Here is a 142,281-nt window from a genome sequence, read left to right as displayed (position 1 = left end):
CTTTTGTTTATTTTCTTGCTCCGTCCGTAAGCACTTGATAGGAAAGTGCAGGAAAGAGTTTTTCATCAGGATTGCCAGATTTGACGGGTGACAGAATTTTCATGCAAAGCCCCCAAAACATAAGCAAAAACAAAACAAAAGCAAGGTCTTGCATTTCCTCCTAAGAACCGTTCCAAAGGCTGGTTCCAGGAAGGTTTTGTGGAATGAGTGTCAAAGCCTCTGCGTCTGGGATGGAGGCCAGGGAGCTGCCGGGAGGTCTGGGGAAAGGGGGAGAAGCTGTATCTGAGTTAGAGAGTCTTCTGCAGACTCGCCTGAGCTCTAGACCATCCAAATGTCACCTTCTCAGAGGTTGCTTCTTGAATTTCTGTCTGCAGGTCTTCTGGTTGCCCTGACATTGTAATCCAGTGACATTCGTTAAACATCTTACAGCACATACTTCAGCCACATGTTTTAAATGTGACGATTTGCTTTAAAAAACATTTTGTCGGACCTTGTCTCTGCAATCCATTCTTTATCCCAGATCTCTTCCCTACTATCCTCACACTAAGGAGGAAGAAGAGAACGAGGCTTCCAGCCTTTATACACTTAAAATCAAGCAAAGCACATATATTTACATAGAACATAAAACAGCCAATTCCAAGGTGACATGTAATAATGCATGCGATAGGTATGCGGTGGGAGCTAAAGGCATGAGGCTGGTCACATAAGAGCCACTGGAAATGAGAGTCTTGATTAGGCCACTGGGGGAGGGGAGAATTGGGACTCCAAGAGAAGAGGGAAGAAGATAGGGAACAGCATGAACGAGCCAAGGGAACAGCATGAACAGAAGCGTGGTGACGGTGATGTGTCACAGGGCAGCCCAAAGTGCGGAGAGGTGGACATGAGGTTGGGACTGGGGAAGGAAGGAGTTTATAGCCTCCCTGGAAGTGAAATGGCTCTGTTGGCAACAGATGGGAAAGCTCTGACCAGTTGGCGGACTGTGTCAGGACAAACAGTGTCCATTACTGCAGGGAGGAGCAGGGAACCACCGAGTCCCTGGAGAAGACGGATGATATACCATAAGCAGGCAGTGCTGAAAAACCCTCCCCACTGCTGGTTTGGTTTGGTTTGGTTTGTGTGTTTGTTTTTAACCTATAATACTGGCTCGATCCCGGGTGTAGAGAAGGTAGCCCTCAGGGCCACAGAAAACTGAATGTCACTACTGTCGAGTCCTAACGCAAGGTTCTGCAGAAAATCTAGAGCACAGCCGAGAGCACCACAGAAATATTTTTGGCTTCAGTACTATTTGCTTCTTTATTTTGAGTAAAATTGTACCCCTGTGTGTTTTTGTGCAAATGTTATTTTTCTCTGCATGGTTTATATTAGCTTATTAACCTGTAATCAAAATTAAAATGTTTTTTCCCCTCACAGTTTTGCTCATTCGGGAGTCGCCTCATGGGACGAGGGTACTATGTGTTTGATAGAAGATGGGATCGTTTTCGATTCGCACTAAACTCCATGGTAGAAAAACACTTGAATTCACAGATGTGGAAGTAAGTGAGCCGTTTTTGTGCAATATACGCTCAGAGCTACCCCGAGACTGTCTGAACCCTAGCTTTCTGGATGAATGTGGTAGTTGGCTTTTCATGGAACAAAATGATTCTGAAATCGGGATCCCTGCTTAATTCATAAGTACCAGGTCTTCTTAATGGCTTTCCGACAGTTTCTCAGAGACGCGTACGACATGTGGTATGCCTTGTCCTCTTTAGAGATCATTTTTGCGTTGGTAATCTTCTAAACTAAGTGAAAAAGGCATTAGATAAGATCTCGTCTACTTAAGACTGTTAAAGGGCCTTTTTGCTATGACTAAGAACACTAAGGATACTAAGTATATGCCTCTGTCTGTAATGTTAATGCTACAATGTCGATACTAAAATTTTCACAATGGTTATGGACCAATTTCTAATTGTTTAATGTCCTGTGAGAAAAATACATATGGCGGCCAACAGGGCGGGTCCTGAGTGATGTTGGAAGTTGGTTAAGCTTGTCTTTGGCCCTTCCCGCCTGGCTAGAGCTCTCTCCTCACCTCTCCCTGTACTTCTCTGGCCCCTGCCCCAGCTTATGTTCCATTTCTCTGAGCCCCCTTTCTTCTCCAGCACCTCCCGATGTATTTACATCTTAACAGGAGACTCATAAAAGAGGGGAGGAAACTTCCTGCCTTAGCCAAATGCCCTTGTGAAAGAATGACAAGCTAAACCGGCTGAGAATGCACGGCCAGCCCGCACCCCAACTCCCACAGAAGTGAGCCCGTAGGACATCATAATCCACTAGAGTCATGGACCCCTCAGGGCTGGGCCCAGGTGGGTCAGGAAAGCCATGGGTGAATCCCAAACCCCACCCAGGGAAGCCGGGGAAAAGCGAGAAGGCGTTCCTGAGAATGGTGCAGCGAGGGGACACGGGAACAGAATTCAGAGCTGACCCGTGTCCCAGGCAGCTGTGGCACCTCAGCCCCTTTCCACTGTGATGCCCAGAGAGCCTCCAGACCCAACCTTCTAGCCGAAGCCAGCCCCACGGGGTGTGCGGGCCGCTGTCCCAGTGGACTCCTTGGTGACACTTACTACCAAATAGGCAAGGGCCACAAGAGAAGCTTATCGCTTCTTCTCACGGAAGTGACAGCTCAGTGTGTCTGAAGGGCACCCTCGGTGTCTGCCTGTGACTGCCCTAAACAGCCACCACTGGACACTGCGTGTGGGGTTCCTGGGTTCCCAGTGTTTGGGGGGTTGACCCTGGTGCGCTTGCTCCCCCAAGATGGCAGCCCGCCCCAGGGGTTCCCACAGCTCTTTGCGCTCCTGTGTGGTGGAAGTGTAAATCCCGGACACGTGGAAGGAATGTGTTGATCTGTATTTCGCTACCTGGTGTCCTGTCAGCTCAAGCTCCATATTCCTTTCCTCCTCAGGCACAGAAACCCGAGCCCCAGGGCGTCAGGTCCCTCCCCCCTTTTCAGGACTTGCCTAACCAATCTGCTGTCACTGAGCAACATTGGGGCTGCCTGGGTGTCAACTCTGGAGAGCGTAGCACCCCGCTGCCCTCTCAGCCTCGCTGCCCCAACCCCAGGCCCCGACGGGCCCGAACCTGGAGGCATGGCAGCCGATGGGGGCGTGGAAGACATTAGGAAGAAAAGGAACGGCCAAGACTCTTTTTTCTTTAACAAGCATTTAACTCTGCATCAGGAGACGCCAACACAGTATTCTCTTTCAGCCAGGTCAGCATCTGGAGCTCCATGCCAGCTGGCAGGGGAGGAGGGGCGCTGTCCGTAATTTATTCGCATCTGTGGGCTTTTGGATGGGACTTCCTAGGCCAGCGTGCAAAGTTGAAACCAGGGCACAGCCCGCAGAGCTGAAGTCCACTGCCATCCACCTAGAAAAACACATAAATTGTCGAGCCGGGGAGGCAGGGGCTTCCCGGGACAGTGAGCCTAACCACATGCCCCTCGCCCTGCTTCACCTCTGCCCTCTCTCTCCTCTGCCTCTGCCCTCCACTTAGGGCTACTGGGGAAAAGAAGACAAGGGACAGAAAGTAGATGAGGAAAATAGCATCCACCACCCCCATCCCCGTCCGGAGTGTCCCGAGTAAGACAGATGACTCCAGCCCTTGCTTGTCCTCGCAAGTCAAAACACACTCATGTGACTCAGTGGGAAAGTTACAAATCAGGGCATTCGGAGTCGATCCCGGTTAAGGCCATTGCTCGGGGTCCTCTCTAAAGGAGCCATCTGGTATCTGTAAATAACATTTGTTAACAAGTCACTGCCAAACCTCTGCCCGCATGTATTTCTGTCCCTACTTTAGCTGGTGAGAAACTGGAGTCAGGGAAAGACGGTGCGGGCTGGCGACAGACGGCAGGGAGAGGGAGAGCGTGCTAAGCCCGCACAGCCCGAGAAGTCTTCCCGAAAGTGTCAGGGTGGCATGTGCCTGCCAGACAGTTTGAAGGGCGTGTCCAGGCCTCCGGGGTCTGCTCTCCTGGGAGTCCCTTCCCCGCATGCATAGTAATGTTGCTGCTGAGAACTCACCCGCTCACCTGTCCGCCCTCCCATCCATCCATCCATTCATTCACTCATCGGTTCATTGCAACAAGTACTGAGGAGCCCTGGCTGGGTGCCGACAGGACCTTTTATGTCCTTTGGGCTTAAGAAAAGGTAGATTTTTGAACGCCATCACGGCCACAGTGGATTTGGCAACATTTTTTCTCTTATATTTGATCCGTTTGGTCTGATGTTTTCAAGGACCCTGTGCTGCTTCTGTATTCAAGGATTCCTTTGGATTCCACCCTAAAGATGGAAGCCGTAAGCTCCACCAGATTGCAGGCAGAAGACCGAGTCCTCAGGGCAGCGCTAGGAGAGGAATGTCCTCCTTGGTGGGGCCTCTTTGGGGAGTCCAGGGGCACCCCGTCCTGCTGCTCCAGCTGAGAGGGTGGCCAAGGAGCCAAGGAATTTCAAGAGGCCGAGAGGCCCCATCTCACACCTGCTAGAAGCCTGGGGGTGCAGGTCCCAAGTCTCCCCACCTGCCAGTGCTGCTTTCAAAGAAAGAGTGCTAGTTCCTGACTGCTGGGAGGTGGGAGGACTCGGCTCCCCTGAAAATGATTTCCAGGGAAGCGGGGAGAGGAGAGCGAGGGGAAAGATAGGAAAGCGCCCGTTTGAAAATATTCACCTGGTTCCTGAGGTCAGTATCCTTTCTTGCCCCCAAAAAAATCAGGAACAAAGGGTGACCCCAAGGCCCCTGTGCCCCTCCCAGTTCCCAGAGTAGCGGCGACACCGAGCCAACCATGGTTTGGAGGTGAGAGTCAACAGACGGAGTTGACAGGATGGCCTCAAGAGTGACCTGCCACCTGGTGCTGGCCTGGGCTCCCCAACCTCCTGGAAGAACCCCGCCCCGCCCCACCCCCTGTGTTTTCCTGTGCCCATATCCTGCATCTGTCTTCAGAACAAACTGGAAATTCCTGACCCCCTGGTCGGGATCCATGGGGGTCGCTGTCCTCTCACCCCATCCTAACCCAGGGGCAGGAAGACCTGTGTGAGGGCCGCCGCACCCCCATCATAGCTCCTCAGAGTGAGAGCTGAGGTTGGGTGCGGTGAATAAGAATAAATGGGAGCTGGCAGCCCCAGCCCTGAGCTCACGTGTTCATGCCTCTCTGCAGAATAAAGCGGAGGCAGCAGACAGCAAAGGCAAGAGGATACTGGCCTGCCAGCGGAGGGGGGAGGCAGGGGAGGGTTGGGCAGAGGACAGGAGGGGCTGGGAAGCCCCGAGAGGCAGTGTGCAGGGCTGTCCCCCCAGGTACAGGTGGCAAAGCCCTGTCCTCACACTTCTTACATCAAGCCAGGACCTACCTGTGAAATGAGTGCTTCTCAATAAAAATCACCGTCATCGCTGCCAAAAAAAAAAGAAAGAAAGAAAGAAAGGAAAAGAAAAAGAGGGAGAGAGAGAGAACACTGTCGGGGAAATTTTTATTCTAAATAACATTCGCCTTTATTCATGAACCCAAATCGGCCATTATCCGGTAGCCAAGCATGGAGAAAAGGATCTGAGAACCTGAAAGTGACTCAGACTAGGTTGCTGGCTGTTGCAATGGGGGGAACTGCAGGGAAGGGCCATAATTCAGAGTCCGCCATCCTCCAAGGCTTCATCTTCCATAGTGTGGTTCGACCCCGGGTTTCCGTGGAGCCCTGCCGCTCACACGTGCTCGAGCCTCTGGAGCGCTGCCAAGCCTGTTTCTCACGGTTTCTCTTTCACTCTTCTCTCATGTTTAGGAAGATCCCTCCTGCGGCAGATAGCCCCATGCCCTCGCCAGCAGCCCACATCACCACCCCAGTTCCAGCATCCGTTTCCCAGCCTTTCAACAACCCCAGTGCCGTGTATCTTCCTTCAGCTCCCATCAGCTCGAGACTCACCTCTTCCTACATAATGACATCAGCCATGCTCTCAAACGCACCTTTTGTGGCGTCGCCGGACCCGAGTGCCCTCATGTCACACACCACAGCTTTCCCCCATGTGGCTGCAACCCTCAGCATCATGGACTCAACCTTCAAGGCCCCACCCGCCGTGTCCCCGATACCAGCCGTCATCCCTTCCCCATCCCACAAGCCATCCAAAACCAAAACCAGCAAATCCTCAAAAGTCAAAGACCTGTCCGCCCGTAGCGACGAGTCTCCAAGTAACAAAAAGAGGAAGCCGCAGCCTTCGACTTCCTCCTCCTCCTCCTCCTCCTCCTCATTAACCCTGCCGACATCCCTCTCGTCTCCATTGTCAGGGCCCCACAGAAAGAACTGTGTCTTGAATGCCAGTTCAGCCTTGAACTCCTATCAGGCGGCCCCTCCCTATAACAGTCTGTCTGTGCACAACTCAAACAATGGGGTGAGCCCACTCAGTGCCAAACTGGAGCCCTCAGGACGGACCTCGCTGCCCGGCGGCCCCGCGGACATAGTGAGACACGTGGGCTCGGTGGGCGGCAGCAGTGACTCCTGTCCCCTCTCTGTGCCCTCCCTTGCAGGGGACCTCTCTCTGGCCTCACACAATGCCGTGTCTTCGCTGCCCCTCTCTTTTGACAAATCAGAAGGAAAAAAGCGTAAGAACTCGAGTTCTAGTAGCAAAGCCTGTAAAATCACTAAAATGCCTGGTATGAATAGCGTTCACAAAAAGAACCCTCCCAGCCTTCTCGCACCGGTGCCCGATCCCGTTAACAGCGCCTCCTCTCGGCAGGTAAGGGACCCGTGCTTCTGGGGGCCTCCTGGCTCGGCCTTCGTGGGCTCTAGGGGACGGAGCGGGCCGGGCCAGTCAGCGCCCCTGCTGAGCGGGGTGGCTCAGGTCAAGACCAGAGCGGCCTCTGTTCTGAGGATGGTTTAGTGAACACATACTGTAGGTGGCTGTCGCTGTGTGCTGGGCTGTTCGAAGCACTGTGCAAATATCACTTCATTTAAACCCCGCCACCCAGAGCGGTTGGTGCGTTTGTTATCACTGCGTTACAGATGAGGAAAGTGAGGCACGGGGGGATGCTGAGTTCCCCCGCCACTCCTGTCTCTTCTGTATCTTGAGCTCTGAGGACGACTGCATTAAATCTGATCTCCGGGAAGGGCCGGAAGCCCAGGCAGGCTCAGTGATAGGCAGTGGGGGGCGAGGGTTGGGGGGAGCCCCTACCTGGGATGTGGTGGCTGGTGCTGCTGCCCCCTGGGTGCCTGAGCATTCCCGCTTCTCACCCCAGCCGGCCCAGACGTGTCCAATGATGCCGCAGTGCAAGTAGGAGGGCGTACCGTGAGGAAGCCTGGGAAGATGGGGCGAGAAGAGTCCAGGCTCAGGCATCCTCAAGCCTGGTCTTTTCCGGTGGGGGGGCTATTTGGAGAGACTCCACCCCCTCCTGGTGCTGCTTCTTGGGCGTCCAGAAGGGGTTGGAGGTGGCAGAGGGCCACACTCACAGGCCTGCCTCAGAGCCTGAGCCCCACAGCCCGGACGGTGGGCTGCGGCTGCCCAGGTTTAGAATTAAGTGGGCCGGACCCTCGGCCCATCCCTGTGTGGGGATGAGGACTTTGGAGAGATGAGAGTTCGTTGTTAAACAGATGTTTTAATGTTTTATGTCATGTTTAAACTTGTTAAAACTCCACAAAGAGAGCATCTTGAGGGGGATTCATAAATCACAAGTAGACACATGAGAGACAGCCCGTTTGGGTCCCAAGGGCCAGACAAGCTGCACAATGAGGCCAAGGTGAGGCTGGGGGAGATGTAGGTCCTCTCGCTGGAGCCCGGGACGCTCACACCCATCTGCAGCTGCGGCAGGAGTCCCACTGTTCTGACCTCCGCACCGTCAGTCATGTAGGGGAGGCGGGCTAGCACCCACAGGTCCCTCTCCAGAGACTACTGCTGATCCCGGCCACCTTCAGGCCTCAGGATGATGAAGAGCAGAACCAGCACTTCTGAACTTGAATGTGTAACAGGAATCCCCTAGAGTTGTATATTCGAGCGGAGTGGAGGGTCTTATTAAGATGCAGACCGAGTCAGCTGGTCAGGGGTGTCACTGCATTGGGTTCCAGGTCTGATAACAGGGGGCTTGTACTCACAACGCCATCCCTCCTGCAAGATCCAGATTGCAACAGTCAGGTATTTACCGACTGAGCCGTCCAGGCGCCCCCTAGTGGCACCCGTTTTAGATAAAGTTCTAGGCGCCAACACTTAGGGGATGAGCTCTGTTCCAAGCACTTCAGATATATTCATTCACTTAATTATTACCTTACCCCCCATTTTACAAATGAGTAAACCGAGGCACAGGAAGGTTAAACAACGTGCCCAAAGTCACACAGCAAGGAAATAGTGGGGCAGAGATCCAAACCCAGGCACTCTGGCTCTGGAGTCTGGGCCCTTAACCTCCATGCCTCTGTGTTCAGGGAATGTCTCTGTACTGAGTCAGCGATGTCCTCTTTGCCCTTGGGTCAGCAGGACCGTAAGAAGTGTTTAGCTAACACAATGAATTAGTCAAAGCGAGGGGTGAAAGGAACAGACAGGTCTCTACCTGAGCATCTATCAAGAGGGAAATTAAAAAAAACCTGATGCCTTGAACAGCTGCCTCGGGTCTAGCTCGCACTGGCTCTCGGATGCGAGTGATACCTGGGTGCTTGTCACCGGGTCATTTAGAAAAGCCTTTGTCTAGGGTCACCCCCCAGGGATGTCCAAGTGCTGGGGAAAGGCCTTTGCAATCTGTGTGGATCCTTTTAGGAGACAGGGAGAAGCATGACCTAGGTTGAGAAAGGCAGAGTAAACGTGCTTTGGGAACCAAATGGGGATCTATCTAATTGTATCTGGTAGGTCTAAGACCAGAATTTCTCACAGAGGTAGTAAATTGAGCAAAAAAACAAGGCTGCGAGTATAAGGCAGACGTCTTTCTGCAAAGGCAAGTTAACAGAGAGGATGAGCTCTTTATAGGCCCAAGGAGCTGCCTGTAGGCAGGGTACTCACCTGAGGAACCCGCCCACCATGTGCGCACCCAGGACGCAGAGGAAGGGGAGGAGCCCGGCGGCCACACCCACAGCCGCCCCGCCCCCTCACTTGGCTAGTTTCCTGAAGAATAGCAGGTGTTCGCTGCATCCGGTGGCCAGGAAAACGCAGCCAGAATAAGAGGCAAGCTTCTATCCTGAGCTAGTCCCAGGGAGTCTGGGCTGGGAGCAAGACAGGTCTAGGACCGGTCTGGGAGGTCAGAGGTGGAGAAGCAGGGGCCTCTGCGGGGGTAAATGTTACCCCCACCCCCAGGAGGGGCGACGCCTCTCGCCAGACGCCTTCATCCTCACCCCCTGAAACTCACCGGCTACATCTGGGAAGCAGAATTAAGAGTTACCCACTATTCCGCTTTCCCTCTGGGATGGGAAGGGCGTCCTCAGGGTGTCCCCAGAGCCATTGGCGTCTTTTCCGCCATCTAAGAGGGAAACCCGAGCGGCTCATCACCGGAGGGCGCTTGTTGTACCCTGGGCGGCGCCGGATACCGGGGGTCTCTCGCAGCAGGCTGGCTGGTGGATCTGAGGGGGACTTCGCTGGTGTCTTTCAGGTCGGGAAAAATAGCAGCCTAGCTTTGTCACAATCCAGTCCTTCAAGCATATCCAGCCCAGGACACAGCCGACCGGTAAGTTACTGGGAAGGGGCTGGGGGTGGGGATACACGGGGTCACCAGCAGAGGGAGCGAGCTGTTGGGGCAGACCCTGACTCACCTCAGCTCCAGTTAAGAGCGTAGCTTCTTGGCTTCTAGAGCTTAGCCTTCTTGTTAGTAGCTGTGCGTCGTTGCCTAAGTTACTTAACTTCTCTGTGCTTCAGTTTCCTCCCCCACGACGGGGATCATAATGGCTCCTACCCCATATGGCTTTTGTGAGGACTAAATTAATTTATCTGCATAAGCCCTCTAGAAAATGCCTGACACAGACCAAACACTATAAGTCTTAGCCCGATTATTAATCACAGCCGTGTGGTATTAAGCAGGTTCCTTCTCTGAGTCTCAGTGTTTTCATCTGTTCAGTGGCAAAGGTGACGCCTACCTCCTAAGGTTATCGTGAAGATGAATGGTGTTGACCAGAAGGCCTTGCTTGGGGCACTGATCCATCAGTCCTTTCTCAAGGCCTCTGGTGAGCTGTGGCTGCTATTCAAGATGTGGTTTCATGGTAGGAATATTCAAGTTGGATCTAGAAGTTTCTACAAACTCAAAGTGCGAGAGTAGTCAGCGAACAGATGATTTTCTCCAGGGGAGTGTGTGTGCACCTCTGAGGGAGGCCAGGGAGAGTAGGCAGTGGGGTGAGGTGTGTTCTACATGACTGGAAAAAATACATGCACGGCTGTGTTGCATTATTTTCAATGTTGCAGAGGTTTTGTAGATACCAGATTGCAATATGCCTGCATTTTGACCTTTTGGGGCTTCTTCACCAGTGTTGGGTACCGTTCGAGTGAAGATTATGAGAAAATAGTTTTTGTATCCTTAGATCAAGGAGCGTCTCCACTAATCTGAGTCACTTTTTGTGCCTGAGGACCTGCAGTCTATCCTCTGTGCTGGGGGGGGGGGGGGGGGCGGAGTCATCTATGCCCTGGTAACCTGACCCCATTTGTGACTGGCCTCCTCCACAGGTTGCGCAGTGCACCTGTTGGCTACACGGTCACCCTTAACAGATGTAATAGTAATAAAATAGCATTTGTTGAGGCTTTTCTCTGTGGGTGCTGTGCTGAGCCCTTCAATTGTATGAGGGACAAATGATGATCCTCATGTTATAGGCTGAAGATGCCCAGAGGGAGAGGCTAAGAAACTTGAACCCAGAGCCTCTGTGCTTAACCTGTTATTAGACGTCTTCTTAGAGAATTCTCCCTGTGGTCTACAGGTTAGGTAGGAAAAGGTGAATTAAGAGAGGAAAAAAACAGATGGGCCCATTATTCCAGATCTCTCTGTAGTAGGGAATCCACCATTCATGTCTAGGAGATGTGTCCCTGTGTCTTACCCCCCAGAGAGGATCTGTGTGGCTGCAGGTGCAGGCAGCCCTCCACACCCGGCGCCTCACGTGCCTTTCACCGTGACCTTGGGCCCAAGGTGGCTCTGTATCACAGCCGTGGAAACTGAGCCTCTCTGCTCTTGAATTCTTGCGGGTCATCCCAAGTGTACGGTTTTTGAAACAAGCTTTTCTTTTCTTTCCTAGAAGACCACAAACCGAACGGGCAGGATAAGGACTCTTCCATAACAAGACTGTGAAGCCACTTGGAAACCAATGCCTGGCCACCTGGCCAAGGTGGGAGGAGGAGGGAGGGGAGCGCGCAGCCGGGGAGAGTCTGTTTCCTGCGCCGTGACTGTGGCTCGGGCCGTTCTTCTTCCTTTTTTAATTGACCAGTTTTTAGTTTTGAAGAAAGAGCAAAAGGCAAAAGAACGTGAATTTAAGATTTACAGAAAACAATACCAGTGTTCTGTTTGGGTTCTTTCATTTGCCTTGTGTATACGTTCTTCCAAGTTCGGGGTCGCCCCTCTAGCTTCCCATGCTGCTACTGCACCATCATTTCGCTCCAGCCATGAGCGCAGACATGGCCCAATGTCCGCTCCCGGTTGGCGTTGTCTGAAACTCTTGAACTTGAGCACGTGGTGCTCCTTTCCTCGACCTCTCCCACCCATCCCTTGCGTCCCCTCCCACCTGCCGCTCACCGGGTCCTCACTGGCCATGCAGAAGGAGCCGGCTCCCCCTTGGACAGTGTGCCGGGAGTGGGGCTTTCCTGGGGAAGAGCCTGTGTTTGGGGCGCTGAGAGCAGGGAGCCCCGTGAGGGCTGAGCGCGCTCATCAGGGTTCTGTGCCACACCAGCACTGTGGGAGCCAGATGCTATGAGCAAAACCGAGAAGGTGGCCGTTGAACTATGTCGTTTAGCCGATACCACTGTCCAGCTGTGCAGCTCAGAGAGGAGCTACAGGGTCAGGGACAGGGGCTGTAATGGGCCTGGAAGGTGACAAGAAGCAGAGCTTCTGCGTAGGGGAAGATACCTGTCAAAAGACAGAGGAAAGCCAGTGACTGATAATACGAGGTTGTTAGGCATCTGTGCAGCGGAATCCCTTCCAGGGTGTGGGTCTACAAGGATGCCAAAGCCAGGCGAACCAGAGGCGGAGAAATCCCAGGAAGGAGGGCAGGAGACCCAAGGAGGTCCCTCAGGGCTTGAGACACAACTTCCATGGTGCAAGTTCTTAAGCTGCCTTCCAGGGCTAGGCAAGAGGAGTAGAAGCAGGGCTGGGCGTGCAGGAAGGGTCTGAGGACAAACTTCCATGAAGGGTTAAGCAATAGACACCTGGGAGAATAAGTAACTTCTAGCCCTGCCCTCCCGCCTCGGAGCCCCCAGCCCCAGGGTCCCAGGCAGTCCGCACACCCATCAGTCAGCTTGTGCTAGGCTATCCCAAGCCCCAGCCCGGACACAGCCACCCCAGGGAGGTATGGTCAGCCCAGCTACCTACCCCTTAATGCAGAACTGTCTGGAAGTGTGGGAAGAGAAAAGCTAGAGCCCCACAGCTCTGCAACTGTTCACACTGGAGTTTTAAAAGAAATAGCAATAACCACAAGCTGTACTATGGAATGGTAATCAGGAAAGGAATTCACAATATGATATAGGCATCCTGTGCTATTAATCATGAAATTTTGTATACGATATATTAGCAAGAGAGACCAGGAAGTTTTGCTTCATCCCTAAATCAGAAATGAATGCCAGTTTCGCAGCTGGACCCAAACCTTCATCCCAACCCCGATGTTTCCCTTTTCCTTCCCATCCCCACAACCCAAAGATCAGACTACTGTTACGTTTCACCACATTGGATTTTGCGAAGACGGGAGGCAAATGGAGTGATTTGTATCAATGGAATTGCACTGACCATGTTTCTTATAGGATTCCTAAAATTTTTAATATAAAATGAAGATTTTTTTAAAAATCAGGAGTTGATATTAGGTACCAGGACATTAGTTCAGATGATTTCATTTTTATTTCTACAGTGTTAAAAGTGCACTTATATGCCGGTTTATTTACATCTTGAGAAAAAGAGACTACAAATTGAAGGGAAGATGGTTACTTTTTCTTTTTAAAAAAAAAATTAAGGCAGATTTTAAGACTTATAAAATGTTTAAGAAATTATAAACAGGTTAGACCCTTTGGAAAAAAAGTTTAGAAGATATTCTTAAAGTAAATTTTTATAGTGTTAATTTTGTAATAATTTATGTTTTACTATATTACAGAGCTAACTGACCAGAATAGTTTCAGAAACAATATGAAACGTAGGAAAGTTTAAGCAATGTTTATATTTTTAAAATGTTCTTTGAATTATGTTTTTATTGTACATTTCTTCAGACGGAAAAGTATGTACATATCTTTGTTATTTTTGCACAAATTTTGTCTCGTTCGGTTTTAGAAGTCTGTTTTTTTTATAATTTATTTTAAGTTGTAAAACTTGCAGGAGTAAAAAACAAAAAAAATAACAAAAAAATCTCAGCAACAAAATAACCCTCTGATTTATAAACTCTTAAACTCAAAAGAGGGAAAACAATGGTTGAGAGATTAAGTGGCTGCTTCTGAGAAATAATGTCTCGACAGGGACGAAAGGAGCAATTCAGTAGGCTTAAACATTTTAGCTGTCTGCGTCTTGAATTGCAAGCTGGAATAAAGAGGCTCCCCACCGAATGCTGCTTACTTGGTGAAAGACTGGCTCTGACCAAGGTGAGGACATTTCTGGAAAACTGAGCAAAAAGGGAAAACCCACGGTGTTTCTTCCTTCACAGTCAACCACAGGTTTACTTTATAATGATGTATTAAAAACTTACAGCTTGAAAAATGGAATGCAAATAAAAGGTTTTCTTTGGGTTTGTTTTAACGGAGTTCGACTGGACCAGCCTATAAAGCATTACTAGGGTGAGACCCTTTGGGTACTTCTGTTCTGCGCATCCCGCCCCAGCCCCTTGACCACACACACACACACACACACACACGCACACACACCATGCCCCCCTTCATTTGCCTGAAGATCTCATGACTTGTCGTCAGCCATAGAGGCTCGAAAGCTCTGGTTGTTAAGCATAACACAATGCATAGACCTGTCAGCCATAAAAAAAAAGAAAAAAAAAAGCGACTTGGATAACTTGTATGCCTTCTTTTGTATCAATGTACCAATTGTAAATAACGCTGATCAACCTTTGTAGAGAATAGTTTCTACAGCATATTCTATTATTGCTGATTCTCAGTGAACTCTTGTTTTAAAAAAGGAAAAAAAAATTTTTCTATTTACACCTTCTATTTTGTTATGCTGTCGGCCCATGGCACTTTAACAAAACTCTGTGGGTTTTACGTAGCTGGTCAGTCATGGGGTATATTCAATAACTGTTGTTGCACAGACGAGAATTTGCACCTGCTCATTTGTCCTTTCCTACTACCGATTTTAGAACCTTTTCCAGAAGAATTTTGGAGAAAGCATGTCCCAACATTCTAAACAAACGCCACACTTGTGGAGTGGGTTTCTTTTCTACGATCCATATTTTGTAACACTAAGTATTTTCCTTCTTTGTCCCCGCACCTTTACGTATTAGCACTATCGGATAGAAGTCATTCCATGCCTGTGATGTTGTAAGCAGAATAAATGTCTAAAGTAGGTGTAAATAGTAAATTCTACGGCTTACAATTTTAAAAGGAAAGAACAAACATGTATCCATTGATACTGCCATGGTTCAGCACCAGGCCTGGAGACATTCTCCAGTGAGCGATTGTACTTTTTTTTTTTTTTTTTTGCCTTTTTTTTTTTTTTTGTAACATGGCTTTGTAAATAAAATAATTTATATGTTTGTAAAACAAAGTCTTCGGGTTTTCATAAAATTTAGATTTTTTTGCTATTTCTTTTGTCTTCCGGGTCAAAGTATTCCTGCTAGAATGCACATTTGCCTAAAGAGTGTGAATTCATTCACCAAATATTTATGGAGCATCGTGGGGTGGCTGCCCCTCAACGAGGCTCTCTGTGCTCAGTGAGGAGAAACAGACATGGTCCCAGCTGCTTTCTGGAAGCTACCCAGTGGGGAAGACAGTAAATAAACACATGATCAAATGTGTAATTACGGTTTGTGGCAAAGGCTGTCGTGGAAAGAATTGGATTCTGTGAGAGAAAAGAACAGGAGAAGCTGACATACAGTGGGCGATAGGGCGCCATCAGGGAGTCCCCTTCGAGGAAGTGAGCTGAAGGCACAGTGCGGGGGAGAGAATCCCTGGCAGAGATGGTCCAAGGTAGGAAACACTTGGAAGTACTTAGAGCCTGAGGAAGATCCACTGTGGACAGAGCAGAGGGAGAGAGATGGACAGAAGGCTAGGCAAAGTCACAGAAGGCCTCACAGAATTTGGATTTCATGCTCAGTTCAGTGGGAATCCTTTGAAGGGCTTAAAGTAGGGACATGGCGTGATCCCCTACATACGAGCTGTTGCGTGGAGAATCACTCAGAAGCTAGTTCAAGAGACCAGGTGAGACGCCATGTTCAAGTGGTCCCAGGATGATGACAGTGGAGACAAGGGGAAGTGAATGGAGTCAAGATACAGCTTACATATTAAATTGACAAGACTTGCTTGGGAATTGGATCTGAGAGTAGGGAGAAATGACTCCCAGGCTGGGTTACATGGAGATGCCTGCCGTTTCTTGAGATGTGGAAACCAGAGGAGGAATGAGTTTTTCAGGGGACAGGCAGGAGGAGAGATTGGTGAAGCTCAGAAGTCCTGTTCTGGGCATGTGTGTTGGCTCATCAGTGGGATCACTGGATCACTGAAGCTGCTGTGCCAAGTAGGTGTGACAGACACGTGACGGAAAGGATCAGCAGCTCTAAGTTGGAAACACCAGTTTGGGAACCTTTAGTATATGGATGATATTTAGAGCCCCAAGCATGAGTGGGATTGCTTCAGAGAACATAGAGCGGGAAGAACACACTTAGAGGTGAGGCAGAAGCAGAAAACTAGCAAAGAACCCAAAGCTGAAGGATTCCCAAAGAGAAGAGAGAACCCAACAGAAAGTGGTTCCCTCAAAGAGAGGACTGTGAGCTGTTTCAAGGAAGGAAGAGTCAACTGAGTCAGATACCATGCATGATGTTAGATCCAGATGGTATCATGTTTGGACTTACGTAGCATGAAGGTCATGGGTGACTATTAGTTTCTTAGGGTGGCCATAACAAATTAGCACGATGTGGTGGCTTAAAGCAGCAAAAAGTTACTCTTTCAGAGTTTTGGAGACCGGAAATCCCAAAATCAAGCAGGCATGCCTTCCCTTTGACAGCCGTAGAGGAGAATCCTTCCAGTTTCTGTGGACTGCTAGCAGTGCGTGGCATTCCTTGGCTTGTAGACACATCCCTCCCATCGCTGCCTCTGTCTTCACATGGCTCCTACATGGCCCCCATGTCTCTCCCACGTCAAAGATTTCCCCCTGCCTTTCTCTTGTGAGGACATCGGCAGGGGACTTACCTCCCACCCTAAATCCTGGATGATCCCATCTCCAGATCCTTAGCTTAATGACATCTTTTTCCAAATAAGTTCATACTCACAGGTTCGAGGGCCCTGTCATTTGGGGGGTTACTATTCAACCCACTACAGTGACCCTTGCAAAGCAGGTATGATGGCGTGGTAGGGCCCACAGCCAGACTGGAGTGATTTGAAGGAAATTCATGTATGTCGGCAGATCTTAAGGAGATAAGAAGGCTCAAGAGAGTGTTTGGATTTTGTTTCTTTTTGTTTATTGTTTTTCAGGAGAGAAGAGACAAGATTATGATTCATATGCTGGTAAGAATGGGATGGTAGGAGAGGGGAAAAGCAGAAGAAACGGGGTGATTTAGAAAAAAGGGAGAGGCCCCTGGGTGGTTCAGTGGGTCAAGTGATTAAGAGTCTGACTCTTGGTTTTGACTCAGGTCATGATCTCAGGGTTATGAGATGGAGCCCCACGTCGGGTGCGGCGCTGGCCCGCTTAAGATTCATTCTCTCTCTCTCTGCCCCCTCCCCATTCATGCTCACTCTCTCTTGCTCACATTCTCTTTTGGGGAGAACCCCCACTCTCCCAAAAAAAAAAGAAGAAGGGAAGGCTTTGAGAAGGCAAGAGGGAGGTGAACCAAAACGCATGTGTTTGTAGGGTTCAAAGATAAACTGAGGTATATTTTTTAAATAGTTTTTTAAATAATAATTTTTTAAAGAGTTTATTTAAGCCAAAAAGAATTTGAATAGGCAGCACCAAACAGGAAGTGGTTGTGGGCGCGCCACCAACAGGGAAGAGACTTTTACAGAGAAAAGGTGGAAGCAAAGAAGTTCTTGGATGGACTGTAGCTTAAAGCCTGGTTGACTTTGGTGATTGATTGAACTTGTTAGTGTTCTGTGCTCGTGACCTTGAGGCATTGATGAGCAGAGATTTGGGGTCGTTTACAAAAGCCACTGGGCATTAGTGTCTCCTCAGTCTCAGGGCCTCCTTGTTTAATGGAAGGACCAGTAGGAAGAGGGGCCCTTCCTCCAGGGCAGTGGGGAAGAAGTTAGCTTTCAGACTGGCTGTTGGGAAGACAGGGAAAATTCACACCTGGTGGCCGCCATTTTCTCCATGACCGCGAGTAACCTGAGTGTGTATGGGAGCGTGGGAGAAGTGTTAAGAAAGAATTAAGTAATCACTAGTGAAACTAGATTGCCACAGCGTTGAGAGCACATTTGAGATCCGTGTTCAAAGCAAGGTCCCGACTCAGGGAAGACGATCTTGGAGAGTGGTTCGAGCACACTAAGGGCAGAGCAGGGCCATTGGAGTTCCAAGTCACACTAAGACACATTTCTTACCATTCTGCCTCTGCCTTTCACTGTTGTGCAGAAAAGAAAACCAGGGGAAGCAGATTTGAGACTTGGCACATAGTGAGCACCTTGAAAATAAATGTTTGTACAAATGGATTATCCATAGTCACAAAACCTCAGTGTCGTGCTTCTAGCACCAAGGACAGCATATAGCCATTTGTTCTAAGCTTTGTCTCCGACTGGCCACCCAACACCGCATTGGCCGCGGTCACCTTTCACTCCATTTTGAAAGGAGCCTATGCATTCTGTGTTTTCCAAATCTAGACTGAGAAGCCTCCTTCGGTTCCAGTCACAGGTTCGGAGAACCCCTAGAAAACCGGAAGTGATCTTAAAGACCCTCTTCTACAAGTGAGGGAACTGAGACACAGAGAGGTCAACTGAGGTACAAAAACCACACCGCTGGCTGATGGGCAAGCCTTTCGGGCTAGTGCTCTTTCCGTGTTATCTCACTGCTTTCTGTAGAAATAAACTGCACCTACAGATTCTTCCACAATGAGGTTTTAAAAGTCTATGTGACAGGACACCTAGAAGGCTCAGTTGCTTAAGTGCTGCCTTCGGCTCAGGTCATGATCCTGGGGTCCTGGGATCAAGTCCCACATTGAGCTCCTTGCTCAGCAGAGACCCTGTTTTTCCCTCTGCCTGTTGCTTCCCCTGCTTGTGCTCTCTCTCTCTCTGACAAATAAGTAAATAAAATATTTTTTTAATTAAAATAAAATTCTGTGCATCTCTTAATTGGCTTATTCAGGTCTCTGGAATTTCTTTTACTAAAATATTTTTCTCCTTTTTTATTTTTCCCATTAGGCAATAACCACTTGCCCAATGGATTATTTCTTGCTTTCTGATGTGGTTGGGATTAGTCCAGTTCCCAGGCATGTATTTTAATAAGTGTATTTTTATTCAGTACAGCCTCGTAAGCCTTCACCTAGGCAGGTAAATGAGGAAAGTGCAGAAAAGCTGAATATCTCAAAAACTAAATCAGTCCCATAAAAGTCCACGTCAGGACAGAACGGCTGTAGGAAGCTTGCCAGCGTCTTGGAGGTGTATCATTCATTGTGACCTTTTGAAATACAAATCTGATCTAAAGTCACAAATATTGGGAAAGTTCTCTCGATTTCAGAAATTTTGGGAAGTTTTCTGGGCTTCCCTTTCACCTTCAAATATTTCAGTAAATTTCTAATTAAAGCAAACCTCATCATCACAAAAGCATTTGCTTCCTCTGAGACCTGAGCAAGCACTGTGGAAGCTGCTGGAAAAATTGGAGCTTGTGCACCCTGTATTGGGATTTTTGGTTTCTCTGGGCTCCCTTCACTTCCCTATCTGATTTCCTAGCCCATTATTACTAAGCCCCCGACCAAACACACACACACACACACACACACACACAGGCATCTCCCAATTTTCCTGAGTAATCCGGACACCGTGTTGGGGCTGACAGGAAAAAGACAGAATTCCGACAGGTTATTAGAATGGGGTAAAGGCAGAGAGCCCCAGAGAAGTGAAGCAAACAGGGAGGAAACCATGATTCGGGAGCTTTTCTTTTGGAAAAAAATCAGATGCATGTTTTTGGTTTTGTTTGCAATTTTTGCAAGTCTTTTGGTTCTGTCTAACTCAATAAACTGAGACAAATTTGCTATGGACTAGATGCACCTCCCTGAGTATGGGACTGACTGAATCAGCGGAGAGAGTGCCCCCAGGGGCACTCACCTTCAAGCACTTGGCAGGATGTTCCCTCCAGGTCTAGGCTGAACCCAGCGCTGTTCAACATTTTAATTAATGAATTGGCATTCAAAGTAACCTTGTGAATTAAAGCCTTGAATACCAACAGACGGCTTTGTAGAACAGCTCTTACCTTTGGGGGGGGGCACAAGGGAGGTTTCTGGTGCTGGAAGTGTTCTGTATCTTGACCTGGGAACTTGTTACATGAATATAATTGTTGGTGAAATATTTATCAGGTTGTAGGCTCAAGACTGGTTCATTTCACTGTGCACTTTGAGGTTGAAAAGTTTACACACAGACACGAAAAGTAAATGGCAGACTTGGAGCGTTAATTGTGTCAGCAGAAAGAAGAAAGTTGCCAAGTGGTTTAAGAATGCTAATGAGAGGCCCGCTTTCTCCCCAGCTCCCCTCAGGGGCGGCAGGTGCCACAGAGGGGAAGGGGCAGAAATAGGCTGAAAATGGAGAAGGCGTGAAAAGTCTCATGGGAGGTTGTGGGACCCCGGGGAGCCCGGTCACCTCCCCCATGCAGCCAAGCAACTACTCTTTCCCTACCCGCCCAGCTGGAGCCAGAAGGGGTTTTTTCTAGAAAAATTGAATGGGATAATGAGATTCAGGATTCCGGGTTACCAGGCTCAGCAGAGAAAGTTCGCATCGGATGGGATGGGGGCTGGGATGAGGCATGAGCTCCTCTCCTCTCACCATTTTAATTTGTTACCATTTGGGTGCTTTGATATTTTTAAAATTTAGGTGAGCAAATACCTAAAATACCAGAGGCCTAAGTAATGAGGAAATATAATGAAGCCATGAGGTAATCTCACATTTGTGCTTGACAGAGTACAGTGTTTGGCTCCGGGCGTGAAAACTTGAAAAGTCTGGAAATAGGACCAGAATAAAACGGCAAGTGAGGGGCACCTGGGTGGCTCAGTTGGTTAAGCATCTGCCTTTGGCTCAGGTCATGATCCCAAGGTCCTGGGATGGAGCCCCACATTGGGCTCCCTGCTCAGCGGGGAGTCTGCTTCTCCCTCTGCCTCTGTGTGCTTACTCTAGTTCTCTCTCTCTCTCTCTGTCTCTCTCAAATAAATACATAAATAAATCTTTTAAAAAAATAACTGAAAGTGAGCAAGTATAATTGATTACAATGAATGCACTTTCTGGAGGTGGTTAAAAATGGACCGCAGGGGGTGGGTGCTTTAAACGCAGTCCTTCCCACCAGCCATGTTGAGTTGGAAATTCACGTGGGTTACCCTGACATTCAGGTGCTTTTTCTTTCAAACCATGTATATTTCATGCTTCCTTGGACTTCAAATTTACCTTTAGGTGTCCCCTTAGAGTTCCAAGGAGCTGTCTTGTTCAATGCCACGTGGTTCTTAAAATAGTGGCAGGCATACAATGAATGTTGAATTAAAAAATGAAGCGTTGGGGTACTTGACTGGCTCTGTCGGTGCAGCCTGGGGCTCGATCTCAGGGTTGTGGGTTCTAGCCCCATGTTAGGTGTAGAGATTACCTAAAAACAGAATCTTTAAAAAAAAAAAAAAATGGAGGCATCGATGGTGTGTGGATAAATGTCAAATATTGGGCTTCGGGGAATGCCAGGGGAAGCACTTGATGATTTCTGGGATGTTAATACTCCCACCGTGGCCTACTCATTTCGAGCCATCAGCCCAACTTTGCTGCACACAGAGAGGGAGGAGAGGTGTACAGCTGAGTCCAAATGAATCCATTTTGGCCAATGCAACAGGTGTGCTTATGACCAGTAATTCTATATTAATTAATGTCAAACTACATGAAATAATTTAATCCTTTAGTAAAACCAGAAAAGAGAACTTTGATATCCCTTAGAAATGACCAACAAGGGCGCCTGGGTGGCTCAGTTGGTTAAGCAACGGACTTTGGCTCAGGTCACGATCCTGGAGTCCCAGGATCAAGTCCCGCATCAGGCTCCCAGCTCCACGGGGAGTCTGCTTCTCCCTCTGATCTTCTCCCCTCTCACGCTCTCTCTCACTGTCTTTCTCTCAAATAAATAAATAAAATCTTAAAAAAAAAAAATGACCAACAATGAAGCCATCCAATTTTTTTTTTTACCCCTTTTTGTCTTCTAAACTTATTTCTGCTGAAAAAGACATTGGGACAAAGTGGGTCTCTTAGTTTCAAAAAATAATATACAAAGCAATGATCTATCTTTCCTGTAAAAGCCATCCCCACTCTGTGGGCTGTGCTCCAAATGCTTCATTTGGAACTGAATATATTCTTCCATTTAAGTGTCATATCAAGGGTGATTGGGTTGCAGGACAAGCCACAAGAGCCCACAGATCCACGATGCACTTGAAGTCTCACATCAGTGCAGTAGTGTTGTTTGGGGACATGCATTCTCAGTTTCAGCTAGGGAAGACAGGACCATGTGTCCCCTCGTCACCATCCATAGCCATGAGAGACCACACCCTCCATTCCACCCCACAGGCTGCCAGCTGCGGGCAAGACTTTGCCATAATTCCATGAGGTGGGTGAGATTCTTGCCCCCATTTTACAGTTGAGAAAAAACAAAGCTTGCGGAGGTCAAATAATTTGGTGAGGACCACACAGCTCATGCACGGGAAGCCTTTTGGGAAAGGGTCCTCGATCCCCCAGGTAAATTGTATAAATAGCAAATCATCTGAGGTCATCCATCATAGAAATAATTTAGAAGCACAAAGAAGGTTTTTCATAAATTTTGTTCTGGGCTTCAATTTGGTGGACCTAATTCAAGCTTCAGCAGACCCAGTCAGTGGGATGGAAGTTAAATTTAGTCTCAGTTTATAAAATGAAGCTCCGTTTATATGATATTCTGAAATACAGAAGTATCCTCAAAAATGAAACAGAACTGGGGTGCCCGCCTGGCTCGGTCAGGAGAGCATGCAACTTTTGATCTTGGGGTCATGAGTTCAAGGCCCATGTTAGGTGTAGAGATTACTTTTTAAACAAAAAGTGAAACAGGACAGAAAAAGAAAAAAGAATTCAGGTAAAAACTAGTGAAATGCAAATGAGGTCTATGCCCCAGTGAATAGTATGTACCAGTGTTGATTTCCTAGTTCTATGGTGATGTTCTTTTTTTTTTTTTTTTAAGATTTTATATATTTCACAGAGAGAGACAGCAAGGGGGGAAACACAAGCAGGGGGAGTAAGAGAGGGAGAAGCAGACTTCCCGCTGAGCAAGGAGCCCAATTCGGGGCTCGATCCCAGGACCCTGAGATCATGACCTGAGCCGAAGGCAGACACTCAACGACCGAGTCACCCAGGCGCCCTGATGGTGATGTTCTATGGTTATGTGATGTATTGTCATTGGGAAGAGCCAAAGGAAGGCCACATGGAAATTTCTACACTGTTTTTTTTTAAGATTTTATTTATTTATTTATTTATTTGAGAGGGAGAGAGAGAAGGCAATTGAGCAAGAGAGCATAAGAATGGAGAGGGGCAGAAGGAGAGGGAGGTGGTTAAGTTACAGACTCCCTGCTGAGCAAGGAGCCTGGACCCTGGGATCATGACCTGAGCCGAAGACAGACACCTAACCGACTGAGCCACCCAGGTGCCCCTTTCCCCTCCTTTTTAACAGCAAGCAAAACTCCTAGCTGAGGCATCTCTGACTTACTCCTGGTTGAAACAGAAAACAGAGAGGAGTCACCCACAGTCTGTTGTGGAGGCTCAGCTTCCCCCTTATACAATGCCCCCTGACACACACACCGGTCCTGTGAGCTACACATCCCCGGTGCACGGAGAGATTGGCAAATCTGACACCAAAGCCCACGCCCTTGTGCTAGTGGTCCACAAACAGGGTGACCAGGTGCTCAGCGGACCTGGGACTTTCCTAGTCTTGTGATGATAAGTTTCCCAGAACCGCCCCCCTAGGGGTCCTGGGCAAACAAGGAGGGTTAGTCACTCTGTGCTCTAGAACTACCCAGGAAGCTGTTAGGAAAAGCTCTGATGCCTGAGATAGCCCCCCCACGTGCCTGGTGTCTGCAGAGCAATCACATCAGGGTCACTGCAGGGGAAGGGACAGACGCTGTGTTTGTAGAAAGCTCCCGGGAGATTCCCACGTGTGTCCTGCATGGAGACGGGCGGGACTCTACTCTCAGGGATCCTGAGCAATGTTACTCAGACCTTCAGCCCAGGCCTCCCAGGCGGCCATCAGGCAGGGTCTCAGTCCCGCCCGAGCACCAGGCTCACCCTGAGGGGCCTTTCATAACCATCAGTTTGGGGAGGTAAAATGGCACAGCCACTGGGGAAAATGGTTTGGCATTTTCTCAAAATACTGCACTTCCCATATGATTCAGCAGTCCACTCCTAGCTCTTTCCCTAAGGGAGATGAACTCACGTGCCCACCCCAGATCCATATGCCGATGTTTATGTCAGATCTGTTTGTCATAGCTCCGCTGTCCCTGAAGTCCTACTCAGCACCAGCACAGGGTGAGGTACGGCGCCGTGCAACGACACGGGTGAGTCTCAAAACATAATTATATTGAGGGACGCCTGGGTGGCTCCGTCGTCTAAGTGTCTGCCTTCAGCTCAGGTCATGATCCCAGGGTCCTGGGATCGAGTCCTACATCGGGCTCCTTGCTCAGCGGGGAGTCTGCTTCTCTCTCTGCCTCTGCTGCTCCCCCTGCTTGTGCTCTCTCTCTCTCTCTCTGACAAATAAATAAAATGTTAAAAAAAATTATATCGAGTGAAAGACACTCACTGAGCCAAAAAAAGAACAGCAAACCCATGCTGTGTGGCTCCATTTATGTAAAATCAGAAAATGTAAACTAATCTAGAGGAATAGCTAGCAGGTCAGTGGTTACCTGGCGATGGGGGAGCAGGGTGGAGGAGGGGTGAGGGGGAGGAACTAGAAAGGGGAACAGGGCAACCTTTGGGGGTTATAGATATGTTTCTCGTCTTGACTGCAGTCATGGTTTCATGGATGTATATTTATCAATGAGTACACCTTAAAGATGTGCAGTTTATTTATTTATTTTTAAATTTATTTAAATTTACTTGACAGAGATCACAAGTAGGCAGAGAGGCAGGCAAGGCGGCGGGGCAGGGAAAGCAGGCTCTGTGCTGAGCAGAGAGCCCAATAGGGGCTCGATCCCAGGACCCTGAGATCATGACCCGAGCCCAAGGCAGAGGCTTTAACCCACTAAGCCACCCAGGCGCCCCAGATGTGCAGTTTTTTAAATGTTAATTATACCTCAATCCTTGCTTTTAAAGCAACAACAACAGAACTACCAATGTTCCTGCCCCAATTCAAGAGATTCCATTTCCTGCGTCTAGAATGGGGCTCCGCCTCCAGTACTCTCTAAAGGACCCGGTTGGTTCTAAGGCGCAGTTGTGATTGGGAACCACCGCCTTCACGTCTTCCAACTGGAGTTACTCTCCCAAACCACTAAAGGGTTAGCAATAACAAGTAGAGGGGCGAGGGGGAAGTCAAAGGGATGGTGACGCATTAGGATGGCGATGTTGATGACGGTGATTAATTAAGCCCAAATTGCCTTAAGAGATGGCACCAGCATGGGGCACCTGGCTGGCTCAGTCTGCTAAGCATCCGCCTTTGGGTCAGGTCACGATCCCAGGGTTTTGGGATCGAGCCCCACCTCGAGCCTGGCATAGAGCTCCCCGCTCAGCGGGGTGTCTGCTTCTCCCTCTGCCCTCCCCCCTGCTCACGCTCAGGCACACACACTCTCAAATAAGTAAACTCTTGAGAGAGAGGAAAGGCATCAACAGAAATAGCTGGTCCACTAGGTGGCATCTGGATACTTCTCTTTAGCATCACTTCCGCGGGAATTGTAAGAGGGAGCACTGGGCACAGGAACGCAGCCAGGACTTTTGGAACAGAAGACAGTCAGGAAGACGTCCGCAGGGTCCAGCGTGCAGCCTGCCTCCACAGTCACAGAAGATCGGACCGCTGCATTTCCAGGTCAAGGTTCTAGGTCGTCTGAGGTTCCAAGAGCAGAGCTATTTATTCAGGGCCCGAGTAACCCAGGGAGAGTAAGTGAAGCTCTCACAGGGAGGACCAAATGTCTTGAGCTTAGAGCACCACGCAGAAATCACCGTCTCCAATGGACCACCACGCAGTCTTCTCTTCCTCCATTAAAGAACAGTCCTGATATTTTTAAGATTTTATTCATTTATTTGAGAGACAGAGAGAGAGAGAGAGAGAGCGCGCGCAAGCCAGGAAAGAGCAGAGGGAGAGGGACAAGCAAACTCCACCGGGAGCACGAAGCCGCATATGGGGCTCTATCCCACAACACATGGGATCATGACCTGAGCCAAAGGCAGATGCCCAACCAACTGAGCCACCCAGGTTCCCCAATCCATTGTGTTCTTGATGAACTTTGGGGACGTCAGTGTTTGTTATTATGAAGTGTGCTGCTGTGAACATTCTTGTGCACATATCCGGGTACACCTGTCCAAGAGCTGCTCTCTGAGTGCAGAAACATGCTTGCCTTATCAAGATAATTCCAAATCGATTGTCCAAAGTGGGTGTTCCAATTTAGGCTCCCGTCATCACTGTTTTGTCGCAGTGTATCCTTGCCAGCTCGATATTGTCCAACTTCCTAACTATGACCAGTCTGCTACATGTAAACTGGCGTTTTCTTGTAGTTTTGTTTACAGGATTGTCGAAGAGGCTGGGAATATTTTCGTATGTTTATTGGCCATTTGTCTTTTCTCTCCTTGAAGTGCCTGTCCTGGGATAACTCCCTGTTGACGGTAAGGCCACAGGCTTCCGAGCCTGGCCCGGCCCTCAAGGACATAAGTCCCAGCCTAGAGTCCAGTTTCCGAGGCAAACCGACGACTGAAGCGCGGGCCCTGCTATGCACCTGCATCCCGTCGTACTCAGTGACTCTCCCTCAACACTACTGTCAGGTGGTCTTTGACACGACCCCTCGGTGCAGCCTAGTTAAGCTGCAGAGACGTTGGCGCTCAGGATCCCAGCACGCTTCCCGACCCGCAGCCCAGGGCAGAAAGCCGGCGGACTCCTACCCCGATTAGGACTCTCCCTGTATGCTCTCTAATTCCCCAGGTTCATCCTCTGTTATTAGAACCTGAGGTCTCAGTCCCTGGATCAACAAGCACTGGGTTAGGTGCTCGAGACAAAAACAGGAAAAGCCGATCCGGCCCAGCCCTCCGCCCAGCGGGGGAACCCGACCCTCCGCCCGCCAGGGGCTCAGCACCGGCCACCCTCAGCCTCCGCGCAGGCGCCACCCCACGCCGCCCCCAGGCTTCCTCTCCGCGAGGAAGTGGAGAACTCCGGTCTCAGGTCGCCCCCTGAGGCCGACCGCGCTGGACGGAGGGGGTGGAGCCCAACGGCCCCGACGCCGCCTGGTCGCCTAGCAACGCCCCCACGCTGAGCCATGCCGGCGGGCGGCAGCAGGGAGCTGGAGGCCAGGAATTACTTGGGAAAACACCGGATTATGGAGTTGCTGAACTATCTCACCAGCACCCTACTCTTTTTCCGGCCGGGTAAGAGTCTTGCCTACCGCTCGGCTTTCGTTCCACACCCGCCTCCCTGCCGGGCGGTTCCCAGAAACTCCCGGTACTGCCCTCCCTGCGCGCCCGCACCGCCCGCCCGCCTCCCTGGGACCCCGCAGCAGGCACTCCCAGCCGGGCCTCTCGGCGGCTGTGGCCCTCAGTCAAGCGAGTACTGGTTGAACGGCCTCTTTTGTGCGGGCCACTGGCCAGGTGCGCGGGGCTCTCGTAGGGGGAGGCTCGCGGCGGGTGGGGAGAGGCTCGGGGGAGGGTCGTCCTTAACACTAGCGGAGTGTGGGCGAGGGCCTGGACGTCAGGGTCCTCTTCTGGAGAATGGGGGAACAGTACCTAGCTGTGGACACGTGGGGAAGATTGAATGGGTAATATATAAGTTAACCCTACGGCTGGCAACCAACACGTGTTTCATTTCGATTTTTATAAAAGTATATGCGTATGGGGTTTAAAAGTCAAAAAGCACCCCAAGGCTTATAGAGAAAAACAGCGTTTCCCTCCCTGCCCCAGATTCCTGTTGTAAAGAATGATTGACAACTCCTTGATATTTCTAGATCACAGACTTTACTGCTACTTACCAATGTCCCCTCAGCCCCCGGGGTTTAGATTTAGCTTTACACTGTGTAGGAGGAAACGTCAGCTCGCTTACAGACATGCATGTACACTCACACCTGTTCCCACTCATCCCCACCTTCCCAATAAAATTATAATTCAGTTTTGGTGTGGCCAGCATTTAGAATATGCATTATTATTATTAGGCAAATATCCACAGCGAATCCGTGTAGCATGCTATGACTGTATTTCCTTTGTTGATTTCCTGGAAATTAGTAATACCACATTTTAAATGTTGACTTAAATTTTGTGTCATTACTACTCAGTCATCGATAATCTCTTTTTGTAGCAAGCAGAGCTCCCCTCTAGGTAGAACAGGAGAGTCTAGGAGAGGAGAGTCATGGTGTAAACACTCCCCTACCCCAGGGCATCCCCCAGCTCTGTCTTCTTGCTCCGGACTAGACTGATGGCCCAGCTGCGCTGCTGTGTGGCTGTAATTCAGGGGTTTCCCTCTCTCTTCTCAGACCTTAACCTTTTCACCTCTCTCCTCTGCTTACAGTCTGTTTTATGGTGCTTGGGTCTCTTTCCCCCCCCCCCCCCCGCACTTTTTTTTTTTTTTTTTTTTTTTTTTTTTTTTTTGCCTTTTCTCCCTCTAGAGGACAGACCAAGGAGCGTGCTTCCTTGGAGCGGTAAATATTTTGAGAACTCACGTGTATGGTAGTGTCTCATCCTACACTCAAACATGATAACTAGGGTAGATACAATTCTCAGAAAGTACTGCCTTCAGAATTTGGAGGGCTGTGCCCCTTCCTCTTTTAATTGCCACAGTTGTTCTCAAGAGTCTGATGGCGTGACGTCATCAGATTCTTGACCTGTTTAATGAAGACTTTTTTCTCTTCTGGAAGTTTTATTTTATCCCTGTTGTTCTCTCTCTCTCTTTTTTTAAATACGTGTCCTCCTTTTTTTTTTTTTTTTTTTGCTGGGGCTGCATGCGGGGCTCTGGGGCTCAATGCCAGGACCCTGAGACCACGACCTGAGCTGAAAGCAGAGGCTTAACCCACTGAGCCACCCAGGCGCCCCTTATCCCTATTGTTCTAAATGTTTACATGCCTTGAAATGGGTTTGTTTTTGTCTGTTTTCTCATTCACTGTGTTAGTAGGTACTTTGTGGTCTTTTTTTAGTTTGTATATATATATATATTTTTTTTTTCTGTTTCCTGCTTCTTTCCTGGCCTTTTTCTCTCAAGCTCTTTCTAATGTCAACCAATGTAGTATCTCAAGGATTCGTTTTTTTCCTTTAACATAAAAGGCTTTGAACTCGTCTGGCAAAAGCAGCATTCTCCTATAGAAGGCATGGTGGGGGAAAGAGAATCTAAGATAAAGACAAATTTCTCAGCAGAGGATAGGAAGGGGAGGTCTGGTAGTAGTTACACAATTAATATTGTAATTCTATCCCATTCATAATTTAAATAATTATCAATGTAAGAAACTGAGATGCTGTTACCCCCTGTAACAATGTGAACTTTTTCTTTTTTCTTTTTCTTTTTATTTATGTATTTATTCTTAAAGATTTTATTTATTTATTTGAGAGAGATCACAAGTAGGCAGAGAGGAAGGCAGAGAGAGAGGCGGCAGGGGGTGGGGGGAAGCAGGCTCCCCGCTGAGCAGAGAGCCCTATATGGGGCTTGATCCCTGGACCATGGGATCATGACCTGAGCCAAAGGCAGAGGCTTAACCCACTGAGCCACCCAGGCGCCCCGAACTTTTTCTTTTTTAAAGATGTTATTTATTTATTTGAGAGAGAGAGAGCAAGCATAAGCAGGGGGGAGGGTCAGAGGGGGAAGCAGGATCCCTGCTGAGCCGGGAGCCAGATGTGGGACTTTATCCCAAGACCCTGAGATCATGACCCAAGCTGAAGGCAGACATTTAACCAACTGAGCCATCTAGGCACCCCACAATGTAAACTTCTTGAAACATCTTTACAAACTCCAAAGGGAGTGGGGAGGGGCCGGAAAAAGATGAAGAAATACTGAGGAGAAGCTAAGGAAGGGTTTGGCTGGTGTCCAGAGTATAGAGCAATGCCTCTCCAAGGTTCCAGCCCAGATTCTCCTAATGGCAGAGAAGAGGGGACTTGTACCTTTGGTGTCTGAGACCTTAGCCTGCTGCTGCCTGACAAGTTTCTTTGGAGTCACTTGTATTACCATAAAAATTTACAAGTTTTGTTCTTCTGCAGAAATACCCATTTCTTACTATAAATGTTTCACATTACTCACTAGAGTATGATTGATTCTCAGGAAGAAACATTATCTTTACCTCAGGTCTATCCGAAGCCTCTGGCATTATGACATGGATCCCAGTTTGAAAAGCTTGGATCTTAAAGGGATTTATGGAGGCGCCTGGGGGGCTCAGTGGGTTAAAGCCTCTGCCTTCCGCTTGGGTCATGATCTCAGGGTCCTGGGATCGAGCCCCACATCGGGCTCTCTGCTCAGCAAGGAGCCTGCTTCCTCCTCTCTCTCTCTCTGCCTGCCTCTCTGCCTACTTGTGATCTCTGTCTGTCGAACAAATAAATAAAATCTTTAAAAAAATTTTTTTAAAAAATTTTAAAAAGGGATTTATGGAAAATAAGTCTAGACAGTTTGATTGTGTTACTACTGTTGAGGGAACAGGTCTACAATTCCACATCCTCAACTCCAGAATTCTATCAGCTCTGGAAACTAACAGATTTTCATAACTCATTTAACAGCAAAACCTAACATGACCTGAAGTCATTCGGTAGGAAAATGTGTCACTTCCTAGCGACAATTCTGTGCTAGGGAGGGAGGGAGTATAAATGCTTAGGAGAGGCCTTTAATAGAATTAAAATTTCATTTTAAAAAAAGAGACAGTTGTAGTAACCCAGGTGAGAGATATTGCTATGGGAATGGTTAAATGAGGATAAGATACCTTTGAGAGTTACGGAGGAGGAAAAATTCAACAGAGACCATCATGCTGTCAAGGTTTGGGGTTTCCAGATGCTTCCCATATTTGAGTTAGTAGAGTGCTCCCTACTAACTCCCTACTAACTCCTAGTAACTAGGCTTTACTGCACATTTTAGGGAGCACATTATGGATTCATACTAGCTGTGGTCTTGGGGAAGTGATGGTTATGGGGAATACCAGTGAGGGCTCAATAATTATTAGCATTTATTATTAAGATGTGAACTTGAGGTTTTGTTTTACAAAAACTGAGTGTCATTATCAGCTGACACTTATATAATTTAGGTGGTTAGTAACATTTGGATCTTCCCTTCATGTTTTATTTTTTAAAATTTTTTAAAGATTTATTTGTTTGAGACAGTACGCGGACAAGCCAGGAGAAGGAGGGGGGGAGAGAATCTCAAGCCAACTCCATGACCAGTGCAGAGCCTGACGTGGGGCCCAATCCCAGGACCCTGAGATGACCTGACCTGAAATCAAGAGTGGCACGCTCAACCAGCTGAGTCAGCCAGGCAACCCCTCTTCGTGTTTTTAAAAGTCCTATCTTTAGGGGCAGCTGGCTTCCTCAGTCAGTGGAGCAAATGACTCTTGTTCTTAGGGTTGTGAGTTCAATCCCCATGTCAGGTAGAGAGATTACTTAAAAATAAAATATTTCTTGGGGCACCTGGGTGGCTCAGCGGGTTAAGCCTCTGCCTTCGGCTCAGGTCATGATCTCAGAGTCCTGGGATCAAGCCCCACATTGGGCTCTCTGCTCCGCGGGGAGCCTGCTTCTCCCTCTCTCTCTCTCTGCCTGCCTCTCTGCCTCCTTGTGATCTCTGTCTCTCTGTCAGATAGATAAATAAAATCTTAAAAAAAAAATTTCTTTAAAGGTAATATTTTTATTACTTCTGTTGTAAGCATTTTCAAAACATTTTAGGAGTATAAATTATAGACTCTAGACTTAAACATTATAGCATCTCATGTAGTCTAAAGGATATACAGTAAAAATCCTTCATCAGAGAAACACACCAAGTTCCATTAGCATTATTTACTTAGTCTGTCCTTAAAAAGAAAAGTAGTAAATTGAAATTCAAACTTGGCCTTTTTTCTTTTTCTGAATTTGGTAAGTAGTTCAGAGAGAAACGACAGAAGACCACATACATGATGGGATTGCCTTCAGTAACCCAATTGTTTCTATAGTCTGTTAAAGTTTGTACAGAAAGGCACAAGAGAGATCTAAAAACATAATCACAATGTGTGGGTGCTATTTGAATAAGTGTTTAAATTCATTTTTAAAAGACTTTATTTGGGCGCCTGGGTGGCTCAGTGGGTTGAGCCGCTGCCTTCGGCTCAGGTCATGATCTCAGGGTCCTGTGATCGAGTCCCGAATCAGGCTCTCTGCTCAGCAGGGAGCCTGCTTCCCTTCCTCTCTCTCTGCCTGCCTCTCTGTCTACTTGTGATCTCTGTCTGTCAAATAAATAAATAAAAATCTTTAATAAAAAAATAAATAAATAAAAGACTTTATTTATCTATTTGACAGAGAAAGACATTGAGAGAGGGAACAGCAGAGGGAGTGAGAGAGGGAGCAGACTCCCTGCTGAGCACAGAGCCCAACATGGGGCTCCATGTTGGACAGGACGCTGAGATCATGATCTGAGCCGAAGTCAGATGCTTAACTGACTGAGCCATCCAGGCGCCCCAACTTTTTTATATTTAAAAAGGGTTCTCAATTCATAAAATGTGTGGGACAACCTGATACCATAAGACTCCTAGAAGAAAACACAGGGAAGAAGCTCCCTGACACAGGTCTTGCCAATAATTTTTTAGATACACCACCAGAAGCACAAAGAACAAAATGAAAAAACCAACAGCTGGGATTATGTCATATTTAAAGCTTCTGCACCACAAAAGAATCAACAAATGGAAAGTCAACCTATAGGAGAAAATATTTGCAAACTATGCATCATTTAAGATCTAAAATGTATAAAGAACTCCTACAACTCAATAAAAAAAAAATGGATTTAAAAATGGGACACCTGGGTGGCTCAGTCGGTTAAGCATCTGCCTTCAGCTCGGGTCATGATCCCGGGGTCCTGGGATCGAGTCCCGAATCAGGCTCCCTGCTTGGCGGGGAGCCTGCTTCTCCCTCTGCCTGCCACTTCCTTGCTTGTGTTCGTTCACCCTCACTCTCTATCTGACAAGTAAATAAAATATATTTTTTTAAATGGGCAAGGCAGGGCTCCTGGCTGGCTTAGTCAGGAGAACATGGGACTCTTGATCTTGGGGTCATGAGTTTGAGCCCCATGTTGGATGTAGCAATTACTAAAAAAAAAAAAAAAAAAAAAAAAAATGGGCAGAGGAGCTAAATAGACATTTTTCCAAAGAAGGTATACAATGGCCCACAGGTACATAAAAAGATGCCCAACATCACTAATTATCAGGGAAATGCCACTATGGAAAACAGTATAGAGGTTCCTCAAAAAAATTAAATCAGGGGCTCCTGGGTGGCTCAGTGGGTTAAGCCTCTGCTTTCGGCTCAGGTCATGATCTCAGGGTCCTGGGATCGAGGCCTGCATTGGGCTCTCTGCTCAGTGGGGAGCTTGCTTCCCCCTCTCTCTCTGCCTGCCTCTCTGCCTACTTGTGATCTCTGTCAAATAAATAAATAAAATCTTAAAAAAAAATTAAATCGGAACTACCATATGCCTCAGCAATTCCACTTCTGGGTGTATATCCAAAGGAAATGAAAACAGGATCTGAAGGAGGTATCTGCGCACTCATGTTTACTGTTGCATAATTCACAAAAGCCAAGATATGGAAACAGCCCAAGTGTCTGTCTACAGATAAATGAATAATGAAGATGTGGTATATTTGTACAATGGAATATTATTCAGCCATGAGAAAGAAGGAGATCCTGCCATTTGCAGTGAGGATGCCCCTTGAGGATAGGCTAAATGAGCTAAGTGAGAGAAAGACAAATACTGCAAGACACCACTTTTATATAGGGAATCAAACAAAGCCAGTTGTAGAAATGGAGTAGAATGGTGAGTGGTGGGGGAGTAGGAGAGCTGTTGTTTGAGGGCAAGTAAGGTAATTTTTGGAAATTAATGCACAGCATAGGGCTTACAGACAGTATCACTGTATGATAAACACCAAGCTTGCTAAGAGACTAGATCTTAAAGAAATATGTGGTAAAGGTGTTAGCGAATACTACAGTGACAATCATATTGCAAATTAAAAATGTACCAAATCAACATGTTATGTAAACTTACACAATGCTACATGTCAGTTGTATCTCAAAAGGAGTCCTTATCTGTTAGGGATACATGCTCAAATATTTATTAATGAAATATTATCACTGTAATTGACTTCAAAACAATACAGGAAGAGGAGGCCTGGATGAGATGATGGTGAAATGAGACTGGCCACAAATTTTAAGTTAAAGTGGGTTGACGGGTTCGTTATACTTTCCTGCTTTTATATATTTATGAAATTCTCAAGAAAACATCTTTTTTTAAAACATTTTATTTATTTATGTGACAGAAAGAGAGAGCACAAGCAGGGCGAGTGGCAGGCAGGAGAGGGAGAAGCAGGCTCCTGGGAGCCTGATGTGGGGCTCGATCCCAGGACTCCGGGATCATGACCTGAGCCGAAGGCAGACGCTTAACCGACTTGAGTCATCCAGGCGCCCCATCAGGAAAAAAGTTTTTGAAAGAAATATATAATCACTCTGTGTGTGTGTGTGTGTGTGTGTGTGTGTGTGTGTATAATGAGTGGCGTTTATCATCTCAGCTGCTCCATCTTAACTTCTGGCTGCTTTTCATCATAACTGGCCGGCATTATTTCTGGAAAGTAGATTGATCTTCTTTTTCCAGCCTCCATGTTGCTCAAATGAAAGCTGGCCTACTTATCCAAAATACTGCTTTTATACGTGAACATTCATCCTTCCTAATTGGAAGACTATATTAACCTAAGAGTCTCTGTTCTTATTTGCATTTGATCCCTTCTTTTAGCTACTTTGTTCCATGCATCATGTTATACTTTTTTTAAGATTTTATTTATTTGACAGAGATCACAAGTCACAAGTAGGCAGAGAGACAGGCAGAGAGAGGGGGAAGCAGGCTCCCCGCTGAGCAGAGAGCCCAATGCGGGGCTCGATCCCAGGACCCTGGGATCATGACCTGAGCTGAAGGCAGAGGCTTTAATCCACTGAGCCACCCAGGCACCCCTCATGTTATACTTTTTTTTCCTCCCCTTCGACGCTTATCTACAAATTAGAATCACCTGAGGAGCTCTTTTTAAAAAAATTCCCAGGTCCCATATCTGGGTAGAGCACTTTGTATATGTAATTGATTGTCTAATGTCTTGTTTTGCTTGTGAGCAAGGTATATGACCCCAGTGCCTAGTACAGTACCTTGAACATAGTTACTTAATAATTGTTAAATGACTGTTTCCATGTGTGATATATCTTCATTTTATATCAGAAAGAATTGGAACCATTCTTTTACAGAAAAACCAAGAGAGTATTTAATATCTATATTGGAACGACTGAGAATTGCCAAAGTAACAGGCGTGGCTTTTCCTGTCTTTATGGATCACTCTAACATCGTGTCTATGTTTGAGATGATGGACACTTCACATAAAGGCACCATAACATTTGTGCAGTACCGAGAAGGTCAGTATCCTCTACCCACTGAGGTAACAGTTCGTGCTCGTTCTTGAACTTTCCCTAGTTGAAAATAATGCTTGCTTCATGAATTTTCCTTTCTTCTCATTCTGACTTTACAGGCCTGAAAACCCTGGGTCTGTTGGATGAAGATGAAGTTTTACAAGATGATGGACATGTGATAACTTTGGAAAAATTCCGATCTGAAGTGTAAGTTTATTTTGACATGGCTGGTATTTAATGGACATGACTTTGAGGTACAAAGACTATAATTTAAAACAGAAGTTCCTTCCTTTTGACAGAAACATTTCATTCCCTTGAAACTTTCAGCTATCTAGAAAGCAAGGAGTGACAGTCAAGTCTGGAATTAGGAAATTCTGGGGCAGACTCATTCTTTTCTCAATTGGAAAGCCCAGCAGTTCTCAAAGAATGAGGGAGAGAAGCCCTAGTCTGCTACAACTCACAGAAAAGCTTTGAGCCCAATTCACCAATTGGAAAATCTCTCTATAAAATATGGAGCAGTAGAAGTTCTCTCAGAACATTTCCTCAAAGTTATTTATCAGCAAGTAAATGTTTATGGATAGTAGAAGTTGTAGGGCCTGACTGGCTCAATCAGTAGAGAATGAGACTCTTGATCTCAGGGTCATGAGTTCAAGCCCCATGTTGGGTGCAGGGCTTACTCAAAACAAACAAACAAACAAACAAACAAACAAACAAAAAAAACAAAAAAAATCATTATAAGTTGCATGCCAGCCCAACAATTTTAGATTTCGGGTATTACACTTGAAAAGTACTAAACTAAATGCTAAATCAGGAAAAAAAAAAAAAAAGAAATAATATTTGATAGCTGTAGAAGGCTTCTGACCAATGTAACTCAATGCCTTTAAATATTTTGTTCTCTGAGGATTTATTAATCAAGAAATCATTACGTAACAAAGTCCAGAGTCAGGGAAAAGTTGGAAGAAAAAAAAAGTTAGATTCCCAGCTCATTGTTACTTACATAAATATTAAACAAAAACTGCTTAGTTCCCATCCCTACCCTTGCGGGGGAAAGACTGAAACACAGTGCTCTGGCCTGAAATGTTTCATCCAAAAGAAAAGGCTGTCTACTGTCATATGGAATGGAACTAGGAAGGATTTTATTTATTTATTTATTTATTTTTAAAGGTTTATTTTTGAGAGAGAGTGCGCACAGGGGTAGGGGGGCAGAGGGAGGGGGAGAACGAGAATCTGCAGCAGACCCCCCACTGAGCTGGGGGCCCAAAGCACGGGGCTCGATCCCAGGACCCTGAGATCAGGACCCTGAGATCATGACCTAAGCCGAAACCGGGAGTCTGACGCTCACCTACTGAGCCACCTGGGCGTCCCTAGGAGGGATTTTAAATGTAAGGCCATTTGTGGAAAATGAGAGCAATTCTGTTTTAGTCACCATCCCGTATGTTTTCTTACAGGAAAAACAGTGAATTTCCAAACCAGATATAGGAACTTCAATTATAAACATGCATTCTACATTGATTTTTAAAATATTTATTTGCTGTGTTTGATTATCTACAGTAGTCTCCCTTAATTAGCATAAGAAATTGAAAATTCATTGTAATTTATTATCTCTGCTCTTGTGTCTTACTCAACAGACAGACTTAGCATTTATATTTGTAAATGGAATTACTCTGAGTTTTTCTGGCTTCTGAGTTTTCTGTTTTTATTTTCTTAGGAACAAGAGGACTGAGAAAATATGGTCAGCATTTTAATAACACCATAAGTCCAAGATAATAAATGATTCTATCAAGTTTTCAGTTGTCCAGTTTCATTAATTCAGAACATCATCATTTAACTCGAAATCCAACTGGCTTCCTCTTTGTTAAAAACGAAAAACTCCAAAACAAAAAAAGATACATCATTTTCCAGTGTTAGGCCAGTTTGTCCTCAAATTAAGTAGAATCTCAACATCTTGTTGAGCCAGTTTGTAAATTCCAACTTCATTTAAGGCTGCTGTGGCCTGAGGCTGCCCGGAATCGGACTGGAGGACGTCTTTCAGAAGTAGGGCAGAACCGACGTTCAGGTTCAAAACAATACATGCTTCTTTGACACTGTTAAGAAAAAGAAAAAAAAAGGGCAGGAGGTCCATTATCTGTATCATCCACATTACTCCATAATATATTCATTTTCAGAAACTCAACAACTTCCCTGTACTGCTAGTCCATATGCCTTTTGTAAAAAGTATTGATGGATTTATTTGGCTCTTTTAAGACATTAGGACTATGTATTTGTATAGTGTTTATATTTCATTAGATTACTATAATAGGACCATTGTTTTCAATATGTATCTATTACTGCCCAAAATATAATAATGATACTAACATAAACATAATTTAATTGCTATTAAATGTAGCTTAGCGTTTAGCTAGATTAGAATATGGGAAGAGAAACAAAATTGCAGATGACTTACTAAAATGAGCAAAAATAAATCTTTCATTTTATAATAACTTTAAAAGGAATACTTTATAATCTCAAATTCCCCCCAATAATTTAAATTTAGATCAGCAATTTTTTTTTTAAGATTTTATTTATTTGACAGAGATCACATGTAGGCAGAGAGGCAGGCAGAGAGAGAGAGAGAGAGGAGGAAGCAGGCTCCCTACAGAGCAGAGAGCCCGATGCAAGGCTCGATCCCAGGACCATGGGATCATGACCTGAGCCAAAGGCAGAGCCTTTAACCCACTGAGCCACCCAGGCGCCCCTACATCAGCAATTTCTAAAAATGTTCTTATATACATTTACAGTTATGCTTAGAATCAAAATTAATACTAAATATTTAAGAAAACAGATTTTCTTCAGGCCTGGCCTACTATTAGGTACTAAGCATAATTTTAATTTCTTCTACTTCTTGAATATGGCAGAATTGCACTTGTTTGCATTTTCTCTCTCTAGTAACAGGCAAATAGGAGCATTCAACCAAATGCAAGAAACAAAAGGCCCAACACGTAGTTTAGATCCAGTCCTGATAAATCTGGGGGGTCATGAATCACATCTTTGATTATCTGTGTACATAGTGGATATTTTAAAATTTCAATTGATGCTTTACTTATCCCACCAAACATCACTGGAACCCTGAGAGTTGTTATTTAAAAAAAAAAAAAAAAAAAGGATTCAACCTCCTCTAAGCACTTGATTCATTAGCAGTCACTGTTAAATATCGAGCTTACTGTTTAAAATAATTTTCCGGCCTCTTGCAATAGTGGGAGAATAGGGGGAACAGGTTCCGGGTCATATCAAACTGCAGCTGAGCCGCTCCTCCTTCGTTGAAGTGATTAGCCAGAATGATCTGAAACAAAGAGCAGCTCATGTTACGGTTGCCTTGATCCTCGTGGCCCTGACATGCGGTGTGCTCTTACTTACTTCTTGGTAGATGTACACATCCAGCTTCTCCACAAGCATTTGCCAGAAAATTTTAAATAAGGAGAAGCAGAGCTGCTGCTCCAGCTGAAGGGAGCGGTCTCTGAGCGTGAGCAGGAGCGGGCAGGCCGAGCTGGACAGGGACATCACTGCCTGCTCGGCCTGCGACGGCAAGGACAGCCATCTGCAAGACACAAGAGCAGCGCGGCCTGTGGCACTGTAAGTATGACTACAAGATTTTCCAAACGTGGTGTTTTGAAAGATTTAACAGATCCTTTCAAATTCGGGGAAGTGCACGTTGGATAAGAAACTATACACGGCCCAGCATGGAAAGCTCTCTCAGGAAATAAATGTATTTGGGGTGCCTGGGTGGCTCAGTCGGTTGAGTGTCATGATCCCAGGGTCCCAGGATCGAGCCCGGCTCAGCGGGGAGTTAGTCTGCTTCTCCCTCTCCCCCCTGCTCATGCTCTCTTGCTCTCTCTAATAGATAAATAAAATCTTAAATAAATTTATACTTTAGTGCTTTTTTAAAAAGATTTTATTTATTTGACAGAAATCACAAGTAGGCAGAGAGGCAGGCAGAGAGAGAGAGAGGGAAGCAGGCTCCCTGCTGAGCAGAGAGCCCAATGTGGGGCTCGATCCCAGGACCCTGAGCTCATGACCTGAGCCAAAGGCAGGGGCTTAACCCACTGAGCCACCCAGGTGCCCAATTTATACTTTAGTTCTAAATTAAATACCCCCTATGTAATGAGGATGATAGTTTTTTTAAATCCCCCAATTTTAATACGACTTACTGAAATATTTATAAAACAGGCAACATGTAACCCATATTAGCATTAAGACATCTAACTTCGTGATCTGATTTTCAGCAAGATCACAGGGACTGAAAACACTTCCACACTGATTAGAAATACTCCATGTGACCGGCACTGTTCTCCTAGAGGACACCGTGCGGCGCACACAGAACCACAGCGGGATCAAGTGTACAGGCAGGCGCACGAAGGACACCCCTGGACCATGCTTGGTAGAGCGGTGACAGGCCCTTCAGCTCCACATCACACATCAGCTCCCTGTATTTACAGACAGTCCTGGAGCTCAACTATGATCAGTTTATTCTGATTAAGAATGTCTGAATATATTTTAGAAAGATTTCCATCAAAAGGTAAAGTTTGTAGCACAAAGAGCCAAACTCTGCTGTCTAGATGCCTTGGAAATTGACTATATGTATCATCTTTCAATTTGTTTTTAAGGTCTTAAAAATTTCAAGATTTCATTTATTTGTCAGAGAGAGAGAGAGAACGTGCATAAGCACGCAGAGTGGCAGGCAGAGGCAGAGAGAGTAGCAGGCTCTCTGCTGAGCAAGGAGCCTGATGGACTCGATTCCCCGCCCCTGGGATCATGACCTGAGCCAAGGCTGCAGCTTAACCCACTGAGGCACCCAGGTGTCCCTTTAAGTTTTTATTTAAATCACCGGTGCTCAACACAAGCGTACTCCCTTAATCCCTGTCACCTATTTCACTCATTCCCCCAGCCACCTCCCCCCTGGTAACCAGCAGTGTGTTCTCCATCGTTAAGAGTCTCTTTCTTGATTCATCTGTTTCCCCCTATGCTCATTTGTTTTGTGTCTTAAATTCTACTTATGAGTGAAATCTTATGCTATTTATCTTTCTCTGATTTATTTAACTTAGCATAATACTCTCTAGCTCCATTCATGTCTTGCAAATGGCAAGATTTCATTCTTGTTTATGCCTGAATAATACTCCATTATATTACATATACTATGATACGTGCACACACACATGCACACACACACACACACGTGTGTGTGTGTGCCTGTGTGTGTCTTTATCCATTCATCAGTTGACGGACACTTGGGCTGTTGCCCTAACTTGGCTATTGTAGATAGTACTGCTATAAACATTGCGGTGCATTCATTCCTTTGAATTAGTGTTTCTGTATTCTTTGGGTAAATACCCAGTACTGGGATTGCTGGATGGTAGGGTTACTCTATTTTTAACTTCTTGAGGAACCTCCACACTGTCTTCCAGAGTGGCTGCACCAGCTTGCATTCCCACCAATGTGTAGGAGGGTTCCCCTTTCTCCACATCCTTGCCAATACCTGTTTTTTCTTGTTTTTGATTTTAGCCATTCCAACAGGTGTGAGGCGATATCTCATTGTGGTTTTGATTTGCATTTCCCTGATGGTCAGTGATGATGAGTATCTTTTCATGTGTTTGCTGGCCGTCTGGATGTCTTCTTTGGAAAAAATGTCTGTTCAGGTCTTCTGCCCTGTTTTTTTTTTGGTTTTGTTTTAAAGGGAGCTCCAGGCCCAGCATGGAGCCTAATGCAGGGCTTAAACTCCTGATCCTGATATCAAGACCTGTGTTGAAATCAAGAGTCCCACACTCAGCTGACTAAGCCACCCAGGTGCTCCTGCCCATTTTTTAATTGGCCTATTTATTTTTTGAGTTTTAGAAGTTCTCTATATATTTTGGATATATAACCCTTTATCGGATATGGATTTACAAATATCTTCTCCCATTCTGTAGATTGCCTTTTAGTTATTGACTTTTCTTCCCTGTACTGAAGCTTTTTATTCTGATGTAGCCCCAATAGTTTATTTTTGCTTTTGTTTCCCTTGCCTCAGGGGACCTTTCTAGAAGAAAGTTTCTATGGCCGATATCTAAGTTCCGGCTAGTGTTCTCTTCCTGAATTTTTATGGTTCCAGGTCTCACATTTAGGTCTTTAATCCATTTTGAGTTTATTTTTGTAATATGGTATAAGAAAGTGGCCCACTTTTCATCCTTTTCATGTAGCTGTCCAGTTTTCCCAACACCCTTTGTTTTTTGTTTTAAGATTTTATTTATTTATTTGACAGACGGAGATCTCAAGTAGGGGGAGAGGTAGGCAGAGAGAGAGAAGAGGAAGCAGGCTCCCTGCTGAGCAGAGAGCCCAATTCGGGGCTCGACCCAGGACCTTGGGATCATGACCTGAGCAGAAGGCAGAGGCTTTGACACACTGAGCCACCCAGGCGCCCGAGCCCAACACCATTTGTTGAGGAGACTGTTTCCCATTTTTCTTTCCTGCTTTGTCGAAGATTAATTGACCATATAATCATGGATTTATTTCTGGGTTTATTTATTATTTCTGGGTTTTCTAGAAATTTCTATTTCTAAATTTTTTTATTTCTGTTCTATGATCTGTGTGTCTATTTTTGGGGCCAGTACTCCTCTGATGTCTATAGCTTTGTCATATAACTTGAGGTCTGGAATCCTGCTGCTTCCAGCTATGCTTTTTTTTCTTCCCTCCGAGATTACTTTGGCTACTTGAGGTCTTTTGCGGCTCCATACAAATTTTAGGATTGTTTGTTCTAGTTCTGTGAAAGATGCTGTTGGTATTTTGATAGGGATTGCATTAAATGTGTAGACTGCTTTGGGTAGCACAGACATTTAACAATGTTTGTTCTTTCAATCCATGAGCACGGAATGTCTTTCCATCTCTTTGTGTCATCTTCAATTTCTTCCATCCGTGCTATAGCTTTCAGAGGACAGGTCTTTCACCTCTTTGGTTGGGTTTATTCCTAGGTTACCTTATTATTTTGGGTGCAATTTTAAATGGGATGGTTTTCTTAATTTCTTTTTCTGCTTCATTACTGGTGGACAGAAATGCAACAGACTTTTGTATGTTGTATATTCTCTGACTTTACTGAATTCATGATCAGTTCTAGCAATTTGTTGGTGGAGTCTTTTAGGTTTTCTGTATACAGTATCATGTCTTCAGCAAAGTTTTACTTCCTCCTTACCAATGTGGATGCCTTTTGTTTCTTTTTGTTGTCTGATTGCTGTGGTTAGGGCTTCCAGTATTAGGCTGAATAAAATGGTGAGAGTGGACATCCCTGTCTTGTTCCTGACCTTAGGGGGAAAGGCTCTCAGTTGTCCCCCACTGAGGATGACGTTTGCTGTGCAATTTTCATAGATGGCCTCTATCATGTTGAGGTGTGCTCTCTCTAAACCTACTTTGTTGAGGGTTTTTATCATGGATGTTGTACTGTGTCAAATGTTTTTTCTGCATCTACTGAAATGATCATATGGTTATCCTTTCTCTATTTGATGTAATGTGTTCATGCTGACCGATTTGCAAATACCGAACTACACTTGCAAGCCAGGAATAAATCCCACTTGATCGTGACAAATGATTTTTTTTTAATGCACTGTTGGGTTTGGTTTGGTAGTATTTTGTTGAGGATTTTTGCATCTATGTTCATCAGGGATATTGGCCTATAATTCTTTTTTTGTGGTGCCTTTATCTGGTCTTGGTATCAAGGTAATGTTGGTCTCATGGAGTGAATTAGGAAGCTTTCCTTCCTCTTCTGTTTTTTGGAATAATTTGAGAAAAATAGGTATTTATCGTCTTTCAATTTTTAGCAAACTGAATTTGAGAGTTGAGTTATCAGAAAATACAAAAGGACTTACCTTTCTTTTTTATACAATTTTGCAGCTTCTTTAACTTCTCTAAAAACGTGGTCTACTTGGCGGGTCAACATGTCATGCTTTAAACGTTCCAGCAAGTTAATCATGTCATCAAAGACAGAACTCTCCATGGAGGCTAGCTGTCCCAGCTGCAACTTACTGAGGGTGTTATTCTCTGCAAAGACCTCCAGTGCTGCCTGTTGAAGTTGTAGGAAAAACTGAAAGCAAAAATAGGTTCACATGGTTATTAAAATACTTCTTTTAAAAAAATGATATATTTTTTAACAGCTTGAAATATAATTCACGTACTACATCTTATTCATTTCAAGTGGACAACTCATTGGGTTTTAGAGTACATTCAGAGTTGTGCATTTATCACCAGAGTCAATTTTAGAATCTTTTTTTTTTTTTTTAAGATTTTATTTATTTAACAGAGAGGGACAGGAAGAGAGGAAACACAAGCAGGGCGAGTGGGAGAGAGATAAGCAGACTCCCTGCTGAGCAGGGAGCCCAATGTGGGGCTCGATCCCAGGACCCTGGGATCATGACCTGAGCTGAAGGCAGACGCTTAACGACTGAGACACCCAGGCGCCTCTAGAATGTTTTCTTTACCCCCAAAAGATACCCACACTTAACCATCATCTCCCAATTCCCTCCCTGCCTGCCAAACTGTAGGCAACCACTAATCTTCCTGTCTTTGTCAACTTGCCTGTTCTGGACATTTCGTATAAATGGAATTATACAATTTATGGCTCTTTGTGACTGGCTTATTTCACTTAGTATGTTTTCAGGGTTCATCTATGTTGTAACATATATCAATCAGTACTTAATTTCCTTTCACTGCTGAATAATATTCCAATATATTTACATTTTATTTATATTTATTTATTCAGTCATCATTTGACAGATAATTAGGTTCTTTCCACTTTTTGTCTTTATGAATAACACTGCTATGAACATTGTGTAAGTTTTTTGTAGACATAGGCCTTTATTTCTCTTGGATACACCTAGAAGTACAATTGCTAGATCATATGGTAATTCTAGGTTTAACTATCTGAGGATATGACAGACTGTTTTCCACAGTGACTGTACAAACCATGTGTGACCATACAAATTTCTCCACAACTGCACTGATAACACTTACTGTTTTATTATAGCCATCTTAGTTTATATTTAGTGGTATCTCACTGTGTTTGTTTGAGACTGAGAGAGAGAGGGTGTGTGCAAGGAGCCGGAGCGGGGGGAGGGGCTGGTGGGCGAAGGAGAGACAGAATCTCAAGCAGACTCTTACCCAGCACGGAGCCCAAGGTGGGGCTGGATCTCACAACCCTGAGATCATGACCTGAGTTGAAATCAAGAGAAACCGACTGAGCTACCCAGGCAGCCCATCTCACTGCGATTTTATTTTTTATTTTTATTTAAATTCAATTAACATATAATGTATTATTGGTTTCAGAGGTAGAGGTTTCACTGTGATTTTAATTTGCATTTGCCTGATGGCTAACTTCTTTGGGTATTCATTTTTTCTGGGTACAGACTAAGAGTTGTAGTAAAACCAAGAGATTTATGACAGTTAAGAAAATTAAAATGCGAGAGGCGCCTGGGTTGCTCAGTGGGTTAAGCCTCTGCCTTTGGCTCAGGTCATGATCTCGGGAGTCCTGGGATCGAGCCTCGCATCAGGCTCTCTGCTCAGCGGGGAGCCTGCTTCCCCTGCCTCTCTACCTACTTGTGATCCCTATCTGTCAAATAAATAAATAAATAAATCTTTAAAAAAGAGAAGATTAAAATCTGGGTGGCTCAGTCAATTAAGCAGCTGCCTTCAGCTCAGGTCATGATCCCAGGGTCTGGGACTGAGCACCGCATCCTGCTCCCTGCTCAGTGGGGAGTCTGCTTCTCCCCCTCCGACTCCCCCTGCTTTTGTTCCCTCTCTCGCTGTGTCTCTCTTTCTGTCAAATAAATAAATAATTAAAAAAAAAAAAAGTAAAATTAAAATGTCATTTTCATAGTGGCATTTTCAGTAGAATTCATATTATTTTTCTGTAGGGTAGCAAAAAACATTTTTCTAATATGAATAATGCTGTGGATAATTAGCAAAAAATTAAAAATAGCCTAAATGTCCATTAACTGGGGACTGGATATGGCCACACTAGGGATTGTTCACGGATGGACATGTGAGAGGCCAAGATGGAATTTTCTGCTCAAATGGAGAAGAGGCACTGGACCTTTGGGGACTGGTGAATGACAATGTGAGCTTGAAGCCACCTGTGGCCATGCTTCCCAGAGCCTGCCTGAGAACGAAGCCAGAAGCGAACGACTTTAGGGCAGCGGCAGCCATGCCTAATGCTTTCAGTTACACCAAATCCTCACCTCCTCACCCCAGCCCCCCACTCGCACTCAGGCCAACATGAATCTGGTTTCTGTCACCTACAACTCAAAAATTCCTGATGCTGAAGGGCTGTGTATGTCAGGCTTGGCACAATCTGGCAATAGTCAGACAGCTATTAGCATAGAATCTAAACAAATGGAAAGTGAACTCTGTCCACTCTTCTTTTTTCTATCTAGCTAATACAAGAGCTTTAATTTTATTTTAAGCATTCACAGGCTGAAGGACCATGAAGAAAGTCAATTTTTGATGTTAAACAGATTTGTAATATAATAACATGCAAAGAACTCATTCATGATTTGAAGAGTAACTCTAAATTTAGTTATTCTTCTGTTGACAGAAGGATCCAGTTAATTCAGCATCAGATTATAAATTTCCTAAGGATAGGGATGATGGCCAATTCACTGTCGTTAACAGACTATGGCACCAAGTAAAGTATTTAATGATGTTTCACAAATAATTCGTTGAAGCTAAAAATCTGGCCCTGAATGAGTCTCTTATTAGATCATCTGGCACAAGAAAGAGGATTGACAATTTGTTTTATGACAAAGCTCAGCAGAAAATGGAGCGGTGTGGGGGCTGAGTGAAGAAAGTACAGGATGAGGAAAACAACACAAAAGTACACAATGAATAAATGTATTCTAATTGGGTGCCATTATAAACAAATGCTGTGATCATTACACTTTACATTATATTCATTTTTTTTAAAAGATTTTTATTTATTTATTTGACACAGAGAGAGAGATCACAAGTAGGCAGAGAGGCAGGCAGAGGGGGGAGGGGGAAGCAGGCTCCCCGTTGAGCAGAAAGCCCGATGCGGGGCTCGATGCCAGGATCCTGAGATCATGACCCGAGCCGAAGGCAGCGGCCTAACCCACTGAGCCACCCAGGTGCCCCTACATTATATTCATTTTATGAAGTAATTATTTTGTCTTATTTTCCTTGCTTAGCAGAATGTTATTACATACATGGATTTCAGTTAATATTTTTGTAGAAAAAAGGCTTTATATATTTAAGTCCCAGCCAAAGAGTCCAGAATAGAATAAACTATGATTGTGTTTCTCAGGTTTTCATCTTGTTTTATATTTGTTATTATTTTATTTTTGTTCCCTATTTTTTAAAATTTATTACCCTGTATTTAATTAAGATTAAAGAATTTTTTGTTTCATTCGTTCTTTCACAGTAGAGGAATAGAACTTCTATATAATACACTAGCATTATACAATTTTTTTGTCATAAATTCATAATCTAAAATTTACTTTTTTAAAGATTTTATTCATTTATTTGACAGACAGAGATCACAAGTAGGCAGAAAGACAGGCAGAGAGAGATGGGGAAGCAGGCTCACTGCTGAGCAGAAAGCCCGATGCAGAGCTCTATCCCATGACCCTGAGATCATGACCTGAGCTGAAGGCAGAGGGTTTAACCCACTGAGCCACCCAGGCGCCCCTTGATGCCTTTAAAACATGAGTAAATACAGGCGCACCTGGGTGGCACAGCTGTTAAGCTTCTGACTCTTGATTTCAGCTCAGGTTCTGATGCCAGGATTGTGAGATCAAGCCCAGTGTCTGCACTTATCAGGAGTCAGCTTGGGGTTCTCTCTCCCTGCTCTCAAGCGTGTGCATGCACTCAAATAAATAAATCTTTAATAAATAAATAAATAGGCAGACCAAATCTGTCAACACACAGCATTGTGTGGATAAAGGAAAGATAAATAAAATTCCTGGATGTAAAAGGCCCTTGTAATACATGCTAACCAGACCCAAGGTTTTGATTTTTAGATTTATTTGAAAGATACCTCTCACTATAAGAAATTAATTTTTTTGGATGATGTGATAATGGCATTGTGGTACTTTTTTTTAAAGGCGTTCTCTTAGAGATACATTTTGAAATATTTATCATGAAATATATCTAAGATCTTCAAAATAATCAAGGGTGGGGGATGGAGAAGAGGCTTAAAACAAAACTGGTCTAAGAAGCTGGGTCATAGGCACATGGGAATCCCTTTTATTATTCGATTTACTCATGTTTTGTTTCTTTTTTAAAGATTTATTTATTTGAGAGAGAAAGCAAGAGCACAAGCAGGAGGGACAGAGAGAGAGGGCTCCATGTCACCCAAGATCACGACCTGAGCTGAAACCAAGAGTCGGCTGCTTAACCAACTGGGCCACGCAGGTGTCCCTCTATTTACTCGTGTCTTGAAGGCATTCAAAAGGTAGCCAATATTATTATTATTTTATTTTTTTATGTAATCTCTATGTGGGGCTCAAACTCAGGACCCCGAGACCAAGAGTCCCATGTTCTACCAACTGAGCCGGGCAGGTACCCCTCAAATGCTATTATTTGATCTTTCTTACAGTCCTGGATTTTACTGATTTTGACACCATTATTCAATGTTAGCTTTTTCCGAGATGGCAATTACCATACATGAATATTTCCCAAGTCTAAAAAAGAAAAAGGTTCATTCTATAGACAACTATTACACAAAATTAATTAAGATTAAAGAATTTTTGTCATAAATTCATAATTTAAAATTTATTTTTTGCCTTTCTTTTCTAATGATTAAAATCTAGGGATTATTTAACCATTTGAGACTTAATTGAGAAAAATATATAATTTAATCATATCCCCTAAATTTGGCCCAATTGTTATTGTACCTAATGTGTAAGTTCAGCATGTTATAAATTCAACATTTCAAAAGGTAAAACTGTTAAAACTACTAATTCGTTATTTAATATAAAAGCGTATTAATAGAGTGCCTGGCTGGCTCAGTCAGAAGAGCATGTAACTAACTCTTGATCTCAGGATGTGAGTTTAAGCCCCACATCGGATGCAGAATTAACAAAAATAAATAAATAAACTCAAAAATATATATTAAAATAGATGAATAAAAGTACATTAACTTACAACATTGTCAGCCCAATCTGCTAGGACTGTTGAGATATAGTTCACGGCATTGAGAATCGCACAGTATCGAAAGCCAAGGGAAGCTCTAGTCTCTTCTTTCATCACTTGAGTTAATCGTATCCTAAAATCATCTACTAAGTCCTTCTGTAACTCCAGGAACTGTAGCTTTCTGGAAGCTGTGGGGAGATTTTTATATCTGTCTGTGGAAAAAGTAAGACATGAAGGTTTGGGTTCCATCCGTTACACAGTTAGAGGCTTTCCTATTGACACTGTTGGGTGCCTTTGTCAAAAACTCTATCAACTGGGGCACCTGCGTGGTGCAGTGAGTTAAACCCTCTGCCTTTGGTCAGGTCATGATCCCAGGGTCCTGGGATCGAGCCCCACATCGGGCTCCCTGCTCAGCAGGGAGCCTCTGCCTACTTATGATCTCTGTCAAATAAATAAATAAATAAAATCTTTAAAAAAAAAGAAAGGCACCAAAATCCTCTATCAACTGTTCATGTACGGACTTATTTCTACACTTTATAAGGGTATGGGTTTCACAAGTATATGTACCTGTGAAAACTCACTGAACTGTATACTTTAGATTCACGTCTTTTACTGTGTATAAGTCACATGTCAAATTTTTTAAGGCATGAGGAATTTGTAGATGGTGCCTGATTTATGATGGTTCAACTTAAGATTTTTCAAGTTTACGATAGTGCAAAAGCTATACGCATTCATAGAAACGACTTCAAATTTTTTATTTGGCTCTTTTCGCAGACTAGCAATATGGGGTACAACCCTCTCATGACCCTGGGCAGTGGGAGCAAGCCACAGCTCTGTCAGCCACGGGACGGAGAGGGAAGACAACCGATGCCCTCTCGGCCTTTACAGAACGGTTGTACCCACACAACCATTTTGGTTTTCGCCACCAGTGCAGCACTCAATACATTACATGAGACAGTCAATACCTTATCATAAAATAGACTTTCTGTTAGATGATTTTGCCCAATGAATGGCTAAAGTTAAGTGTTGTGAGCATGTGCAAGGTAGACTGTGATATTCAGTAGGTTAGGCATATTAAATGCATTTCTGACTTAAAATATTTTCATTTAGGATAGGTTTATGAGGCTATAGCCCCACTGTAAGTCAAAGATCTATATATACAAAAATCATTCCATTTCTTCAACAAAAAAAATGACTTATTTTTTCACAGGAGGAAGGGGTGCTTGGGTGGCCCAGTCAGCTAAATGTCTGCCTTTGACTTGGGTCATGGTCCCAGGGTACTGGGATGGAGCCCTGTGTCGGGCTCCCTGAGGGAGCCTGCTTCTCTCTCTCCCTCTTCTTCTTCTCTATCTCCCTCAGCCCCTCCCCCTGCTCAGGTTCTCTCTCTGTCTCTCTCTGTCAAATAAATAAATAAAATCTTAAAAAAAAAAAAAAAGTGGGGGAGTGGGAGAAGAGAACAGGCTTCTTGCCAAGCAGGGAGCCCAATGCGGCGCTCGATCCCAGGACTCTGGGATCATGACCTGAGCTGAAGGCAGACGCTTAATGACTGAGCCACCCAGGCACCTCCCAAAAAAAGTTTTTTTAGATTTCTTGTGTGTTCTTGGGGCGCCTGGGTGGCTCAGTTGGTTAGGCGACTGCCTTCGGCTCAGGTCATGGTCCTGGAGTCCTGGGATCAAGTCCCGCATCGGGCTCCCAGCTCCATGGGAGTCTGCTTCTCCCTCTGACCTTCACCCCTCTCATGCTCTCTCACTCTCTCTAGCAAATAAATAAAATCTAAAAAAAAAAAAAAAAAAAAAAGATTTCTTGTGTGTTCTAGTGTTTTGCATATTCTTCACACAATGAAGAATATGGAGTTATTTACTGGCTAGGCTGGAATGACACTTGTTCAGGTGACTACACAGGCCCAGGAAATAGACAAGCAAGAAAAGGATGGTACTGAGGGCTCAGGGGCACCTGGAGCAGCGGCAAGTTTCCAGTGGGACAATGCAGACAAGGATAGGCCAAACAGGACTAGAGGCTGCTGGGCCTTCCTCCGGCCAGAAATTCTTGCACTATAAGAAGAGTTCCTCTTACTATTCCAATCCTTAAAGTCACTTTATTATTGTATTCTTTTTTTTTTTTAAGAATTTTATTTATTTATTTGACAGACAGAGATCACAAGTAGGCAGGGACAGGCAGAAAGAGAGGAGGAAGCAGGCTCCCTACTGAGCAGAGAGCCTGATGCGGGGCTCTATCCCAGGACCCCGGGATCATGACCTGAGCTGAAGACAGAGGCTTAACCCACTGAGCCATCCAGGCGCCCCTAGTATTGTATTCTTCTGCAATCTTTTCTTTTTAAAAGGATTTTATTTATTTACTTGAGAGAGAGAGCACTAGAGAGAGAGAAGAAGCATGAGTCAGGGGGCAGAGGGAGAGGGAGAAGCAGGCTTCCCACTGAGCAGGGAACCTGATGCGGGACTCGATCCCAGGACCCTGGGATCAGGACCTGAGTGAAAGGCAGACACCCAACCGACTAAGCCACCCAGGGGTCCCTTCTGCAATCTTTTCCATATCAAGGAGAAAAATAACGGTATTTAAAATTCAGGTCAATTGGGCGCCTGGGTGGCTCAGTGGGTTAAGCCTCTGCCTTCGGCTCAGGTCATGATCTCAGGGTCCTGGGATCGAGTCCCACATCAGGCTCTCTGCTTGGAAGGGAGCCTGCTTCTTCCTCTCTCTCTCTGTCTACTTGTGATCTCTCTCTGTCAAATAAATAAACAACATCTTAAAAAATAATAATAATAAATAAAATAAAATTCAGGTCAATCTACTGAAGACACTTAAGCTGAATGGCAAAAGAATTCAGGTAATAAAAATAAATTCTTGGGTGCCTGGGTGGCTCAGTGGGTTAAAGGCTCTGCCTTCAGCTTGGGTCATGATCCCAGGGTCCTGGGATCATGCCCCACATCGGGCTCTCTGCTCCACGGGTAGCCTGCTTCCCCGCTCTCTCTGTGCCTGCCTCTCTGCCTACTTGTGATCTCTGTCTGTCAAATAAATAAATAAAATCTTTTTTAAAATAAATAAATAAATAAATAAATAAAATTCTCATTAATTATTTTTAGGTAGCCATTCAGGAATTTCCTCCTCATCTATACCAATGTTTAAGATATTAAATTATTAAAAATCTGAAAGCTAGTATATTATACTAGGATTCTACCAAGATAGAAACTGTATTTAAAGATATTAAAATAACCACTATATGATATTAATTTTGTTGAACTACTTAAAAAAGTACCATATGAAGAATCAGTACTTTTTTTTTTTTTTTAAAGATTTTATTTATTTATTTGACAGACCGAGATCACAAGTAGGCAGAGAGGCAGGCAGAGAGAGAGAGGAGGAAGCAGGCTCCCGCAGAGCAGAGAGCCCGATGTGGGGCTCGATCCCAGGACCCTGGGGTCATGACCTGAGCTGAAGGCAGAGGCTTTAACCCACTGAGCCACCCAGGTGCCCCAAGAATCAGTACTTTTAAAACAAAGTTATATCTTAAAAGACTTCTACTTACCAGTTATCACCAGTAGTAGCGTCATAAAAGTCTCTGCACAATCTGGAACTTTCATCTCATCCACATCGGTGATATCCTTATATTGGGACACCCAGGCCGCTTCTGATGAAAGCATAGAGTCCATTTTTTGAAGAGCAACTAAAATGCAAAAAAAGGGAATATGTCATTTAAGTAACTATAGATACTCTTAATTTTCAGCACAATATTTTAGGAATGACTTTCCTGTAAAAAGTAAACAATTCCACAATCCCCTACTGGTTGCATTATATTTAACATGCTCTGGTTTAGGGTTGAACAAGATACTTGACTTCTCCCTGCCACCCCTACCTAAAATCTTCAAAATATTTACATTGATTAGACAAGCTACAACCAACAGTTTCTACCAATTACAGAAATAATGTAGTACAATCGGTAGGACAGCTAACTGTATAGGCTACTGGCTTGACTGCTGCATTCTGGAAACATGTACAGTCTAAGTGTAAATTCAAGAGAAACTGAAGTTTGATGGGAAGCAAATAAGGCACCTTAGTAAACCATGACCAAGAAAAATTCAGATGACTCTAGTTTTCTACCCAGAGCTGGGAAAGAAAAACACCAAATATTAATACCCACAAAAGAAGACAATTCTTCCCACCCAATGGCTACAAAAGCACTTACATTTTCTCTCCACAGTCAACCACCTCTGAAAACAGGTTTCCTCTGACAGAATATGCATACAGTTGGCAAACGTGTCAGGATAGCCATAAACACTGTGTAGCTCCCTTTCAAACAAAAGCACCTCATCCACCAAATGACAGAAGAGACTGTCATCGTAGAGTAGACACGGAATATCAGCAGCTAACTTCTCCAGAACAAGCATCATAAGGCCCCGGGAAAATTCGAGCTGAAAGAAATATGTACGCATAAGGTAATGTAGATGACAGGTTATTTGTGGACACATCCAACTCTAAAACTGGAATGCTTAGGACTGAGTCTCTTACCCTAGCATTTACCGAAGGGCCCACTTTGTCCAAAATCGGCTGAATCTTCTCATCCAGAAACTGAGAGTGATTCCCAATCCACATAAGCACCTGAGCCAGGTACCATTCAGGCTAAGGAAAGAAGTAAAACAGTTTGAATTCTTAAGTCATTCCAAGTAGAGAGTTACAATTAAAGGGCTCTATTTAATTACAAGCGGTACTTAACAAAAATTAGTTGAAAATTCCTAAACGTAAGAACGCAATTTCTACTCTGAACTTTAAGGTCATGCAAGGCTTAATAATCAAATGTATCCCAATGTATTCCCAGCAAATTCCCAAAATGTGGCAGAAGTCAATAAACTTACAAAGTTACAGTACCAGGTATATTGAAAATGTGGCACTTTGGGGACACCTGGGTGGCTCAGTGGGCTAAGCGTCTGCCTTCGGCTCATGTCGTGATCCCAGGGTCCTGGAATCAAGTCCCACATCAGGCTCCCTGCTCAGTGGGGAACCTGCCCCCCCATAAATAAATAAATATTTTTTAAATAAAATAAAATAAACAAAATAAGTTGTTTTTGTGTATTTCTCTGGAAATACACAAAATGAGTATTACAAAGATCTGACAGCCTTTAAATTTTTTTTGTTGTTGTTTTTGGCCATAGCATTCCAAAATAACTTTTAAACTGGATTTTCTTCTGCTCTTTTAAAAAGGTAAATTAACAAAACAAAACAACATGTGCCTTAAAACAGGTATAATCAGAGAAAAATAATGTTTAAGTAGCAGCTTTTGAAATTGTCCTAGAGCCAATTCTACAAACCTTCCAAGTTTTGTTGGGCTAGTATTCAAAAACATTTGCTGGGTGGTAAATCACTGTTGTGTGCTAGGTGCTGGAAATACAAACATGAGTAACAAGCACCTGTAATCTCAGGGACTGCACAGTTTAGGCTTGATGATGGTGAAAGCACTTTAGGAAGGAGTCAACATAACACAATTTTCTTATCTTTCTCACTGCTTCTCTAGAGCTTTAGGTTTATTGCTTTGTCTCACTTACCACTTACTAATTGATTCTACTCTTCTTTCCACCAACACCCCATCCAAAAAAGGAGGAGCCCCATAAACACAAAAGAAGCCGAATTTAAGAACCAAGGGGATAAAAAAAGAACTAGGAAAAAACTGCCGTGGCATTTGTGGGGCACTGTTTACACCTGGCCCCACATGCTTCACTGTGCAAATTGCTCCTTCAGGTTTATAAATATATCAGAAAGAAGTGGAAGGCAAGATAGCCGAGTATTAGCTTTTGAATAGATCATTGATGCTAAAATGATTTGTGGTTGTAAGGGCATGACATGCTAATAAGTGAGTGGATTTCGACAACCTCTCAAGAAAAGTCCGGAAATAGATCAATTTTTTTTAATGCAAAATTTTTTTCCTTTTTATTTATTTGATAGAGAGAGAAATCAAAAGTAGGCAGAGAGGCAGGCAGAGAGAGAGACAGGGAAGCAGGCTCCCCGCTGAGCAGAGAGCCCGATGCAGGGCTTGATTCCAGGACCCTGAGACCATGACCTGAGCCGAAGGCAGAGGATTAACCCACTGAGCCACCCACGCGCCCCAGAAATAGATCTATTAAGGACAGTGACAAAATAGGAATTTAACTCTTTAGAGAAAAAAAAGAAATGTGAATGGAATCAGATTTTAACTTAAACCAGAAAAGTACAGAACACTTCGCATTTGCTATTAATAAAAACCAAGGACAAGAGTTGAGAAAACATACCTTGCTTATAACATTAGTCTGTCGGTTCCCTCTGAAGTGATACCTGAACCTCTTCTGGAGGGGCGTCAGCATGACCTGGATGGGCAGAATGATAGCCGGGGAGGCAGGAAGACAGTATTTCTCTGGAAGTTGTTTTGGCTCAGTAAGTAATTCATCTCTGACATAGTCGAGTCAAGGGAAAAAATACATATATGTGTGTGTATACATACATGTGATATATTTTCCCAACAAATATATGATACTAGGTAAAATTAATTATAATACAGAAAATTTTACGTTACATATGATTTCAATAAAAAGTGCACAAAAAGTTCTTAAAATTAATCTATCTTTCCTCAAATAAAAAATAGTAGTAAGGAACTAAACACATTCAAGTAATTGCTTTATTGGGGCTCCTGGGTGGCTCAGTTGGTTAAGTGACTGCCTCGGCTCAGGTCATGATCCCGGAGTCCTGGGACCAAGTCCCACACCAGGCTTCCAGCTCAGCAGGGAGCCTGCTTCTCCCTCTGACCCTCTCCAATCTCATGCTGTTTCTCTCTCTCTCTCAAATAAATAAATAAATCTTTAACAACAACAACAACAACAACAAAGTAATCACTTTATTAAATTGACACAAAGTTACTAAGATCTCCTCCCAATTGCTTTATTTTTTCTCCCAAGAGACCTACGTGTGATGTAAACTTGGGTCGGTCGTATTTCAGCCTGACCCTCCCCTGCCCCACATGTAATTCACTCGAAAGGAGAGTAATCTTTATTTAATAATCTATATCTTAATAATCTATACACCCCATGAGTATATAAATATAAAGATAAGACCAAACCCAGTACCCCCACTTGACTTCTTGGCCACTTTCAGTTTTACTCTCCAGCCACGAATCCACTCTTTAAAAAAAAGCCATTTTAGTAAGTTTGAACTCCAACAAAGATACGAGGTTTGTAGTTTCAGAAGCTGACAAAACAGCGTCTCCAGGTTAGTGTAGATGTCAGGGGCACTGGCTGGTCGACTCAAGCCAGCAGCTTGAGACTGGGGGGGTGTGATGAAGGGCCAATGAAGTTGGGCCAAAATTTCCTCAAAATCACTGTAACAGAAAAGTAACACACATGTTTCAGTTAAAATACAAGTCATGAAATATCCTTCTGAAAGCAATTAGCATGCAGTATCATTCCTTACCTTGTAAGCTTGTCCTTGAGAATCTTATGCCAGAATTTAACAGTGGCTCTCATGAACGTGAGAAGATGAGTACAAGATGATTCCTGAAGCTTGATGTCAAGTTCTGCCATGTATGCCAGAATAGAGGCTGCCTCTGGGACGTTATTGGTCATCAGATACTGCTGAATGTTATCGCTGCAAAATGAGGCAAAGCAAACTTCAAAGATGGTTTGTTCAAGAGAATTCCAAATGCAGAAAAACTGCTTCTCCTTCCTGTTGCATATCAAGTTACATACAAGGAAAAAGGAAGCACCAGCTAGAAGTGGCTTTTTTACCAATGTGGCCAAAGCTTAAAATTGTTCTAGGTAAGCCAGAAGTCAAGATTTCCATGTAAAGCCAATTAATCAAATTCTTTGAAACCAGCCAAACAGATCCCATGAACTACCATTTTGCTCATTTGCCTTTATAAAGCAAACACTTTGTTTAAAAATTAGATGTTGCGTGTCAACTATACTTCAAAAAAAATTAGGAAAATTAAAATGAGATATTTCTTTTGATAAAAATACATATTCTAGGGGCACCTACATGGCTCCATCAGTTAAGCACCCAACTCTTGGGTTCCTGTGGGGCTCAGTCAGTTAAGCTTCTGCCCGCAGCTCAGGGCCCTGGAATCAAGTCCTGCATCAGGCTCCTTGCTCAGCGGGCAGCCTGCTTCTTCCTCTCCCTCTGCCTGCTATTTTTCCTGCTTGTGCTTTCTCTCTGTCAAATAAATAAATAAAAATCTCTCTTTTTTTTTTTTTAAAGATTTTATTTATTTGACAGAGATCACAAGTAGGCAGAGAGGCAGGCAGAGAGAGGGGGGAAGCAGGCTCCCCACTGAGCAGAGAGCCCGACGCAGGGCTCGATCCCAGGACCCTGAGATCACGACCTGAGCTGAATGCAGAGGCTTAAACCACTGAGCCACCCAGGCGCCCCAATAAATAAAAATCTTAAAAAAAATGAGGTGCCTGGGTGGCTCAGTGGGCTAAAGCCTCTGCCATCGGCTCAGGTAATGATCCCAGAGTGAGCTTGCACTCACTCGCAAAACAAAAACCCACAGCAATTTAAAAAAATAATAATAACATATTCCATAGCTTAAACTATCTAAGAAAAAGGAACAAAAAACTTTTTAATTTAAAAAAAAATTTTTTTTAAGCTTTATTTATTTGAGAGAGAGAGAGTGCAAGAGAGCAGTTGGAAGGGGCAGTCACTGAGGGAGAGAGAATCGCAAGGAGACTCCCCACTGAGCACGGAGCCTGACAGGGGGCGCAGTCTCAGGACCTAAAAAGAAATAAAAAATCAGATGCTCAACCGACTGAGCCACACAGCTGCCCCAGAACCCTGCTTTTCAATTAATTAATTAATTAAGATGTTAAAATATTTATTTATTTGACACAGAGAGAGAGAGCACAAGCAAGGGGAGCGGGAGAGGGAGAAGTAGGCTCCACACCGAGTAGGAAGCCCGACATGGGGCTCGGTCCCAGGACCCTGGGATCATCATGACCCAAGCTGAAGGCAGCCGCTTAACCAACTGAGCCATCCAGGTGCCCGACACGGCTCTTTTAAAAAAGAGAGTGCTAATGAAAAGCAGGTTAACATTAGAACTTAAGAGATGAAGAAAATCTCAGAAGCCCTAAGGAAGCCAGAAATAGAGATTTATCTTGAAGACCTAAAGGAAAGATCTTGCATGTTATTAAAGAGAGAAATAGCTGCGCTTTACTTGATTATGAATTTGATTCCTATTTCTTTTTTTTTTTTAAGATTTTATTTATTTATTTGACAGACAGAGATCACAAGTAGGCAGAGAGGCAGGCAGAGAGAGAGGGGGAAGCAGGCTCCCCGCTGAGCAGAGAGCCCGATGCAGGGCTCCATCCCAGGACCCTGAGATCATGACCTGAGCTGAAGGCAGAGGCTTAACCCACTGAGCCACCCAGGCACCCCCAAATATCTTTTTTAAACAATTCCAACATAGATAAAAGCTATCTACAACCATAGTCCTATTTTAATTAACCTATTACCTTGGCTACTACAAGAGTGAGGCTTTTAAACAATTTATTCTACTTAATAAGGTTATTAATATTGTCCCTTATTGGTATTATCTTTCAGAGGGGCAAGGGGCAGTGAAGTAAAAAGAAGGAAGGTTTAAAATTCGTTCATTGCAAGTAATTTATCTAAACAATGAGATGGTCTAAAAGCTTAAGCTGATATCTGGAATCACTGATAACACTACAACCTTGGGCATATCACTCTTGCTGTAAATGTAAAACTCAGATGCAACTCAAAGATTTTCACACCACACTGACAGGTAAAACTCTTTAAAATCTCAAGAAAAATGCAGGACAAAGTGATACTGCATTACTCTTTGGAAGACATAACATAAAATATACTAACTGTGATGAATTTACAATGGGACATTAAGACTCTTGGATGACCTTTCCTCCTTAAGTCTTCCAGACAACATGAATGGTTGCTGACAGCTTTGGAGCAAGAGTAGTTGAAACCAAGCAGGATGGAACCACGCAGTTTGGAGGGGCTGGGGGACTATATCATGAAACCAAATAATGTGCCAATCTAGGCAGAAATGTTCATTTAGCTTGCCTGAAAGGCAATATCAGACACAGTCAACACCAGTAACACACATTCGATTCAGAAAAAAGTATGTACTTTTCCCCCTACCCATAGGTAGCAAAACTCTGTTACTCATCTAAGAATACTGTGTAGCTCTTGTTAGATGATTTCCATTGGGGGCACCTGGGTGGCTTCAGCTCAGGTCATGACCCCCGGGGTGGGGCGTTTCCTCGAATGGAGCCCCACATGGGGCACCCTGCTCAATGGAGAGTCTCCTTCTCCCTCTCCCCCTGCTGTGCACTAGTGCTGTCTCTCTCTCTCTCTCTCTCTCTCTCCCTCTCTCTCTCATGTTCTCTCTCAAATAAGTAAATGTCTCTTAAAAAAATGATTCTCATTGAAAACAATTCAAATTTTAGAGAAAGCAATCCACTTCAAGTGACCATGTCTAAAAAGTAAAAGTAGAGAATATTACCACGTTGAAGAGTTGTTGTATTAATTTGGTTTTATAAATAACAGTTTTTATTATGTGTTCACAACACAAGTATAGGACTTACAATTTTTACTTAGATTACTTTCTTTCAAATGCAAATTAAGCTCCCTGAAAACTTTATGTTCATTCACAATAAAGGAAAAGAATCATTATCATAATGCTATTTTCATAACAACTGGTAAAATTATATTATTATAATCCTTAATTAACTCAATTATTTAATGGCATACATGCACTCACTAAGACAGAGTCTCAAAGGAAAATAATAATTATGAGAACAAAGAGGCCCTTTTTACCTTAGTTCTTCAATTTGTGAAATCCATTTAAGGTAAGCAAGATGGCGCTCAATCTCTTCAATTTGGCTGATCATGGCCCCAAGATCTTCCATCCAGGGCTGTGCGGTCAGCAAATGGCTGTTAATGGAACTGAAGAGATGAGTTTCTTGCTCCAGAAACTGATTAAGGAATTGCTTTGATTCTTCTGCATTTTTTAAGGCACTCTGAATTCTTTTAGGGATTTCTGATGAAATCGTAAGTACCTGACCATACAAAAAACAAAAACAGCAGCAATCAGATAAAATTTTCATAACCCTTTTCTTTAGACTATTACCTTCAAAATACACGTTTGTTCTAACAGAATTGAAAATTGTCAATTACAAGCTTCAAAAGAGAGGTGTGATTTCTGCATCCTGTACCCACCAAACCGAAACACGAAATGCTGTACGTGGAGATGTGTGGGGAGCGGCCTGTCGTCCCAGTAAACACCTTTGGATCTGCCCTCATGTAGCTCAGCACTTTCAGAAGGTCCAGCCAGAGAATACTTTTATGCTTTATCTACTAAATACTTCCATTCAAAAACAAATGAAGCTCTGATTCTAAAAGTCTGAGTATCTCTATGTCCCTAAAGTTACCCAGGTGATTCTGATTTAAGTCCAGGTTGAGAACCAGTGACCTGGTAAGATGATAACCAGATAATGCCTTGAGATATGGTATTTACTCATTCTTCTTACAGCACATGGAAAAACATATACAAACATTAGGTATCAATACAGTACAAAGACTATTATAGGGGAATTACAATTTATTCAACACTGATTAGACACTTTGCACAAGGCCCTGTGCTAGGAACAGATAAACAAGACAGCCTCTGTCCTAAAGCTCAGCTCGTGTGGAAGAGAAATGTAAGCAAATACGTCCTGTATTATGGGATGAATGCAGTGAAAGAGAGATGCGAGGTGTAATGGTGACTAAGATAGTGCTTCTCACACTGGAATGTGCACAGGAATCCCCTAGAGATCTGGTATAATGCCAACGTGAACTTATTAGGTCTAGAGTAGGGACTGAGATTCCACGTGTCTAACAAGCTCTCACACTTTAGCCAACAAGATTTTGAGGTGGCTGCCCAGCTCCTGCACAAACCTTCACAGGATGGGCGGGAATTTTCTGGGGAGCTTTGGAAGGGCATTCCAGGAAAAGGAACGGCTCGGTCATGATCAGAGAACACCAAAGAGCTGAGTAAGGCACAGAATACAGTTCAAAAAAACAAAACAAAAACGTAGGAAGAAGAGATGAGTCTAGATTGGTAGGGAGAGATACGATCACAAGGGCATCTTGTGCCTTAGAAGAATGTGGGCTTTTCCCAACAGACAATGGGAAGCCAGTAAGAGTTTCTTTTCTTTCTTTTTTTCTTTTAAGTAGACTCCATGTCTGCATGGAACCCAACGTGGGGTTTGAACTCATGATCTTGAGATCAAAACCTGAGCTGACATCAAGAGTCGAATGCTTAACCAACTGTGCCACCCAGGTGTCCCAAGAGATTTGAACAAGGAAATCGTTCAGTTAGATTTATGATTTAGAAAATAAACTGACAAAATATTATGTTTATTCTCCTATTATTTGCCATAATAAAAACTGGAAACATCAAAAATGTCAACCAACAAGGGCCTGGCCAAAGAAATTATGCACAGCCATAGCTGAATACCATAAAACCATTAAAAAAGAGAGCACTATATACACTGATATGAAAAATTAATTACATTACAAAAATTAATTACATTAATTACAAAAAGTTAAGTGATACATATTTGAAGTATGCATATGCTCATATATACAAAAAAGCTGTTGACTATATTATATATATATATATATATATATTTGCTTATTTACACATCACACAGTTTCTGTAAAGAATACAAATGAAAGATAGCTAGCATGGGGATGGGAAGGAAACAGATGATGTGCAAACCGCCATCAAGTGCAGGAGAGGCTGCAGCCTAAACTGGGGTGAAAAGACACCAGAGACGTGAAGGGGGGGTGAAACTCTGATGTCTCGGTGATGGGGAGGTGGAGGCAGGATGATGGGCAACCCAGGAAGGCTCCTAGTTTCAGGTGCGAGTGACAGGCAGATGGTGGTACCATTTTCCAAGGAGGGGAAGCATCTTTAGAGACAGACATGCTGAATTTAAGGTTCAGTAGGGACTTCGGCAGAAGCTTCCGCAGTCATCGGGGAAACGAGCCTAACTGGGAAGTGGAGATAGACATAAAGAAAGATGACTTTCTGAGGAAGTCTAACAGTAAAAGGAATGAACACCTAGTAAAAGATGAGGGGAGGGTTTTTCGTTTGGGTTTTAAGCCAACATCTGGGTGTATTCCTGTGCTGAGGGGACAGCACTGGCTGAGGAGCAGAAGTTCTCACTACAAAAGTGTGAAGCAAGTTTACTCAGGTGGCAGGTGGGACATGAGGCATGAGGACTGCCTCAGATCGATCCTCTGCTGAATTACCAAGTAGAAATGATTGCAGATAAGTTTGTGGGCTGTGGTGTAGACTATTCCAATAGATTCACGCTAAGCGCTCTCAATTTCTTCTTTTGGGAAAGGGCAAAGACAGAATGGCCAGATGGGGTAGTATCTTGCGGCAGAATTCTCAAGAACAGCTGCGGGGAGGAGCAGAGGAGCCGACCTTCCCAGGGAAGGAGCCGTGGAAGCACTGCCGGGTGGGGCTGGAGACCACTCATCCAGGCCAGCCTCCTCGCACTCCTCGGTGGGATTCCTCAGAGAGCCCAGCACAGCCTGCCTGCGGGAGTGGAAGAGGAAGACGGGGCAGACTGGAGGTAGACATGGGGGAAAGACAGGAAGACGGGAGGCCGGAGGTGCTGGGGATGGGAACACAGGATGACTGACAACCCAGGGCTAACACCAACATAGCCACACACAGTTTCCTTAGCCCAACATATTAGCTACAGGATATAAAGCTTTTATCCTTGACAAACACTGTTGCAAGTACAGGGCTCCACTTGTTTTAAGATTACATTCATTGGGTGTTTTAAAAACTATTTTAAGTAATATGTTCACTGTAAAAAGAAAACACTGAAAACACACAAAGATCTGAAGAAAATAAATCACCTGTTGATGCACCACCCAGAAATAACCACTATTATGTTATACTCATTTTCATGTTTTTTCCTTATGAGTGGGCATATACAAAGTTTGGAATGATGATGTTATAACATTTTTATATACCATGAAATGACTTAGTTGTAAAAGCACTTTAAAAGTCACTGTATGGGGGCGCCTGGGTGGCTCAGTGGGTTAGGCCTCTGCCTTCAGCTCAGGTGATGACCTTGGGGTCCTGGGATCGAGCCCCACATTGGGCTCGCTGCTCCGCAGGGAGCCTACCTCCACCTCTCTCTCTGCCTGCCTCTCTGCCTACTTGTGATCTCTGTCTGCCAAATAAATAAATAAAGTATTTAAAAAAAAAAAAAAAGGTCAGGAGCGCCTGGGTGGCTCAGTGGGTTAAAGCTTCTGTCTTCAGCTCAGGTCATGATCCCAGGGTCCTGGGATGGAGCCCCGAATCAGGCTCTCTGCTTGGCAGGGAACCTGCTTCCCCCCTTCTCTCTCTGCCTGCCTCTCTGCCTACTTGTGATCTCTGTCAAATAAATAAATCTTAAAAAAATAAATAAATAAATAAAAATAAGGTCACTGTATGAAAAGCTACTTAAAACATTAGCTGTCGTTGTATTTTTGACAGAGAAAGACACAATGAGAGAAGAAACACAAGCAGGAGGAGTGGGAGAAGGAGAAGCAGGCTTCCCACCGAGCAGAGAGCCCGATGCAAGGCTCAAACCCAGGACCCTGGGATCACAACCCCAGCCAAAGGCAGGCGCTTAACAACTGAGCCACCCAGGCGCCCCAGTTGTCATTATATTTTTAAGACCCAAATAATATCAGCAGGAACTTTGTCTTTTTTTTTTTTTTAAGATTTTATTTTTAGGTAATCTCTCCATCCAACACGGGGCTCAAACCCACAACTCCGAGATCAAGAATTGTACATTCCACTGACTGGGCCAGCCAGGTGGCCCCAGGATCTTTGTCTTTTACATAATTCATAAAATACCTAGCACACTGTAAGTCTTAAAACCTATTAAACAGTTTTAAATGATTAGACTATTAGTCATAAACTATATCTTCAAAATTCCCTATATAATACCGGTTATGTTTATATTATAGTATGTGTATACTTCTGATAGTATTTCAATGAGTTTTAATACTTGCCTGTTCCTCTAACTGCATTTTATTTTCTGTCATTTGTTCTACGAGTTTATCAAGTTTCTTTAAAGATCTAAGGTCACTTCCAACTTCCTTTTCTATAAATGCAGACACGTAAGAAGGGAGATCACCATTATCTGTATCTTCATTGACTTGTTTATTTCCAACAAGAGCTGTAATATGCACATCACCTAAAACAAAAGAATATTATTCAACATTACTAAGTACCATGGAGTTAAAGGAAATACAAAAGATATACAAAGCAATATATCTACTTTCAAAAGTCAGTAATTTAAAAAAAACACTATATATGGTATGCATATATATGTTCATGTATATATACATACACCATATACACACATATAAAATACCAAAATTAATATATATAATACGTATAGATGTATTTGCATATATGTGGATTTTTTGGATTTTTTACACACACACACACAGATATCCAAATGAATAGCTATAAAGCAATCTATCAATCAAGTACTACAAAATGCTTAGGAGCTGAGGAAATTCAGAGGAAGGAAAAATCCTGAGGTCTGTCCTAGTAACCATGGGTTTCAACTGATGTTGGCATGATAATGCAGTTATAAGCAAATATTAAACTTTTCCAGAAGACTTTTATCTTACGAATCTATTTTATTACTAGAGGAAAAAAAGGTCAAATACTATTTTATGGATACGGTTTTTATTACAGTAATATATTTTCAAAATTTGTAAGGAAACAGATAATGTGATCTAGACTCTGATTTTAAAATGATAAAAAAAGGAAAAAGTATTCAAAGATTTCAAGTATATGAAAAAAAAAATTTGAAAGGCTGACCAATGAGTAAAAACTCCTTCTTATGTAAGAGTAAAAAAGTTTTAGGTGCACCTGGATTGCTCAGTCGGTTAAGCATCCAACTCTTGGTTTCATCTCAGGTCATGATCTCAGGGTCATGAGATTGAGCCCCACATCAGGCTCCATGCTCAGTGAGGAGACTGCATGAGATTCTCTCTCTCCCTCTCCCTTTGCCTCTCCCCCACTCATGTACACTCACACACACACACACACACACACTCTCCCTCTCTCATAAACAGATAAATCTTTTTTTATGTTAAAGATTTATTTATTTATTTATTTATTTGACAGACAGGGATCACAAGTAGGCAGAGAAGCAGGCAGAGAGAGAGGAGGAAGCAGGCCCCCTGCTGAGCAGAGAGCCTGATATGGGGCTCGATCCCAGGACCCTGAGATCATGACCTGAGCTGAAGGCAGAGGCTTGAACCCACTGAGCCACCCAGGCACCCCTCTTTTTTTAAAAAGTAAAAAAAAAAATAATAATTTTTTATTTTTAAAGATTTTATTTATTTATTTGACAGACCACAAGTAGGCAGAGAGGCAGGCAGAGAGAGAGAGAGGAGGAAGCAGGCTCCCTGCTGAGCAGAGAGCCCGATGCGGGGCTTGATCCCAGGATCCTGGGATCATGACCTGAGCTGAAGGCAGAGGCTTTAACCCACTGAGCCACCCAGGCACCCCTAATAATTTTTTTTTAATTTAAATTTTAAAAAATTTTTAATTTTTTTCAATGCCATTTCTTCAAATGCCATTGTACAAAGTAAGATGCCCATGTCGGAAAAGGAATAAAAGAACTGTGAAAGAAAACACAAATTACTAAGAAAAATGCAAAATGACACGTGCAACCACTAACTTGTACAGTCTGAAGTGAGACTCCTTCCACGGCAAATAAACTGGACTTGAACTGGGTCATTCAAGTTTATATACGCTTATTAAATATGATGAAAACAGATGACTTGGAACCCTGAGCCATTTCTATGGAGGAGTAGTGGCAGAGGCAGCACGGCCTGTGACGGAGTGAACAATGCCCAGTGAAAACAGGAATACTGTGTAGCTTTGCTCTCACCCCATTTAGCAGGTGGGATTTCCCAAAAAGCCCATTCCTCTGCGATTGAACGCCAATTGTTTCCTGTCAGTTCCAAGTCAGTTTTTCACTCTGCAGGCATCTATACCTTCTTCCACTATCCACAATGTTTCAGAAATAATTAAGTCGTTGAAGCTACATTCCCCATTTTTTAGTCAAAGAAACAGATTTCTAGTAAACACTTAATCCACTTCATAGGAAATTAAATCCTCTTCCACTGTCCAAAATTTGTGGACCAACAGCACTGCTCCTTTTTTGCAGAGCTTCTCCAGCTCTACCTTCACTGACCATCTGTGCCTGGCTGGACGTGGCTACACCCCACAGAAATCTGAAGTGGGGTGTTGGCAAGGAAGATAGGAGTGATGTGATCTGTAGTTCCTACCAAGTCTCTTTCCACTTGAGCCCTGTGTGTTAGATACACTGTTTCTTCTGAGGTATCTGTTGCATGTGCAGGTTGTCCCTCTTTGCTTACTTAGGGTACCCTTCTTCCTGGAGGTTAGGAAACTTGGTACAGTGGTGGCTGCTTTTCCACATTTTGAATTATTCCACAGACAGAGCTTAAACCCCCTAGATTTAGTAGGACCTACAGATTTTTTTTTTTTAAGATTTTTTATTTATTTTTTTGTCAGAGAGAGAGAGAGAGAGAGTGAGAGTGAGCACAGGCAGATAGAGTGGCAGGCAGAGGCAGAGCGAGAAGCAGGCTCCCCGCTGAGCAAGGAGCCCGATGTGGGACTCGATCCCAGGACTTTGGGATCATGACCTGAGCCGAAGGCAGCCGCTTAACCAACTGAGCCACCCAGGCGTCCCAGATTTTTTTTTTTAAAGATTTTATATTTATTTACTTGACAGACAGAGATCACAAGTAGGCAGAGAGGCAGGCAGAGAGAGACGGAGAAGCAGGCTCCCCGCCAAGCAGAGAGCCCGATGCCGGGCTCGATCCCAGGACTCTGGGATTATGACCCGAGCCGAAGGCAGAGGCTTTAACAGACTGAGCCACCCAGGCGCCCCAGGACCTACAGATTTTTTAAAAAGGTGGTGGGGGAAGCTTGGGTGGCACAGGCAGTTAAGTGTCTGACTCTTGGTTTCAGCTCTGGTGGTGATCTTGGGGGATGTGAGATCAAACCCCACATCAGGCTCCACACTCAACAGGGAGTTGGCTTGTCTCTCTCCCATCCCCTCTGTAATTACCCCCCACCTGCTTGTGCTCTTCTCTCTCTCTCAAATAAATAAAGTCTTAAAGATTTCTTTTTTTTTTTTTATTTGACAGAGAGAGAGATCTCAAGTAGGCAGAGAGGCAGGCAGAGATAGAGGGGGAAGCAGGCTCCCTGCTGAGCAGAGAGCCCGATGAGGGGCTCGATCCCAAGACCCTGAGATCATGACCCAAGCTGAAGGCAGAGGCTTAACCCACTGAACCACCCCAGTGCCCTCAAATAAGTAAAATCTTTAAAAAAAAAAAAAGATAATGTAAGAGGAATAGCCATTGGTCTCCAGATGAAAATAAGTGCTATAAAATAAGGTCCCAGACAAAAAGCAGACTTCCTAGAAACCAAACCTTAAAATAAACCTGAACATACAGTGCATTTCTCTACTTCAGTTTTAACTAAAGGATTTGGTCCTCTCTAAACAAACCATTCACAATGAGTTTATAAACAAATTAAAAGCTTAATTATACTAGCATATGTTTAATTAGAGACTGCAGCAATTTCTAAAAATGAAAAAAACAGTGTGTGTACATGAGAGATAAAGCTGGGGGAACAATACAGAGCCTCCTGGGGAGCAATACTGGTTGAACTTTGCCTCTGTTCTCCCTGGAGCTGCCCTTGTAGAACTTGGCTCTTTACCAAAACTGAAGTTTTAAGAAAGCAGCAATGAGGGAAAGGCAAGAGGTTATAATCAGCCTCATTACAAAACAACTGTTACTTCTGATAAAATGAAAATATGAATATCTAAAAAAAAGATTTGCCTAAATGCAAAATGTAACTGTCAGATATTCAATTATTTATGTAAAGATTAACAGAACAGAGGCGTCTGGGTGGCTCAGTCAATGAAGCGTCTGCCTTTGGCTCAGGTCATGATCTCGGGGTCCTGGAATCGAGCCCCACACCAGGCTACCTACTCAGCGGGGCGTCTGCTTCTCCCCCTGACCCTTCCCCCTCGTGCTCTGTCTCTTTCTCTCTCTCTCAAATAAATAAAATCTTTTAAAAAAAGATTAACAGAATATATACCAATGTGTTTAGGACTGGGAATGTTCCCCAGCCCTCCAAAACCAAATTTTCCTTTGTTCTATTGAACTTATAAGAATTAAAAGCTTGTTTCTGTCCTATGAGAACCAGCAGCCCACTAGTAAGAAGAAGCAAAACTATCGTAAATCTGAGCCTCAACTTCCCAACTATAAATGGTAACATTTGCCCGGCTTATACTTAAAGGTTTTAAACAGGATTAAAGTCCATGTTTCCTGACTCTCAACCCAATTTTCTTTTTTTTTTTTCCTTCAAATATGAGCAGAATTGGCTGGCCTCCATCAAATTTTATTAATACAGAAACCCATCTACCATTATGTACAGGAGTCATGGTGTCCTCTTTTTTTATCCTAAATAAACAAGATTTAAAGATTTTCTTTCTTCAAAGATTTTAATGAATTATCTCAGAGAGAAAGAGAGAGAGTGAACAAGTTCAAGCATGAGCAGGGGAAAAAGGGCACAGGAAGAAGCAGACCCCTACTGAGCAGAGAGCCTAAAGAGGGGCTCCATCCCAGGACCCCTGGATCATGACCTGAGCTGAAGGCAGACGCTTAACCGGCTGAGCCAGCCAGGTACTCCTTTAAGTGATATTCCTTTGACATCACCATTTAAATGCAGCATAATACATTCTTAGTCAAATGACATATTTTTTTTAAAGATTCATTTATTTGAGAGAGAGAGAGAGCATGAGGCCGGGGGCAGGGGTTGAGAAGGGGCAGTAAGAGAGGCAGAGGCAGACTGCCCACTGAGCAGGGAGGCTTAGCCAACCGAGCCACCCAGGTTCCCCAAATGATATTCATGAAGATGACACACTGATGATTTGCGAGGCTTTTATGACTCTCTTCTCGTTTTTTGTAATGAGCACTCCTAATTGCAAAGAAGTTGACCAAGCCACCAAAGGAGGGACAAGGACAAAGTCTATAGTCTGTGTCTTTCATTCTACTAAATGAGAGCTCAGTAGGCATCAACTTCCAGGCATCTGAATGGGCAAAGGTGGAAAAGGGAAGGGTTTAACTGAAAGACTGGGGTACTCTCCAATCCTTTTACAAGGGAGCGAAGCTGTGGGAGCTATGCCTGTCAAGGGCTGTGGACTACTTAGAGCTTTCCTTCTGAGGCAAACTAGATCAGCGGGCAATGTCAAGGGCAAGCCTAACTCCCGAAGCAATTGTGGTAATGTGGATACCCTTCCTAGTATCACTGTTCATTCCTAGACTATTTGCCATGGTCAGAAGAACCAAAACCCTCTGATGAAACAGCTGTTACATGCTCTTCCCTTTCTCCCCTAATAAATTTCACTTCAAATGCCCTTGAAGACTCCTTGATTTCCAAAAGCCTGCCATGCTTAGCTCATTAAAGTAAAAATGACTAATGTCCATGTCCTTGACATATGCTCCTGTCCTAGATGGAAAATGGAGGTGCTGACCTTTTCCCTCTTCCTTGTCCAGACCAAGACCCAGGAAACAAGTTATCACTTGTCCTCTTCCTCCCACCTCAACTTTTAAAGGAAAATTCACCGAAGGTAGAGTACAACTAAGCAATTACCATTTTGACTCCAATTAAAGCGGAGGTCATCTCTCCTAGATCATTAGCCCCTCCAAATTCCTGATACTTGATAAGTCGATGCTTCATTAAAATAACAGGTGGGCCCTAATTATTCTGAATCCAGTATGAGGGGCAGCACTGCAGTAAATCCACACCAGACCCTGCACTAAGTAGGGATTAGGAAATGTTTATCTCCAAATCATCCCATATTTTACAATTTTAGAAAGAAAGATAAGTATATAATGATAACCAATACTGAATACTATGCAAGCATATTGTACAAAAAAGAGAGATTCGTCTAAAAGATAACAGGCTAAGCAAGGCGGTTCGCTGCAGACCCAGGAGGGCTGAGTTTTGGAGAGATGGCTGGGTACAGTATGCTTAGGTGTTTAAAGTCCGCTTACTTTTCTCTTCGACGTCCTTCCTTTCGTCACCACTTTCAGAGGAGCACTAGAAGAACAGGTGTAACGAACACATTAAGACTGAAGAGCTAGGTGGAACTCACACAGGATTCCCAGAGAGCATCCACTGGAGCACTACGAGGTCCCAGACCCCCTCCCCTGGGGCCTTCCTGAGGGGTCAGGGCCATCTGATGCAGGTGGCCCTTGGGACCACCACTGCCACCACCCCAGGACGGCTGGGCATTACCGCGCCCAGCTTCCAGCGCCACGTCCCTAGAGAGATCTGTGTCATCTCACTGGGATGGCCAGAGCCACCGCCTCGGGGCCAGCTCCCCTGGGAGGTCCGTGGCACCTCACTAGATTGCAAGCGCTATCTCCCCCGGGCCACGGAAACCACGTCGCCAGGCTGCCAGGGCCACCTTAGAGACACAATATTCCTTGGGAGATCTGTGCCACCTCACTGGGTCACCGGTGTCCCTTGTCCAGATCACCAAGGCCGCCTCACCGGAGCCGCCGGCGACTCGCGGATCTCGCCGCCTGGGAGCATCCCGCCTCCGCACGAGTCCTCAGCTCCACGCGCAGCCAGCGTGGCTTGTAGCGTTCGGGGCCGGCCAGCGGCCACACACTCGCTCAGGTTGCAAGTCTGTGGGGCTGGACGCCACCGCTACTTCCCCTCCGTCTCTCTGGTTTCTTCCTCTCTTCCCAGAGAGGCCCTGCCCGCGCAGTCGCTAGCCGTGCGCCATAGCTCCCCCTGCTGGCAGGAGGTCGGCTCGGCCGCTCAGAAAGTGGGCACTGTGCCCCAAGGCTTTCCCGAGAAAGGTTGGGGGGGGGGGGTGTCTTCTCAACAAGGAAAAAACCTCCACCTCTCTGGGCACTTAGTGGGTCCTTTTAACCTGGAAACTCATAGTTTTTAGTTTGGAGACGTTTTCTTGAACTTTTTGTTGACGACCATTACTTCCCTAACCGCTGTTGGTTTTTCCTTTCGGAACTCTTATTTTTCAGATTTGGATTACCTGGAATGGTCCCCGAATTTCTCATTTTTTCTTTCTTATTTTTCATTTCTTTGTCCTTTCCCTTACATTTACTTCTTCTTTCTCAGGATGCTTCTGGAGGTTGTGCTCTACTAAAATGAGGGACTAAACAAAGAAAAAAGAAGACATGGGATATAGGAAACAGAAAATACAATACAGAAGAAAAATGAATTGAGAGTCCCTGACACCAACCATCACCAGACGTGGACTGGTGCAGGTCCAAAAGGCTCCAGGAGAGACTCCTTCAGACAGATTAAACTGATAGAACACCTCAACTATCTAAATCTTGGGAGGCGGAGATTGAAACAATCATTAAAAAGTTTGGGCTCGGGGGGCCTGGGTAGCTCAGTGGGTTAAAGCCTCTGCCTTCAGCTCAGGTCATGATCCCAGGGTCCTGGGATTGAGCCCCACATCAGGCTCTCTGCTCAGCCGGAAGCCTGCCTCCCCCTCTCTCTCTGCCTGTCTCTCTGCCCACTTGTGATCTCTGTCAATAAATAAATAAAATCTAAATATATATATATATGTATATATTTTTTAAAAAGGACAGTATAGGGCACCTGGGTGGCTCAGTCATTAAGCGTCTGCCTTTAGCTCAGGTTATGATCCCAGGGTCCTGGGATCCAGTCCTGTGTCAGGCTCCCTGATCAGCAGGAAGCCTGCTTCTTATTCTCCCACTACCCCTGCTTGTGTTCCCTCTCTCACTGTGCCACATTCTGTCAGTTAAATTAAGTAAAATCCTAAAAAAAAAAAAAGAGAGAGAGAGAGAAGAAAGGACAGTATAACTAGATTGAGTAGATAAAGAGTTGAAAGTGTGGTGGGTTTGGGGGAGGGATGGGTAAAGGAAGAAAAGTTAAAACCTCATCTTCCATTTAGTGAAGTCAATAGATAATGCTTGAAAGTGAAAAATTGAGAAATAGCAATGCAAATTTTTTTTATTTTTATTTTTTGTAATGCAAACATTTTATATAGAGAAATGAAGGTAAATATCACAATAGCAGTTGAAAGAGGCAACATGAGGACACTGGGTGGCTCAGTTGGTTAAGTGCCTGACTCGTGATTTTGGCTCAGGTCATGACCTCAGGGTTGTGGGATTGAGCCCCACAGCAGGCATCATGCTCAGTGGGGATCCTGCTTGGGATTCCTTCTCTCCTTCTCCCTCTGCCCCTTCCCCTCTAAAATAAATAAGTCTTTTTAAAAGTGTGAAATGAGGGAGGCCTGGATGGCCCAGTAGTTTCAGTGTCTGCCTTCGGCTTAGGTCATGTTCCAAGGGTCTTGGGATTGAGTTCTGCATTGGGCTCCCTGCTTGGCAGGGAGCCTATTTCCGGATTCTTCTGCCTGCCACTCCCCCTGCTTGTGCTCTGTCTCTCTCTCTCTCTCTCTCTGACAAATAAAGTCTTTAAATAAATAAATAAAAATTAAAAAGTGACATGACTGTCTTTGAGGAGGGGAAAATTGGTAAGGAGTGGGTGGGGGTACAGCCTTTGCTCTTTCATTGCAAATTAAAAGATTTCTACAGAACTATTTGACTCTAAATCACAAACATGCATAACTGATAAAAATAAAAACATTAAAGGGAAAAGAAGATTGCTCTAAACTCAAATTTTTGCTTCTGAAGAATTCACTTTCTGGTAAGGGAAATAGAAATAAAAATAATTTAAGATTGGATGCCATAGGCTCAACAACAGAAATGTTTGCAGTGACTGAGGGAGCACAAAAAACAATCAACTACTATCTGGGGAGTGGAGAGAGGCCATCTAAAATGGACAGAATACTTGGCAATAATAAGGATAAACAAGAGATACATCGTGTGTGTTACGCACTTAGCAATACATAGTGCTGGTGTGGGTTAAAAGCAGGATCCTGAATAATATACATAATATACTTGTTAAATGTAATTTGAAAGTCAAGGAGAACATTAAATTGTTAAATGATTATTAGAGGAAGTTGGAATTTGGGACAGGCTTTGAATGCTTCTGCATTATTTTAAGTATAAAAGCCAATAAAAAGGGACACCTGGGTGGCTCAGTTGGTTAAGTGGCTGCCTTCGGCTCAGGTCATGATCCCAGCTTCCTAGAATCGAGTCCCACATCGGGCTCCTTGCTTGGCAGGGATCTTGCTTCTTCCTCCCCCTCTGCCTACCACTCTGTCTGCCTGTGCTCGCGCGTTCACACTCTCTCTCTCTCTAACAAAAAAATAAATAAAATCTTAAAAAAAAAAAAAAAAAAAAAAAAAGCCCTGGGCGCCTGCGTGGCTCAGTTGATTGAGCGGCTGCTTTCGGCTCAGATCATGATCCCGGACTTCCTGGATTGAGTCCCGCTTCCGGCTCCCAGCTCCTTGGGGAGTCCACTGTTCCCTCTGACCTTCTCCTCTCTCATGCTCTCTCTCTCACTCATTCTCTCTCAAATAAATAAATAAAATCTTTTTAAAAAAAGCCAATAAAGAGCTGCCATTTTGAAAAACAAAACTAACAATATATGTTTCACTTGGACCTTGTCTAAGGCAGCTCAGGCTAAAAATGCAAAAAGGGTAAGTTTTGGCCGTGGACCTAGCTAACAGCCAAAGGAATGTAGACATTCTTTCCTTCTATGTGCGTTTATGAGGATTTGGGCCACAATCTCAGAGAAGACACTGTTTGAAGTATACAAAAATTTAAAGTTTGGGATCGAAGTTTTACTGAGGCTGTGGTAAAAATATTTGCAGTTGCTGTCACTGGAACATTAACCTATGAATTAGCCATAGCCAGAGGACATGTGCTTATACACGCATTAGAGACAAAACAGTCCATGGTACTGTACTTAATTGAGGTGACTGACCTCAGAGACAGGCAATATAGAATCCTACCAGTCTGAGTAAATTGTCCATATTGAGTATGGATAATGTACACCCAGATTTTAAAAACAAGTCTACAGATACTATAGAAAACAATGTGGGGGTTGTTCAAAAAACATTACAAATAGAATTACCATATGATACATCAGTTTCGCTTCTGGGTATATGCCACAAAAAATTGAAAGCAAGGTCTCCAATAGTTATTGGAACACCCATGTTCATAGCAGCATTATTCACAGTAACCAGAAGGTGAAAGCAATCCAAGTGACAAGAGGTGACAGATGTGGTTATATAATATGTAGTGGGATATTATTCAGCCTTAAAAAGGAAGGAAATTCCGACACATGTCACAACATGGATAAACAGTAAGGAAATAAGGCAGTCACAAGGGAACATATACTGTATGATTTCCACTTACATGAGTTACCTACAGTTGTAAAATTCACCCAGATGAAAAGTAGAATGGTGGTTGCCATGGCTAAAAGTAGGGACAACGGAGTTATTTCCTGGGTAGAGAGTTTCAGTGTTGCAAGATGAAAAGAGTCCCGGAGATGGACGGTTGCTCAACAGTGTGAATGCACTTAATACCACTGAACACGGAATTGTACACTTGACCGTGGTTAAAATGGTAATTTTTTTAAAACATTTTATTTATTTATTTGACAGACAGAGATCACAAGTAGGCAGAGAGGCAGGCAGAGAGAGAGAGAGAGGGAGAAACAGGCCTCCCGCCAAGCAGAGAGCCCCATACGGGTCTGGATCCCAGGAGCCTGGGATCAGGACCCGAGGCAAAGGCAGAGGCTTTAACCCACTGAGCCACCCAGGCGCCCCACCATGGTTAAAATGGTAAATTTATGTTGTGTGTATTTTACCACAATTAAAAAAAAAAAAAAAAAAAAAAGAACTCGGAAATAACACCCGTTTTTCACTAAGAATTGAGATCTGGCAAAATATCGAATGTGCAAAAGCTATTCGAGGCCCGAGTTTGGTTGCTAACGTGTGCTATTTGAAGAGCATGGAAGGAGTAATGGGTTTGCTTTTTCTTCTCACAGAAGCACAAACTTGCTAAAGATCAGTTTTCCTAAAGCAGATCCTATGGGGGAGCCGTCAAGCCGGAGGGGTAAATCGAAGAAGTGGGAAAATGGTTCTGTTGGATTCTCTGCACTTTGGAGGAAATTATATATAGAACCTGAATAGAATATAGTCCCTGAAGTTATTATTTTCGTTAAGTTAGTTGCGTGTGGAGAACACAAAAGGGCCTTAACTATGTGGAAGAAACCCTTATAGTAATGCCGTGGCCACGTTAAAGGTCCTAAAGGCAATGTAAAGCACTCCTCGGTGCACGATGAAATTACTGTTTGCCGGGCTCAAAGCCCAAGCGAATGGGCCGCAGCAAGCTCCCCAACCCGCAGCCTGCCAGGCCTCAGGGGACCAGCGAGACCCAGCTCCGCGAGGACGCTGGGACACCCGGCTGCAGAAAGGGGGCGGGGTCTCGCAGAGAGAGCCCGGCGCGGGGGCGGGGCCGACGGCGGAGACCGGGCTCCGCCCCGGGGGTGGGGCCGACCAGCGGCGGCGCGTCGCTGCGCGGCACGTGTGAGAGCTCGGCGCCCGGCTAGTCCCCGCGCGCGCTCCGCGGCGCAGGGGCTGAAGACGCTGGCCGCGCTGCTTATGTCGGGACGCCCCCGCAGCTGGCTCTTCCGAGTGGCGTTCGCCGCCGCCGCCCTCCTGCGCCCGGAGCAGCACGCCCGCCCCCTCGCCGCCCGGCCGGTGCCGCGCCCGCGCTCCCAGGCCCCGGGTAAGTGCGTGGCCTCGCCGCAGCCCCCGGGCTCCGCGGCTAGCCGACGGCCCGGCCCCAGGGCCCCGCCCTGAGGGGCAGTGCACACTGGGAAGGCGTCCCGGACGCGGCCTGAGCCCGCGGACCGCCCGCGGTGCTTCCATTACGGACCGTGCCCGCGAGAGCGCGGTTGGAGCCGGCGGTCTGGCTCCCGCGGTGCCAGCCCCGCCCCCCCTCCCGGGGCCGGTCGGCAGGGGGCGCCGCGCTCTCCCGCCTCCCCGTGCGGTTGGCAGCCAGCGGGCCCAGGCCCCTCTCCTCCCTTTCTTCGTCCAGGACGCTCCCTAAACTCTTCTCGCCGGGGAGAAAACCGGCCTGTATCCCGGAGCCTTAAGGGCTCGGGTGTTTCTCGTGGCCGGTCTTCTGCGGGGTGAAGCCCACGTGCTTTTGTCCTCGTTTTCATCCATCACTGCTTACTGCGAGCCTCCTGCACGCCAGGCAGGCACTCAGCTGCTGCTTTAGTACACGTTTGCCAGAGTAGGAGCTAGCAAGTTGGGGCCGAAGAGTCCTATCTCCAGCCCTCCGCCGGGTTCGTCTTCAATGAGTGGATGTTGTAGGTGCTGCTGTGCTTGTTGAAAACTCATCCGCGCTGAGTCCGCCAGCCCAGCACTGAGAGGTTTCGAAGGACATCCTTACTGCCTGAGTTATTAGTGCCTGCCAGGAAGTAGGGTTTGGAGAGTTCCGTTCGTCACATATTTGATCGCTCTGTCAGACCACTTTTTTTTTTTAATTCCGAAAATACAGGATTATGAAGGGTTTTTGTTTCAAGTCTCCAGTCTGATCTGTGAAAACAGGCATTCCCCCATTGGTTTGTGGATGCCTTGACAATTGACAGATCTGTCAAAAAGAAGCCAGTACACTCATATGGAAAAGGGGACGGATAGGCAGTGATTATGTTCAGTCATTAGGCAAGTAGCCAACAATCTGTATGTATTAATTTAACAACTTCTGTTTTATGTGTGTGTTTATTTTGTTTTTTAAATATATATTTTTTAAGATTTTATTTATTTGAGAGAGACACAGTGAGAGAGAAGCAGACTCCCCGTGGAGCTGGGAGCCCGATGCGGGACTCGATCCCGGGATTCCCGTATCATGACCTGAGCCGAAGGCAGTCGTCCGACCAACTGAGCCACCCAGGCGTCCCTGTTTTTAAAATATTTTATTTATTTGACAGAGAGCACAAGCAGGAGGAGCAGCAGGCAGAGGGAAAAGGAGAAGCAGGCTCCCTGCTGAGCAGAGAGCCCAATGTAGGGCTCAATCCCAGGACCCTGGGATCATGACCTGAGCTGAAGGCAGATGCTTAACCCACTGAGCCACCCTGGGACCCCTAACCTTTTGCACATAACTTTTGGTAGAAGCTGGGGTGATACAGGTATTAATAAAACATAGCTTTTACCCCCAAGTAGGAGACAGAAATTACAGTCTAGCTGATCTGTTGACGAAGTTTGCTCCTGACTCAGGTCCTTTACCTGTGCTAGTCCTGGAACTCATCCCACAGGCATCTTTTCATGTCTAGTTCTTCCTTCCAGTCAAGGTTCAAAGGACACCTACTCAGAGATGTTCACTAAATAGCACTCCTCTTCCTCTTTCCCTTTACTGTGCTTTATTTGTAATTCTGCATGCAGATTTCTGAGAGATTATTACTTTATTCATTGATAATATCCTTAAGTAAGGGTAAACTTAGGGCAAGAAATTGTCCGTTTCCCCCCCTGTGCTTAGACTAGTGGCAGACTTATAAGGGGTCCACAGATATTTGTGGAATTAATGAATCTGATGGACTTAATGATTTTGCATGTTAGAGTGTAGTGTGTTCTGCCCTGGGGAAAGGATTGTTTATTGTGAGCTAAAGGGATTATTGACAGTTTGCAGAGGATGGATGTGTTTAAAACGTGGATGTTGTATTCTGAACATAGAATTAAGACTAATACAGCTTTTTTAAGATGTTCACTTTGCAGGAAATATGTTAAGGGACTATCAGTGTTGTATTACAATTTTGAGAATGCTAAACATTTTTTGTTGTGGGTGTAAAGGAAGCTTATTGGTGAATCTAATCTTAATGAAAAAGACTTTAAAATATTGTTAAGGGGCGCCTGGGTGGCTCAATGGGTTAAAGCCTCTGCCTTTGGCTCAGGTCATGATCCCAGGGTCCTGAGATCGAGCCCCGCATCAGGCTCTCTGCTCAGCGGGGAGCCTGCTTCCCCCGCCCCCTCTACCTGCCTCTCTGCTTGTGATGTCTCTCTGTCAAATAAATAATCTTTTAACAAATTATAAAAAATATATATATTGTTAAAATTGTAATATTCCTCATTTGGGTCATTTGGAGTATAAAAAGACAAAAACCCATTTTTTAGTCCTGTCTTCAAAAAATTGTGTCGGACTTTGAAGTTCATTGGAAAGTATCAGTAGATTCATTCTCTTCCTGGTTCCAGAATCAAGCTTCTGGTCTCTATTACTTGACGTTGTTCTGGATTGTGTATTTGTGCAGCATAACATTTTTTAAAAAACTTTGTTTTAAAGATTTTACTTTTATTTGGCAGAGAGCGAGCGAGAGCAGGAACACAAGCAGGGGGAGTGGGAGAGGGAGAAGTAGGCCCCCCGCAGAGCAGGGAGCCCAATGCAGCTGATCCCAGAACCCTGGGATCACAACCCCAGCTGAAGGCAGACACTTAACAACTAAGCCACCCAGATGCCCCTAAAAACATTTTTTTTAAATACCATTAAAAAAACTCCTGAAGCTGTACCCTCCACCTTTCCTCCCCTTCTTAAAAAGCCAGTCATTTTTCCAGCTGTGAGGTAACAGTGCTTGAACATGTATATTTGGATTTTCCTGAATGCAAAACTGATTTCCTTAGGAAAATCATACTGGGGCAGTCAGGGAGGTTTTATCCTTCTGCTTGAATTCTTCCCAGCCTCTTCCATGTTCAGAGGATCTGCTCCCTCCCTCCCTCCATTTAAAAATTATATTGCATTTTAGTCTTCCCTTCTATGTAGTTCCTGATAATGAAAATGGTACTAATTTGAGTTTGCTCTCTCCTAGTCTAGAAGTTTGCACAGCTGTTCTAGTTAAATATGTTTTTATCTTCTAGGTCCAGTGAAAGAACTTAGCAAAATATATATATATGATATATAAAATATACATATATTTTAAGATTTTGTTTATCTGGGAGAGAGAGAGAGAGCCCACGTGTGTGCGCGCTAGGGTAAGAAGGGGGAGGGTCAGAGGGAGAAGCAGACTCCCTGCCGAGCAGGGAGCCTGATGCCGGATCGGATTGAGTCTGGGGAGTCCAGGATCATGACCTGAGCCGAAGGCAGTTGCTTAACCAACTGAGCCACCCAAGTGCCCAGCAAAATATATATTAACAGATTTATAGACATTGGTGCTATGTATACTTTAATAATTAATGCCTGTGAAAGGGCCATTGGCTAAAACAAATGAAAACTATAATTGGGAACACAAAAGTTAGGTTAGTTAATGAGCTTGTCTTTACAGTAAAACATAATAAGAAAAAGAGATTAGACAAGTATCCACAAGTATCAAGGAAAAAACTGCCAAAGAATATTAAAGGCCTGTTTATTTGGTGCTGTTGGCAGTGCTATGAGGGTCTCTTAAAATTAAATGGTATTTGGGGGCACCTGGTGGCTCAGTGGGTTGAGCCTCTGCCTTCGGCTCAGGTTATGATCTCAGGGTCCTGGGATCAAGCCCCGCATCAGGCTCCCTGCTCGGCAGGGAGCCTGCTTCCCCCTCTCTGCCTGCCTCTCTGTCTACTTGTGATTTCTCTCTCTGTCAAATAAATAAATAAAATCTTAAAAAAAAAAAAATTAAATGGTATTTGAAGGAGGAAACCATGTTTAATCATTAGCCCAGAGAACAAAAGAAGCATAAGAAGCTTTGTTTTTTCCCCAGACTCAGCAATACAGCTCTGCTGTGTAAACCATCCATAATTAATATTAATGACCAACAGTTGACTGGGAACAGCTATTATAGACCTCTGAGCAAGTCATCATTTTTCAGCCTTACAGAGAAAGAAACTCAGCCTGTAGAGGGGCGAGCCACCATGTAGTGAAGGGCAGAACCCAGACTGGGTTGAAACCCGTGGGTGATACTTCATATGCATGATCTGCTTACATTCTTATTCCGGGGATGGTAGGCATAACAGTGCTGTTCTAAACCTTCTAGAACTGTCTGCATGAAATCACTGATGTGGGCAGAGGGGAGAGCAAGGAGTTGGGGTGATGACCACATTCTGACCTTGGTGGTAACATCCCCTGAGGTAAGAGGTGTAAGGTGGGAAATGCTGAGATCAGTTTAGGGCATGTTGAATTTGAGCATTTGGTTCAGCTCTTCTGAGCTGGGTAAGCTGGAGCCAGAGCCATAATCTCTGGGGTACCCCCCCCCCTCCCCGAGCCATAGGGCCGAGGAGAGGCTTGAATGCGTTTGTCCTGCACACACTGCAGTTGCTTAGCTGTCCTCACTGTTGCTTTGGGCCCCCAGGCAATGCAGGAAGTTGGAAAGGGGTCTCTGCTGGATGAATTGGAGCGGGGAACAAGACGGGTGGGAAGCTGGAGATGCCCCCATTTAAGTGGCAGCAGAGAAGGAAGGGGAAAGAGCAGCTTGAGAGGCAGGAGAAGGGCAAGGAGTAGAAGCAGGGTTTCAAGGAAGGGAAGCAGTGAACCATGTCCCTTTGGGAAAAGATGTCAGTTAGAGCCAGGATGGCGCAGCTGTGGTTTGGGCACAAGGACGCCATCAAGGAACTGTAAAGAAACAATTGGATTGGCGTGTTGGAGGAAGAAGCCGGATCTTCCCTCAAACGAATGCTAACCGGTGGGGCAGTAGTTTCATTTGCTACAATGTTTTTTTGTGGTGCCTGGTGCAGGGTGCGTGCTGTTTGTGGAGGGGGTGGAGTGAGTGTTCAAATGACCACGGATTCTTTTAAGAGGGTTGCTGTATTTAGGGAAGTGGTTCTGATAAGGTAATCCCTGTTTTCTTTGTGGATGGCCAGCAGGACTCAGAGAAGCCTGTCCTGACCTGGGATGGCTGTCATTAAGAGAGGAACTCTCCTGATCGGGTGTGGTTTTCTCCAGCAGCAACCAGGAGCACAGACGGAGGCAGTAGGGTTGGTACTTGCTTGGGGTCTAGCAGGGATCATGCAGCAGGACCAAGGAGCAGGAGTGTCGAGTGGTGGCTCACAGATACTAAGTCTTGGGGCACTTGAGGAAGTGAGGGTGGATGAGACAGTTTCTTGGAACTGCTCGGAAGAACAGGTGATGACAGAGGGTGGGACAGAAGAAGGGAAAACATCAGTGGTTTGATTGGAACAGAATAGCTTGTGTATCTCTTTCTACTTTGTAGGTTTGAAATTTCTTGTAAGAAAAACAAAAGCTCAAAGTAGAAGATGTGTTGTTACCATCACTTAGTTTCAGTAATTACCTTCGTGGTTTTAAATCTATACCTTTTCCACTTCCATTCGTCACTGGTAAATTATCCTGAAGCAAATTCTAGACTTCATCATTTTCAACCATAAATATTTCACTTTGTATCTTTAAAACATAAGAATTCTATTTTTAAATGTAACCACAGTAACATAATTGTACCTTAAAAAGTTGACAGTACTGGGGCCCGTGGGTGGCTTAGTCAGTGAAGTGTCAAACTCTTGTCTGACTCTTGATTTTGGCTCAGGTCATGATTTCAGGGTCTTGGGGTAGAGACCTATGTAGGGCTCCACGTGGGTGAGGAGTCTGCTTGAGAGTCTCTCTGTCCTTCCTCTGCAAACTCTCACATACACATGCTCTCTCTTTAAAAAAAAAAAAAATTGATACTACCTTAATGTCATCAAATATCCCCAGTATTTCTGCATCTCTGATTGTCCTAAACAGTTTTTTAAATAGTTGCCTTATTTAAAGAAGAATCCACTCATTGCATTTCTTTTTAAGTTTATCTGTTAAGTTCCCCTCCCTTTTTTCCCCTTTGTTGTTTATTAGTGAAGGAACTGTCTTTGTCCTTGTAGAGTTTTCCACATTCAGAATTTTGCTGGTTCCTCCCTGTGGTGGGGTTTAAAACCTTCTGTCTCTGTATGCCATCTAACCTACCAATTAGACATTGAGTTCCAGTCAGTAAGAATGCTTCACAGAGGGGTGCCTGGGTGGCTCAGTCGTTAAGCGTCTGCCTTCTGCTCAGGTCATGATCCGGGGTCCTGGGGTGGAGCCCCGCATCGGTGTCCCTGCTCAGTGGGAAGCCCGCTTGTGTTCCCACTCTGGTTGCCTCTTTCTGTCAAATAAATAAGTAAATAAGATTAAAAAAAAAAAAAAAAGAATACTTCACAGATGACAGCCCGTGCTTTCAGGGGCTTGCGGTGTGTCTGGTTGTCTGTTTGTTGTGATGTTAGTGGCCGTTCATGGTGGCCGGTTGTCCAGGCCCACTGTTTCCTTAGAGATTTGCTATTTATTGTGTCTTTGATCTCTGTAGGTGAGGAACAGTTTCAGCACCTGTTGCAAGAAGTCTACAAAATATCTGGGGAGAGAGCTCATGAGCAGTCAGGCAGGAAACAGGCACCCACCGGGGCAGGGCGTGAGTTGTTGGAGGCCTGTGGGGAACAGTGGCCACTAGATGATGGGCCGGGCCGACGCAGGACGGTTGGACATTTCTGCAGAGGCTGTAACTGACATTCCCACCAGGGCTTCTGACTGTCAGTTGTGGAGAAGGAGCTTGATGAATCCTGGGCGTTCTGGGAAGGAGGTAGACATCCTGCCGACTCAAGCCAGGCTGCTGAGGCTGCTCTTCCTCCCCGCTGAGAGCTCGGGCCTGGGAAGGTCTGGGGATCTTCCTGTGGATCCTGGCACACCAGCTAGGGCTTTGTACCCTCACTGGGAGGCTGTTGCAGGTTTGGGGGTGCCTGGCTCCCAGATGTTTGAAGGTACCTGTGACACCACAGGACTGTAAGTGGGCTTGTCTTTCCCCACCACCTGCTCCTCTGCCTGGGGTTTTCGTGCCAGGAAGAGCTCCCCTGTCTTCTCAGGTCCCCAAGGCAGAAAACCTGAGTCATCCTGGAGTGTTTCCTCTCTGCCCACATTTGTCATCCAGTCCTGTTCCCATCACCTCCTAAATGTCCTGGAATCCAGACTTCTTTTCTGTCGCCCTTGCCTCAGCTTTAGATCACATTGTACTAATTTCTTGGCTCAATTTCGGTTATACCCTCTTTTTTTTTTTTTTTTAAGTTTTATTTATTTTTTATTTAGTAATCTCTACACCCAATGTGGGGCTCAGATTCACAAGTTGGAGATCAAGAGTCACAATCTCTTCCCACTGAGCCAGGCAGGTGCCCCTTGGCTGTAGCCTCTTTTCTTTCTTTCATTCATTCATTTATTTATTTTTTAAAGATTTTATTTATTTATTTGACAGAGATCACAAGTGGTCAGAGAAGCAGGCAGAGGGAGAGGAGGAAGCAGGCTCCCTCCTGAGCGGAGAGCCTGATACGGCGGCGCTTGATCCCAGGATCCTGGGATCGTGACCTGAGCCGAAGGCAGAGGCTTTAACCCACTGAGCCATCCAGGCGCCCCTGGCTATAGTCTCTTACCTAGTCTTCCAGCTAACCCTGGTTTCTCTTCAAAGAGGTGCCGCAAAGTCTTTCGAACTCAAAAGTCTAGCGGTGGTTTGGTTTTCAAGATGGAATTCCCTTCATTCTGCCTGGTATGGCATCTGCCCACTCCCCAGCTTTAGCTCCAGACTCTCTCACTGTGTGTTTTACTCTCCATGATGTGTGATGAGCTCCTTGGGCCTCTTCCCATGCTCCTTGCTCTCCCATGCCTCCTTGTCTCTGCACCTGCTACCACCCCCCCCCCCCCCCCCCCGCAAACAGCCTCCTTCCTGCTTTCTGTGACCTTACCCTCTCCTCAAAACTTGGCTCATGTGTTCATTTCTAGTCTTGCATTAGGAGAGGGGTCTTCTCTGACACCCTGCCCATCAATGCCCTCTGAAATCTTCTGTGTGTTCCCCTAGTCCCCGAGTGACCCCCTGTGCCCTCTTTGTCTTCCTTGCTGGCCTGTAGGCTCTGTGAGGGCAGCTTTGGTGACAACGTGAGCATGAGTTAGCATCAGCATTTCATGAATGCATATTCTTTTTTTTTTATTACAGTTTGTTTAGAACAAATAAGGAGTAAATACTTTCTTCTTTGAATTAGAAGTGATTTTGTATAGGCGACTTCTGTTCCAGTTTCTTAGTTTCTTCCATTTTTCTTTACTTAAATTTTTGTCTTTCAAAGGAAATTGATTTTATTTGTATCTTTTTATTTTATTTTATTTTATTTTATTTTTTTAAGATTTTTATTTATTTATTTGACAGACAGAGATCACAAGCAGGCAGAGAGAGAGAGGAGGAAGCAGGCTCCCCACTGAGCAGAGAGCCCGATGTGGGGCTCGATCCCAGGACCCTGGGATCACGACCCGAGCTGAAGGCAGAGGCTTTAACCCACTGAGCCACCCAGGTGCCCCGATTTTATTTGTATCTTTCTGTACCTCTTCTTCCATTTTTTTTTGTAGTCATCATCATCCTCTTTTCATTTTGTGTGTGTGTTTGTTTTACTTTACTTTTCTTTCCATTCTAGATTTTTGACAATGAAGCAAGATCAAATATGGATTCTTTTTTTTTTTTTTTAATATTTGTTTGTTTATGTAATCTCTACATCCAGTGTGGGGCTCAAATTCATGACTCTGAGATCAAGAGTTGCGCGTTCCTCCAGCTGAGTCAGCCGGGCACCCTGCAAATGTGGATTCTTAAACTTCAGTTCATTGTTGTTATTCTGCCGTAGATGCTTCTGTAGTTGGGTTTCTTATTAACTAGGCCTTGGAGAACCTTCAAATATTAATTTTCTGCTGATTTATATTTATGAATTTGTTTACTAAGTTTGTAGCATGTTAATTTTATCATCTCCCTATATAATTAACACAGGAAAACTTTTATCCTTATTTCACCAAGAGTACCAAGTGAGATCAAATTAGATAAATGTATTTATTTTGATTGCCACATGTTACCCCTCTGGCAAGCTGCTCAGTACTGGGAAGTATGTATGGCTTCTTAGACTTTCCCTCATTACATTATGTGTGGGCTGGTTAAATGATAATCTGTGTTGTTTAAATTGTGGCAAAATACACATAACATGTAACATTAGTTTATTCATTTATTTTTATTTTTTATTTTTTAATTTTTTTGACAGAGATCACAAGTAGGCAGACAGGCAGGCAGAGAGAGAGAGGGAAACAGGCTCCCTGCTGAGCAGAGAGCCTGATGCTCGGGGCTGGATCCCAGCTCATCATGACCTGAGCCGAAGGCAGAGGCTTTAAGCCACTGAGCCACCCAGGCCCCCCAGTTTATTCATTTTTTTGATAAGATTTTATTTGTTTAATTGAGAGTGATCATAAGTGGGGGGAGGGGCAGAGGGAGAGGCAAGACGCCCCGCTGAGCAGGGAGCCCAGCGCAGGGTTGGATCCCAGCACCCAGGGATCCTGACCTGAGCCGAAGGCAGACCCTTAACTGACTGAGCCACCCATGTGCCCCATCTTATTCATTTTGAAGCATACAGTTCAGCAGTGTTACACACATTCACACTGTCGTGCAACCAGTATGCAGAGCTCATTCTAATCTTGCAAAACTGACTCTGTACCCAGTAAGCAACTCTGCATCCCCTTTGCTTTTTATTTTTAATATGGTACGAGTATGCATTCATGTCAGTAAGTGTATTTATGCACTATTTTTGTTTAATCAGTTTTTTGAAAGGATAATAATCTTCGTGAAACAAAGTTCAAGTGGCCTGACTGCGGTTTTCAGTAAAAACAGCAGGTCACCCTGTTGAGCCCAGCCACCCATATCCTGTCCTAGAAGTAACCACCTTTCCCAGTTTCTATTCACACTGTTTCGACTTACTGTTTAGTTTATGTACCCACGCATCATTGTTCTTAGTTTTTTGCTAATATGAAAGCACTGAGATGAGTATCCTTACAGCTGAACTTGAACCACTTAACAAAAAAATTTAAGCCCTTCAGTTATTTTAAGATACTCCCTGAAAGTAGTATTTCTGGGTCAAAGAACATACATTTTTTTAAGGTTTATGAAACACACTCAAATTCTATGCACAAGTGTTGTGCCATTTTTCTGTGCCAGCATCAGGAAGAATTATTGTAATGAGTTTTCAGACCCTAGGAGCAAAGTTAATTGTGCCTTTGTTTGCTGAAACTCACCCCTTAACACCTCTTAACAGAAGTGATTGTTACTCCTTGCTCTCTCTTCCTTCCCAAAAGGTTCTCTTAAATGTTTTCTTGGAGCCTTAAAAATGGAGATGACAGAAGTGACTGGTGTGTCACTGAAACGTGGGTCTCATGCTGTCGAAGATAATGACTGTGTGGCCCCAGCGGAGGAGGCAAAGAGACAGAAGGTCTTGGATGGCGGTCTGACCACAGGTCAGGATGGGCTGGAGCATGTCTGTCCTCCCGGCAGTGTAGATGTGCCTGGACCGCCTACAGCTGTAAGTGCCGGAGAAGGTAGAAAGAATTCTGATGTGCAGGTGGAGGAAGAGGAAGAGGAGGAAGAAGATGGCCTTTCAGAGGAGGGTGAGGAGGAGGAGGAAGCTGAGAGTTTTGCAGACATGATGAAGCACGGCCTCACTGAACTTGACGTTGGCATCACCAAGTTTGTAAGTTCTCATCAGGGATTTTCAGGCATCTTGAAAGAAAGGTATGTTTTTATTTACGTGTCAAGTTATTTTCATCCTGTTTGTTCTTTTCTTGAGGAAATCAGCAAAAGGCTCTTCTATTTCTTTTTCTTATTCTTTTTTTTTTTTTTTAAGATTTTATTTGTTTATTTGATAGAGAGACTCAGCGAGAGAGGGAACACAAGCAGGAGGAGTGGGAGAGGGAGAAGCAGGCTTCCTGCTGAGCAAGGAGCCTGATGCGGGACTTGATCGCAGGACCCTGGGATCATGACCTGAGCCGAAGGCAGACGCCTAATGACTAAACCACCCAGGCACCCTCTGTTTATTCTTCTATTTAGCTTTCTATCCCCAAGGATTGTTTACTTATGGTCACAAAGGAATTGTTAGGGTACGGAGTTGACCACCCTTCAACTAGACAGAGAACACTCTCGATAATGCAAGTCACACAGCAAGGTTTATTTCCAGCTAGCTGGGGTCCGAGTATCCGCCCGGCGGAGCGGGTTTCAACAAGGACCCCGAGCACTCAAAGCCAAGGGTTTATATAGCATTTTCAAGGCACTTTTTCACAGCTACAGACATATCTTGTGCCCCACTTTGACAGTTTAACTTAGTTTAACCTTTTGCCACCCTGGCATCACCCTGGCGCCGTCCTGGCGGTTAAGTGTGATTTAGGTTTAGAAGAAATTTAACTTTATTTACATTTCCTTCTGCCTCAGCCTCCTTCAGTTTTATGGGGGGGAGGGCGACCTTAGGCCTTGAGGAACTGAGCCATTTGTCTCTGGAAATTGGGCCATTGAAGAGATAGCCCTTTTTTGTTGTAAATCACCAGGACTCCTGTCTCCCAGGATTGTGATCTCTGCAAGTTAACTATTTGTTTTTCTTCAACATTTGGTCCCTGTGGTGCCACCACCTAACCTCCCTGGTGGTATATGATTAAGTTGTTTTTTCAGGTTTTAGCTACTTTATCTTATCTCAAGTTACATGGGCGTGTGGGCTGGTTAGGGACGCTCAGTAAAATGGCTTCCCAGCCTTCAGGATGGCCATTCTTATGCTAACCCACTCTTACAGGGCAAGGTGCCAGCTTTTGCTCTGCCATGATGGCTGTACTTATGTCAGCGCTAAACTCGAGGTGGGTACAGCCTTGTTTTTCTTGGCCTCCACACCTGGAGCTGGTCTCCGGGACTTGTTTTTAAGTCCCCTGGGGGAAGGGGAGCAGGGACAGTTTAAGGGTTAAACAACAAAGTTATTGTTTAACCTCAATGGAAGCCTCTGGCTAAAATAAAAATATAAAATAGGTCCTTACAGAATGGGATGGAGAAGAGCTGCCTAAATAGGCAGATGAAGCCATTTAAAGATGAAATGAGGGGCACCTGGGTGGCTCAGTGGGTTAAAGCCTCTGCCTTTGGCTCAGGTCGTAGTCTCAGAGTCCTGGGATCGAGCCCCGCATCGGGTTCTCTCTGCTTAGCGGAGAGCCTGCTTCCCCCTCTCTCTCTGCCTTCCTCTCTACTTGTGATCTCTCTCTGTCAAATAAATAAATAAAATCTTAAAAAAAAAATAAAGATGAAATGAGTAAATAAAAATAATTTTTGTGGCATGCCTTGCTCATATGTGAATGAGTGCTGTTTACTTCTTTAAAATACATTATTGTAAATGGTCTTAAGTTTTCTCTTGAATTGGTTTTCAAATCTTAAACTCAGCTCTTTCACCTAAATGTGCCATGTCTACAGTAGAAAGCAGGTGGATCTGGGTGTGAATCTGGTCTGGTCACTGCGTTTACTTAACTCAGAGCCTCAGTAGCCTTTTCCAGAAAATGGGTCCTAATACCACCTTGGGGTTTTTGAGAGGATGTTAAGTAATGTGTGTAGAGTATTTAGCATAAAAGTAAGCTTCAGGTTGGTTCATGGTAGACTCACAGGGTTCCGATTTAATTAACCGTCCCATGTTTTAGGATTCACTTTAGTCTGGACTGTCTTTGTAACTTTCCTATGCTTTGATTTATGCATTTCTCTGAAAGAATATTCTAGAAGTTCAGAGGGCCTTTGCATTCCAATACAAAGCCAAGCCATGGCTTAGAATTCATTAAGAAACCAGACGAAATAACTCCATGTGAATTTTGTACTGAAGATTGTTTTTTAAATCCCTGTTTTGTACAACAACAAGGCGTTAATAAATTTTCTCCTAAAATTACTAGGAAGCAAAATGTTAATGCTTTGAAAATTTGTGTTTCCTTTTCATTAGGTACTCCGACTTTGTTGTTCATGAAATAGGAAAAGATGGACAGATCAGCCATTTGGATGACTTGTCCGTCCCGGTGGATGAGGAGGTAAGAGCAGCTCTCCAGCAGAAGTCACCTTCTGTATAAAATAGCATTTCCTGGAGATCCTGGAAATACAGATCTCTAACAGCTTTAAATTCTGTGTTTGACTCACTGGGAGTTTCATCATTATTTTCAAGGATCCTTCAGAAGATGTATTTACGGTTTTGACAGCTGAAGAAAAGCAGCGTTTAGAAGAACTCCAGCTTTTTAAAAATAAGGAAACCAGTGTTGCCATCGAGGTAAATAGCACAAAAATGTATGGAAAAGTTTCTTTAGGGTTTTGAGTGCTTCTTTTTGGGTGAACATATCTAAGTGTCTATTAGAAAAATTATAGTAGTTTATAAAAGGATGACCTTGCTCTATTTGATGTGAAAGAGCATTACACTAAAAATGTTTTTATTGGGGTGCCTGGATGGCTCAGTCACTTAAGCATCTGCCTTAGGGCATGGGGCTCCCTGCTCAGCAGGGGAGTCTCCTTCTCCCTCTCCCTCTGCCATTTCCCTCCTTGTGCTCTTTGGCTCTCTCTCTCTGTCAAATAAATAAATAAATAAAATTTTTAAAAAATGTTTCTGTCAGTGGCAGATAACCTGTATCCAGATAAACTATAACAAAAAAAGTTAACATTTTTGTTTTAAGAAAATTTAATACATGACCACAAATCAACAAAGAAAGGTATTGTTCGGAGCCATAGAGTAACTTTTCTGTCACATGGTGTCTGTAGCCAAAAGACTAGGACAGCCTGACAATCAGATGTGTGGCTTGATAAGGGAGGCCGTGGCCTTGGCTCTGCCTCCTGCAGCCTCTGGGTCTCAGGTGGGTTTTTAGAGGGAGAGGTGTTGGGGAAAGAGAAGGGAAATTTCTCTGCTCAACTTCAGTCTGCTTCCACTGTGGAGGAAAAGGAGAGCTGAGCTACTAAATGCAATAGTGGATGCCTTTTCAAAAGCTTTTGTTAGGAAAATTTTATTCTTAATTAGTGCTGTCCAGTGGAATTATAATGCGTGCCATGTTTTTAATTTTAAACTTTCTAAAAACTTACAGAGGTGAAATTAATTTTTACAGTATATTTTATTTATCCTAGTACATTTTAAAATATAAATTTCAGGGCACCTAGGTGGCTTAGTCAGTTAAACATCTGACTCCTGATTTCAGCTCAGGTCATGGTCTCAGGGTCATTAGATCGAGCCCCACGCTGGGCTCTGCACTCAGCTGGGAGTCTGCTTGAGATTCTTCTCCCTCTCCCTCTGCCCTTTCCCCCACTCTTGCTCTCTCTGGAATAAATGAATAAATTTTAAAAAATAATAAAAAATAGAATAGTTCAACAGGTAATCTATATACATATATATTTTTATTTGCAAATGAGATGTTTTTACATTCTTTTTTCCCCCTGCTTAATCATCAGAATCTGGTGTTCTTTTATGCTGGTAACATAGCTTAGTTCAGACTAGCCACATTCAGGGACTCTGTTGCCATCTGTAGCTCATGACTGCTGTATGGGATAGCGCAGCTCTAGGTGATACAAGATTTTAAGAGTCTTGTAGCATAAGATTTTTAGAATTTTAAGTTTATGTTAAATTCATTTTATACCATAGTTTAATGACCTACTTGATTTGGGGTTGTCTGAAATCCCGCTTTCCATCCCTCCCAGTTAACAAGAGCTTACTGTAACTTTTCAGAATTCATTATCTGCCCCCAACCCTTGCCTCTTTTTCCCAGCCACCGAAATGTCCCCAAAGTATGTATATTACAGTTTTAGGGTTCATCAATTACTGAATTTACCAATGGACAAAATCTTGCAGTGCCGAAAAGAAAACAAAGAACTGTTTTGGGGAGCTGTCCAGGAGGGTGGCTTAGGTTTCTCTTGCTTGTACAACACAGTGGCAGATCTCAACCCTGTAGTGTGTGTTTTCCCTTGTGGACAGCAAAATTTACTGTCATCTGAAAAGCTATAATCTCGACATCTACTGAAAGTTTTTACCTTTAAAGATAAAGCCTGGGCACATTTTCTTGTTTGTAAAATGAGGACGGACTTGCCAAATATTTGAAGTCTAACTGTGTGTTCAGTCATCTGTACAAAAGTTTGATTCCAGCTCAGTGCTCAGTAAATACCAGATCTAGACTCATTTTTAATATGAAAATGTCACATGTCTGTAATTAAAATGTAGTTTGTTTTCTTTTACATTTTTAATTTTACTAAAATATTACTAAGTTTAGCAAGTAGTTTAGTGTATCCTGGTGTTTTTCAGCTTGCAGGTTGCAGTCCTCAGTGGATCATGGAATCAGTTCAGTAGAACTTAACTGACATCTGTGTGAATGCAATACGATAAAACAGAAAATAACAGTGTATTGTACACATAAAGGATAAATACTGTTTTTGTAAAAAAATTTTAAGTCTTTACTTCTGGTGGTTGAATCCAGATACGAAATGTATTTCTTAGTGTGAGATTTTCTTAATGTGAGACATTCAGAAATTGAACAACAGTTTTTTTTTGTTTGTTTGTTTTTAAGAGAGGGAACATGTGTGCAGCAGGGGGCAGGGGCAGAGAGAATCTTTTTTTTTTTTTTTTTAAGATTTTATTTATTTATTTGTCAGAGAGAGGGAGAGCGAGAAAGGGAGCACAGGCAGGCAGAGGGAAAAGCAGGCTCCCTGCCGAGCAAGGAGCCCGATATGGGACTCAATCCCAGGACGCTGGGATCATGACCTGAGCTGAAGGCAGCTGCTTAACCAACTGAGCCACCCAGGCATCCCGGGCAGAGAGAATCTTACGCAGACTCCACAACCAGTACAGAACTGGAGCCCGATGCGGGGCTCGATCCCACGACCCTGAGAATCATGACCTGAGCCGAAATTGAGAGTCAGACGCTCAACCTAGTGTGCCACCCAGGCGCCCTGAACAATGGTTCTATAACTAATAAGTTTACATTTTCTTGGTGTTGATTTTATTTTTTATTATGAACAAATGTGCTAGAACATCATTATAAAATAATTCCTCTAAAATAGGGTTCACTGTGGGGCAGTTGTAGATTGGAGCGTTCCAGAGAGTTGAGTGTGTGATCCCCCAAAGGCCCAGCTTGCCGACATCGCCGTCTGGGAGCCCCGAGTCCCTGAGCAGCAGTGTCTGTGATGGGCGCCTCTGGAGTCTCACAGCCTGGATTTCACATCTGGCGCTGCCTTCCTCCAGTTGTGAGCTGGGACACATTCCTTCACTTCTGTCAGCTTCGTTTTCCTTCTCTCCGAGCAGGTGTAGGGATGACATGGTGAGGAGATGATGGGGATTAAATAAGCCGACGACTGCGAAGTTCTTGGTACTGTGCCTGGCGGCGGTCACGCTCAGTAAACAGGCTCTTAAGATGAGCAGCGTTACGGAGCTCTGGGAGATCCAGCAGTCCTACCCACGGACTCTGTTACTTCGCATGGTTGATAACACGACTCGTGTTTTTATTGACTCATTAGTGTTATCTCCCTATTTGATGTTTGTTAAATCAGTAGTCGCGGTATTTCTGTTTTTAATAGGTTATTGAGGACACCAAAGAGAAAAGAACCGTCATCCATCAAGCGATTAAATCTCTGTTTCCAGGATTAGAGACAAAAACAGAGGACAGAGAAGGGAAGAAGTATATTGTAGCCTACCATGCAGCTGGGAAAAAGGCTCTGGCAAGTAAGTGTGCGAGTGACCTGGCATTTGTGCTGTCAGGGACCGTCCTGCTCCTCCTGCTCTTGCCCGCTCATGTTTCAGGGCTACTTGGCTGGTGGGCGGGAGAGGATATTGGCCGTGTCACTCTTTCAGAGAAGGTGGATGATAGCTTTCACGTTCACAGAGCAGCCCTGTAGAATGTGTCTGGTTGGGAGCACTGGGTCTCTTTTGGGAGTCACAATTTGCTGTAGATACAGTGGTGCCGAAGAGACAGTGCTAGGAATTTGATACGTTCCCTGAGGAGCAGAATGGGCTCAGCAGTAATTCAAGAAGAAAATGGAAGGGTATTGCTCATTCTGTGCCTTAATGGAGAAAAGAAAGCTTTCAGTGAACCCCAAATCCCAGGGGCATATTTTCTGCCAAGCCCCTATATTGGAAGGCCTGCTGCTTTCCAACTGTGAGTTTTTTCACTCATACAAAAAAAAAAAAAACCATGGAATATACGGGAAAGCACCCCTTTGCCCATGCTCATCTTTTGTTGTATATCATTCCCTTGAAACAAGTCTAATATGTTTTCTATAGCCATGAAAATTTCTATATCCTTAAGAAAAAATAGGTCGTCTGCCAAATCAGCGGACAAAATTCTAATGAAAATGACAGTGGGGAAAAAGATATTTCCTCAGCCTCGTCCCCTATCCTTGATGGCTTCTATTAGGGGAGAGTTATTTCTAGATATATTTGTCAGAGCAAAACTCGAAGACTGTGTAACAAAAGATTGCTCATGCTGTGGTGCTTTGCCAGTCTTCTCTCAGGTTAATGCTGTGAGTGGGTGAAGCCTTAATTGTTTATAACTATGAATCTAGAGAAATGAGGCCATTATAAGAAAAATGGGCACAGAAATAAGGTTCAGCTGTGCCTGAAAAAAATAATGTAGTTGGTTAAGTATGTCTGGATAGTGACACAGAAATGAGAAATCTTGAGCAGGTGGGAGGAGAAGGTGGACATTGGAGGCCACTTCTCAGTGGACGCTGCAAAGGAAATGAGATGGTGTGTTCTGGAACAGCTGAGGGCATGGGTTGTTAATCACTCCTCGAGCCACATGCTGATGTCTTGCTTGCTGCACATTTCTTTGATGTCTGAGTCACAGTATAAAATGGTTCTCCAGCCAGGGCTGTTCAGGAGTATTAATCCCAGGAAAGTGATTTGAGTGGATTTTTTTTTTTTTTTTTTTTTTCTTTTCCCAATATCGGCAGATGGAGGGTTCTTGTCCTAGATGTAGAAAGGGTGCCATGGTGCACTCAGACTCCCGTTCTCTCAAGGAGCCCAGGCTGAGCACGGCTGCTAGTGAGCCATTCCTTGTAGAGAGGCAATTCCCATGTTGGGCAGCAGCCCCCTTTTAAAGGCAAGGTCTTGATTCTGCTGAGTGTGGTCATAAGGAAGCAGGTTAGCAAAACCTGGATTGTTTTGACTGGCTGCTGCTTGGAAATTATCTTTCTTTCCTAGAGGATGCTGGCCTTTGTGACCTGCAGGGAGGGGTGTCAGGGTGTTTATTTGCACGTCATGGTGGCCCTGAGAGTCTTCCCACCCTTTCCCCTCAAGTGAGTAGCACCAGATCTCTCACATTCTGTCTTTAGCCACATTCTCTATGCCTAAGCCATACCCACCTTCCTTTTTTTCCAAATAAGAAATTTCCTTAAGATTTTTTAGGTGAGATGCTGAGATCTGTAGGACCTGAACCACCCTCCCTCTTTCCCTTGCACATCTTCAGTAAAATAGGAATTTCTCACTGGAGTAAGCATGAAGGCAGGTCAGATTGGATCGTCACCTGCATAGAGGTTTTTTTTTTTGTTTTTTTTTGTTTTTTTGGTTTTTTTTTTTGGTTTTTTTTGACAGAGATCACAAGTAGGCACAGAGGCAGGCAGAGAGAGAGGAGGAAACAGGCTCCCCACCGAGCGGAGAGCCCAATGCGGGGCTCGATCCCAGGACCCTGGGACCATGAACTGAGCTGAAGGCAGAGGCTTTAACCCACTGAGCCACCCAGGCGCCCCAGAGTTCTAAACCTCTTGAGCTTGAGTCGTTTTGGCGTTTGGTCAAAGTGGACTAGAGGTCTGAGCCATTCTCGCCCACCTCCTCATAGCCCCCAACAGACACTGGAGGGCCTGTGTTCATCTCTTGCAGATCCAACTCCCCACCAGTGAGAGTGCCTTAGTTAAAGACTGTTGGAAAAGTCGGGAGAGCTGGTATCCAGAGACCACCCTTCATGCCCCTGCAAATAGAGTCCAGTACCAATGATAACTTACCGTTTTGAGCTACCTTCACTAGCATATGAATAGATTAGCTTTTAGAGCTTCATTGCCAAGCTAAGCTTATAGTGTTTTTAGCACTCCTTTCCTACCATACCCTGATATTGTTATATGCGTTACTGAGCAGATTGGCAATATTCTCACCTAAACTTTTCTCAGCTAGAGCCATGCATCCTAAAACATAGACACAGTGGATCCCACATCATGGTGCCCAGACACCACAGATTACCAGCTCTTTTACCTCCGATGCTATGTTTTTTGTGAATCCAGTCTGATAGACAGGGCACCTTGATTCACCTACCAAACCATGCCTAACGGTATTTTCTGAAAATATCATGTAATTATTATAAGCCATGTAGTCAGGTAAACTAATAGTATTTTCAAATAGATCATATATTCTAAATGCCTCTAAGAACATCTTTTTTAAAAAACTTAAGTAAAAAATAAGAAAAAAAATTTGCCACATGATATGTAGAGGTTCCTGCATACTTTCTGAAAGGAATGGTTCCCACCAGGGATACCAACCCAGATAAAGAAATCCACAGAAACTCCAGAGAAAGGGCCAGACAGATAAAAAGGAAACTCTCTGGGAGAGGCTGGTATTGTGGAATCCACAGGAAGAGGGAATGCCAATAACCAAAGTGATTAGCAGTGGAAAATACTACAGATGGGTCTGGCAAGAGAAGAACTCTGAAATAGATCTGTCAGTTTGTAGCTACGTCGATATCTTTGGGGCGTTTGCCGTAGAAGCTCCAGTAGAATAGGGTTGGGAACCGGTTGACACTGTAGGCTGAGCTGGAAGGCACCAGTACGGAATGCTGTTTGAAATAAGCCGTAAAGAGGGGCGCTCTGCTGGCTCATTCGGAGGTGTGATTTCACAGGCGTGAGTTTGAGCCCCACCTGGGGTGTAGAGATTACTTGAATAAATAAATTTAAAAAAAAAAAAAAAGCCATGAAGAGAAGGAGAAAGGAGAGCAGCATGGTTGAGAGGGATGCAAGTTTGACTTTTAAAATGGAAGAGCCCTGGTGTCTTGATCTCCTGAAGGGAAAGAGCCAGTGGAGAGGGTGAGCAGAAATTCTGGGAGGAGAGTGATAGCGGGTGGGACAGGATCCTGAGGCAGCTGGAAGGTCAGTGTGCAGCAATGCAGTCTTGGAAATGGCCTTGAATAAGAAGGAAAGAATGTTCTGCATGCTACACCATCATGTCATCTTTCTAGAGCTACATTTTCCCTTCCTTGTTCATGAGGATCTCTGTGCTCCATACCTGACCCTTCCCGAATGTGGTTTCTTTTTCTCTCTGGTTTCTAGTTCTACTGGACTGGCGCTGCCTATCAGACCATCAGAAGGTTGCTTTCTGTGATCTCAGTCCGAGAATTCTTTGCATTCCATCTTTTAAATCAATGTGTCTCAAGAGTCTGAAAGTCATTTTTAATTATCTTTAATTACAAAGCTACATACATGCTCCTTAGCATTCCAAGGATTTGGAGTTTTAGAAAGTCCCATTCACCCAGAATAAGTTGAGTCTTGCTGATTTTTCCATTATTCAAAATATTCCTGGTTAATTAATGAATATGCTTACTATTTTGTATACTGAGTGTGCCTAGAAAAAGAATCCTCGTATGTTAGTGACAGAGGAGATAATGGTATGCATGTGCAGTGCTTGGATTTGCTAATAAAAGATGCATGCTTGTGAGCCAAAACTCATGCTCGGTTGTCCTGGTTTCTCATAGGCATAAAGTTTTTTAGCCTTGTGGCCTCATTCATTTCTCACCATTATAGTTGATTGGGAAGGGGAAGGGGTCCTGAGGGGGTCATTAAGGACGCATACAGTTCCACTACATCATTTCTGATCACAAGGTTTTTTCGACTTTGTATTATGGATATTTTCAAACAAGCACAGAGTGTGGTATATATTGAACCACTGTGGACCCACCAACCACCTTGAAGATTGTTCACATTCTGTTGTTTTTGCTTGATCTTTTCCTCCTGCTCATTTTTCTTGTGGAGTGTTCTAAAGAAAATTCTCCGCAGCACTTCATTTCACTCATAAATACTTCAGTGTGTATTTAGCAGCTAAGGACTAAAACCCCAAACCATTATCACATCCTACATAACGAACAATAATTTACTAATATCCAATACGCAGTGCACATTCAGTTTTTCCCCCAATCATCTCAAATATGTCTTTTACAATAGATGACTTGTCAGACAATGATACAAAAAAGGTCTGAACATTGCATTAAATAGAAGTCTCTAAAATCATCTTAAATCCCTTCAAATTTATCATTTCAGGAGCTGTTTTCTGTAAGGATTTCTCAAATCTTTATCGAATAAAAAAATCTTTATAACTCAATGCCAGAAACTCATAAAGCACGGAAAAAGACAAAGATAAACAATAATTACATGCAGTGTCACCACCAAAAGCTAATCACAAGTAGCACTTTGTGAAAACGAATCTCTAGATGGGGCAGCATTTTGCATTAGGTCTTTTTTTTTTTTTTAAGCTTTTATTTAAATTCCAGTTAACATGCCTTGTAACACTAGTGTTGGGCAGACAACACACTGTATTCAGTCGTAAACCTTACGCTGCGTCCCGTGGGTACGGACAGTGCAGCTCTGAGGATGAACAGACCTGCCCTTGTGAGGAGGCTGAGACAGGGAGGCTGGTACCTATAGGTGAGTTTTCTCCTCGTTCACTGTTTGCCTCTGTGACATTCCATTGTTAACGTCTGAATGGCTGTTAACCCACCACATAACTACCAGGTACTGTAGCAGTCCTTGGTAAGAGATTTCCATGCGATCATTTGCATGTTCACCTCTAAAGCACTTTAATATTATTATAAATTAAACATTGCTCTCTTGTGCTCTTTATGCTGTGCATTTGGACAGAGGTCAGAACTGCAGCAGGTAAGAGCGGTTGGTGTTTCATGTAGAGAAAATGAAATGCCAATGATTTTTCTCCCGAGTGCTAAGTAGAAGACAATTTTGGTTAACTGGTGAGCTGGATGGAAAGCCAAAAATAATGAGTTGCGAGGAATTCCCACAAAGAGCCAAAGAAATACTTGTAATATTTTTGTTGTCCAAGACAGAAGAGTCTCACCTTCACATTTATCAGAAAGGGAAAGCAGTTCGCTGAGCATGCAGGCTGTGGCGGTTTTGCAAGATGATCCATTGATTCACTTGTTGTTTACGTTGTAGCGTAAATCACTAACGTACCAAGAGTGCTTTTTGCCTTGACAAAGCCGAATGTACCGGCAACTTCAGTACCAGAAGTTTCTTATGTCTCTGAAGAGGACAGATTCACGAGTTCATCCTAAAGGATTATTTTTAGGGACAAAGACAAAGGAACATTTTTAGAAGGAGAAGACTCTAAGGATTGTAGGAAATACTTTTTCCACAGTTTTTCTTTCACAAAGTTGTAGAAATCAAGTGAATTAAATGTGTGCAGATGACATTTGCTGCTGTGTGTTGCTCAAGACGCGGGAACATTGTATAGCGTCTGGAAGTGGGGTTGTGGCTAACCTGTTTTTCCCAAACTATGTTGATTTTTCACAATCAGAGTTTAAATCCTGATATTTTAAAAATACGTCTCTGATGATAGTACATTTAAAAGAAAATTTTTAAATATTTTCCAAAGCCTGGACATATTGGTCACTTTCCAGAAAGTTGAATAATCAAAGTAACTGTAGTTCAGAAGTTCACATTGAAAGTTAACATTTAACCTGGCTTAATTTTTAGAGTTTCCTTTTCCCCAAGAATAATGACCATTACGTTTTGAATGCTAGCCACGCTCTCCGCCAGGTAAGTGTTTGTAAACCCCCTAGGATTAACTCAACTTTTGTGAAGGAAGTGGCCTTTGGAACGTTTGAACGTGTTGCTGAGGCAACTCCTCACAAGCTTTGTCCCCATCCTTGCTGAGGCATGTATGTGTGAACTCCCGGCGTGGGATATGAGGCAGGGCGTGTAGATTCCAACGGGAGTTCTCTTTCCTTCTGGACCGCGTGTGTTCCAGAAAGCCAGTTACCCACCAAGAAGATACGCATTTGTGAAGTAAACGCCACTGGGTAGTGGGGACCCCTCTATGTGAGGAGTTGCTCTGTGTGAGGATGGCTGGTTAGTTGTACTCATTTGTCACATAACCTGCCTTTCAGCTTTTGATTGTGAATGTGGACAGATCATGTGAAGTCTCCAGTCACAGGAAGTGTCAAACCTGTAGTCCACACAGCTGTAACCGCTTAACCTGTATTTCTTGTCAGACTAGATTGGATTTCTCACTCAGAGGTTCTCTAGCAAAAAATGAGCTTGTAGGTTTCATAAGCTAAAGCTTATGTTTAGAGCACTTTTGTTATGGTCTGTATAACATTTAATTTTTTTGTTTTTAAGATCCAAGAAAACATTCTTGGCCAAAATCTAGGGGAAGTTACTGCCACTTTGTACTGTACAAGGAAAACAAAGACACCATGGATGCTATTAATGTGCTGTCCAAATACTTACGGTTAGTATCTTGTTCTTGTGCGGACACAAAATGATAACACAGGAATTTATTTTCCTCTTTCAATGCTAATGAAAAACAAGTGGGAAAATAAGCAAACAGATAGCAAGTGTGCCCTCCAGTTACGGTTTCCTTAGGCAGTAGGTGAATTATTTATTGTGGTTTTTTTTTTTGTTTTTGTTTTTGTTTTTTACCTTTGTGCATACTGCTAGTGATTCAAGATGTAAATTCTATAAGTAAATAGTTATCATACTAGCCCATCCAGTTGAAAATAAAAAGTAACTTGCTTCCTGGAAAGCTTACACTTTGATGTGTTTGCAGGGGCTTGCTTAACTAGACTGTAAACTCTTTAATTCTTGGAGATGGACTTGATCGAACGGTTGAGACTGGTTGGATTTCCTCCTGGGAATGCAGATAGAGCAGGTTTGAGTCTCCGAGGATCGGCCAGGAGCCGAAGAATTGTTTTTCAGTTGTGGATGCAGGCACCGCAGCCAGTCTGTGTGCATTGGAAGTTTACTTTCTGATACACATTTAACCCAGTTTAAACATGGTACACAATGTGTCAGTCCACTGGGGCCACCATACCAAACTGTCACAGACTGGGGGGTTTCAGTAACAGCTCAGGAGACTGGGGGTCCCAGGATCAAGGTGTTGGCAGGTTTGGGTTTTTTCTTGAGGCCTCTCCGTGGCTTATAGATGGCCACCTTCTCTCTGTGTGTGTCCCAGAGTCTGTCCAGATTTTCTCTTCCTGCTGGAACATCGGATAAGGGCCCCCCAGCAGCCTCATTCTAACCGAACCACCCTTTAAAGGCCCTGTCCCAAGTGCAGCTACATTCTGAGGTACTGGGAGTCAGGGCCAGTAAGTCCGTATTCTAGCCAGGAGGGTGCAGTACCCTATAAGGGACATTATTTTACTCTGTTTGCTGGTTCTCTAGGAGAGAGTCGGTGTGGCCTGTCTGTCCCTGAGCCTGCAAGGATACACCATTGTGGAGGGACTTCCTCTGGCGTGGGCAGTTGGAGAGCGCTCAGAATTCAAGCAGTTTGTCCTGTCCTTTTCCTTTTCACATGGAGCAGTTTCTATAAAATACTTCATTGTTAACTAGCTTAGTTACATCTTCATATCACAACTATTCAGATCCCTATTACAGTGTTTGGCTTTTTTATGCAAAGAAATACCATGAATTTATGGAAACTTTATATTATTAACTTTTTAAAAACTGAAGATAATAAAATTTTCAGAGTGGTATGTTACATATCTAGAATGAGTTCCTCTTTACCTTCACTATCATGTCATCTAAAGAAAGGCCTACAGTCAATAGGAAGTACATTGTTTCCTTTTGGTGACTGGCTAGCAAAGTCTTCCGATGGCACGTTTTTTCACTCATAGTCACAAACATTCTAAGTCAAGCTCTGCTAAGAAGGTTGCTGTCCAGGCATCATTTACTTCCTTAGCTTGCATACTGTTTCCTGGGTACATTTTATTTTTTTATTTTTTAAAGATGTATTTGTTTATTTGACAGAGAGAGAGAGATGACAAGTAGGCAGAGAGGCAGGCAGAGAGAGAGGGGGAAGCAGGCTTCCGTCCGAGCAGAGAAGCTGATGCGGGGCTCGGTCCCAGGACCCCGAGATCATGACCTGAGCTGAAGGCAGAGGCTATTAACCCCCTGAGCCACCCAGGCGCTGCCCCTGGGTACATTTTAAAATCAAGTTTCTCCTTACTCTTCTCCTATTCTGGTTCCATTTTGTTTACTTTGTGTCTTAAATCATGAGAAATACGATTTTCTAATGATGTGCAACTTCATGTGGTTTTGTTTTTGTCTTATCAGAGTCAAACCAAATATATTCTCCTACATGGGAACCAAAGATAAAAGGGCCATAACCGTTCAAGAGATTGCTGTTCTCAAGTAAGTACCAAGTACATGTCAGGATTTGTTCTGCAAAAACCCTGGTGCCACCGTCCTCAAATTCACCGTAAGGAGGTTTCTCTCTTCTTTTTCTTTTCTTTTCTTTTCTTTTCTTTCTTTCTTTTTTTTTTTTTTTGAGAGATTTTTTAGAGAGAGAAAGCATAAGGAGGAGGGAACAGAGGGAGAGGGAAAGCAGGCTCCACACTGAGCACAAACCTGATGCATGGCTTGGCTTGACCTCACCACCTGAGATCATGAACTGAAATCAAGAGTCAGACGCTTAACTGACTGAGCCACCCAACCGCTCCCCTCTCTTCTCTCTCTAAATGGTGCCTCTGCCTATACGAAAAATCAGTTTTATTCTTTTTTCTTCTTGCTTCTCTGTATTTCCTAATGTTTTTAGGAGTATACAGGTATTGTTTGTGTGATTTTTAAAGGATTTTTGTGGTAGAGTCAAGAGAATAAGTGCTTCTTTCTTTCTGTCCTTTTTTGTTCATTCATTATTAAATATGTTACTTAAAATTTATTTATAAAACAGTGAATCTTTTGTTACACACTGGGGATATACAGATGAAAAGATGGTCTGTGCATTTAAAGCAATTACAATTTAATGGAGCAGACAGACAAATAAATCAGAGCTTATCACACAGTGAGATAAATGTGGGGGTATTAGGGCAGGCCAGTTTCACTGAAAACGGGATGCTCTAGTTTTAGTCTAATCAGGGCTGGTCTGCCTTCACCAGTAACATTTTGGGATGGATAATTCTTTGTTGTGGGGGCTTCCTGTGCATTGTAGGGCATTTAGTGGCAACCCTGGACTCTGCCCATTGGATGTCAGCAGCTTCCTCCCACCCTGCCCCCCACCCTCCAGTTGTGACAACCAAAAATGTCTCCAGACTTTGCCAAATGTCCCTTGAAGGGCAGAGTCACCTGGGCTTGAGAACCACTGGTCTAGATGCTAGAAGGATGAGTAGGAGTTTTCTGGGGCTGCAGAGGGTCTAGGGTTGCTTGTTTGAACCGAGAAAATACCTTGTGAAAGGACTCTGGAAAGGAGTTGGGGAGCATTGCACATTTGGTACTTGGCAGTTGACTTTAGTCTTCTGGGAACTAGTGAGAAATCAGGGTCCTCGGACCCTGCAGGTTGTGGTGAGGATCTTGGACTTGGCCATGATCTAAACGGAGGGCATTGTGTGGAGAGGCAGGAGTAAGGAAGGGTTGGTTGTGACTGGAGCAGGCAGGTGACCCTGGAGATCGTGGCCGTTGTTCTGTCCTGGGGGCTCTGAACCCAGCCAGTTGAGTGAAAGGAAGGGGAGAAGATGAATTTATAGCCTTGTGAAGTCGGGGACACACACACACACACACACACCCCTCGCCGAGTTTATAGCCATGTGAAGTCAGATACACACACACACACACACACACCATCACCGCCCCCACCCCGAGGTAAGGAGTGGTGGGAGGGAGAAATAAAGGGGCAGGAGGAAACTTCTGAGGGTTATGCGTGTGTTCATTATCTTGAATATGGTAATGGTTCATGGGCTTATTCACGTGGTAAATCTTGTACATTTTGAATATGTACGGTTTACCACACGTTAATTATACTGTAATGATAAATGAGGTCATCTGTGCTTGCTGTCCTCACTTAAATATGTGTATTTATTTGTAACTCCCTTATTTTTTCATGAAGAATTTGAGGCGACCTCTTCTCTTTACCCCACGGTCCCCTATAGTCTCCTGCTTTCCCACGACTATTCTGATTCACATGATAGGGTGTCGGGTTTAAGCATCTGGTTGCATCCTAATGGTTTTGCAGCCCTTTTCCTCCTTGATCTCGGGAGGGAGGCGTGATATGGTCATGAAAAAGCAAGGTAAGAACATCCGTGACTCCACTAAGGTTTGTGGGAATCTTGACGTGTTTGCAAGAGCAGCAGGAGACACCTAAAAATGTTCCTGCGTGGTGGCCTGTTCTTTTTCGTCCTGTGATGTAGAATGTGGAGTCATCTGCTGAGAGTGCAGGGGGCAGGATTGGGGGAGGGAACTTGAAAAGAGTGGGAAGATTTGAAACTGCCTCTGCCGGTAGTGGGGCCACTGGGCTAGCCAGAAACTCTGAAGGGTTAGGGGGAGCAGCAGTGGCTCGAGGACTCTGGTGTTTCTGTCCTGTGTATCTAAACTATCATTGTAGTCAACTCCTATGCTATCCGGCTGGTTCTGCAAATTTTTTCACCAAAATTAAAAAATAAGTTAGAAAAAATCATAATAGGGGCGCCTGGTGGCTCAGTGGGTTGGGCCTCTGCCTTCAGCTTAGGCCCTAGTCTTGGTCCTGCATTGAACCCTGCATCGGGCTCTCTGCTCAGCGGGGAGCCTGCTCCTCCCCCCACCCCCCCGCCTACTTCTCTGCCTACTTGTGATCTCTCTCTCTCTGTGTCAAATAAATAAATCTTAAAAAAAAAAAATCATAATAAGTTCACAAGCGACTGGCTGGCTTAGTAGAGTGTGTGACTCTTGATCTCCGGGTTGTGAGTTCGAGCCTCATGCTGGATGTGGAGATTACTTAAAAATAGTATCTTTTAAAAATTAAGTAAGTTAGATAGTTGTTTTATTTTCCTCCCAGAAGGAACGAGGTGGAAGATGAAAGTTCTGCCATAATTGTACTCCTTCAGAGATTGCCTTGTTCACAGCTTGGTGTGTTTTTTGTGGGGGACTCTTTTTTTTCCCTGTGAACCAAAATATTTATATAAGATGTGTTCTTGTGAACAGTAAATGATGTACCTCATTCCCTTTTAGTACATGGCAAAAGATACGTAAAATATGGCGAACCCTAATTTCTGATGTTGACATTGTTTCCCATTTCTTGCTATTATAAGCAATTCCATGAGAGACATATTGGTAGCTAAATCTTGGCAAACATCTGTGAAAACTTCATTAAGATAAACTTAGCAGAGAAGGACGCCTGGGTGGCTCAGTGGGTTAAGCATCTGCCTACAGCTCAGGTCATGATCGTGGGGTCCTGCGATCGAGCCCTATGTCAGGCTCCCTACTCAGCAGAGCGTCTGCTTCTCCCTCTCCCTGCTGCTCCCCCTGCTTGTGCACTTTCTCTCTCTAAAATAAAGAAAATCTTAAAAAAACAAAACAAAACAAACTTAGTAGCAGAATTCTGACTTAAAGGAAATGTGAAACTCTACGGTTTCTTTTCTTTCTTTTTTTTTTTTTAAGATTTTATTTATTTATTGGATAGACAGAGATCACAAGTAGGCAGAGAGGCAGGGGGAGAGAAAGGTAGGGAAGCAGGCTCCCTGCCAAGCAGAGAGCCCAATACGGGGCTCAATCCCAGGACCCTGGGATCTTGACCTGAGCTGATAGCAGAGGCTTTAACCCACTGAGCCACCCAGGCACCCCTCTACAGTTTCTTTTGACAGCAAAGCCTAATTGCCCTGTGGAAAGGTGGTACCATTTACACCTTTATTCTGCTTCCCCAGAATCCTCCCTAACACGTGTTATGGTTTTCTGTTTTTTTTTTTTTTAATCCTTTATTAATCTGAGGGTCAAAAAATGGCATCTCATTATTTTATATTGTGTTATATGATGTGAAATCTTTGAATATTTGGAGTGAAGGTATTTCTTTCTCTTCTTGGTCAGCCACCAGGTGTCACACTTCATCACAATGCTGCTTTGTCTTCGGAGCCTTTTGCTGCTTTTCTCATCTTCCTGTTGACTTAGTAAGAAACTATACTAGACACCTAAGTGTTGGCCTTTGGAAGGCACATAGCACTTATCTCGCGGATGCAGGTGACACCCTTCGTTGGCTTAATGGATACCCAGGGCCGGGCAGGGTGGCCTTTCCTGTGAGAACGAGTACACAGGATAACCCTACTCTGCCACGCAGGGGTCTTAATTATTGCTGAATCGCCCATTCTTAGGAATAAGCAGCATTTCTTTTCAACTTCATGTAACTCTCCAGCCACCTCGTAATTTTAACAGGATCTCCAGCAGGAACAGCCCCATTCAGAATGATTTGTTTCTTTTCCTGTCTTTTCCTGCCAGTCTCCTTTCTGAGCCTGGGCCAGTGTTTCGCTGGCTTTGTTATAAAGGCTTTTTGTGCAACGTGTTGCCTAGGTTGACTCCTGATGTTTACAAGACCAGTGCTCTAACCCCTGAGCTATAGGGCCTCGTGATTGCTGATGTTTAAAAGTGAGATTTTTAGTAGTCCCAAGTTCGTCACAGAATTCGCTATGAATTTAAAACCATAGAGCTCTATCCAAGATCATCAGAATTAAAACTGTGAACAGTATCATGAAGATACTGTCAACCCCATTCCACCTCTGCTCAGGGAACGCACATCCTATAAAAATGAGTATACCTCTTGCTTTCTGCTGTGCCAATGGGATTCAGAAATATGTGTCTGTTGTGTATTCAGGAAGAGGTAATGGAGTATGCTTCAGCCATATAAAGGAACGAAGTACTGATACATATTACAATATGGAGGAACCTTTTTTTAAGATTTTTTTTATTTATTTGAGAGAGAGAGCAAGCATGAGTGGGGGAAGGGGCAGAGGGAGAAGCAGGCTTCCTGCTAAACAGGGACCCACCCCATCCCCTCCCGGGACAGACTCGGGGCTTGATCCCAGGACCCTCTGATCATAACCTGAGCTGAAGGCAGACACTTAACCCACTGAGCCACCCAGGCACTCAACATGGATCAATCTTAAAAATGTGATGCTAAATAAAAGAAGTCAGACAAAAAAGGCCACATATATGATTATGTTTATGTGAAATGTCCGTAATAGGGAAACGTATAGAGACAGAGTGCATGAGTGGTTGCTAGGGGCTGCCGGGAGAGGGAATGGGATTAATAGGTGTAGGGTTTTTTGGGGGGTGATGGAAATGTTCTTGGATTAGATAGTGGTAACAGTTGTACAACACTGTGAATGTACTAAAAACTGAATTGTATACTTTATAATGGTTAAAGTGATAAATTTTAGGTTATATTAATTTTATCTCAAAAAGAGAGAAAACAACGGAGCCGTCAGGTACTCACATGGCTTCCAGGGAGTACTCTCCAGAGTCCCTCCAGAGCCGCCAGGTGCTTGATTACTTCTTCCTCTTAAGTATCTTGTTCGTTTCTACAACAGCAGTTATGGCCAAAGAGGAGTTCTGTCATCCTTGTTCCCCTCTGTTCCTCCTGATCTCTGCTTCCTGGACTCCTTGGGATGTAAGTCCTGGACTAATTTATGCCCTGTGGTCCCACCACTGTCTGCATATGTATGCAGATAAGGACCTGGTGTCCTTTCCTCCTGGACCTGCCGCTGGCCCAAGGCTGCACAAGCCTTGCTTTATGCTGTTTGGTCCTCGGATTGGATGTGGTGAGGAATGGTACTGGACTAGGAGCTTTGCCCATTTCCCAGTTTCTCTCTTTAGCTTCCTGTGTTTTATATTAATTAATGGTGCAGTGACAGATTTTTTTCCTCAAGAAATTTGGTCAGGCTCCTTTTGGACATGTTGAGCTGGGAAACAAACTGATTGATATGCAGCAAAGAGATGATTGCATATCTTCAGGAAGTATAGGGAAATTTTCAGCAAAGAAAAAGAGAGTTCGGGGCGCCTGGGTGGCTCAGTTGGTTAAGCGATTGCCTTCGGCTCAGGTCATGATCCCAGAGCCCTGGGATCGAGTCCCACATCGGGCTCCCAGCTCCATGGGGAGTCTGCTTCTCCTCTGACCTCCCCTCTCATGCTCTCTCTCACTCTGTCTCTCTCTCTCTCTCAAAATAAACAAATAAAAAATATTAAAAAAAAAAAAAAGAAAAAAAAGAGAGTTCTGTGAGATGAATTAGCAAGCTGGTATTATATAGATGAATTTTAAACCGTTGGACTCAGTAGACAGCATGTTTTTAACTAAGGCTATGACAGAGTTTGCCTGTCAGTTCTTCCTGGGACGTTGGGACTTCAGGCGGGCGGAGACGCACACTATTCAGGGCGACTTCCGTGACGAGCTGCTTTGGGTGTGTGGACCGGGCACTCCGGGGCAGAGCTCGGCTTTCCATGCTGGCCCGGCGCGCGGGTTCCACAGCCAGACGCACACACCCATCCAGCGCCTGCATTTTCAGGCCAAAGCCAGAATGTGGCTCCTGACAGCAGGAATGAGCTCCAGGACTAGGGCTGAAAACCAGTCCAGAGTGTCAGGTGTATTGTTCCCCAAGGTGAAGCACAAACACCCTTTGTTTTTGTAGTTCTCAGAGTAGATGTCTTTTCAGAGGAAATCTGAACTTAGAGAAAGTCAGAAACCATCTTATGCACAATGAGGTACCATGCAGCATTATTTGTGATTTTAAAAAATTGTGAACAACCCAAATGGCCCAAATTGGAGAATCTTGATAGAATGAATGGTTAAAATAGATGAATTTTAATTGGTGCATTGTTTTCGACCATGTTAGAGTCTTTTTTTTTAAGATTTTATTATTGACAGAAAGCATAAGCAGGGGTAGGGACAAAAGGAGAGGGAGAAGCAGGCTCTCGATGATCAGGGAGCTCTGACCAGGGGCTTGATCCCAGGTCCCTGAAATCATGACCTGAGCTGAAGGTAGACAGTCAGTTGACTGAGCCACCCAGGCGCCCCATGTTAGATTATTTCTAAAAAAACAAAAACCCTTTTTACTAAAGTAGAGATGCAAGTTGTCATAACAATATAAAAATACTGTAAGATGACAAAACATGAAAATCTCAAATGAAAAGCCAGTGTCTTATTTATTGGGGAAATACCAGAAGCATGTCATTTAGAGTCAGGAGAAAAATAAATAAGGATGACCACACTATTACCACTATTTTTGTTGTTGTTCTGGACGAACTATAGTACAAACAAAATTATTATTTTTTTTTAAGATTTTATTTATTTATTTGACAGAGATCCCAAGTAGGCAGAGAGGCAGGTAGGGGGTGGAGGGGAAGCAGGCCCCCCGCTAACCCAATGCAGGGCTCGATCCCAGGACCCTGGGATCATGACTTGAGCCGAAGACAGAGGCTTAACCCAATGAGCCACCCAGGCACCCCTAGACATTAAAAAAAAGATCTTAAAAAATTTTTAAGAAATAACTGTTGTAAAAATTAGAAGGGTGGTGGCCAAATTGCAGTTTTTGTCATAAATGATTATTTCTACTCAAGGGAGTTGACTGAAAGTTATATGAGATAAGAAAGATTAATATAGGGACGCCTCAGTGGCTCAGTTGTTAAGCGTCTGCCTTCAGCTCAGGTCATGATCCCCAGATACTGGGATTGAGCCCTACATCGGGCTCCCTGCTCAGCGGGAAGCCTGCTTCTCCCTCTCTCACTGCCCCTGCTGTGTTCCCTCTCTCACTGTGTCTTTCTCTGTCAAATAAATAAAATCTTTAAAAGGAAGGAAGAAAGAGATGAAACGTAATATGAAGACAATATCTTAATGGAAATTATAATGGAAAAGAAGTTTTTTACACAAGGAGAAAAAGAACATACCTAGAAACACACACACACACACACATATATGTATGTTTCTATATATATATATATATATATATATAGGATTTTTATGAAGAAGATTTTTAAATACTGTTGAGAGATGTAAAAGAACTGAATGAATAAATGACACAGTTCTTGTGTCCATATAAATGTCTTTTCTTATTGAATAAGTGTATAAATTTGTGCTGCTACTAGTGAGAATAGCAGTAGAATGGTATTGTTTAACTGAGTTAATCATAAAGTTAATGCAGGAAACTTAAGATGAAAACTAGCTATAAAAAAAAATTCTGGAAGAAGTCACTAGACAAGGGGGATTAACCTTTGTATATATTAAAGCATATAGAAATTTCACAGTTAAAGCAATTTGATCTTGGCACATAAATCAGTAGAATAATTAGGGACCCACATCCAGATTTACTGTGTATTCAAAGTAGCATTTAAAATCAGCAGAGGGAGGTGCCTGGGTGGCCCAGTTGGTGAAGCGTCTGTCTGCCTTCAGCACAGGTCATGATCCCAGGGTCCTGGGATTGAGTCCTGCATCGGGCTCCCTGCTCAGTGGGAAGCCTGCTTCTCCCTCTCCCACTCCCCCTGCTTGTACACTTGCACATTCTCTCTCTCTCTTTGTCAAATAAGTAAATAAATAAATAAATAAATAAAATTTTTAAAAAATATAAGTAAGATCAGAGGGAAAAAATGGCTGAGTCAATGAATGTTGTTGAGATAACTAAATAGCCATCTGGGGAAAAAAATTGGCTCTTTACCTCTGTTCCCTAGTCTAAATAAATTAGAGGTGAATCAAAAATTTAAACATAAAAAAAGTACAAAATAATCAATGATGACGTTTTGTCTGTCTTCACTGAGTGGGTAAAGTGGCAATGCTTTGTCAGATTTTTTTTTTCTTCACACAAAGAAAACTTTTGTTTGAAGTAAAGAAGGTGATCACTGGGAATGGCTTCCAGAGCTGTGACTTGGCTCTGCTAGAGAGTAACAAAACCGGTTACAAAGCAGCACCAGCCACAGTATCACTGCCCATGGATACAGATAAATACATATTTATTTTTTTTGTAGTCAGGTCCTTGGTGCAGTTTTTTTTTACTCCACAGTTGGCCTCTTTAGAAGGCCATAAAAGGGGCACCTGTGGGACGCCTGGGTGGCTCAGTTGGTTAAGCAGCTGCCTTCGGCTCAGGTCATGATCCCAGCGTCCTGGGATCGAGTCCCACATCGGGCTCCTTGCTCATCAGGGAGCCTGCTTCTCCCTCTGCCTCTGCCTGCCATTCTGTCTGCCTGTGCTCGCTCTCTCTCCCTCTCTCTCTCTGACAAATAAATAAATAAAATCTTTAAAAAAAGGGGGGGGGCACCTGGGTGGCTCAGTCATTAAGCGCCTGCCTTCAGCTCAGGTCATGATCCCAGGGTACTGGGATTGAGCCCTGCATCGGGCTCCCTGCTCAGTGGGAAGCCTGCTTCTCCCTCTCCCGCTCCCCCTGCTTGTGGTCCCTCTTTCGCTGTGTCTCTGTCAGATAAATAAAATCTTAAAAAAATAAAAGGACATAAAGCAGAAAGGCATGTGTGATACTGTTAATTTAAAATGTGGAGTCCACGCCACTGAGTAGCTGCTGACACGGTTGCCAGTTTATGTGTGAAAAACACTTTCCCCCTTTCCTTCACCTCCTTGTTGCTTAGGATGAGGAGACACCATGATTTAAAGCTGGGGGGGCGGGGGGAGGAGCGAGAGCAGGAAAGCCTTCCCAAGTCAGCAGGACCTGTCCTATATCCTCCTCCGTTGTAAGGAACCCACTTTTGGCATCACAGGCAGACTGGGGAAAGAGCAACGGACACTCCCACACAAAGCCCCTGGGCAGCAGTGCCCCGAGGTCTTTTCTTTTCTCCATGACCGACCTGCTGTGAACTTAGAAAACCCCAGCAGTGAAGGTCAGTGTGTTGGTGAGCGCATGGCCTGCTCTAAGTGTAGTGTGATAAAAAGGAATCACTACCATAATCAAAAGGAAAAAAAGACAAGTGTCCTTTTTCCTGAAAACAAAACAAAAAACGGTAGAAGTATTCTACGCTTGAGAAACATTTAAAAACAAAAACAAAAAACCTCTTTGGCTAGGGATACCCTGAGTATGTCTTAAACCTCAGAACTATTCTTTTTTGTAAGATTTTATTTATTTGACAGAGAGAGCGAGTGAGCAGAGAGGGAGAAGCAAACTCCCTGCTAAGCAGGGAGCACGACATGGGGCTCAGTCCTACAATCTGAGCTGGAGGCGAATGCTCAACTGACTGAGCCACTCGGGCAACCCTAAATCTCAGAACTATTTAGGGAAAAAAAAAATTCATGAACATAACTAAAATTCTGCTCCCTTGTTTACAGAAAAATGCCACCTAAGGCAGGAGGAATGGTAGATCGAGAAAAACACTTTCTCACGTTAACACACCAGTGTTTGCTTCAGGCAGTAAGACTCCTGGGGTACCTGGACAGGCGGATGAAAGACTGAGGAACAGAATAATCCTAAGGATTAGGGAAGGGGGAAGGTCACTTTACAGTAGAAAACCCTAGCACGTACCATCCTAACCCAGTGATTAAATTTATCACCATCAGCGATGGACAAACTGAACACTGTTGCCTTTTGCTGGGATCCGCTGAAAAGGTCATAGCATCACCTAACTAATGTGTTTATCTGAGTCAGATCACGAGGAAACAATCAGACAAATCCGAATGTAAAGGCACGGTGTGAGACAGCTGGCCTAGATTCTGCCTAAAGTCAGATACCAGCAGAAACCAAAAGGCTGGGCCTATGCACACAGCTTAGACACTAACCGGACATCATGATGGCAGATGCAGTCCTTGGTTAGATCCTGAATTCAGGGAGCTTTAAAAAAATTGAAATGATGTTATCGGGTAACTGGGTAAGTGTGGGTGTGGACTGCCTATCAGTAGTGTCAAATTCATGATGGGCTTCCTGACCAGGACCCGCATGGGTAGCGATCAAGGATACACAAACAGGGGTCACTAGGATTAAGGTGTGATGTTTGCAACTAACTCAGAATCATTCAGTAAAGTGTTTAGATTTCACATGTGTGTCTTTGTGTATGCATGTGTGTGTACTGTGTGCAGGTTCCTAGATTAGAGAGAGACTTATAAAAGGGGAAGGAGTTAACAGTTGGTAAATCTCTTAGAATGTACAAGGTTACAATGTTGCCATTTTTCTCCAGCTCTGAATTTTTTTTAATAAAACAGGTAGGGAGAGATTTTCTAATGTATAAATTACTATAAATAAACTAGACTCAGGGCACCTGGGTGGCTCAGTCAGTTAAGTGTCTGCCTTTGGCTCAACTCATGATCCCAGGGTCCTGGGATTGAGTCCCACATCGGGCTCCTTGCTCAGCTCTCCCTTTGTTTCTCCCCCTAGCTCATGCTCTCTCTCTTTCTCTCTCTCTGAAATAAATAAAATCTTTTGTTTTTTTTAAGATTTTTTTATTTATTTATTTGAGAGAGATAGAGAATAAGAGAGGGCATGCATGAGAGGTCAGAGGGAGAAGCAGACTCCCCACCAAGCAGGGAGCCTGATGTGGGATTCGATCCCGGGACTCCAGGGTCATGACCTGAGACGAAGGCAGCCGCTTAACCAGCTGAGCCACCTAGGCGCCCAATAAATAAAATCTTTTTATGAAAATAAGTAAACTAGGGATGTCTGGATGTCTGTCGGTTAAGCAACTGCTTTAGGCTCTGGTCATGATCCCAGGGTCCTGGGATCAAGCCCCGCATCAGGCGCTCTGCTCGGCACGGGGCATGCTTCTCCTTCTCCCTCTGCCTGCCGCTCTGCCTACTTGTGCTGTCGATCTCTCTGTTGAATAAATAAATAAAATATTTAAATAAACTCACAAAATGGGAGATAATATTTACAAACTATGTGGTAAAGGACAAGATTTCTTTACTCTGAAAACAGAAAAAAATAATAACAATCCAAAATACGTTAAAAAAAAAAAGTAACAGGACAAACAGGCAGTTCACAACCAACATATGTAGAAATGTTTAACCTCATAAGAGGAAGTGTGCAAATAAAAACCAAGGTTAAATATTTTTTTAACAGTCTGGCAGACCTCAAAAAGGTTTATAATAGGCCCTGGCAGGAGACACAAGGATGAGACAGTAGGCACTCATATGTTAATAGTGTGAGCATAAGTTGATAAAACTTTTTTGGAGGGCAGTAGGGATTAAAATTTAAAATCCGTACCTCCCACATCAAAGAATTTACTCCGAGGATGCATCTGTATAGATGCACACAAAGACGTATGTGTAAGGATGTTTGCTGTAGAATTGTTTGTGACAGCAGAAGTTAGGTCATTTAAATGTACACCAATGGGGGTCAGGTAGAGGATTGAATAGGCAGGACAACAGCCATCCCGTGCACCTGGGCAAAGAATGCAGCAGCCTCGGAAGTACCGTGTGGATAAAGCGCATCTCGGATATGCATTTTTAAGTGGAAGAAAGCCAAGATGCTAGGGCACCTGGGTGGCTCGGTTAAGCATCGACTCTTGATTTCAGCTCAGGTCATAATCTCCTGCTCCGGAGATTAAGCCCCCCCATTGGGCTTCCCACTGAGCGGGGAGTCTGCTTCCCCTTTCCCTCTGCCTCTTACCCTGCTCACGCACAGACTCTCTCTCTCTAAAAATAAATAAATCTTTAAAAAAAAGTGCTGAACAATTTATAATGTAACAAAAGAGGGGAGGATCTGGGTGCTAGTTACATGGTTGAGTTCACTTGGTGGAAATTCGAGCAGAACACTTAACAAGTCTTGTATTTTTCCACATATACAACACATAAAGATCTTACCAAAAAATTCCAAAAAGGGAGAAGACTGTGGATACACCTATGCCTCTTTATACAGAAAGTGTTTCTGGAAGGATGCACAAGAAACTGTTGGGGCACCTGGGTGGCTCAGTGGGTTGAGCCTCTGCCTTCAGTTCAGGTCATGATCCCAGGGTCCTGGGATCGAGCCCCGCATTGGGCACTCTGCTCGGCAGGCAGCCTGCTTCCCCCTCTCTCTCTGCCTGCCTCTCTGCCCGCTTGTGATCTCTTTCAAATAAATAAATAAAATCTTTAAAAAAAAAAAAAAAGCTGTTAACATGGGCTGCTGATGAGGAGAGGTGTTGAGGGATAGGGAGAGGACATCGGTTTTTCAGTTCTGTGTTTGTTTTTCTATGTAAATTACTATTAAAGAAGTTAAGGAATTTTCATGAAAATTTCCTTATACCTTTTAAAGATTTTTTTTTTTTTTTTTTTTTTTTTTTTTGAGGAGAGCAGAGGGAGAGGGAGAACTCTTTTTACAATCATGGTCCTGGGGCTTGATGCCAGGACCCCAGGATCACGACCTGAGCTGAAGGCAGACACTTAACCAACTGAACCACCCAGGCACCCCATTCTTACACCTTTTAAATGATAGCAAGGTACACATTTGTAGTAGAATGCCATCTTTATCTCTATCTATATAATATGTTTGAAAAAAAAGAATGGGAGGAAATGCGAAGTTAAATATTAGCAGATTTTTTTTTCTTTGTACATTTTCAAGTTTTCTTAAGATCACAGTATTTTTCTGATAGATGAAAATAGGACTTAGGGATTGCTCTCTGTTATTATCCCCTTCCCTCTCACAAAATGTAGCAAATTTTACAGATGTGATTGTTCCATTACTCATAAATCACAGTAAGCTTTATGAATATAAATGTGGCCCAGGTTAATCTATCCAGTAAGATCAAACCAGCATCATTTTGCTGAAGGAACAATCCAGAGGGAAATGAAAAAGCTCAGCCCACTTGCCTGTGTTTCTGCTCCTCATAACTTGGTGCGGTCTTATTTCTAGCTATTGTTTCCTGTAGCAGGGTGCCCAAGACTATTTCATTCAGGCAGTATTTCTTTTTATTTTATTTATTTGACAGAGAGACAGGGAGAGGCAGGCTTCCTGCTGTACAGGAGCTTGATGTGGGGATTGATCCCAGGACGCTGGGATCATGACCTGAGCCAAAGGCAGACGCTTAATGACTGAGCCACCCAGGCACCCCTTCAGGCAGTATTTCATGATCCTCTTTGTGCTCCTTTTTTATTTTATATTTTTTAGAATAACCGCTCAAAGACTTGCCCACTTGAACAAGTGCTTGATGAACTTTAAGCTGGGGAATTTCAGCTATCAGAAAAACCCTCTGAAACTGGGAGAGCTTCAAGGGAATCACTTCACAGTTGTCCTCAGGTAAAGACCTGCAGGTAGGAGTGCAAACCAGAGAGGGTCCCTCTGGGCCCCCTCACATCTGTTCGGAATAGTTATTAATCCAGGTGAGCTGGTTCTAGCAGGTGTGGCAGTGAGGGAAGGCCCAGCAGAGCCTCATAGGGCTGGAAAAGCAAATAGTGCTAGAGAATTGTACCAACACCACCTCACCTCTCAAAACTCAGCACCTCCTTTGGAAAGGAGCCATGTGCTTCAGACATGGTGTTAAGAGATGGAGAGCCTATGCTTCTGCTTATAGGCAGTAGCTAGGATGGGCAAATTCACAGACACAGAAAGTAGAAGGCGGGGAGTCTAAGAGGGGGACTTGGGAGCTATTGTTTAATGGGTCCAAAGTTTCAGTTTGGGAAGAATGGGAAGTTCAGGAAGTAGATAGTGGGGAATGTTGCATAACATTGTTGGTGTACTTAAAAATGGCCAAAATGGTCAAATTAGTGTTATATGTATTTCACCACCGTTTTTTAAAAAAAGCACAGAATCCTCAGCAGGGGGAGAGAAAGCTGCAAGGGATAAGGGAAAGGCACAAAGCCAAGCCATATCATTGATGATAGGCATCCCTGAATGTGTTTGACTCCGTTTTTTTCTCTGGGTAACTTGGGCCCTTGCAGAAATATAACAGGAACTGATGACCAAGTTCAGCAAGCTATGAACTCTCTCAAGGAGATCGGATTTATTAACTACTATGGTATGCAAAGATTTGGAACTACCGCTGTCCCCACATATCAGGTTGGAAGGTGCGTATTTAGTTTCTTAACTTTTGTCTGAAAGAGCTCACTTGGAAAAAGAAGAAAGGTTTTTTTTTGTTGCTGTTGTTCTTAATCATTCATGTCTGGGCTGAGTGAACCAGTATGTCTCATCAGCTGATCTGTAGAATCCTTCTAATTTTTGTTGTGTTTTAAGATAATACAAATTAATATAAAAATAATAATAAATTAAATCACTGTTCAAAAGGATATAATTTGGAAGGTAAGTTTTTCTCTCATCTGGGATAACCCATCTAGGAATTCTATTTTTAGTTGCTTTTTTACAGGTAAATCTTGGCTCAGTACAATAAGCTGTTGGGTAGCCTGACAAAGATGATAGTTTGTGATCTCTTTTTACAAGTGCCTTCCAGTGTATTAAATTTTCATCTGCACTTTCCCCGCCCTTAAAGAAAGTGGTGTAGGATGGAAATAGAGTGGTAAAGTTTATTTTAAGAACTCTGATTCACTTTCAGGCAATGGGGAATCCCTGTAGTGTAAGCTAGGGTGGAAATCCCATCAGTAAATAATTGGACTCTTGATCTTGGGGGTCATTAGAGCTCGATGTTGGGTGTAGAGATCACTAAATAAATAAACTTTAAAAAAAAAAAAAAAACTTTAAAAAGGACGCCTGGCTAGCTCAGTTGGAAGAGCATGCAACTCTTGATCCCTGGGTCATGAGTTCAAGCTCCACATTTGGGTGTAGAGATTACTTAAATAAATTTTTTTTCCTAAGATTTTTTTTTTAAGATTTTATTTATTTATTTTGCAGAGATCACAAGCAGAGAGGCAGTCGGGGCGGGGGGGGAAGCAGGTTCCCTGCCGAGCAGAGAGCCCGATGTAGGGCTCGATCCCAGGACCCTGGGATCATGACCTGAGGCAAGGGCAGAGGCCTAACCCACCGAGCCACCCAGGTGCCCCTAAGATTTTATTTTTTTTATTTAAGAGAGAGAGAGAGAGTGGGTGGAGGGAGAGGCAGAGGGAGAAGCAGACTCTCCACTGAGCAGGGAGCCCGATGCAGGACTCCATCCCAGGACCCTGGGATCATGACCTGAGCTGAAGGCAGACGCTTAACCAACTGAGCCACCCAGGTGCCCAAAAAGATAAACTTTTAATACATGCATACATACTTACTTGGATTTGGAAGCCTAAACCTGCTTATGCTGTCCAGTAGATTGTTATATAAAGTAATCATTCTCATGGTTATAGAAGTCATGAGTTGGAAGTAATCTGAGGGATAAGGTAGTTCATGGTCTTGTGTTTCAAACCCTTTTTCTTTTTTTTTTTTTTTTTTTTTTTTTTGAAAGATTTTATTTATTTATTTGACAGAGACAGATCACAAGTAGGCAGAGAGGCAGGCAGAGAGAGAGGGGGAAGCAGGCTCCCCACTGAGCAGAGTCCAATGCGGGGCTCGATCCCAGGACCCTGGGATCATGACCTGAGCCGAAGGAAGAGACTTAACCCACTGAGCCACCCAGGCGCCCCTCAAACCCTTTTTCTAACAAAGGTGAAATTTAGGGTTGGGGGTCTGCTGGAGCTCACTAGTTGGTCCTCTGTAGCCCTGGGAGCAGAGGACTTCTCTTGATTTCCTGTGCATGGTTGCAGCAGCTGACTACACATACTTGCATTTGTTCATGCTTTTTTTTTTAAAGATTTTATTTATTTATTTGACAGACAGAAATCACAAGTAGAGAGGCAGGCTGAGACAGAGAGGGGAAGCAGGCTCCCTGCCGAGCTGAGAGCCCAATGCAGGGCTGGATCCCAGGACCCTGAGATCATGACCTGAGCTGAAGGCAGAAGCTTTAACCCACTGAGCCACCCAGGTGCCCCAGGGAAAAGCAGTTTAGAACCACAGTGAGCTATCACTTCATATCCACTATGATAGCTAACATCACAAAGACAGACGATAGCAAGTGTTGGTGAGGATGTGGAGAGATAGGAACCCTCACGTGCTGCTGGTAGAAATGTAAATCGGTACGGCCATTTTGGATAACAGCTTGGCTAGTCCCCAGAAGGTTCAGTCATACAACTTAGCTATTGCACTCCTAGGTGTATACTCAGGAATTGAAAACGTGTTTACACAGAAATTTACACCAATGTTTATAGCAGCCAAAAATAATGGGAACAACCCAGATGTCCCATCAACTGATAAATGGATAAACAAAATGTGATGTATCCATACAATGGAATATTATTCAACAATGAAAGAGAATGGAGTACTGACTCCGACTACGTGGGTGGACCTTGAAAACATGCTAAGTGAAAGAAGCTAGTCACAAAAGGCAAGATTCATATATATTAAATATTAAGAATAGGCAAATACATAGAGACAGAAAGCTGATTAGTGGTTGCCTATGTTTGGGGAGGGGTAGCGGAGAGTGACTGCTGATGGGTGTAGGATTTCTTTTTGGGTGCTAAAAATGTTCCAGAATGATTATGTAATGTAAACAATTCTGTGATTATACCAAAAGCATTGAATTGTACACTTAAATAGATGAATTATATGGATATATGAATTATACCCCAGTAAAGCTGTTTTTATTATTATTTTTTTAAGTGGAATAAATCCTTGCATATATGGTCAAATGATTTTTGACAAGGGTAACGAGACCAGTGCGGAGAGGACAGTCTTTTCAACAGATTATGTAGGGGAAATTGGATATACGCATAAAAAAAAGTGAAGTTGGACCCTTAACACCATTACAAGTTGTCTCACACCATTCACAAAAATTAACTAAAAATAGATCCAAGACCTGAACCACTACAGTTATAAAATTAGGGGAAAACCTAGTGACATTTGATTGCCAATTTCTTGGATCTAACAATAGGTTGGGTTCAATAAAATTAAAAATATCTGTGTAGAAAGGACACTATCAACAGAATAAGAAAGCAGTCCACAGAATGGGAGAAAATATTTGCAGGTTATCTGTTGAGGGGTTAATGTCCAAAACATATAGAGTTCCTTACAACTCAATAATAACAAAACAACTTGATTAAAAATTGACAAAGAACTTGAATAGACCTTTCATAAAGAAGAAATGCAAATGACTCATAAACTAATAATGAAAAGATTACAATCAAGATTACCAATCATTAAGGAAATACAAATCAAAACCATAATGAGCTAATTTTTTATACCCATTAGATCATTATTAAAAAAAAAATTGTTGGTGAAGATGTGGGAAAATGGGAACGCTTGTGCATTGCTGATGGGAATATAAAATGGGCCTGCTGCTATGGAAAATGACACAGTAATTCTTCACAACATCAAACGTAGAATCACCATAAATTCCATTTTTTATTATCTGCCCAAAAGAATTGAACATGAACACTCAGCAAGTATTTACACACCCATGTTTTTAAGAGCAGTAGTCACAGCAGCCAAAAGGTGGAAGCAGTCGTGTCCATTTGAACAGGTGAATGGATCCAAGACATGTTAGATCGATACAATGGAGAATCTTCAGCTTTGACAGGAAAGAGACTCTGACACGTGCTACAACATGCATAGACCTTGAAGACTTTGATGCTAAATGAAATAAGCCTGGCACAAAAGGACAAAAACTGTGTAAATCCTCTTACCTGAGGTACCTCGAATAGATTCATACATGAAGTGGAGCAGTGGTTGCCAAGAGACAGGACTTATTTGATGTGTACAGAGTTTCAGTTGAGGAAGATGTGAAAGTTCTGGGGGCAGGTCGTCCTGATGGTTACGGTGTGAATGCACTCAGTGCCGTAGAACCATACACTTTAAAAATGCTAAAATTAAGAGTTTTATGTTTTGCGTTTTATATACAATTAAAAAGGGGGGGGCTCCTGGGTGGCTCAGTGGGTTGGGCCTCTGCCTTCGACTTGGGTCTTGATCTCAGGATCCTGGGATCAAGCCCCGCATCAGGCTCCCTGCTCGGCGGGGAGCCTGCTTCCCCCTTTCTCTCTGCCTGCCTCTCTGCCTACTTGTGATCTCTGTCTGTCAAATAAATAAATAAATAAATAATCTTTAAAAAAAAAAAAGGTTGGAAGAAAGAAAGGTAACGTAAGAAAAGTAGGAAACATCTTAATGTGTAGAGGACCGGATAGAATGGCCTCTTGTAAATGAAATCTGCACATATTTCATATGGCACTAGGTAGTGAACTTTCGTGTATGTGGCAGCATCTTAAGAAACTTGGTAGTATACCATGCATTGGCAGACTTTTTCTGTGAAGGGCCAAGTAGTAAATGTCTTGGGCTTGGTGGGCCAAGGAGTGTTCATAGCAGGTGCTCAGCTCTGCTGTTTAAACAGTGTGGAAGGAGTCACATATGATGCGTCAGGGAGGAGCACAGGTGTTTTGCAAGAAACCTATTTACAAAATCAAGGGGCCAGCCAGGTCACAGGTTTTTGAACACAGACATCTTCTATGCCACCTGACCGACCAGTGCCTCATCCTGAACTCATTCTCCGCTCTCTCTGGAGGTGTTGTGGATAGTCTAGCCAGTTCCATAATGTGTCATCCAGGAGAATATTGAAGGACTGATAGAGCATGGCTTCTTCCAGGACTGCTAGGATGGCCAGCAGTAGGAGTCTGTTACGTAATTAATCACATTAATAGATAAAAAATCGATATGATCATATCATTGGATACCAAACAGCATTTTATACAGTTTAATATGCAAAAATATGCCATATAGGTTTCTTAAATATGAAAAATAAAAACCGCAATTAACTAAAAACAAAAATTAGTAGAAGGGATTTCGGTATTCTTTTGGTGGGGAAAGCCTTTCTTCTTTTAAAGATTGAGTTTTAGAGAGGGAAAAAGTGAGTAGGCGGGGTGCGTGGAGGAGGAGGAGAGAATCTCAAGCAGACTCCCCACTGAGCATGGAGCCTGACTTGGGGCTCCCTATGGAGCTCAACCCCACAGTCATGGGATCATGAGATCATGACTTGAGCCAAAACCAAGATTTGGGCACTTAACTGACCCAGGTGCCACTAGGGAAGGCCTTTCTAAGCATGACTCCCAACACCAGAAATCTTAACTGGAATAATTTAGGTAAGAAACCCACAATAGAATTTTTGTATGGCAACATATAATGGAATAAAAGTTAAAGGAAAAATTGGATATGCTTACAGATTTATCAAAAACATTATGGAGGCACCTGGTTGGTTCAGTCAGTGGAGCGTGTGACTCTTAATCTTGGGGTTGTGAGTTCTACCCCCACATTGAGTATAGAGGTTATTTAAAAATAAAATCTTTAATGGGGCTCCTGGGTGGCTTAGTCAATTAAGTGTCTGCCTTTGGGTCAGGTTATGATCCCAGAGTCCTGGGATCAAGTCCCACTTGGGGCTCGCTGCTCAGTGGGGAATCTGCTTCTCCCTCTGCCCCTTCCCTTCCCTGTCCACCCCCCAGCCCCACTGCTCGTTGCCTCTCACTTTCTGTTGCTCTCTCTCTCTCAAATAAAATCTTAAAAAAAAAAAATTTTTTTTTAAAGTTATGAAAAGTACTCTCTAAAGTGTTGATTTAGATAGTGTTAGATAACAGGTAACCTTTCTTACATACTATTTAATTTTTAAGAAGCATATATTATAATCAGTAAAAATAAAGGTATTTCCATTTTGGCAAGAATAGTAAGGAAGGATAAAGTGTTATTTATGCTGTTTGTCTAGGCAAGAAGGTATTAACAAGGGGGAGAAATTTCTTGAGAAGTTTCAAATAAGTTTTAGTGCAGAAAGGCTTAACTTTGATTTATACACGTAATACCATGTATAACAGCTTGATGAGTTGGTAGTATTTATACTAGTAGCATTTTAAAACTGAGGGTGATACTGAATGTTAATGAGTGAACATGCTCTTCATTTTGTTCTCTCATTTTTAAGTTATTTTGGCATTTACGTTTGAAACCTTTATCATTATATTAGTTTTCCAGCTTACTTTTGCATTTAATAAGATATAGAAAGTTAACATGATTTGTGACTGCACAGATTTTGACATATAAAATACATCTTACTGCAAAATTAAGTAAAATGATGTTTAATTTTAGAGCTATCCTGCAGAATTCCTGGACTGAAGTCATGGATTTAATATTGAAACCCCGTTCTGGAGGTATGAATAAAATTCATGTTAATGAAAGAAATAGAATATTTTGTTAAGTATTCGTGGAATTGCTTTGAATAAAAAGCATGTGTGCATACTGGGGGTGGTTATTTCAGAATTTTCAAGATTGTTCTTATAGTAAAATAAAAGGATAGTTCATTTTTTGACAAATTCTGTACATATATATGTGAGATTTATAACTTATATCCTGTTTTCAGCAGTTTAGCTCATCTAATTTATTCATTCATAAATGAATACATGTATTTCCTTTTCCCTGTGCTCTGCTAAATCTCTGAACATTCAGGAATGCAGACACATTTCACTTGTGGTTAATTTTTAATCATAGCGTGATAGAATGTAAAAACTGGGCCAAAAAATGTTGAGGATTTTTAGTTTAAAGAGTTTGTCAAGAACTTCCCAGAAAGTACCTCTACATTCATACTGTATGAAGAAAAGATTTAAGTGCTACTGTACAAGGGCGCTTGGGTGGCTCAGTCAGTTAAGGGTCTGACTCTTGATTTCAGCGCAGTCTTGATCTCAGGGTCATGAGTTTGAGCCCCACTTTGGATTCTGTGCTGGGCATAGTGCCTCTTAAAAAAAAAAAAAAAAACCTGTACAAATTATCAAAACAGGCATGCCCTTTGTGTAATCGTTTCCAAATTAAAAGAGATAAAGTTGTCTAATTTTAAGGAGAGTGGCCTCTTAAATTTGCCCACCCAGTAGAGAAGGAGAAGGAAGAAAGGACTACCTGGGTTTTGACTTGTGACTCAGCCGTTATCATGGAATAGTAATGGTGTTTAAGTCCTGGGGTGGCGGAAGGTGGACAGAGCCGGCTGGTTCAGTGCACTCTGCCTGTCCTGCCTTGTCACGTTCTGGTGGCTGTTCTCAGGTGAGCAGAAGCTGTTCAGAGTACCTGAAGCACAGAGAGCCTTTTCTAATTTTGTTTCCTCTCAGCAGCACATTAAGTTACAGAAACCTGCCTGTCAATAATTTATTTTAATCACAGCTTTTCTTCTCCCCAGCCGAAAAGGGCTACTTGGTTAAGTGCAGAGAAGAGTGGGCGAAGACCAAAGACCCAGCCGCTGCCCTCAGAAAACTTCCTGTCAAAAGGTGTGTGGAAGGGCAGCTGCTTCGAGGACTTTCAAAATATGGAATGAAGAATATAGTCTCTGCGTTTGGCATAGTGAGTCCTATTTGTGAAGTCAGGCGAATGACTTGAGGTGGCTTAATGCTTTTTAAGTTTTTTCTTTAAATATTTTACTAAATTTTGAGAGAGCAGAAGGTAAATAAGGATCCTTTGGTGATCTCTGACTGGCAGGTGACCAGAGTGATCCTTGTTTGTGCCCTGAACGGTGATGGGGGTGGAGGGTGGGTGCAGGAAATATTGGCAGTAACTATTAACGTTGAGGGCACGAGAAGAGCATTGAAGTGGAAGATACTATCCACAAGGAAATTTAAATTAACCGTCTTGGTACTTCAGAAATTCACAGACCATGTTAGAGTTCCTTTCTTGGTCATTCTCCAGCATCAGCCCTGTGACCTACCTAAGTAAGAGGCTGCACGAGGAGTGGTCTAGATGATCACATTTTAGTTTGGTTTCTTCGTGGTGGTTCAGCAGTGGGTCCCGTCTTGGCGTTCGGATACCTGTAACCCAGAAGAGACCGAAGTTTAACTCTTCACCTTCAGTCTTTTCTACTCTTCCCCAGGGAAACAAAACAGCGTTTTTGCTGCATTACATTAGTTGTCCGTTCGGTCCTTCAGGTTCTCTCCTTCCGTGGGATTAATCAGGAAGGAAGCATGGTCTGCTCTGTAAGTGACGTGTCAATTTCTGCAGTCGGAGCGCTGTGTCTTTGAATCAGGGTGTAGGGTCTCCCGGAGTTGCCTTCATTGCATGAATGCCTGGCAGCTGCTGAAGTCGGAGCGACTGCGCACCCGTAGGCACAGGGCTCTGTCCCTCACACTGGTTGCTGTGCGTCACTCCCTGTTTCTATCCATTCAGCGTGTGAGCTGCTTATCCTAGGGTCACCACTAAACAAATGAGATGTCTTGGAAAGTACTGTACTTCTAATACTCAGAATGTGTAGTTTTTTTTCCCTTGCCCATTTTTTTCTTCCTTCCAGATACCAAGAAATAATCGCCTGATGTATATTCATAGCTATCAAAGCTATGTGTGGAATAACATGGTAAGCAAGAGAATAGAAGAGTATGGACTGAAGCCTGTTCCAGGGGACCTTGTTCTCAAAGGAGGTAAAAAGGCAGATATCCTCATTCCATCCAACTAGGCTTAGCTGTTTGTGCTTAAAATGCAGCCTGGCCACTAAAGAGAGAGAGATGTCTGATAAAGTTGAAATGGAAAGACGTTGTAAACTCAGATTGAACAGTTTGGACCTGTGTCTTCAATGAAAATATATATCCAGTTAGGGATGCCTGGGTGGCTCAGTCCGTTAAGTGTCAGCCTTTGGCTCAGGTCATGATCCTGCAGTCCTGGGATCGAGCCCTGCATCGGGCTCCCGGCTCAGTGGGGAGTCCCCCTCTTCCTCTCCCTCTGCCGGCCATTCCCCCTGCTTGTACTCTCTGTCTCTCTCTCTGTCAAAGGAGTAATCTCCAATTTGAATAAGTACCTAACTCTCTCTGGGTCTCTGGGCTATTTCTCAGCTAGAATAAGATTTGGACTCAGTGTTGCCTTAAATCTTTTTCCAAACTGTAATCTGGGTCTTGCAAATACTCCTCTCTACTTCTGGACATACCTCAGCCTCTCAGCTGTTGTCTGCCAGTTTCAAAGAGTTTCTTTAAGTCAACACTCAGCTGGAGCCCGCTTTTTTTTTTTTTTTTTTTAAGATTTTATTTATTTGACAGAGAGAGATCAGAAGTAGATGGAGAGGCAGGCAGAGAGAGAGAGCGGGGTGGGGTGGGGAGAAGCAGGCTCCCTGCTGAGCAGAGAGCCCGACACGGGACTCGATCCCAGGGACCTGAGATCATGACCTGAGCCGAAGGCAGAGGCTTAACCCACTGAGCCACCCAGGCGCCCCTGGAGCCCGATTTACATACGGGCCATGATATAACATATTTAGTGCATACCCTGTGCCCGCAGCATTCATAAGACACACAGATGATCCCCTCTGATGCCGATCCCTCTCACCACGGGCCAGGCCTTGTGCTAAGCCCTTTGTCTGCATTTTCTGGTTTAAAGTTCATAGTATTCTGTGAAGTATTCTCTGTTCTTCAGACGAGGTTCACAGGGTTCCACGGCTGGTTAAAGAAAGAAAAGCAGGGGCGTCTGGGTGGCTCAGTGGGTTAAAGCCTCTGCTTTTGGCTTGGGTCATGATCTCAGGGTCCTGGGATTGAGCCCCGCATCAGGCTCTCTGCTCAACAGGGAGCCTGCTTCCCCCACCCTCTCTGCCTACTTGTGATCTCTGTCTGTCAAATAAATAAATAAAATCTTAAAAAAAAAGAAAGAAAGAAAGAAAAGGCAGGGATTCAGAATCAAGGTTTGCCTGTTTCCATAGTCCACTTCCTTCTGGCATACCCACCTGTCCTTCTACTGTCTGCAGACATAGCCTGCTCGTCTGCATGTATGCCTGATAGATCCAGGTTTCTGTTGAGAAATGTTGATTATCCTAAATTAATAGTTTTTAACCTCATTTAGTGTTGATTACATCCAGTGTATTTTGATGTCCCATGTGCCATTACATTTCATTCTCTAAATGCAGATGGATTTTTAAAAATTATTCTCTTAGCAAAATGCATCCATTGATGATAGCATTCTAGATGGTATTTTATAGTGTTGTTTATAAAGGAGCTGATCATTTTTTTTTTTTAATTTTTAGTTTTTATAAACATATAATATATTTTTATCCCCAGGGGTACAGGTCTGTGAATCACCAGGTTTACACACTTCACAGGAGCTGATCATTTAAAAAAAAATTCTAAAAATTTGAGGGTGCAGCTGAGAAATGAAATTTTTTTTGGCTTCCCACTTGTTCTCAGTCCATGATTTTTATTTCTTGGGTAGAGCAGAAAAGACAAAAAGATCCCTAACTTCATTTCTTAAGCTTTGTAGGTCACTCAGCCATGTCAGCTTGCCCTTCTGACTTCTTAGATGTGTATAATTTTAGAAGCTCAGGCTCATGAAAATATTACCTATTTTCACAATTTTTCTCAATTTCTCTTTTTGTGAATTTGCAGCTACAGCCACCTACATCGATGAAGAAGATGTTCATAATTACTCCATCCATGATGTGGTAATGCCCTTGCCAGGTTTTGATGTTATCTACCCAAAGCATAAAAGTAAGTTCCCTGTTGGGGAAAATAGTTCAAACAAAGTTTGACATATTTAAGCCATTGGCTGTGAAGAGTAGAGAGAGGAGGGAAAAATAATCAGTACTTGAAATAGAATTTTAGAACTTTGATTTCCATCAGACTTGAAAATGCTTCAATTTCAGGCATTTATAAATCATATTTACATATAAAGTCCCCCAGGAAGGGATGTATTGAGATAGATAAATTAATTTTTTTATTTTTAAGAAGTCTCTATACCCAGCATGGGGCTCAAACTTACAACCCCAAGATCAAGAATCCCTTGATCTACTGATTACTCCAGCCAGGCCCCCCTGGATAATTAAATTGAGAAACAAAATGGTGGTGGTGGTGGCAGCGGTAATGGGGTAGTTGTAGTAGTGTTGGTATTATTGTTCCTAGTGTTGCTGTTATTAGTGGCATCATTTAAATTTCTGAAATCCACTAATTCTTATAAAGGATAGGAAGGCTTTGGAAAAAGTCATTGAGAAAGTGAATGGATTGTTCGACTTTGCCATCCTTCAGCCTTTTTTGACACCATGTAAGTAATACCTGCTTACTGTGTTTTAAAAGTCAACGAGCACAGAAGCTTATGGAGTGAAAAGTGAGCATTCACTACCCTTATTTCCCATTCCCCATAGGCTGTTAGGAATTCCTTCCCTTATCTTCATGGATTAGGGTTGGGGGTTGTGGACTGGAACTTTCGTTCTTCAGGGATTCAGAAATTGGAAAAAAGAAGGCAGCTCTGAGCATGACCAGTTTGATGGATCTGACCCTGGAAGTTTACCCTTAGCCAGAACTGGTCTGTGGGAGGTTATTTCTTGTAAAAAAAACCTTTTCTCTTGGAGCACCTGGGTGGCGCAGCTGATTAGCATCTGACTCTTGATGGAAGCTCCGGTCTTGATCTCAGGGTCGTGAGTTCAGGCCCCACGTTGGGCTCCACAGTGGAGCCTACTTGAACCAACAAAGGAAAACCATCTTTTCTGTCAAGGGACCAGAATGGTTTTCCTGGTCAGTGTTCCATTCCTTGAAATTGTACAAGTTAGAGAATGATTCAGTATTAACACCCTTCTTTGATAATGCAGATACTTAAAAAAGTTAGTCATCTGCCACTTCCATGTTGGTTGACACAGTCAAACTGCTGTGCTCCTCAGACTTCTGAGGCTGACTTTGCTGAGGGGCAGGAACAGAGACGAGGAGGAGGGAAGGACTGGGGAGACGAGGGAGGGAACGGGGAGTGGTCTGCCTAGCCTGACGTTGCAGCGAGGCCCTGAGGACACACTGACACTGGGAACTAGCGAGAAGGAAAGCACTTAAGATGCTCAGACCCACACTTGCTCTCTTTCCAAGGATTAAAAAGTGAGCGTTCTTTTCTTCTTTCTTTTACCTCTCAGGATCAGAATTATGGGCTAATGCCAGTTAAGACATAAATTCAGCACAGCCTTTGACCAGGCTGTTCATGGAAACCTTGTGGTCAGGACAGGGGCTCACAGACTGCATGGGTGGCAGGTCGGGCGCATGGATGGGTAACACACGCACACGCGGTTTCCAGCTGTGCTCAGTGTAGGGATCCCTGTTGTCTCATAGGTGTGTTGTGAGGGAGTCTTTCCTTCACGCTGGTCTACCCAGCATTTTTTATGAATAACTTAAATCAAGAAACCTGTTTATCATGTTTGCAGATTCTTTTACCCAGAATGGTTAATACTAATTGTATGAAAAATAAGTTTTTTGAAAAGAACTGCAGAAGGTATTGAATAGAGTTTAATGTAAATAGTATTTTTGTAAAGGCCTAGTTTGATAATAGTCTACGTAAAGTATCTGGAGTTCTTACTAGCATCAGACTGCTACTCTGAGGCCGATTGAGTGTTTTGTGGGGAGTACAGAAACGGCAGAGGAGGGACAGTTGAAGGAACAGGTGTGTGACCTAGAGAAGAAACGGCTTAAAGGGCCAGTACTCGTGAGTACGTGAGGGTGGTGAATCCGCTGTGTTCCAAAGCAGTCAGCGGAAGTTCTAAGAAGACAGATTACAGCCCAGAATAAGGGACTTTGTAACAATTGTGTTTCTCACAAGGAATTGGTGACCAGTAGCTGGCCACATGCAAGCAAGGCTGGATGATGGCCTCTCTCGGGTATTCCCACATCAGGTGTGAGGCTGAGCCCAGATGGTTTTCCCAGGTCTCTTATATATATAATTTATATCTGCCTTCTTCTAGAAAGAGTCTGAGGCCATGTGCGTGGTCTCTTCCAGCTCTGAGCATGTATAAATTGTAGGTTAACAACTTCGGAGGAAATGTTTTTGTAGTTAGCTTAAGAACCTATGCCCCAGATACTGTGGCTGCTCGCAAGAGATAACTTACAAGTTGGTCCAAACTAAGCTGCAGACTCCTAGTCGTGGGAGTAAGTCCCTAAATTTCGATTCCAGAGGACAGGCTGGATTATACATTAGAGGGATTTCTGGTTTTGTTAGGACGATCTAACTGAATGTACACGTTACTCTCTTCATAGTCTAACTGAAGGTAGCTTGCTGGCATGCTGCATTCCAACTAACCTTTTGTATTTTATAGTCAGCGAAGCCTACAGGGAAATGCTCACAGCAGACAATCTGGATATTGACAACATGAGACACAAAATTCGAGATTATTCCTTATCAGGGGCTTACCGAAAGATCATTATTCGTCCTCAGAATGTCAGTTGGTGAGTGACCATCTGGAATGATACAGAACTGAATTATGTGAGACTGAAAGCTTTTGCATCGCCTGTATATGTTCCATCATTTACGACCTGGTGTAGAAGTGCTACTTGCTGTTATTACTATTATTATTGCTATTACTTGGGATTTTTCAAATCATTGGGAAACAAATGAGTGAAAGTGTTAAAGTTTACATTTTATTGACCTTGCTAAATTATTGAAGAAATTTGCGGAGAATAAACTTTTCCCTCTTAATAAAAAATTGAGATTTGTTGGGGCACCTGGGTGGCTCAGTTAGTTAAGCATCCAGCTCGGTTTTAGCTCAGGTCATGATCTCAGGGTGGTGACATTGAGCCTTGCGTCTGGCTCCAGAGTCTGCTTGAGGCTCCTCCCCACCCAAATAAAAAAAAAATCTTTTAAACATTGAGATTTGCTTACAGAGCTATCCCTGAACAAGCTACCTTTATTCAGAATTAGCTGTGAGTTCCAAACACTGATCTGTTTGTTTTAATAACGTTTAATAACATTTAATAAGTTTCTAAAGAGAAAAACAGTATATATGTATTAACTCATTTAAAATATTTCAGTACCTAATGTGAACTAAAGCTTTGATAATTTTTAAAATTGGATCTTGAGTTAGTTGTCCATTGCCAGAAAGTTCTCTTTCCTCTCTCCATCTCCTTCTCCCTTCCTGTCTTCCCTCCTCTTCTTGGGTTGTGGGGTAAGGTTGGGAGGGTTGGACTTGGTCCTCCCCACTCCAGAGAACAGTTCTTCGTGAGTAACCACAGTGTTAGTAGTGAAAACCACTCTGGAGAAAACATAAATGCCATTATTAATTCATTTCACATCTGTGCAAAGTGAAGTTTACTACCTATCAGTTACATATAAAAAGAATTTCTGTCCCAAGGAAATATATTGTTTTTTGTTTTTTGTTTTTTGTTTTTTTTTTTTTTACAAAGGCTGGCATCCTTTGTCACCTTACCATATAGTGATGAAAGATCTGGTCCTATCCTGTTACCGAATAGTTCCACCCAGAATTACTTCCAGCAGGCCTATGTGTTTTTCTTTCTAAGCAAATGGCAATGAGCAGCTTAATAACCGTTTATGGCAGTGCACATTCACACTTCTCTTCCTTTCTGTGTTTTGAAGGGAAGTCGTTGCGTACGATGATCCTAAAATCCCACTCTTCAACACAGATGTGGACAACCTGGAAGGGAAACCACCACCAGTGTTTGCTTCCGGTAAGTTTACTCAGCCGTCAGTTCTGTGTCAATTGTGAAATGTTTTCTTGTTCCAAAACATAAAGAAAAAACTGTTGGGGGCACCTAGGTGGTTCAGTAGGTTAAGCATCTGCCTTTGGTTCAGGTGATGATCTCAGTGTCCTGGGTTCGATTCCCACATCGGGCTCCCTGCTCAGTGGGGAGTCTGCTTCTCCCTCTGCCTGCCCCTCCCCTTGCTTATACTCACTCTTTCTCTCTCTCTGTCAAATAAAATCTTTAAAAAACAAAACAAAAACTCTTGGGGTGCCTGGGGTGGCTCAGTCAGTTAAGTGTCTGCCTTCGGCTCGGGTCATGATCCAGGGTCCAGGGATTGAGCCCTGAGTTGGTCTCCCTGCTCGGCTGGGAATCTGCTCCTCCCTCTGCCTGCTGCTAACCCTCCTTGTGCTCTGTCTCTGTCTGTCTCTCTCAAATAAATGAATAAAGCCTTTGAAAAGAAAAAAAAAAAAAAAACAACTCTTAAAATCACCACCACCTTCCACCAGCTCAGTGTCTTCTATTTTGTGTTTTGTCATCTTAGTTTCATGGTTATACCTTAATAATTAAAATGGTAGATTTTGCTGAGAATGAAGGAACGTTACAGAAGGTTCTGGTGTTAGGTGATCAAATATTTCCTCCACCGCCTCCCCACGTCCCCCCCAAGTTAACACAGGTGAGTCAAAGTCCAGGAACGGAGTCTAACACATGAAATTTGCCTTGTCATTGTCCAAGTTTTCCCACCATTCCTTTGTCTGTTTCCACCCTATTGCTTTTGTGTTGCCTGCCCTTTTTATGAAGGTTCCAGGTAGAATCACCATAGGGATTCAGCTGGATCCCATACTGCCAGGTCTCACTTCCACGTTTCATTCTCTGAGGCCCCATGGGAAGTAGCGCCTGAGGAAAGGAGTGAGGTGGTTTTCTTTCTGTACAGATGCTAGGACTCGCCCCGGTCTGTCTGCCGCTGCCTGCCTTTTCTGACCGTTCTCTTCTCTCTTGCCTGGCAGAAGGCAAATACAGAGCTCTGAAGATGGATTTTTCTCTCCCTCCCTCTACCTACGCTACCATGGCCATTCGCGAAGTGCTAAAAATGGATACCAGCATCAAGAACCAGACCCAGCTGAACACCACCTGGCTCCGCTGAGTCCTTTCCCCCAGGGTTAGAAGACGCACGAGTGTTCGCCAGCTCCCTGTTCCCTTTTCTCTTAGTACAGACCCATAGGTGAACTTTAGATCTTTGTAGTTAAAGATTATTTGTATTTTTTCAGGTTTTTATTAGCTTAATTTGCAGTATTTGTACACATACACAAATCCTGAGGATCCTAATTCTAGCTCAGAGGATATAAATTGATCAGAATATATTTCAGGTGCTTAAATCATAGTAAAATGTCAGCTTTCCTGGCTTTATAATAATTTAAAAAGGACTTTGGTTTAAATTGCAGTTTTAGGTTTTTGCTACATTCTTAATGGACAACATGAACTTTTAGTTCTCCATGAATGGAGTACTCAGTGATGCATTTTAAGAGAAAAGGCAACAAATCTTGACTATGAATAAGTAGCACCCCGCCCCCCAGCTATTACTACAAGTACAGTACTCGTGCTTATTGAAATGATGATAAAACATTGCCAGGTCTGTAGACGCACACGTGACTGTGTCATCATCTCACTCCTACACCAGGTTGAGGCAAGTGCTGAGAGATCTTTCCGTTGCTATAGCTTTGCGTTTATTTTCTCATCACCTTGTGGAAGGTTGGGTTGATAGGGCGTTTTTTTCCTCAAGGTAAACACATGCAGCGATTTTTATTAGTCAAGGTCTGATTTTTACTCCAGGTGCCTTTTATGTTCAGAACTCCTTCCACTGGACTGGTTATTTGCCCCAAAATAAGTGACAGCAGAGAAGAAAACTTTAAACCTTCACAAGGGCTCCTCCAATCAGCAGCATCGGCCTCTGTCACCTGCCGCATAGGTGTTTGCGTTTCTGGCATTGTGTGAAACTTGTCTCTGGCGTGAAAGGCTACACGGGCCTTGCCAAGGGTGTGTGTGACGTCAGTGCACCGATTTTTATTTTCTACCATTTCTAGAACAGAATATAATAAATATTTTTTAAAACTCCTTTCTACTAGTTATATGTTAATCAAATAAATTCTCTAAAACCGAGCGCGAATGAGAACCTTGGCCCAGACCGAGGGCAAGGAACAAAGTGAATGAGGGGTCCTCAGAGATGGTGTCCACACAAAGGTGTCCTGCGTGGGTGTGAGATGTCACAAGGATACCCTAGTTGCATGTCAGGCTCTACGGCGATTGGACCAGTTAGACTGGATTCAGGGTTATTCTTCCCGTAGCATCCTTCACTTGCTTCCCAGCACGCTTTCTGGAGAGAGGAACGGAGAAGAGCTTCCCTACCAGGAACATCCCTCATGGCGGTGTGGGTGACGTGTCCTGTGTCTGGCAGTGGAAGACTGAGAACTGGTTTTCAGCCCTTGTGTACTAGTGGCGTCCATCACACTGCAGAGGTGAGAAAGGATTAGAGATCTCATGGGAAAGAACCCTCTCAGCTGGCTAGTTTCTACAGAATCTTCTGGCCTACAAAAGCCCAATTTGTTAAATGTATGTTGGACTGTTGGTGCTTTCCAGTGCTAGCAAGTTACTTTCCTTCGTCAGACTGATGAGTGGAAAAGGACTCGCACAGGGGACCTAACTGCCTAATGCAGGTGCCTCCAGTAGCTCTGCATTTATAAATTTACGTTACTGGGGGGGGAAAAGGCTAAACTTAGAAACGTGGTCTTCATCCGGGGAATACTTACAGCCCTGTGGCGTGAGTTCGTTTGCCTACTGCATTAGCCCCCTGCCAGCTTGTGCGTGTTTCCTCGTAAACACCACTGGGAAAGAGAGGATTCAAGGCTGAGTCTTCGTACCGCCTTGAGACTCGGGGACCGCCTATCTAACCCCGGGACTTGCCGGCTTGGAATAAATCATTGCCTTAGCATCGACGTCAGGACGTTTTGTTGCTGTTCACAAAAGGGAGACATTTCTGTGGGCCTCGTCCTCCATGTACATATACCTTCTTTGCCTAACAGAAATAATAAAAGACCCTTATTTTTTATGATATAAACTCAGCACTGTTAATTAAGAAGCTAAATAATCACATGCATATTATCACCTGTTTCTGTTCATGGTTTCATGTTGCAGAGAGTAACCAGACAGCCTCTAATTACGCTAATAAAACTTGAGTCCAGCCAAAACTTAGCACCCTCAGTAGCACACGTACTTAAAACTTGACCAGCTGTGCCACACAGTGCAAATGAGCACAAGCTGCCATTTTTACCAGGATGCTTTTTGTGGCCAAGCTTTCACTAACAAAGTAAAGATCTCTTGGTATGTGTGTTACACAATAGGGTGTGTGTGTGGGTGTGTGTGTGTAGGTAGGTGTTACTTCCAGTCTGTACGGATGTGTGTGTGTGTGGTATTCGGAGGCAGAGACAGTGCCCTGGCGCTGCCACCGTGAGGAAGTGACAGCACAGCGGACGAGCTCCGAGCTGTGAGGGGCCGGGTTCTGCCCTTCGCAAGCTGAAGGGTGTGGCTGCAGAGCCAAGGATTACAGCACAGTTCTGTCTGATCAGGGAAATCTGCCTTCCTGATTTGTAGGGCCATATTCCTGTAGGCTAAAACATCTCAGTTTTGGATCATGAATTGAAAAATTGAAGGAAAAAGTATGGATGTTGCCTTATGGGGAAGGAAAGAGAGCAAGTGTGTATAGACACACCCACACACCCCTACATATACATAGATAGGCTAACTTTTGCATGACTTTAAATAAGACCCCCTACTCTAAGTCAGGGCTTTCCAAACTTGAATGTGCGTGGGAACCCCCTGGCAGTCTTGTACACTGTGGGTGTACTTCGGGAACTGCGAGTGAAGTCGGAAATATTTTGCAGTTCTAACAAACTTCTGGAGGGTCCTGTGTTGCTAGTCTGCACACCGCACTTGGGGAAGCAAGGCTCCAGACACAGTGGCCTGTGCAGCAGCCACCAGCCACAGGTGGTTAACTTAATTTAACTAAAAAAAGTTTTAAGGTGTTATTTATTCGACAGAGAGATAGATAGACCAAGAGCATAAGCAGGGGGAGCAGCAGGCGAAGGGCAAGGGAGAAGCAGATGCCCCGTTGAGCAGGGAGCCCGTCGCAGGTCTCGATGCCAGGACCCTGGGATCATGACCTGAGCTGAAGGCAGATGTTTAACTGACTGAGCCTCCCAGGTGCTCCCCCCACCAAATTTTTTTAAGTTAAATTTACAATGGAGCTTTTCAGCTACCCACAGTTCCACTGCTCCATTGCCATGTATGGGTGGTGGTGGCTGTCCAGAATGGCACCATTCTAGATGTCACACACCAATCACCTGAGCTATACAAGAGTCTGTCGATCAGGTATGACACCCAGTGGTCCTAATGACTAAGGGCACATTGTACATGTTCAACATGTGCAAGTAGGATGACATTGCAGTTAGATCCAGAGCTCATATTGATGATTTAGGAGTCCCTCTTGAAATAGATCATCTTAAGAGTATTCCTTAAACTTGCTTCCATTTTCTGGTCTTCTCTGGGACCACCTATGGTCCTGTTTTCCTTCTCTCTGCCCTTGCTTTGATCTGGATACCTCATCCAAAGATTTAGTCAACCCTGTCTTGGGAAAATCATCCCCTCAAAAGTTGTAACTGCTGTAAATAAAAATGTTCCTTCTTGGGGCACCTGGGTGGCTCAGTCGGTTAAGCTTCTGCCTTCAGCTCAGGTCATGATCCCAGGGTCCTGGGATTAAGCCCTGCATCGGGCTCCCTGCTCAGCAGATGAGTCTGCGCCCTTTCCCTCTGTGATCCCTCTAGCACTCTCACTCAAATAATATCTTAAAAAAAAAAAAAATGTTCCTTGGGTGGCACACACTGTGGCTTCTAATGAAAGCAGCAACTATGAAAAGCACGGATGGCTAGAGTCCATATGGTTTGGAGGTCTAGCGTGAGTATAGGGATCACTTTGTGTGGCAGCTTCTCCACCTGTGCTGAAGACTCTGGGAAAGTGACCAGTATGTAAAAGAGATGCAAAGGGACCTATAATGGGAGACATTATTCAAGACCCTTATCTTCTAATGTATACCTCCTACTGTGTCAGGAGCTCCGAATGTTGCTTTAGAACAATGCTGTCCAAGAGAAATATAATATCTGTTCATATGTAATTCAAAATTTTGTAGTAGTTGTATTAAGATAGTAAAAAGATCCATTGATACATGAAGGGATAAAGAAACAATGGACTACTGCTCAGCTGTAAAAAAAGATGAGATCTTACCATTTACAACAAATGGGAATTTAGAGGGTATAATGCTAGGGAAATAAATCAGATGAAGAAAGACAAATACTGTATGATTTCACTTATGTGTGGAATCTAAAAAAAAAAAAAAAAAAACAAAAACAAAAACTAAAAGCAGAAACAGACCCATACATTCAGAGAATAAACTGATAGTTGCCAGGGGGAGGGTAGTGGATAGACAATGGGAGGAGGGGTGTGGGAGATAATAGGCTTCAGGTTTTATGGAAGGAATAAGTCATGGGAATAAAAGGCACAGTCTAGGGAGTGTAGTCAATGATACTGTAATAGCATTGTATGGTAACAGATGGGAGCTACACTAATGAGCACAGCATAAGGTATAGACTTGTCGGAATACTATGTTGTATGCTGGAAACTAATGTAACATTGTGTGTCATCTATACTTCTGTTAAAAATGTAAAAAGGGGCACCTGGCTGGCTTAGCTGGTAGAGCCTGTGACTCTCAATCTTGGGGTCTTGGGTTCATGCCCTACATTGGGTATGAAGATTACTTAAAAAAAATAATAATTAAAAAAAAGACAGGTGAGATTAACTTTGTGTATTTTACTTAAACCAATATATCCCAAATATCACTTCAACATGTAATTAATATTAAAAGCTAAAAACAGGGGTGCCTGGGTGGCTCAGTGGGTTAAGCCTCTGCCTTCGGCTTGGGTCATGATCTCGGGGTCTTGGGATCAAGTCCCGCATGGGGTTCTCTGCTCGGTGGGGAGCCCGCTTCCCCCCCTCTCTCTTGCCTGCCTCTCTGCCTACTTGTGATCTCTCTCTCTGTCAAATGAATAAATAATATCTTTTTAAAAATTAAAAAAAAAAAAGCTAAAAACAGGGGCACGTTGCTGGCTCAGTCAGTGGAACATGTGACTCTTGATCTCAGGGTTGTGAGTTCTAGCCCCACATTTAGGTATAGAGATTACTTAAAAATCTAAAAAAAAAAAAAAAAAAAAGATAATTAAAGCTAAATACATTCTCCTTTTTGTACTGAGTCTTTAATATCCAGTGTGTATTTCATATTTAAAACAGATCTCAACTAGGACCAGCCACATCTCCTGTGCTCAATAGCCACATGGGACCAATGACTACAATATTGGATAGCAAAGTTCTAGAAAGATCCTTCCTTTATTGCATGTCATCAGTATGATGGCAAATTTGTCTTAAGTGTTACAGTTTAATATGTAAAATTGGGAATATGGGAGGAAAGTTAATTATGATTTTGAAAAGCTTAATAGATTATTAAGTTTTATGGAGATTGGAGTAAGTATTTTTGCTATGGGAGCACATAAATATCAATAGATTTTGAAATATTTCAGAATGCTTGAAGTTTTCCTTAAGCAGTTCCAATCACACTCTGGAATTTTCTCTCTTTAAATATTGCAGAAGCTAATCCTCAGTGCAACCTCTATCTAGATTATAAATAACAAATCTATGGAATATAAATTGAGGTTTCAGGGCATGAGAATGAGGATTATGTGACTGGTTAGCATAAACCAGAAATTCAGGTTGTGTGGGGGTGGTAAGACAACTGTGGCAGGGCTGAGACTTTTGTCTTACTTGTTTTTCTTTTTATTAACAGCTTTGTTGCTGGGCCATCTTGGCCTCTTAGAGCAGGGTCTCTGTGCATTAATTAGGAGGAAGTCAGAATGTGAGTATCTTTAAACAGTGAAAATCTTTCAAAATTAGATATAGTCAATTTTTTAATTGAAGTGCAGTTGACATACAGTATTAGTTTCAAGTGTAAAATACAGTGATTCAACATTTACATACATGACAAAGTGATCACCTTGATACACCTAGCTACCATCTGTCACAATACAAAGTAGTTACGTATTATTAACTATGTTTCCTATGCTGTATATTTTACCCCCAGGTCTTATTTATTTAATACCTGGAAGTTTGTACTTTTAATCCTCTTCCCTTATTCTGCCCAAATCCCACAAGATACAGTTTACTTATTTTTAGATTCCACCCCCACCCAGGGGGAAAACATGACGGGGCTGGGTAGGGGGAGGATCGGGGGAGAAGCAGATCCCTAAAGTTGTTTTTTTTTATTTTTATTTTTTTAAGATTTTATTTATTTATTTGACAGAGAGATCACAAGTGGGCAGAGAGGCAGGTAGAGAGAGAGGGGGAAGCAGACTCCCTGCTGAGCAGAGAGCCCGATGCAGGGCTTGATCCCAGGATCCTGAGATCATGACCTGAGCTGAAGGCAGAGGATTAACCCACTGAGCCACCCAGATGCCCCTAAAGTTTACTTTAAATACAGCACAGCTTGGGACGCCTGGGTGGCTCGGTTGGCCGGCTGCCTTTGGCTCAGGTCATTATCCTAGCGTCCTGGGATCGAGTCCCACATCGGGCTCCTTGCTCAGCGGGAAGCCTGCTTCTCCCTCTGCCTCCGCCTGCCACTCTGTCTGCCTGTGCTCACTCTCTCTGACCAAAAAAAAAAAAAAAAAAAAAAAAAAAGATGTCTCTCCCCTCTCCACTGGGTCACCCTATATTAAGATGTAGGATGGGACTTCTATTAAATACAGCACAGCTTATTGGTATCTCTGGCTTTTTTGTAGGAAAACATGTGGCATTCATTCCACAAATGTTTATTCCATTCCTGGTATATGGAATGAACTGTGTTGCCATCCTTTTTTTTTTTTTTTAATTAACATATAATGTCTTATTTGCCCCAGGGGTGCAGGTCTGTGAATCAAGCTTTCACATGTCACAGCACTTACCATAGCACATACCCTCCCCAGTGTCCATCACCTAACCACCCTATCCCTCCCTGCACCCCCACCCCAGCAACCCTCAGTTTGTTTCCTTAGATTAAGAGTCTCTTATGGTTTGTCTCCTTTCGGATCCCATCTTGTTTCATTTTTTCCCCTCCCTAAACCCCTATGCCCCACTGCCCTGAATCTCAAATTCCTCATAACAGAGAGATCGTAACGATAATTGTCTTTCTCTCATTGACTTATTTCGCTCAACATAATACCGTCTAGTTCCGTCTTTAAGTAGACCTTGCCTTGAGGGAGCTCCTGAGGTCAGTTTGTCCACTACTTCCTTCCTGTGCATCTACTGACTAATGGCAAAGGAGAAAGAGTCCGCGAGTGTGGTGGGAAAGGGACACCCAGCAGAATAAATACGTAGCTGCAGAAAGTACATCAGAAAATGGAAGCTTTGTTAAGTGAATAGTCAAGAAAATGGAAATATTTGTTTTTCACAGAACTTTGAAGAACTTTGTAACACTTAAGACGTTAAGGGTATATTTGTTCTTAGATGTGTAATGTCCTAATTTTAGGTTCAGTGAAGACAGATAATTGCAAAGACATAACTGATATTGTGACAGTCCTGTATAGTGACAGAGGTAGCTAACACCTGTGAGCACAGCATAGGATATAGAGAAGTCAAAATCATTCTTGTGGACCTGAAACTAACTTTACATTGTCAACTATACTCAAATTAAAAAATTAAATAAAAAGGCATGACTACACTGACCCACCAGAGAGGGCACCTGGCTGGCTCAGTCAGTGGAGCATGTCAGGGTCATGAGTTCAAGCCCCACATTGGGTGCAGAGCTTCCTTTAAAAAAAAAATGAAAAAATAATAAAACCGAGAGTATCCATTTACTGTCCACTAAAATATTTTTTTAAAGATTTTTTTTTAATTTATTTATTTGACAGATCACAAGTAGGCAGAGAAGCAGGCAGAGAGAGAGAGAGAGGAGAAAGCAGACTCCCCGTGGAGCTGGGAGCCCGATGCGGGGCTTGATCCCAGGACCCCGAGATCATGACCTGAGCCGAAGGCAGAGGCTTTAACCCACTGAGCCACCCAGGCGCCCCTGTCCACTAAAATATTAAGGGCAGGACTAAATGTTAAAAAATCCAGATGATTTTCTCTTATAGCTCGTTACTTTTTTTTTTTAAGATTTTATTTATTTGACAGAGATCACAAGTAGGCAGAGAGGCAGGCAGAGAGAGAGAGGGGGAAGCAGGCTCCCTGCTGAGCAGAGAGCCCGATGCGGGACTAGAACCCAGGACCCTGGGATCATGACCTGAGCTGAAGACAGAAGCTTTAACCCACTGAGCCACCCAGGCAACCCTCGTGGTACATTTTTTAAAGATACTTTATTTATTTATTTAGAAAGAGCGTGAGTGAGCAGGAGGGGGGGAAGAGCAGAGGAAGAGCCACCCAGGCCCCCCTCATATTACCTTCCAAATGAGTGTCTGAATCGTATTTGTAGTCAAAATCACCAAAGCTAATGTTTAAGAATTCACAATGTATTTTATCTTTTCAAAGAAACAGCTTTTGATTTCATTGCTTTTTCTCGATTGTTTTCTCGTTTCCAATTTCACTGATTGCTGCTCTATTCTTTTTTTTCTTTGCTTGTTTTAGGCATAAATTGCTGTTCTTTAGTTGCCTAAGAGGGAAGCTTAGGTCATTGACTTTAGGTCTTCTTTTCTAGAACATGCATTTAATGTTGTAAATGCCCTGCTAAAGCACTGATTTTACTGCATTCCCAAATTTTGGTAAGTTGTATTTTCATTTTCATTTAGTTCAAAATATGTTCTAAGTTTTTCTTGCAGGCTCTTTTTTGACTAGTATGTTATTTAAAGAGTCTTGTTAATCTCCAGATATTTGGGGTTTACAAGCTTTCTGTAGTTGGTTTCTCGTTTAAATTCATGTGCTCTGGGGCACCTGGGTGGCTCAGTCCGTTGAGCATCTGCCTTTGGCTCAGGTCATGATCCCGGGTTCCTGGGGCTGAGCCCCTGCATCAGGCTTCTTGCTCAGCAGGGGGTCTGCTTCTCCCTCTCCCTCACCCCTGCTCATGCTTGCCCGGTCGCTCACTCTCTTGTGTTCTCTTTCTCAAATAAATAAAATCTTTCAAAAATAAATAAATAATTTCATGTGATCTGAGAATGTAGCTTTGTATATATGTCTTTTCAAAAATTCCTTCATGTATGGTTTATGGCCCAGAATACGGTTTATCTTGGTGAGTATTCACGTGAGCCTGAGAAGAATGTGTATTCTGCTGTTGTTAGATGAAATGTTCTATAGATGTTGAGCAGACCAAGTTGACTGAGAGTGCTGTTCAGGTCAACTACATCCTTACTGATTTTCTGCCTTCTGGATCTATTCATTACCGAAAGAGGAGTGTTCGAGTCTCTTGAAGCAATATTGGGTTTATCTGTCTCTTCTTGAATTTCTGTCAGTTTTTGCCTCACATATTTTGACACACTGTTGTCAAGTGCATAGGTGTTTAAGACTGTTAAGTCTACTTGAAGAATTAACTTCTTTATCTTTACATAATGCTCCTCTTTATCTCTGATCATTTTCCTTCTTCTGAAATCTGACATTAATACAGCTACTCCAGGTTACTTTTTATTAGTGTTTGCAGGGTATCACTTTACTTTTAACTTAAATCTTTATATTTACAGTGGACGTCTTTCAGACAACATACAATTGGGTCTTGGGTGGTTTTTTTTTTAAGATTTTATTTATTTATTTGACAAAGAGAGATCACAAGTAGGCAGAGAGGCAGGCAGAGAGAGAAGAGGAGTCAGGCTCCCTACTGAGCAGAGAGCCTGATGTGGGGCTCGATCCCAGGTCTCTGGGATCATGACCTGAGCCAAAGGCAGAGGCTTAACCCACTGAGCCACCCAGGCACCTCTGGGTCTTGTTTTTTTGATCCACTCTGATAGTAGCTGTTAAGGTCTACTTACCCTGCTGAAGAGGGCTTTTTCTTGCCTTGAAACTTAGTATGCCTTACAAATTTTTGTTGAAAGCCTGACATCATGTATTGGGTAATAGGAGATAAGTAGGTGTCCAGTGTGTGGTTTGGTGTTAATCTGGCTAGGAGTTGGACTGTTTCTCATGTTTGTTGCAGCTGTAGGTATCGGAGGCTTTCATGGCCTCTCACGTCCTTGTTTTATCTTCCCTGGAAACTCCTTCTTAAATAGAATCTGTACCTTTGCTGCTCTTTCAGCTATAGTCCACTGTTATTTTGTAGCCCTGTTGGCACGGTGAGGGGTATAATCTTATTCTAAATCCTATACTAAACCTCAGTCTTTTAAGGGGTCTGTGTCCCTGAGTGTGACTTTCACAAGTGTCTCTCAGCATTTTTCCCTTTAGGTGTGACAGGAAGGCTAGAGGGGGCTGAATTTGGGTAATTTCCTTCCCCCAGAGTCAGGTAAAGCTCTGTTAAGGTCTACTTACCCTGCTGAAGAGGGATTTGTCATGGAGAACACTCTGTGCATATATCAAAAGGGTCACTTTTCCCTCCCCGCTGCCAGAAACACAAGTGTTTCTTCTTGGCTTTTCATAATGAGAACTTAGTGGGGTTTCTAGAAGTAAAATCTACTAGAATGTGGGGGGCCTTTGTAAGGCCACAGCCAGTAGGAGTTTCCTGCCCCAAGCTAGTCCACACCCATCCCCTGGCAATTCTTCAGTTACTGTTTTACTCATCTACCAGTTTATGGCTCCAGGAGCTTCTGTCCCAGGTAAGCTGATCTCATCTGTGATGCTCTGTGTTTTCCTGTCTCCAGATTCTGAGGTGACAGCTTGCCCTGCAGCCTGAATTCTCTGATGGCTCCAAGAAAACTCATTCAAGTCACTGATTTTCAGTTTGTTCAGGTTTTTCCTTGTAAGGACATGGGTGACAACTTCCAAACTCTTTATATATCAGAACTGAAACTGGAAGTCCCCCCATATGTATTTTTTCACATGAAACATGTACATAATTATATATAGTCTTTCTTGGGGGCACCCGAGTGGATCAATCAGTTGAGCATCTCTCTGTGATCTCTCTCTCTCTGACTCTTGATGTTGTCTTAGGTCATGATCTCAGGGTCGAGATCAAGCCCTGCATTCGCTCTGTTCTGGGCGTGGAGCCGGCTTCAGATTCTCTCAGGGCTCCAAGGTGGCTCAGTCCTTTGAGCCTCCAAATTTTGATTTCGGCTCAGGTCATGGGAATGAGCTCCAAGCTGGGCTCTGTGCTCAACATGGAGTCTACTTATCCCTCTCCTCTCTCTCTCTCAATTAAATTAAAAAAAAAAAAAATTCTCCCTCCCTCTGCTTCTCCCCCTTGCTCCCGCTCTCTCTAATTTATTAATTTATTTTTTTAAAAGATTTTATTTATTTATTTGACAGGCAGAGATCACAAGTAGGCAGAGAGGCAGGCGGGGCAGTATGGGGGGAGCAGGCTCCCTGCTGAGCAGAGATCCTGATTTGGGGCTTGATCCTAGGACCCTGGGATCATGACCTGAGCCGAAGGCAGAGGCTTCAACCCACTGAGCCACCCAGGTGCCCCTCTAATTTATTAATTTAAAAATAAATAGTCCCGGGGCACCTGGGTGGCTCAGTGGGTTAAGCCTCTACCTTCGGCTTGGGGTCCGGGTATGGAGCCTGCATCGGGCTCTCTGCTCAGTGGGGAGCCTGCTTCTCCCTCCTCTCTGCCTACTTGTGATCTCTCTGTCAAATAAACAAATAAAATATTTTTTAAAAAATAAAAATTAAAAAAATAGGGCGCCTGGGTGGCTCAGTGGGTTAAAGCCTCTGCCTTCGGCTTGGGTCATGATCT

At 43.7% G+C, this 142,281-nt stretch overlaps 4 protein-coding genes and 1 long non-coding RNA gene across 21 annotated transcripts in view; 4 read left to right on the top strand and 1 right to left on the bottom strand.

Annotated features, from left to right (window-relative positions):
* The window catches only part of ATXN7L1 (ataxin 7 like 1), a 234,915-nt gene extending 220,667 nt beyond the window's left edge, over positions 1-14,248 (top strand). For 12 of the 15 annotated variants that reach the window (XM_032873347.1, XM_032873345.1, XM_032873349.1 and 9 more), the window contains 5 exons: positions 1,411-1,532; positions 2,936-3,241; positions 5,781-6,729; positions 9,554-9,628; positions 11,175-14,248. In XM_032873347.1, coding sequence (XP_032729238.1) covers positions 1,411-1,532; positions 2,936-3,241; positions 5,781-6,729; positions 9,554-9,628; positions 11,175-11,216 — 1,494 coding nt within the window. In that variant the 3' untranslated portion in view covers positions 11,217-14,248. The remainder of the gene's footprint in view (positions 1-1,410; positions 1,533-2,935; positions 3,242-5,780; positions 6,730-9,553; positions 9,629-11,174) is intronic. The other 3 variants (XM_032873346.1, XM_032873351.1, XM_032873350.1) reach the window with 3 other exon arrangements.
* Positions 14,249-26,843: 12,595 nt separating this feature from the next.
* EFCAB10 (EF-hand calcium binding domain 10) lies at positions 26,844-36,982 on the top strand. The gene is made up of 4 exons (XM_032873344.1): positions 26,844-27,012; positions 35,044-35,208; positions 35,322-35,409; positions 36,911-36,982. Exons 1-4 carry the CDS (start codon positions 26,904-26,906, stop codon positions 36,945-36,947), a joined length of 399 nt encoding a protein of 132 aa, XP_032729235.1. The 5' UTR covers positions 26,844-26,903; the 3' UTR covers positions 36,948-36,982.
* On the bottom strand, positions 36,720-70,185 carry RINT1 (RAD50 interactor 1). 2 transcript variants are annotated; one of them, XM_032873342.1, is made up of 15 exons: positions 70,019-70,185; positions 69,517-69,562; positions 63,409-63,593; positions 59,155-59,396; positions 55,783-55,956; positions 55,541-55,690; positions 54,612-54,768; positions 52,861-52,971; positions 52,538-52,763; positions 51,881-52,018; positions 48,352-48,551; positions 43,065-43,279; positions 38,596-38,776; positions 38,403-38,521; positions 36,720-37,286 (listed from the first exon to the last, which is right to left on the bottom strand). In XM_032873342.1, the coding sequence occupies exons 1-15, from the start codon at positions 70,058-70,060 to the stop codon at positions 37,094-37,096; spliced, it is 2,379 nt and encodes a 792-aa protein (XP_032729233.1). In that variant the 5' UTR covers positions 70,061-70,185; the 3' UTR covers positions 36,720-37,093. The 2 variants fall into 2 exon arrangements, with proteins under 2 accessions (XP_032729233.1, XP_032729234.1); XM_032873343.1 differs by lacking the exons at positions 55,783-55,956; positions 59,155-59,396; positions 63,409-63,593; positions 69,517-69,562; positions 70,019-70,185 and having other exon boundaries at positions 54,612-54,766; positions 55,541-55,648.
* LOC116876916 lies at positions 52,036-72,576 on the top strand. The gene is made up of 3 exons (XR_004384486.1): positions 52,036-52,282; positions 55,020-55,022; positions 72,552-72,576. It is a non-coding gene; the product is annotated as an uncharacterized LOC116876916 (long non-coding RNA).
* A 2,382-nt stretch (positions 72,577-74,958) lies between these two features.
* PUS7 (pseudouridine synthase 7) lies at positions 74,959-131,463 on the top strand. 2 transcript variants are annotated; one of them, XM_032873340.1, is made up of 17 exons: positions 74,959-75,168; positions 85,492-85,924; positions 88,140-88,224; positions 88,356-88,457; positions 91,730-91,874; positions 97,043-97,060; positions 98,537-98,648; positions 100,472-100,549; positions 114,148-114,276; positions 114,918-115,043; positions 121,060-121,121; positions 122,135-122,295; positions 123,233-123,359; positions 125,298-125,399; positions 127,973-128,102; positions 129,247-129,338; positions 130,358-131,463. In XM_032873340.1, exons 1-17 carry the CDS (start codon positions 75,042-75,044, stop codon positions 130,492-130,494), a joined length of 2,166 nt encoding a protein of 721 aa, XP_032729231.1. In that variant the 5' UTR covers positions 74,959-75,041; the 3' UTR covers positions 130,495-131,463. The 2 variants fall into 2 exon arrangements, with proteins under 2 accessions (XP_032729231.1, XP_032729232.1); XM_032873341.1 differs by lacking the exon at positions 97,043-97,060 and having other exon boundaries at positions 74,961-75,168.
* The last annotated feature ends 10,818 nt before the right edge of the window (positions 131,464-142,281 follow it).

Source organism: Lontra canadensis, unplaced genomic scaffold (assembly GCF_010015895.1).
Source record: "Lontra canadensis isolate GAN:19392208 unplaced genomic scaffold, GSC_riverotter_1.0 scaffold48, whole genome shotgun sequence".
Lineage (NCBI taxonomy): Eukaryota > Metazoa > Chordata > Mammalia > Carnivora > Mustelidae > Lontra > Lontra canadensis.
The sequence above is the reverse complement of the archived record's forward strand: the minus strand, read 5'-3'. Positions and strand labels throughout refer to the sequence as shown.

Excerpts from the sequence above, each read along its gene's own strand:
- PUS7 (XM_032873340.1), top strand. The coding sequence starts at position 75,042 with ATGTCGGGACGCCCCCGCAGCTGGCTCTTCCGAGTGGCGTTCGCCGCC. Across the intron at positions 98,649-100,471 it reads GTGCTGTCCAAATACTTACG|AGTCAAACCAAATATATTCT; the intron begins GTTAGTATCTTG and ends TTGTCTTATCAG. Across the intron at positions 123,360-125,297 it reads GGACCTTGTTCTCAAAGGAG|CTACAGCCACCTACATCGAT; the intron begins GTAAAAAGGCAG and ends GTGAATTTGCAG.
- RINT1 (XM_032873342.1), bottom strand. The coding sequence starts at position 70,060 with ATGCTCCCAGGCGGCGAGATCCGCGAGTCGCCGGCGGCTCCG. Across the intron at positions 54,769-55,540 it reads CTTCTGAAACTACAAACCTC|AGATGAATTACTTACTGAGC; the intron begins GTATCTTTGTTG and ends CGACTATGTCAG. Across the intron at positions 38,522-38,595 it reads ATGTGTACATCTACCAAGAA|ATCATTCTGGCTAATCACTT; the intron begins GTAAGTAAGAGC and ends TCTTTGTTTCAG.
- EFCAB10 (XM_032873344.1), top strand. The coding sequence starts at position 26,904 with ATGCCGGCGGGCGGCAGCAGGGAGCTGGAGGCCAGGAATTACTTGGGA. Across the intron at positions 27,013-35,043 it reads CCTACTCTTTTTCCGGCCGG|AAAAACCAAGAGAGTATTTA; the intron begins GTAAGAGTCTTG and ends ATTCTTTTACAG. Across the intron at positions 35,410-36,910 it reads GAAAAATTCCGATCTGAAGT|GAACAAGAGGACTGAGAAAA; the intron begins GTAAGTTTATTT and ends TTATTTTCTTAG.